Here is a 110766-nt window from a genome sequence, read left to right as displayed (position 1 = left end):
ATGCGCAGTGCTCGCACCGATTTACGGGCGCATGTGCAGTGGCTGAAGTAAAAGGAAGAGAATGGCGGGACAGCGACGCATGCGCAGCACCAATAACTAGCGAGGGGGGGAAAGATGTCTGAACTGAGCGATTGGAAGCGATCAGAGCATGCGCAATGTGAGGAGGGGGGGCAGGTTCAGAGCGTTGTAATAAGACGCCCGCTGCAGAGCCTGCTTCAGATGCTGCCCCTCGCTCTGTGGACCCCATCACACCCCCGCCACCCATAGTATTCCCGCCACTCCCGCTCCAGAGACCTCCACACACACAGTACTCCCGCCACTCCTGCTCCAGAGAGCTCCCACCCCACAGTACTCCCGCCACACACCCTTCCAGGGAGCCTCTCCCCCGCCACACAGTACTCCTGCCACCCCAGCTCCAGGGGACCTCTCTCCCCCAACACACTACTCCCGCCACATCCACTCCAGGGAGCTTCTTCCCTTCCCAATACAATACTCCTGCCACCCACAGTCCAGGGAGCCTCTCCGCCCAATATAATACTCCCGCTATGCCCATTCCAGTGAGCCTCTCCCCCCCCACCGCAAAACACTACTCCCACCTAGGGATGTAATAGTATAGTTGATTAACCAATAAGCAAAAGTGTATAGGTTAATGCTATAGAATACACGCATTCTCCACTCCCCTCCCTCCCCAGTACATTTTTTCTAGCAGGCTGGCCAGCAGCCCAGCTCAGTCCCGACTTGCGCCAGGTCTGGGACCTACCCCTGCTGTAGCTCTGCATTTAAAGTGTATTAGGAGCTAGGCGGGCAGGCAGCCTGGCTCAGTTCTGGCTCATGTCGGGTCCGGGAGCTTAAACACCTACCTGGATAGGGGCTGTATCAGGCAGCAGTGCAGGGCAACAGGCAGTCAATCCATTAAGGGAGCTGGTTTTTAAACTGGCTCCCCTTGTGGACCAGCTCCCGCCTAGCACCCCGCATTGCTGCTTTGGATACAGAGGCAGCAGTGTGGAGTGGCAGGGGGCTCCTTGGGAGTGGAACCAGAGTGCACTGGCTGCCGTCCTCGCTCCCAGAGGCTATAGAATAGTCAAGTAATGGATAAGAATTCATGGGGTTAAATGACTATTCAATTAACCCAGGGGTCTCCAAACTACGGCCCGCGGGCCGGATGCGGCCCGCGAGGCCCTCTCATCCGGCCCGTGGAGACCGTCCCTGGGGTGCCGCCGAACGGGCCCTTCTTGCCGCGGGGGGGGGCCCTGTCAGGGGTGTGCGGCGTGTACTCACGCCACGCCGGGGCAGGAGAAGCGGGCCGCTCCGCTGACAAGCGGCCACGCGGCGGCAAACGGCGCAGGGGGCGGGGGTTAGCACGGGCGGCGTTCCCCCGCCCAGACTGACAGGGCAGCCGGCCAATCAGGGGGCAGGAGAAGCGGGCCGCTCCTCTGACAAGCGGCCGCGCGGCGGCAAACGGCGCAGGGGGCGGGGGTTAGCACGGGCGGCGTTCCCCCGCCCAGACTGACAGGGCAGCCGGCCAATCAGGGGGCAGGAGAAGCGGGCCGCTCCTCTGACAGGTGGCCGCGCGGCGGCAAACGGCGCAGGGGGCGGGGGTTAGCACGGGCGGCGTTCCCCCGCCCAGACTGACAGGGCAGCCGGCCAATCAGGGGGCAGGATGGGCGGTGGTGGTAACGCCCGCCCGGCGACGTGCGGGGGAACGTGAACCCCGGCGGGAACTTTAAAAAGGTGACCCCTTCCGCCCGGGGTGGGGAAGGAGTGAGCGGTGGCAAGCAGGAGGGGAGGACAGCGTGCAGAGGAAGGGGAGAGCAGGGGGAAAAGCCCCCCCCCCTTCCGGGAGAAACGGATTCGCAGGCGAATATTCTGAAGAGGAAACATTAAAAGCAACAATCTCTCTACCATAAGTGGATATATTTGCACACTATATTCAGGTAAGTTTAACTTAAGAAATCATAAGAATTTTTAAAAATTGTTTCGGGTCATTTGCAGCTATTATTGCGACAAAATTAGTTCGCATAATCAGGTTTTTTGAGCGATATTGTGTGCAAGATACTTTCAGTTTCATTATTTATTCATGTTGAATTCACTTTATTTTAGTGCCCAGCGATGGCCGAGAAGAGGAAAAGAAAAATAGACGATGAGTGTCGGCAATTTCAAGAAGAATGGAGTTTGAAATACTTCTTCATCAAATCCGGCGAGAAAGCATTGTGTGTGATTTGCAACGAAACCGTGGCTGTGATGAAAGAATACAACCTGCGCCGTCATCATCAAAGCAAACATCAGGAGAAATATGTACAGTTGAAGGGTAACGTCCGTGCCGAAAAATTTTCTAAATTACAAAATCAACTCACATCTCAGAGGACATTGTTCAGTAAATCCTCAAATGAAAATGAATCCTTAACTAAGGCCAGTTATAAAGTTGCCTACGTCCTGGCTAAAAGTGGCAAACCCTTTACAGATGGTGAAGTAGTGAAGGAATGTTTGTTGGAAGTGGCTGAGGAACTTTGCCCAGAAAAGTCAAAACAATTTGAAAATGTAGCTTTGGGTGCGAATACCATTGCCCGCCGTGTTGCAGACATGGGTGAAAACATTGTGACTCAAATAGCGAAAAATGCAAGCAAGTTTCGCCATTTTTCAATTGCAATGGATGAATCGCTGGACAGCTGCTCCACCTCTCAACTGCTTGTGTTCATTAGAGGTGTGGATGAAGACATGAACATAACACAAGAGCTGGTTTCCCTACATAGCATGTATGGCACTGTTACTGGAGAGGATATATTCAATGAGTTGAAAAAAACATTTGCTGATTATAACTTGGACTGGACTAACCTCAGTTGCCTGACTGTTGATGGAGGAAAGAACATGAGTGGCATAAAGAAAGGCTTGGTTGGACAAGTGAAGCAGATGTGTAATGAGAAAAACATTATACAACCAATGTTCCTGCACTGTATTATTCACCAGCAAGCTTTGTGTGCTAAATATGTGGACATTAGCAGTGTACTGAATCCTGTGGTGAAGATGGTGAATTTAATAAGGTCACATGGGCTCAACCATAGACAGTTCAGAGACATGTTGAAAGATACAGACACAGAATCACAAGATTTACCATATTACACAGCAGTAAGATGGCTAAGTTGTGAGAAAGTTCTGAGCAGAGTATTTAAGTTAAGAAAGGAAATAGGTGACTTCCTGGAAAGTAAAGGCAAGCCACAGCCATTACTGTCTGATGAAGAGTGGGTATGGAAATTGGCTTTTGCTGCAGACATAACTAGTCATTTAAATTTTCTGAACCTAAAACTACAAGGAGAGCAAAATCTAGTTTCTGATCTATACACCCACCTAAAGGCCTTCAGATCCAAACTTGTCTTGTTTTTGGAACAAGTACAGGCCAACAACTTGACGCACTTTCAGCAGTGCAAGGTATTCATGGCTGAAGCAACAGCTGAGTTCCCCACGTCATTTGCATGTGAGATCATCAAAGACCTCCAGCTGCAGTTTCAGCAGCGGTTTTCTGACTTGGATTCAAAGGCAGAAGAAGTGAGATTGTTTCAAAACCCATTTGAAGCAGATGTGGCCAGTTGCCCAGATGAACTGCAGCTGGAAGTCATTGAGTTGCAAGCAAATGACCTCCTTAGGGACAAGTTCAAAATAGGACTGGTGGGTTTTTACCAGTTTTTGCCCAAGGAAGACTTTCCTAATGTCAAAACTTTTGCATCAAGGTACCTTTCAATCTTTGGAACAACATACCTGTGTGAACAAACATTTTCAAGAATGAAATATGTGAAGAACAATTTGAGAACAAACTTGTCCGATGATAATCTCAGGTCACTGTTGATGTTAGGGACAACAAATCTAAAGCCAGAAATGTCTGCTATTTTGGCATCAAGGAAACAATTTCACCATTCACACTAATACAGGTGTTCATGTGTAGTGTATCAATGTGTTATTAAATAATAACTGAATAAAATAATATTAAATAAATAATTAAAAACAACATCCATGTTTTGATTGTTTTTTATTTGGACCTCAAGTGTGTAGTCGGCCCCCGAACTGCTGTTTGATAGTTAATGCGGCCCTCGGGCTGAAAAGTTTGGAGACCCCTGAATTAACCGATATTTAACATCCGTACTCCCACCACACCTTCTCCAGGGAGCCTTTCCCTCCACACACAGTACTCCTGCCACACCCGCCCACCCAGTACTAGTGCTTAGGCAGCTGCCCAGGAGAAAGGCAAGTGCTGACCAGCTGATTAGCAGAGAGCACACAGCCTCCCTCAAGTGGCAGCATATGGTCCTCATCTGTGCACACCTTGCTACGCATAACACATTTTATTCCGCACATGGATAGAAAAAATTAAAGGGAACATTGTACCACACTTGCTCCAGGGAGCATATCCCACCTCAGCAAGATACTCCCATCTCACCTTCCCCAAGGAGCCCAGCTAATCCCCAGCATGGTATTCCTGCCACACCTGCTCCAGGGAGCGCAGCCAACCCCCAGCACAATACTTCCACCACAGCCAATGTAGGGATTTCATTCAGCCCCAGCACGGTACTCCTGCCACACCAGTTCCATGGAGCCTACCCACCTCCCCCAGCATGTTACTCCCACCACAAACTGCTCCAGGGAACCCATCCACGTCCCCCAATACTATACGCCCTCCACACCCACTTCAGGGAGTTCACCCACCCCAGCAGAGTGCTCCTTCCATACCAGTCAACAAGGACAAAGTCAGTACAAATATATCCCACCCTTCTGGCAAAACCATAGACCCAACATTTTCAACTTTAATTTTTGTGTCCCCATCCTGAGAAACCAGGGTTTTAGTTTCAGAAGCACATCAACAAGAAATTTCTCAAATTACATTGCACTTCCTCATCTCTAGGGCTGTCTCTACACTGCACCCCTTTTCCGGAAAAGGGATACAGATTAGACACTTCAGAATTGCAAATCCGCGGGGGATTTAAATATCCCCCACGGCATTTGCATTTACATGGCTGCCGCTTTTTTCCGGCTTGGGGATAAGCCGGAGAAAAGCGCCAGTGTAGACGTGATTCTCCGGAAAATAAGCCCTTTTCCGGAGGATTTCTTATTCCTACTTCAAAGTAGGAGTAAGAAATCCTTGGAAAAGGGCTTATTTTCCGGAGAATCGTGTCTAGACTGGCGCTTTTCTCCGGCTTATCCCCAAGCCGGAAAAGCGGCAGCCATGTAAATGCAAATGCCGCGGGGGATATTTAAATCCCCCGCGGATTTGCAATTCCGACTTGTCACATTAGCATTCCTTTTCCGGAAAGGGATGCCAATGTAGGCATAGCCCATGAGTAAATATGTCATGTTGTATTCAATATTAATTACTTGCAGAATATTTCTCTGGGTTGGAATATAGTAATCATAGCATTTAATTAACACTTTTAGGGTAAGTCTATACTACAGCGCTATTTTGGGATACTTCCGGTATCCCAAAAAAGTGTTTTCCGTGTCTTGATAGTGCACCCTTTCTTTTGAAATGTAATCGAAATAACGGGTGCACTTTTCCGATGTCCCGGTAAACCTCATTCCCTGAGGATTAAGGGATTTGTCAGAAAAGTGGTCTATTTCGAAATCTGGCACTGTGTAGACAGTGCCAAATTTTGAAATAAGCTCAAAAGAAGGAATGCAATTTGCGTAGCTCAAATTGTGTAGCTTATTTCTAACTAGCGATGAGGTGTAGATGCACCCTTAATCTTCACGTTACAAACATTCATTAATCTTGCAGCAACTCTGAAATGGGGAAATAATGCTTACTTCTCTGTTACAGAGGAGGAAGACAAGATAGAAAGGTTAAGTATTGTGCTGCAGGCCACAGAGCGAGTCAGTAACAGTGGGTAGGTGAAAGGCTCCAGTTCAGCAAAAAACATAAGCACATGATTGAGTGTTCTGCTGAATCAGTGCCACACCACTTAAGGTTTGTTGACCTTATGCACACATCACATTTCACACCACTAATTCTCTCAAGAAATGCTTTCCTGTTGTGTGATGAGCATTTTCAGAAGCTTCTTTGCATGCAACTGATCATAGAGAGATACAGGCAGTTGTCATGGAAGTAATATGTTACAGGGTTTTATTGCTAAGAACATACACTTGTCACTTCCTACATGCATTATACAGACAGAAATCCCACATTGTCTTTCCTGTGCTCTGGATGGAATCTCACACTGCTCTTCCTACCCACACATAGAGGAATGACAACTGTTTCTGGCTCTGAAACAGCCAATTTCAAAAATCCTTTGAAGAGTACTTTAGTATAACACAGACATCAGTGATTCCTGTCCACATAGAGGGCAGTTGGTTAATGCAACCAGGCATAGTCCAAAATTGGCAGAGATCAGGATTCCCTCCCCCTACCTTCTTATAAGCCCACAATGAACTATACCTTTCATTAGCAAATATAAAAGATGCAGAGCACTGCCCTTCCCTCTGTGGTCCCATAGGTCTTTTATTTGGGTCTGCTCTTTATAGACTCAAAGCGCCAGAGCACCTTTCTTCCGCAGCTATGCCTCTATAACCCCACTCTAAGGGCAAAAGAGAGGAGCAATACACAATTTAGCCCAGTGAATATATGATTTTACTTTTATTTGTGAGCTACTAGGGGGCTGTGCCCCCCTGTTCGCTACGCTTGCCAACCTCCCTATGTCTGCTGCAGCTGGTTCGTGGCCTCTGTGCCGTAGCAAAAGGGGGCCAGCACCAGTCCTTTCTGCAGCCAGATGGAGGCTGGACTACAGGGCATATCCCAGGAATGGGGCTGGGGACAGGGTGCTGTGGCCAGATGGCAGCTGGGCCCCAACTGGGGCCTTGTTGGCCAGGCTTCATTTTAAATGAAGTAAAATATTATGTCCAATGCAAAAGGTTTTAACATTGTCTTTATTTATGGCAGAGGTGGAGAACCTTTTTGCGTTAGGGGCCACTGACCCACAGAAAAATGAGTTGAGGATCACACAAGTGATAAGGGAAAAAAAGCTCCTCCAAAAACCCTCCACCCTCACTGATGTGGCCCCCAACTGAAACACCTCAAAACTCCTCTGGTGCTCCATCCCCATGAGGGAGGACTGAGGGTCAAGGGCTCAGGCCAGATTAACACTTCTGGGGCTCCCGGATTAGTGGATTTTGTGGGCACCCTAGGCTCTGGGTGGGGACATAAATGAGGGGTTCAGTGTGTGGTACAGGGCTGCCAGAGAGTGGGATAAGGATGGGGGTGCAGGTTCTGGGCAAGAGGTGGTGTGCTGGAGGGGAAGAGAGTGCAAGGTCTGGATGGGAGGTAGGGTGGAGGAACAGGCTGGGATAGGGTGTCTGGCCAGGGGGGAGGGTGCAAGAGTAGGAGAGAGTGCAGGAGCAGGTTGGGGGCAGGGTGTCTGGCCAGCGGGGAGGGAGCAGGAGAGGGCTGGGGTTGCTGGTGTGGGCATGATAGGGTGTGGGGGGGCATTTACTTGTCTTTGGGCCAGCACCAGTCCCAAGCTCAGCCTCCCACTGCTCCCATTAGCTGGAATCTAGCCAATGGGAGCACAGGGAAAACCTCCAGACAGCGCGCTGGCACGCTGCTTTTCCCCCAGCCTGGGCGGGGGAGCACTTCTCCATGCAGCGAGGCTTGGGGCTTTCTCTCTACCCCTGGCACCCAACAACCCCTCGCAGCAGGAAGCCAGCGCTGGTGCTCCAACCACTTGGAGGAAGAGAAAGGACGAGGCAGCAGTGCCAGGCAAAGGAGGACCAGGCTGCTCAGATCAGTGCTGCTGGGTGCCTCCTCACCCACTTCACAGAAGCGCCACTCACTGCTGCAGCCCCCAGTGTGGCTGGGTGGGAGGGAGCCAGTCTGGACTTGGGAGACAGCCTGGTCTTGGGTCTCAGTGGAGCGGCTCAGTGCTGGGCTCAGGACCTGGTCACGCAGGGTGTGGTGGAGGATGGGGCAACCTTGCCCTGCACCTGGCGCTTCTCCTGAGCCTTTTAGCCCAGCAGCCCAAGAACAACTGCAGCTCAAGCAAGTGGCCCTGGAGCAAGTTGTGGAGCCCCATAGCCTGGGGAGCCTGCCTCCATTCCCAGCTTGAGTGGGCCGCACCCTGGGCCTTGCAACAGCTGAAGCAGCCCCTGGGCTGAGGGATAGGCCGCCGGAAAGGCTGCAGCCAAAGCTGAGTGGGCAGGACCCTTTGGAGATAGAATCTGCCCAGGCTGGGCTGTCAGGTGGATTTATCAGTCTTGAAACAGGGTACGTCTAGACTACATGGCTCTGTCAACGGAGCCATGTAGATTTGTTTATTTGGCAAAGGGAAATGAAGCTGCGATTTAAATAGTCGCGGCTTCATTTAAATTTAAATGGCTGCCCCGCTCTGCCGATCAGCTGTTTGTCGGCAGATCGGGGCAGTCTGGATGCTCCCCTGTCGACCTTAAAGCCGTTTGTCGACCTTCCCGGTAAACCTCATCCAACGAGGCATAAGGGGGGGGGGTCGACAAAGGGCTTGCAGGTCGGCGCGGGAGCGTCCAGACTAGCACGCTGAGCCGACAAACAGCTGATCATCAGCTGGTCGGCAGAGCGCGACAGCCATTTAAATTTAAATGAAGCCGCGATTATTTAAATCGCGGCTTCATTTCCCTCTGCCAATCAGCCTAATCTACATGGCTCCATCAACAGAGCCATGTAGTTTAGACACACCCACAGTGTCCAGGGCAGGGAGGCTGCGTAAGGGCGGAGCCAATAGATGCAGATGATTTATGATGTCAATTTGTCATCCCACAGGACATTTTTTAAATAGATATATAGAGAGAGAACTAACTCCTTTTCTCTTTCTTGGACTCCAGTCAAGGATGGTAGTTCCCCAGTTTGAGAATACTAAACTTTGCTGACATAAATTGAGTTAATTATGTTTTTTGAGGCATTTTTTGCTGACTATAACCAGGTGTTCTTTTCAAAGTCTCCTTCTTCAATTTCCATTTCATGTCACAAAGCCCCTGCAATAAGGATCAGCTCTCTTCAGCCACATGGATGATGAGAGCCTATCAAGTTATTCCTAGATTGGCCAGGAAAAACCCCTTCAGGACACATGCATACAGTACTGCTTCCACAACACACTCAGCACCCTGCAGCTTAGGAAGTAAGCATAGAATCATAGAACTGGAAGAGTCCTCAGAAGGTCATCAAGTCCAGCCCCCTGCTCTAGGCAGGACCAATCCCAACTAAATCAACCGGGCCAGGGCTTTGTCAAGCCAAGACTTAAACACCTCTAGGGATGGAGACTCCACTACTTCCCTAGGTAACCCATTCCAGTGCTTCACCACTCTCCTAGTGAAATAGTTTTTCCTAATATCCAACCTGGACCTCTCCCACCACAACTTGAGACCATTGCTCCTTGTTCTGCCATCTGTCACTACTGAGAACAGCCTCTCTCCATCCTCTTTGGAACCTCCCTTCAGGAAGTTGAAGGCTGCTATCAAATCCCCCCTTACTCTTCGCTTATGGAGACTAAACAGACCCAACTCCCTCAGCCTCTCCTCATGGGTCATATGCTCCAGCCCCCTAATCATTTTGGTTGCCCTCCGATGGACCCTCTCTAATGCATCCACATCCTTTTTGTAGTGGGGGGCCCAGAACTGGACACAATACTCCAGACATGGCCTCACCAGAGCCAAATAAAGGGGAATAATCACATCTCTGGATCTGCTGGCAATGTTCCTCTTAATGCAACCTAATATGCCATTAGACTTTTTGGCTACAAGGGCACACTGTTGACTCATATTCAGCTTCTCATCCACTGTCATCCCCAGGTCCTTTTCTGCAGAACTACTACTTAGCTGGTTGGTCCCCAGCCTGTAACAATGCTTGGGACTCTTCCGTCCCAAGTGCAGGACTCTGCACTTGTCCTTGTTGAACCTCATCCGATTTCTTTTGGCCCAATCCTCCAATTTGTCTAGGTCACTCTAGACTCTATCCCTATCCACCAGCCTATCTATCTCTCCCCTAGTTTAATGTCATCTGCAAACTTGCTGAGGGTGCAATCCATCCCCTCATTCAGGTCATTAATAAAGATGTTGAACAAAACTGGTCCTAGAACCGAACCTTGGGGCACTCTGCTAGAAACCGACCGCCATCCTGACATCGAGCCGTTGATCACTACCCGCTGGGCCCGGCCTTCTAGCCATCTTTCTATCCATCTTACAGTCCATTTATCCAATCCACATTCCCTTAACTTGCTGGCAAGAATATTGTGGGAGACCGTATCAAAAGCCTTGCTAAAGTCAAGGCATATCACATCCACTGACTTTCCCATGTCCACAGAGCCAGTTACCTCATCATAGAAGCTAATCAGATTGGTCAGGCACAACTTGCCCTTTGTGAATCCATGTTGACTATTCCTGATCACTTTCTTCTCTTCCAAGTGCCTCAAAATGGATTCCTTAAGGATCCCTGCCATGATTTTTCCAGGAACCGAGGTAAGACTGACCGGCCTATAGTTCCCTGGATCGTCCTTCTTCCCTTTTTTGAAGATGGGCACTATATTTGCCTTTTTCCAATCATCCAGGATCTCTCCCGGTCTCCACGACTTTTCAAAGATAATGGCCAAAGCCTCCTCAATGACGTTTGCCAACTCCCTCAGTACCCTCAGATGCATTAAGTCCGGACCCATGAATCTGTGTACATTTAGCTTTTCTAAATAGTTCCTAACCTGTTCTTTACCCACCAAGGGCTGTCCATCTTCATTCCATCTTGTGTCACTTAGCGTGTTAGTCCAGGAGCCGACCTTGTCCGTGAATACAGAGGCAAAGAAAGCATTGAGTACTTCAGCTTTCCCCACATCATCTGTCACTAGTTTACCTCCTTCATCCAATAGGGGCCCCACACCCTCTCTGATCACCTTCTTGTTAACATGCCTGTAGAAACCTTTCTTGTTATCCTTCACATCCTTAGCCAGTTGCAATTCCATTTGCACTTTCGCCTTCCTGATAACCTCCCCCCCCCCCCCCCCCGGCATTCTCGAGCTATACATTTACATCCCTCCCTGGTCATTTGTCCAAGTTTCCACTTTTTGTAAGCTTCCTTTTTGTGCTTAATATGCAGATGATGGGAATCATACCTATGCTATTCAAATGGTAATGAAAAGTGTAACAACAGGGTCACCAAGCCAGTGTGATTGTTATGCTTTCATTACTGGAGATAAGTGCTGAGGCTTTGGTTTGGGGTTATTGCAAGTGGGAGAAGGCCTGGAATTTTGCCCCAGGGTAGATTCACTTGTATTTATATTCACATCCAAAATATAACTGCTAAGGCAAATGCTAACCAGTGCCTTTTATCAGAGTCAGTAAGATTATTTGTGGGGCCTAGTTTGAATGGGACACTGCACACCAGGCCCAGGGCTCCAGCTCTGTCCGCATGGGGCTGTGGCAGCTGCTCCTCCAGCAGTGTGAAGAGTTCCCAAGCTGGCAGTGTGGAGGGCCAGGCTGCCCGAGGTGCCTTCACTGGCACCCACGACAGCCTCCTTCCCTTCTCCCGCTGTTTGGGAGGCCCCGCTGGGTGGAATGGGGCACCACTGCCATGGACACGCCTCAGGTAGGACATGCTGCTCGGGCAGGTAGGGCCAATAATAAAGCGCAGGGAACTAATCTCATGACTCAAGCCACCCCTGCCTTTTATCCAGTTCATCTTCAACTCAGGGGCCTGATTCAGAGAAGTGTTGAGCATTTGCAACTGCTGTTGACTTGAGTGGGAGGCAACTCCACATTTGTAAACAGGAAAACGTCAGTATTTATTTGAACTCTAACCTATCTGTAGAGCAACGTTTTCAGGTTTAAAAAGATAAAATCCATCTGAGACCCAATATTTAAGATCAAGTACAAAGAAACCTGATAAAATGAGTAAAGGCCTGTGAATAGCTTCACAGAAAAGCTATTTTTAGCTCAGGATTTAAATTTTGCTTTAATGTAGAAATAAAGGCATTAGTTTATTATTTATCAACATTGTTAGTGCTAACAAGGAGTCCCCTTTTTAAACAACTATTGGAATCCGATTTCAAGGTAATGAACAGATTCTCTGTGTTACATCTTGTTCGTTAGACATTACTAAACTGAATTTCTGTGCCTCACATCTTGTCTGTTATAAATAGATGGTGATGCAGCTAGGATAATTATTAGGGTTCTGAATGCAGTTTACATCCTTACATAACAGAATGTTCTAACCAAAATCCTTATTATAAGGGTGGAGTAGAAGAACATCCTGCAGTAACCTGAAATTATTGATGTATCACAGTTCACTTTATACAGTATCTACAGTGAATACACCTTTTTGGCTTGAGGAAAGTTTAGAAGCAAGTTTAATGCTTACGCAAGTGGCCTAACAGGATTGACTCCAGTCTGGCATCATGCCATCAAATACCTTAATCTTGACCTGCAATCATACTTGCCACCCCACCCAGGCATCATTGGAGCAGAGACTGCTTCTGATGCCACGTCACTACCAGGCATAATTTAAATGAGTGTAATAATGAATCATATATAACAATTAATATATATACAAATAAATCATCATTCCAAATTAGGAGGCAAAGAACATTCCTCTGGAGTGGAGCCAATCTACAGGAACTAGGGAACTCCCCCATCAGGAGCAGCCAAGAGCAGAGCAAGAGCTGAAGCCCAGTTGGTTTTCCCTTGTCCCCTCCTCATCTCCCAGAGGTGACGGTGCTAGCAAATCATTTCATAGTCCATGTGGCTGTCAGAGAATGAAAAGAGCTAGGATGGGTAAGAGAGAAGGGAGTCAACTCAGGAACCAAGCATATCGCATACCCATCAGCATACTCACTCTCCCAAGTCTCTAGATGCCCAGAATGACATCAGACTCTGCAGCTTTCTACTTGAATTATGGATGCTCCTCTATCCCTTTTGGCCCAGATGTTAAGGACAGAAGGGCTATCATGGTCATCTAGTCTGACTTCTTGCTTATCACAGGCTACAGAACCTTCCCCACTTCCCAACCACTCCTCTAATAGACTCTCAACTTCTCTCTGAGGGTATGTCTAGACTACACAGTTTTTCTGACAAAACTTGAGTTACGTCCACGCTGCAAGCGCGTTCTTTCACAAGTAAATCGAAAGAACAGAGGGCTTTTTCTGTAATTGGTAATCCTCATTGTATGAGGAAGAAGCCTTTTTGCGAAAGAGCTCTTTCGCAAAAAGGTGTATGTGGACAGGGAAGAGGGAGTTCCTTTGGAAGAAGAGGAAAAAGGAAAAAGCACAGGTGCCCTGGTGGCCACTCCTTCCATAGTAATCACAGCTTATATGTGAGAAAGCGTCCATTCAGTCTGGACGCTCTCTTTTGAAAAAGCAGATCGCTTTTTCAATGCACTTTGGCAGTGTGGACGCTCTCTTTCAGAAGATTTTTTGGAGGATCTCTTCCGAAAAAAGCTTCTTCCAAAAGAAGCTTGTAGTCTAGACGCAGCCTGAGATATGGAAGTTCCCAAAGCCCTATCACTTTGAGTACCTCCTTATGGCTGAGGGAGATATTGCAGAGTTTCCACCCAATGCCTCCAGCCTCAGTAACTCTTCAGTGACTTAGCATTCCAGCCAGGTCACAAAGTCCAAAGGAACCTCCAATATATAAAGAATCAGTCTGTCCTCACCAGGACCTTTAGCCGATTCTGGGTCCTGTAAACTCAGCCCTTTGTTCAGGCTCCCAAATAAGTTCTAACTCTTCTTGAGGTTTATGCCCCTTTCCCTGTGATGATTAGGGAACCTGGGCCCATCAATCTGTAAGCAGGATCTGAAGGAATGCTTCCTTTACAGCTAACTGGAATGGGAGAGAAACCCTGGGCATGTCTATGTAAAGACAGTTTACTCCTGCTTTGCTTAGATTTGTTATATATTCAACCGATGGAGTGGTATTTTGCTCATTGTAATGAACTTAATTTGTAAACCAATACCAACTACGTTTATACTAAATGCACGGATAGCTAAAATATGGTTACTAATGTTTGTAATTGTGGGGATACAGAAAAGTAGGATTGAGCTAAATCGTTCCAAAGGAGAGAGATCACAGTGAGCAGAAAGAATCTTGCTAAGCAGGAATTCGGCTTTCAGAGCTCTATGAGAGAGAAGTGAGTGAGGAAAGGTTATTCTGGTCACAAGGCTGCATAGCCTCCCTTGCCTGGACTGGTTTGACCTGTTTTCTACTCCTCCCCACCCCTCACCCCCCCCCCTCTCTCTCTCTCTCTCTCTCACACACACACACACACACACACACACACATACCGTTCAAAGAACAGAACTAAATGGGCATCATCAAGAGCCTTTCTTGTGTTAATTGTGTTGGAGTTGTGTTTCTTCTAGCCTACCTACTAAGAGCTGAAATCGCTGGGAGCTGAAATCATTTGAGACTGATGGGCAGAAGTCACAGGCAAGAAGTGAATGGCAGCGAATGATGATTGAGACCAAGCAGGGTGGTGTCCAAGAGATGCAACAAATGGCCAGCAAAGTGGCAGTGGCATGTAGGGCCGGAGGCATGGGCGAGCCGGGCAGCTGCCCAGGGCGCCAACTGATGGGGGGCACCTGATGGCAGCTGTAAGGGGAGTCCTAACACACACCTTGCCCTGGGGCCTGTGGTGGCTGTCAGCCCCACTGGTTACCTATTTTTTATACCAGGTTTCAACCTGGACACACTACCAACACCAGACACACACTGCTTCTTCCCTGGGCCTCTTCCCACCTGGTCCCTTTATCTTCACCCTTATCTCAGGATTAAGGTTCTTAGACTTTGCAAATCCAGCTAGGCAAAAATACAGCCAGAAAACTAACTCAGGCTCCCTTGGCCAGAGAAGCACACCCTTTCTCCCTTGTGATCCTAGCCAGGAACTGAACTGCTGAAGCCAGGCAGTTCCTTTTATTGGGCCAGCAGGATTCTGATTGGCTGCTGCTAATCTTCTAGGTCAGGGCTACTCAACTTTGGAAGCCCCTGGGGCCACAATGATACTCCCAGCACATGCCAAGGGCCATAACTTTAGTGTGGTTGCACGTAGAGGTAAATATATATGCAAATATATGCAACTAGCTTCTTTCACACAGACAGGTATGAATACAAAAATTAAGACAAGACTAGACAACATGCAGGCCCATTTAAGTCAGTTCTGCTGATATTAATAAAATGCAATATTTACCCGATTTCCACCCATATGACAGCACTTTTAATGAGCAATGGCAGTCCAGGAATTTAACTATTAAAATGCATAGCAACAGAAGACAATTATATTGACTTGCCATTATGGAGTGTGTTCCCAGTGGAGGCCATGTTCAAAGGATCATGCCCGTGGGCCGCATGCTGAGCCCTGTGTAAACCCAAACCGTGCTGCAGGCCACAAACAGGCTGAGGGCTGCATGCGGGCCCTGGGCCACGTGTTGAATAGTCCTGTTCTAGGTCTTGGAGGTCAAGGTCTTCCAAAATGGCGACTGTAGCGAGGTCTCTTTAGATAGACCTTGGGAACTGATCTTGCTACTCTTTTTCTCCTTCCTGTTACTCCCTGGAGTAAGGGTAATATAGCAGAGCAGCAGAGTCTTCAACAGAGGGTCATGATTCACCCCATCACAAGGTCATTATTTTAACTGGTGCTAATCTTACATGATGAGATGTGGCAGTGTTCTCTCCTGTAGCCAGGTCTCTCATATTAATCTGGTGCCTTTGTTTGTATCTAACTGGGATGACTCCACAGAATGGTGTCTCTTTCTCAGAATGCAGACAGTAAAGATAATGAAAATGTTCTTTCCAAATGATAAGAAGGTTGCTTTCACTGGCTGAAATTCCGTAATTATCTAATACTATCAGATGCTTTGTCTGGAGGAGGAATGGGTTTCAGAAAGCTATCATTACCCTAGGCAATTTGAACTGTTTGCAAAATTTTCAAACATGTAATTAGTTTAAATTTATTAGGGGGATTTATGAGTGACAAAGGAGATATGGGGGTCCCTTGCAGCAGTATTTTAGCCTTCTTTTCATTGCTCAATTAGTTTCACAGTGAGGGGAGGCAGAAGTTTGCCAGCAACACACAGGTGTTTCTCTACTTCACAGAAGCCTTGTTGTCAGGCCTTGAAAATTCATGGGCTATTGAATAAAAATTTTAGCTCTATGAGTTGTAATTCTTGTTTTACTTAAAAAAAATGGTCTCACTGAAAACTGATTGCATTGACTAGAAAGAATATAGCTATTTGGTCCAGGAAAAGCACATTCAAGAGCACCCTGATAGCTGTGGCAGAAATTCCCAGTCTTGACAACCCAGCAGTCTCATCTATTGGTTTCAGCCCTAGATTTATCTTAGGTTTTGGGTTGCAGTGCTCTGTGCGTACAATCCACTCCATCCACACTGAGACTGTGTCTAGACTACAAAGTTCTATTTGCGTATCTTTTTCCGCTTTTCTTCCGAAAGAGGCTTTTCCAACAATTGGCCCATCTACACTGGGCCAAATGTTGGGGGGAAAGCCTCTTTCGGAACATCCTTTCTTCCTCATAGAATGAGGTTTACAGGGATGCCAAAAAAAGGCATCTGCTTTTCCGAAATTTTTTTCAGAAAAGCAGACACGTTCCTTGGACACGGTAGAGCTTTTCTGGGATTCTGGAAAAACTCTGCAGTCTAGATGTATCCTGAGTATGATTAAACTTAAGCATTTGTATAACAGGCTTGCAGGAGCGAGAACTTAAGGACTTACTGTTTTGTTGTTAAAATGGCTTTGCCATTTGCCTTTAGTATAACAACAAATATAGTGTAGTGGTAGAAATGTAGCCGTGTTAGTCTGGTGTAGCTGAAACAAAAAACAGGACTATGTAGCACTTAAAAGACTAACAAGATGTCTCAGACACTTTGCCAAAGAATCATTGCCCACAAAATAGATATTAGACAGGATCACAAAGAAAAAACAGTTTCTTGCCATTTCAACCAGAAAGGGCATTGTCTCAACGACTTGATTACCTGCATCCTGCTTCAAAGACCTTTTAACACCAGACTTGAAAGAGAATCCTCTGAACTGTCATTCATGCTTAAATTCGACACTTTATGCCAAGGTCTAAACAAAGACATGAATTATCTTACCCATTACAAAGATAGCTTCCCCAATTATCACCTCTAATATCATTAGCTCACAGACATTTACCCCTCCCCCACCCCCCTTCTGTTCTGAAATTTGATTTGTCCTTTTCATATGTGTTCATTTTTTTGATTGCATCCTTTGGTATATATAGTTGTGCCAATTTTCTTCCACTATTTGATCTGAGGAAGTGGGTCTGGCCCACGACAGCTCATCACCTAATAAACCATCTTGTTAGTCTTTTAAGTGCTACGTAGTCCTGTTTTTTGTTTCAACAAATATAATAGTGAGTATAATCTTATTCTTGGGCTTAAATCTGTGCACAAATGATGCCAGTGTTACTTCTTCTGGCTGGCACTGGCAATTCTATGGTTTCTTTGGAAACTAGAAGTTGCAGAATCATAGAAATAGGGCTGGAAGGGACCTTGAGACATCATCTAGTTCAGCCCCTTGTACAGAGACAGGACCAAGCAAATCTAAACACATGCCTGATACATAGTTTCTATAACCTATTAAAAGCCTCCACTAAAGGAAATTCCACAACCTCCCTTAAAAGCCTATTCCAGTATTTAACTCCCATTACAGTTAGAAAGATTTTCCTAATAACTTTAAGCCCATTACTTTTTGTTTTACTTTCAGTGGACATGGAGAACAATTGATCCCTGTTTTTGTTATAACACCTCTTAAAATATTTGAAGACTGTTACCATGTCTCCCAACAGTCTTCTTTTCTCAAGACTCAGTATGCCCAGTATTTCAATCTTTCCTCCGAGATCACAGATTTTCTAAAGCATTATCGTATTTATTGCCCTCTTCTGGACTCTCTCAAATTTATCCAATCTTTCTTGAAGTGTGGCTCCCAGAATTGGACATAGCATACCATTTGAGGCCTCACCGGTGCTGAGTAAAGCAGGCTACTTACTTCTCAGATTTTTACCCAGAAGATCAGCCTTTTTTGCAACTGCATCACATTGGTGATTTATATTCAATTTGTGATCCTCTATAATCCCAGATCCTTTTCAGCAGTAACATTGCATAGCTGGTTATTCCCTATTTTGTAACTGTTCATTTGATTTTTTCTTATGTTTTTAGTCAAATATTATCAACAAAAGTAGACAAAAGAGTTTGTACTAATTTAACTCCTATACAGAGGGCCCAAATACATGGAAGTATGAATGAATATGGTTGCATTGCCCGATTTATCGCACAGTAGGACTAACACGAGGTTGCTAGTAAAAAGTGTTTTTTGTTTTACAATGTGCTGAAGGCTTGATCTCAGAACAAGAATCATTGTCCACTTAAGGAACTATTCTGGTGTTTTGCTACTAAAGCATGGAAGGAGAGGTTAGTTAGTAGCTATTTGTCTGGGCACTTTGAGTTGTGGACTTAGCAAGGGATTGTTTTGATGGTAGCAGAAGCAGTGCAAAGTTTATTTGTTTGCCAATACTTATGTCTTTAAGGAAACGTCTACACTGCATGCTTATTTCAAAATAAGCTGTTCCAGAAGAAATACTCCAAAATAGCTTATTTTGAAATAGCACATCTACACTACAAGGAAGCCTCAAAATTAGTTCGAGGCAGGCTTTCTTAATGTGGACATGCTACTTTGTTTTAGATCCCCAGGAGGCACTGGGGAGTAACTTTGAATGGCCCTGGGGAGGAGCTATTTTGAAATAGCAGCACTGGAGCATCCACACTATTGCTATTCCAAAATAGCTATTTCGGAATAGGTGTTATTCCTCAGGAATGAGGTTTACAGACATTGGAATAAGGCGTCCATTATTTCTAATTTTTTCTAAATAACAGAATTACTATGTAGATGCTTGCATTGTTATTTTGGAATAACAGCTGTTATTCCGAAATAACACTGCGGTGTAGACGCACCCGAAGAAATAGTTTCTTTAGTTCCTCACTGTATCACCATTAGAGAGAGGTTTTCTTTAAATTTGAAATATAGACTCACCCTTATCTCAAAGCTTTGTTTTCTTCTTTGCAGAAAGCCATGGTATTTCCTGGTGCTATGTTGTATGAGAAACCAATTAAAAACATGTGGCTCTAATGACAACTGGCTGGAATGAATAGTAAAGGAAGCATAAATAAGAATACCTAACTTCCTCTGAAAAGAGCCAAAAACCAGCTATCTCAGTTCAATCCTTTATCTTGCTGATGCAAACAGATCACTATGCAGTTTACTGGTGTGAGGCAGGGAGCGGGGAGAGTCAGGACTTTGATTTTATTTTTCACTAGATTACCCAGCATTGCTCAGGTCCTTAACTCAATTAATTTTTGTTTTTCTTCATTTAATCATTGCTCTGGGGTGGGTCTGGGGATGATGGGTTCAGTATCCAGACTGCTCCAAGGAGAGGTGATTACCCCAGGGCAGACAAGGGCTATTTTTTAAAAAACATGGCACAGTTTGCAACTCTAGAAGGAGTCAGGGTCAAATAAAACAGGGATAATGGAGATCGATCCAGCAGAAGAGACTCCCAGACTCAAGCAGATGTATACAAAAAAATATAAGCTTGTCAGAAATTAAGGTGTGTATGTTTTGTTACTGTAACCCTGAGGCAGGGGTGGGGCTTTTTCCAACACAAGTTCTACTGGTTTCATATGACTACATAATATACTGTAGTGTTCAGGAAAGCTATTTCTTGTTCTACGGACACCACCACACTAAACTTCAGTGAGAGGCAGTATGATTTATCAGTGCAGTATAGGAGACAAGAGCTATGTTTTCTCACTCGCTGTCTGAATTGGAGTGTCACTTCCCCTTTCCAGCCTGTTCTCCTTTTGTAAAATGGCATACTACTACTTATTCACCTTGTACATGTTTGAGATATGTAGATACAAAAGTTATGTAACTTCAATGTAGTGTTACTAATGTAATAAAATGACTGATATTTAATATTTTCACCTCTACATCTGACAGTCCTTTTAAAGATAGATTATTATCCAGTTTTTCTAAAAGGGAAACAGAGAATTGAAGTCACTCGCCTAACGTAATATACAAAGCCAGTGACAATGGAAATGCAATCCATCTTTTTTATTCTAATCCAGGGCCTGTTTCTTGGGCAACACTATATATCCTGATATATATATATATATATATATATATATACTACAGTATATGAAGAAAAAATGCTATAACCTAAGCAATTTCAGTTGAATTGAAAGAGGAAATATTTCAAGATGGTTCTGTGGTCAGGACACGAGTCTTTGATTTGTTCAAGTTCCCATTCTATCACTGACTTCTTGCACATTTCTGGGTGAGTCATTTTACCCTCTGTACTTCACTATGCCATTTGTAAAATGAGTCTAGTAGCACTTCCCCACCTCACAGCTGTGTTATGAAAATAAAGAATACTCTGATACCACAGTCATGGGAATCACCTGAGGGTATGTCTACACTGAACACTTACTTCAAAATAAGCAATTTTTGGAAGAAATATTCCAAAATAGCTTATTTCGAAATAGCACGTCTACACACAAAAAGCTCATTGAAATGGCACTTAGCTATTTTGAAGTTCAGTGTCCACCCTGATTGGACGCTTACTTGAATTAGAGGCCACCCGGAGCCATTTCAGGCAGGGCATAAGGTCAGCAGTTAATTCCGGGAGCTGCTGCCTGAGGCTGAGGCTCGTGCTTCAAGGGATCCCCCTCCCCCGTACAGAAGTGTCTCAGGTTCTTCACCTTTGCTTACCTCCTTCAGGGACAGCAAAGCCTTTGCTCTGACTGTTGTGGTTGCCCTTGTGAACACCTCAGCTTGCCAGACATGGAGCCGGAGCTGCCTCTAGACACTCAACAGCCCTTATCTGTCGTGCTGCAGTTTTTGCAGGCTGCCCTCCTGGCCCTGCAGGAATGCAGCCCACAGCTGATTGAGGAGATCTTCACCATCTGTCTGGCAGCACAGCCCTTCCAGCTGCACCCCACTGTGCACCGCTGCTTCTGGCAGCTGGACACCAGTTCCAATTGGTGGGACTGGCTTGTTATGGAGCAGTGGGACAACCAGCAGTGGCTCCAGAATTTTTGCATGTGGAAGGAGGCTTTTCTGGAGCTGTGTGCCTGCCTCACCCCTGCCCTCACGTGATGAGACACACACACGCAACCCGCCATCACTGTGTGGAAGCTTGCCACACTAGATAGCTACTGATCCAAGGGCTCTGGCACCCCTGTGATTCTCTGATTGATTGTCTGTTTGTCTCCTTCTACAGGTGGTGCAGGCCATCAACACCGTCCTACTGTGCAGGGTCATCCTCCACAGTGACGTGGACCCCATTGATGCCAGCTCTGCCAACAAGGGTTTCCCCAATTGCAGGGGGGATATTAACAGCACCCACCTCCCTACCCAGGCCCCCGACCACTGGGCATCTGTCTATATCAACCACAAGGGATACTTCTTGTTGGTCCTGAAGGCTGTCATCGACCACAGCAGGCAGTTTACCGACAACTTTGTCATCTGGTTGAGGAAGGTGCATGATGTCTGCATGTTCTGAAATTCCAGAGTCCTCTAGAAGCTGGAAGCCGGCACTTTCTTCCCCGACTGTACCATCAGGGTTGGGGACATGGACATTCCACCCTGCATCATGGGGAACGTGGTCTACCCTCTCTTGCACTGGCTCATGAAGCCTTACACTGGACACCTTGACCCCAGCAAGGATTGCTTCAATGCCCAGCTCAGCCGGGCCCACATGGTGGTGGAGGGCACCTTTGGGCATCTCAAGATGAGGTTCAGATGCCCCCTCATCCAGCTGGACATAGGGGGATGGGACATCTCCCAAGTGGTGGCTGCTGTGTTGTGTGCTGCACAGAGGCCGAGTGGATCAGCAGGGCCTTTGAGCAGCTGCACAGCTACCACTGGCAGGCCCATCAGGTGTGTGCATCCAGGAGGCCTTAAGAGAGAGTTTCTCACAAGGACACCAGTACACTCTCCCCACTAGGGGCCTTTGCCTTGCCCCTCTTTGTCTTTCCTCCCTGACCCCTTTCTTCTCCTCCTCTCCTGCAGAGACAATAAAACTGACTTTTTTTTAAACAATAAAGTGGGTGTGGTTTTTATTTGCGGTCAAAGTAACTGCAGAGGGACTGGGGAAATAACCTGGGAGAGGGGAGTTGGGGGAAGAAGAGCGGGGAGATGAGAATCTTTGAGAGGGGAGGATGGGGGAGGAGAGGCTCAGGGCTGAGAGTGGAATGGGTGCCTGGCTCAGTTGGTTCCACCACCTCATGTGCAGGGATCTTGGCAACCACAGGAACAGGGAGCTAGGAGGAGAAGCAGGAGGTGGAGCTGGAACAGGGTCAGGCATAGGAGGTGGGGCTGGGGCTGGCATGGAAGGTGGGGCAGGAACTGGCGTGGGAGGTGAGGCAGGACCAAGAGCTGGGGCTAGGGCAGGAGCAGGAGCTGGCTCTGTGCTGGCAAGGAGACACTGGACGGTTATGCACCTGGTGCAGCCCTGCTGCAGCAACTCCTTCCAGTTCTCTCTATGCAATTGCATGTCCTCCCAGAGCCTCTGGTCCAGTGTCTCATAGAGGGCCCGGAGCACAGAGATTTACTCCCACAGCAGTTCCTCCTGCATTCTCCAGTGCCTCTGCTCCCCAGGTGTCGGGCAGCTGCCCTGGATAATGTTGCCTGACCCCCTCTCACACCTGATTCAGCTGTGGAGCAAAGAGAGATGGTCAGTCATCTCTGGAGACACTGTCCCTGAAGTTTTGCCCTTATCTATGGGCTGAGACCAACAGTTCTTGGGTCAGATGAAGGTGATGTACTGGGAACAAGGCCATCTGTGGCCTGGACACCGGGCCCTTTCCTATAGAGGCCCAGATATCCCTGGGGGTGGGGAGCCTCACTATCCCATATTCCAGGGATGAGCAGTCATGGGAAGTTGCTGGCCACACTGGGATCCTGTGGGTCTGGCAGTGGTGGCGTCCCCAGGGGAGAGGACTTGTATCCCTGTCCACAGGAGAGGGAGTCAAAGTGTAGGGGAGAAGGTGTGTGTGAGCATCTGATGCTCCTGTAGCAGTGCTGTCACGGGGAGCAGGTGCTGCCTTGATCATGCAGGAATGGCCGTGTGTGGCATTCCTGAGTGTATGGGACCATGCCTCCCAGACTCCTTCTTGTGGTGGGACGGTGTCCCTCCTGGGTGTCAGGAGTGTGGCCAGCCTCCTCAAATCCTGTGAGCAGGAGTCCAGGGTTGCTCTGGTGCAGCCTCTTGGGGCTGTGTGGTCCAGACTGGTGCTAAACGTGCATCCATGTGCATGGATTGCAGCGTGGGCCCCAGGCTGCGAAGGCTTAGCGAGAAGTGCGCCACAGCCCCTCATCAACCGCCACCTCCACCTTGTCTGTGTCAGGTACCTAAGGTCACTCACCTGATGTTCCTTCCCTGGCCTCAAAGAATGCCTGGGTCACATCCAGGCTGGGGGGCACCAGCTCAAGTGTCAGGGTGGCGACAGAGCTGGCTGCATCGGGGTCCTGCTCCTCCTCCCCACGATCGGCTCTGCCCCCCAGGCAAGTGACGAGAGGTGTCTCCAGCCCTGAGTCAACCACCAGGGGTGGAGAAGAGATTGCACCATCCCCCCAGGTGTAGGTCCTAATAATAGGGGCTTGAGTGTGGCTCTGCCCGGAGCAGGAGCTGCCCTCCCTGGCCCTGGAATATGCCTGCTGGAACATTTTAACTTTCATCTGGACCTGCTCCTGGGTCTGGATGTGGCCCTTTGAAGCCAGGCTGTTGTCCATGTGGCAATAGATTTCGACATTGCGCCATCTGGTATGGAAATCCCCAAACCTCAATGAGGGCCAAGATCTCTGCCCCAGAGCAGGACGGTGTGAGCCAATTGCGGCACCTGGCAGGCTCCTGGGAGCCATCGGAGTGCTCCCTGGGAGGGGAGGAGGGTCTTGATGGGCTCAAGGGTTGCTCATTCTAGCCCAACAATTTGCTGTGGCAGCTCTGTTGTGGCTGAAAGCTGCGAGGGCCAGCTTCCTGCCACAAGCCCTTTCCCCCGTGGCTGCAGCTTTAAGGGCTGCAGGGAAAGAGGAACTATAGAGTCCTGATAAGAGTTCACAGAGTGGCCAGCAGGGCACCTGTAGGATTTCCTAGAGGCCCCTTATTTCGAAATAACTCCACCTGCCGCATCTACACATGTCCTAATCTGAAATAGCTATTTCAGAATAGGCGTTATTCCTCATGGAATGAAGTTTTCAGAAGTCGGAATAAGATGTCCGTTATTTCAAAATTATTTTGAAATAACGGCTGTGTAGATGCACCCTAAGATAGCTAGAATCTCAGATGTTATTGACTGAGATATGATACCTGCAAAATATAAAGCTTCTGTAGTCCCCTTACTAAAGAGGCCTCTGTTTTATTCTGAAAAGACCCTGTGTGCTACAAGCCAGACTACAATTCCCATGAGCCCTTGGAAAAAAAACAGGGAAGGACTCTGGTGGGAGAGAAGACTGTTCTCTCCATGTGCTTGAAGAAAGAGGTTTAGCAGTCTGGGACTCTGCCTTGGAGTTTGGAACCAAAGGGGGAGCCAGGCTGCTGCCAAGGACATTGATCCAGTGCAGGGGCTGTTGGATGCAGCTACTAGATGCCTGTTGGAACTGGGTTTTAGCAGGCTGCTTCTGATAGGCACAGCACGAGGCAGTAAGTTTCTGGGCCTTGTTGGAAAAGTGCTGCCTGGGACAGAGCTGCTGTTTAGCCTGGACCACATCTCCACTACAGCTCCAACATCAGCGCACCCACGCAAGCAAGTCTGGGACTGAGTCTAGGGGTGTGCACACTCTGGGGTGGGGTCACTATTAGTACAAATGGTAGCTATATAAACTTAAATTATTATTATGTGTTTTGTTAATGCTATTCATTGCTAATCTGTTAATCCCTGTTTATTTAAGTTAAGTAAAGATTATTTATTTTAAAGTATTATATTAGATGTATATGATTTGTAGTTGTTGTTTTGGATCCATATTATAGCTGGAATGACTATGTTCCTGGAGGCTCTCAAGGCACACCAGTGAGTGTGTACAAGGCCAGCCAGGTGGAGGCACCGCCATTTTACATTCATTGCCAGCAAGGGACTGCAGCAAGGGGGTGGATAGGGCTTTCCCCACTAAACACCATCACCACTGGGGTGCTCAGGATCTCTTTTAGGTTAAAACATCAGGTGCCCAGGCACACCTGTGAGTGTGACCTGCTTCCCAGTAACTCGGGGAGGAAAAAGGGGGTTACACTTCTTTAAAAAGAAAACCATGTTTCTCTAATTATTAAGTGAAAAAACAGCTCTCTACTTAAAAAACATCGAGAATGTCCTGTAGCACCTTACAGACGAAAAGATTTATTGGAGCATAAGCTTTCGTGAGTAAAGACCCACTTCGTCAGATGCATCTGACGAACTGGATCTTTGCCCATGAAAGCTTATGCTCCAATAAATCTGTTAGTCTATAAGGTGCCACAGGACTTCACATTGTTTCTGCAGATTCAGACTAACACGGCTACCCCTCTGATACATTCTACTTCAGTTTTAGATACAGGACAACAGGATGACAATGACATGTGACCCTAATGACAAGTGGAAATATCCACCTTTTTATTTTTCTGTTTGAAAATTTAAATGCTCTTCCCATGTCCACCAGCCTTTAGCAGTTTACTTATAACTCTTCATACCACTTGGAACCCTTCACATGCCATAAATGGTCAGAAAGATGCCCAGTGAATAGGTAGCTGGCATTAGGAAGAAGAGGAAGGGTCTGACCAGATGTTAGAGATGAGCCAGGACCCACCTTCCAGACAGATTTTTTAAAATTTTAATCAAGCCTGGGTCTACATTTTAGGAACCAAATTAATTCACCACTATTCAGACAAACCTGAATTTTCTGTTCAAGGTTCTTTGCTATGTATTTTCTTGCATTTTTAAGAAAAATACTATGGTAGATGCTTTATTGCCATAAACAAAATAACATGGTCATGTTTTATAATATGTGAGGTCCATAAGATCAGAGTCAGGTAAACTTGTTTAAGTCAAACAAAACAAAATCATACTGTTAATTAAGCTTAAGAAAAATAGGGTCATTTATTATTTCTGTGGATGGTAGTTTGGGATGGAAAATACTGCCCAAATGTGGCTGTCGCCTTATTACATTTCTCTGTCACTTTTTGTCCAGAAGGTTCACTAAGAATGGCATTTCCCACCCTTAAAGCAGCTGTGTCTCAAAGAAACAAAGCAGGAACACTGGAGAACACAATTTTCAGGGAAGGGAGTTACCTATTTAACCAACTGAAACTCCTAAAGAATATTTTTTTATTAGCGATGATGCTATACAGGCAGTCCCCGGGTTACGTACAAGATAGGGACTGTAGGTTTGTTCTTAAGTTGAATCTGTATGTAAGTCAGAACTGGCGTCCAGATTCAGACACTGCTGAAACTGACTGCCAGTTCTGACTTACATACAGAATCAACTTAAGAACCCCAGGCGTCCCCAAGTCAGCTGCTGCTGAAACTGATCAGCAGCTGATTCCAGGAAGCCCGGGGCAGAGCAACTCTGCCTGGGGCTTCCTGTAGTCAGCGCTGGTCAGTTTCAGCAGAAGCTGACTTGGGGACGCCTGGGGCAGAGCAGCTGGGGTGCTGCCGGGTTGGTCCAGTATTGCCCAGAGCGGCGCTGCAGGACCAATCGGCAGCGCCCCAGCTGCTCTGCCCCAGAGTCCAAAACAAAAGCCTGGTCTGCTGGGGGGGGGGGAGCACACTAGCTGCGCCCCCCCCCCCAGCAGACCAGGGACACGGGGAGCAGAGCCGCAGCGGGGTGCCGCGCCTCTGAGGCTTTGCTCTGGCAAAGCCTCAGAGGCGAGGGACCCCGCCGCGGCTGCGGCTTCAGTCTGGGTGCCTGTGGTCTGCTGGGGACGGTCCCGCGCCTCTGAGGCTTTGTCAGGGGTCATGTCAGTGCCAAATACCAATCATATGATCAGTTCAGTATAAAAATGGTATTTCTTCATACCAATATATTGCATATGTATGTTCGTGCTAGCCTAAATGCATCCTACTTCCTCTATATAACTGCAGTTATCATGTAAAACAAAGCAATGTATCCTAACTGCATTTTAAAACAAATGAAGCAAATATTAACAAACCATCTCTTTTAATGTCTACTAATGAAGATAATAATATGGTTACTTTCATATTACTAACTGACAAAGTTCTATTCTCAGTTGTACATTTTTGCCTTGAGAGAAGTTCCTGTCTACATTCATGATGTTGGATAATATTGTTTTTACACACTGGTTAACTCTAAAGGGTGGCAGTAGTTGTCTGCTAGACATTCTTCCTGGGGGTAAAGTTTTCAGAATGGAAAGAGGTAACTAGTGGTGTCCCGAAGGAGTCTGTTCTGAGACCAATCCTATTCAACATATTCGTAAATGATCTAGAGAAAGAGGTAAACAGTGAGGTGGCAAATTTCCAGCTGATGCTACACTGCTCAAAATAGTTAAAATCAAAGCAGACTGTAAAGAGCTTCAAAGGATCTTACATAACTAGGTCACTGGACTACCAAATGGCAAATGAATTTTAATGTTGATAAATCATAGAATCACAGAACACTAGAACTGGAAGGGACCTTGAGAGGTCACCGAGTCCAGTCTCCTTCCCTCATGGCAGGACCCAGTACCATCTAGACCATCCCTGATAGATGTCTATCTAATCTGCTCTTAAATATCTCCAGAAATGGAGATTCCACAACCTCCCTCAGCAACTTATTCCAGTATTTAACCACCCTGACAGTTAGAAAGTTTTTCCTAATGTCCAACCTAAACCTCCCTTGCTGCAGTTTAAGGTTAAAGGTTTTTTCTCCCTCCTCCTTGTGAAACCCTTTTAGATACCTGAAAACTGCTATCATCTCCCCTCTCGGGCTTCTCCTTTCCAAACTGTTTTCTTCATAGGTCATCTTTCAGTCTTCCTTCATAGGTCATGTTCTTAGACCTTTAATCATTCTTGTTGCTCTTCTCTGGACCTTCTCTAATTTCTCCACATCTTTCTTGAAATGTGGTTCCCAGAACTAGACACAATACGCCAATTGAGACCTAATCAGTGCAGAGTAGAGCGGAAGAATGACTTCTTGTGTCTTGTTCAGAACACTCTTGTTAATGAATCCCAGAATCATGTTTGCTGTTTTTTGTAACAGCGTCACACTGTTGATTCATATTTAGCTTGTGGTCCACTCTGACCCCTAGATCCCTTTCTGCAGTACTCCTTCCTAGTCAGTTGCTTCCCATTCTGTATGTGTTAAACTGATTGTTCCTTCCTAAGTGGAGCATTTTGCATTTGTCCTTATTAAACTTCATCCTATTTACCTCAGACCATTTCTCCAATTTGTCCAGATCATTTTGAATTATGACCCTATCCTCCAAAGCAGTTGCAACTCCTTCCAGTTTGGTATCATCTGCAAACTTAATAAGTGTAGTCTCTATGCCAATATCTAAATTGTCGATGAAGATATTGAAGAGAACCGGTCCACAACAGACCTTTGTGGAACCCCACTTGTTATGTCCTTCCAGCAGGGTTGTGAACCATTAATAACTACTCTCGGAGAACAGTTATCCAGCCAGTTATGCACCCACCTTATAGTAGCCCCATCTAAGTTGTATTTTCTGAGTTTATTGATAAGATCATGCGAGACCATATCAAATGCCTTACTAAAGTCTAGGTATACTATGTCCACCACTTCTCCCTTATCCACGAGACTTGTTATCCTATCAAAGAAAGTGATCAGATCGGTTTGACATGATTTGTTCTTTACAAATCCATGCTGGCTGTTACCTATCACCTTATTATTTTTCAGGTGTTTGCAGATGAATTCCTTAATTACTTGCTCCATTATCTTTCCTGGTACAGAATTTAAACTGACAGGTCTGTAGTTTCCTGGGTTGTTCTTATTTCCCTTTTTATAGATGGGCACTATATATGTCCTTTTCCAGTTTTCTGGAATCTCTCCTATGTTCCATGATTTTTCAAAGACGATAGCTAAAGACTCAGTTACCTCCTCTATCAGCTCCTTGAGTATTCTCCGATGCATTCTGGAAAACATAATTCCAACCGTATGTACAAAAAAATGGGGACTAAATTAGCTATTACCACTCAAAAGAGAAATCTTGGAGTCATTGTGGATAGTTCTCTTAAAACATTCCCTAAATGTGCAGCAGCAGTCAAAAAAGCAAACAGAATATTAGGATTCATTAAAAGAAGGATCAAGAATAAGGCAGAGAATATCTTATTGCCTCTGTATAAATCCATGGTACGCCCACATCTTGAATACTGCATACAGATGTGGTTGCCTCATCTAAAAAAAAAAAGATACTTTAGCATTGGAAAAAGTCCAGAAAAGGGAATGGCTGCTATATGAAGAGGGATTAAAAAGATTGGTTCTTTTCAGCTTATCAAAGAGGAGACTAAGCCTCTACACTATGAAGTTATTTTGAAACTAGCCAATTAGCCCGTCATAAGATGGGATTTTCAGGTCTCTCCTCCACGTCAGTCTTCTCTCCTGAGCCTTTGGTCTCTCGCTCCGTCTCTCTCTCTCTCTCCTCCCCCTCAGGTTTCCTCCCCCTCCTGCCTCTCACTCTCTCTCCACTCCGTCTCTCTCTCTCTCTCCTCCTACTGTCTTGCCCCCTCTCTCTCTCAGCTCTACTCCCTCTCTCTCCATCTCTTTCTTTATCTTCTTCCCCTCCCACCTCTCACTCTGTGTTTCTCTTCTCCTCCTCCTGCTGCATCTCTCTAACTCTCTCTCTCTGTCTGTCTCTGCTGTCCTCCATTCTCCTCTCTGTCTCCTCCATGTCCTGTGTCTGCTCCACTTTCCTCCTTTTGAATCCAGCACCCTTTTGTGACGTCAGAGACAAACGCTCGTCCAGGCCCTGTCCCTGGCCGTGCACAAGACTGCCCCGCCCCCCTTTGCCTCCTGCCGTGGCACTTGACTGACTTCTGCGCCACTCAGCCGGGCCGCTGTGGGGGAGCAAGAGATGCAAGCACCTGTTTGAGGTCCGTACTCCCCATACAGCACTCCCGTGCTGCATGGGGAACGTGGGGTCCAAACGGCCATCTGCACCACTTGCTCCTGCATGGTGGCCCAGCTGAGCGGTGCAGAAGTCAGCCAAGCGCCATGGTGGGAGGCGAAAGATAGGATGGAGGCAACAGTGCTGCCCAGAAGGAACAGCCAGCATTTCAGCGTTACAGAGTCACAGACATTGGGCTACTATATATATATAAATAATTCCTCTTATTTCAAAATAATAAGCGGCATGTTCACACTATCAAACCCGTTATTTCAAAATAATGAGCTGGTTATTTTGAAATAACTCCTGTTTTTCATGAGGAATAATACTAATTTTGAAATAGTTATTTCAGAATAGCAGCAGTATGGATGCTCTGATGCTGCTATTTTGAAATAACTACTCCCCAGAAGTAATTCAGACTAATTACTCCCCCGTGCTTCCAGGGGCTATAAGACAAGGTAGTACATCCACATCAACAGAACCTGTCTTGGACTAATTTTGATGCTTCCCAATAGTGTGAACATGCTATTTTGAAATTGTTTCAGGAGTTATTATTTCGAAACAAGTTATTTTGAAAGAATTTTGTAGTGTAGAGATGCCCTAAGAAGGACTATGATAGAGGTCTATAAAATCATGACTGGTGTGGAGAAAGTGAATAACGAAAAGTCATTTATTTGCTCCCATAACATAAAAACTAGGGGTAACCAAATGAAATTAATAGGTAGCCGATTCTAAACAAACAAAATTAAGTATTTCTTCATGCAACAAACTATGGAACTCCTTGCCAGAGAATGTTGTGAAGACCAGGACTTTAACAGGGTTCAAAAAAGAACTAGATGAATTCATGGAGGATAGGTCCACCAATGCTTATTAGCTGGGATGGGTAGAAATGGTGTCCCTAGCCTCTGTTTGTCAGAAGATGGGAATGAGTGACAGGAGAGGAATCACCTGTTCTGTTCATTCCCTCTGGGGCACCTGGAATTGGCCACTGTCAGAAAACAGGATACTGGGGTAGATGTACCTTTGATCTGACCCAGAATGGCTGTTCTTATGGGAAGAATTTCTTAAAACAGACTGGCAAGTTGTTTATGTCTCTCATCAGGGCTTCTTTTCCCGTCCTGTCAAATTCTGTATTTAACAAGGATGGGCAAACAGACTTCCAGAAGAGTCCAAATATCAGCCCTGTTTGGGAATCTGATTGTTTTCAGTAAATAATACCTACATCTTAAAAGCCCTTTTCATTAGGGAGTCTCAAGGCAATTTAGAAAGGATGTCTGTGTCATCTCCATTTTACAGCTGAGAAAACTATGGCATGGCACAGCAAAGTCACTTATCCCACATTAGCTGACAGGCCTTTAACATAACTAGGAACAGAATCTATGTACCCTGAGTTCCAGATGACTACAGTAGGCTATAACTGGAAAATCTGTAGTTGTTTATTCTTGCAGCCTCTCCCCCCTTCTTCTCCCCCCACCATGTGTTTGAGCCAGATCGCTCAGTTCCTTTACTCTGAGCATCAGATGCTCACCCATCTTCTATATTGAGGTTGGGTGTGTAGTTAGTGTGCTTCTTCCTCCCAAATTTGACCTCCAGCTCCAAGAAGGCCTTTTTCAGATTGGGCTGCAGTGGGCCTACTACACATCCTCTAAAATAAGAAATGGTTCCCTAGACCTGCAAGGAGAGAGATTTGAAAAAGATGATATTTGAGAGATCTAGCATCTAAGGAATATCGCCCACCTTTCCAAATCTCAACATAGTCTATCATCTCTAAATTCAAATATCCTCACTATGTGAGCATTGAGTATAATCGCAGGACTACTCTAGGAATGTATTGGTTCATTGCTGGTGAGGAGGCAGCAATGGAACATCCAGCACACATTGGACAGAAATTTCAAACTCTTAGTTACACTCTAGTGATATCATTGCATATTTGCTTACCACAAATCTGCATTGTGTACTGGACTGTACAGTTTATTCACATTCACAGTTGAGATAACCCACAAAAACAACTGATTTTTATTGTAATTAGGGCCTGTCAGACAAATACTTCCCATTTAAACCTGTCAACATGTCAGAACAGCTAACATGTCACTGCTGCATAATTGGCTTACAGCAAATTTTAAGATGAAACTGTATGAAACATGGTATATTTACATATTTATTTAATCTGCATACCTCAGTCATTAAATAAAAATAAATGTAACTATTCTGAAGTAATATTTGTTTGATTGCTTTGCTACCATAAAATCTTCCTTTTAAAATGTTCGCAGTATATCAGTACTAGATTTTAATTGCTAGATTTAAAGTCACAATGTTAAAAAGTCATCAAGATTTCTTTAGATTTCTCTTAGCCACAAATGCCTAGCCTTAAGTTAAGTTTAATTCTCCCTGTTTGGGTTTTTTTCACTACAAAGTTTTACATATTTCACTGCCAAGTATTTTTCTTCCTTGTCTCTAAGGAAAAAGACAAGAAGGAAAACAAGGTCCTCATTATCAAGTAGTCATGGCCTCTTCTCCCTGCTTGCAGTGGTTAAGATAAACCACAAACCATTGATGCAGTTAGCTAAATTGTTTTTATAGAACTTAGAAACTTCAAATTTTGATGCTACACCTTTGTATGGATAGCATAAGGAAGCTTTCACCTACTCCTGTTTATTGTGCTCTAATAATAGTTTTGGGAGAAAAGACAAAGACAAGGAATAAAGGAAATCCTGATTCATCCAGTCAGTGATGATCTAACAACTTTTCCAGCTGCTCCAATGATCTTCTGGAAAATAAAATAAATATAGTTAATAGAGAAGTTAAAATATGTAATAATAAGAATTAGGGAAGGAAGAGTTAGTATGTGCTTCCTAATTCCTGACATGCCATCTATCCTTCCATCTCCTCTGCCTACAATTTGCATTAATTTTGCACACTTAGGGTACATCTACACAGTAGGGCTAAAATGGAATTAAGATGCACAACTTCAGTTATATCACTTGTGTAGCTGAAGTCGAAATAGCTTATATCGGCTTTTGGAGCTGTCTACACAGCAGGAAGTTAAGGGAAAAATACTCTTCCTTTGACTTCCCTTACTCCTTGTGAAAGGAGGGTTACCAGGAGTTGGAATAAGAAGTCCTCCAGCTCAACATTATTTCAAAATAAAGGCTCATTGTGTAGATGTGCACTGTGTTATTTCAGAATAACATTCCAAAATGCTTCTTTGTAAACATAGCCCTGCTAAATGCCAAATCACTCAAATTTACACTACCTCACCTCTCACACTCTCTTGCACATGGTCACACCCTCTTGCACATGATGTGTAACTGTTTGCATTGTTGTTGAATATGACCCATAGTCAATAAAGACAGGAGTAATAACATAGGAAATAACAATAAGGAATACAAAGTATCTATTAAAGATCTGTTATATTCTTTCTCTGTTCTTTAGTATATATCTCTTTTCCTGAAGTACATTTTCCTTTGCACAGATGCGTGCTATTGTTTGTTAAACTTGTAGTTTATGCAGGTTCCTCTTACATATGTATATTGATCCCTCTAATGAGTCTAATCCATGAATGTGTTAAATTAATTCAGACATGCAAATTAGAGAAACAGCTAAAATATTACAATAGTAAAATATTACTATATTACTATTACTATCAGAAGCCTGATATATTTTTGTTATTTTAAATACCACAATGGCCAAGTCACGTGTGGACTGCCAGCTTGTGAAACCCATTTAACTAAATTAAAGATTTTGAAATAATATATCAGAGCACAAGAAGTCTATAAACTGAGGAAGCCTTTTTATTTCTAAGAATTACAAACACACTTTAACAATTTTTTTTTTAGTTTAAAATATTCCTTCTTGCCTGAGACAAATTTCAACATAGATTGAACTCTTATGGTTCAATGGAATAAAAAAATAATAATAGAGAACAGACAGTTAACTGTAGTATTTCCCTGCAGATACTGTGAAGCAAGAACTTGGTTATATTCTGCATACATACAGAAAATATATTCCTTCTCCCTTTTAACATCAACTTTGTTATTACATGTTTCCCAGATCCTTTTATAAATAAATAAAAAAAAGATGTAGCTGTGAAACAATGTTCTGTAGAAACCTTTTGTAAAAATATTTTGTTTAAATATCACACCTATTCCAAAGTCTTTGTTCAGAGTGCATGTAAGGAAAATGTTTTCCATCCTTCAATTGGTTTCCCTTAAAATGATAAAATATTAAAAACTCAACTAAAATGATTGCACTGACTATTCTAATTCAGGAATTATACGAGCCAAATATTTTTATCTGAGTGTTACACCTAGGGTAAGTTATCTTAACAGTTGCTTACTCAAAGAGCATGAGTATTTTCAGCACAAATAATTTTCTGGATTTAGTTTCTTTAATTTTCAGAAATCACAACAGAAATAGTACAAAGAACCCTAATGAGCAAAGGATGTATGCAGCTTACTGTCCTAAATGATAAATCTGAAAACACAAAGGACCTGGTTTTTATCTCTGATCTCTGATTTTTGTACCCAATTTTGTACATGCTAAAATGTACATACCTCAGCCTTGCATACAAAAACAGTTTAAAAACAGGGTAGATGGTCAATGCCCAATCCGCACATGTAAAATGGGTACACAACCACATATGCAGTCACAATAAATTGTTTATGAAAAAATGGGTGCTAAAATTAAACAGCCAGAAAATGTGGTCCTTGCTACCCTAAAATATCTGAACCGATTTCATGATCCCTTGTTATCCAATATACTATTACAGAAGTCTTAGGTCATCATCTATCAGAGAAAATAGTAACAGGCTCTTATAGAAATTTTAGATTAATTAATGATCTTCAGCCAATTTTAGATCAGCTGGACATCTAGTAAAATATACAGATTTTATGCATAAGCACTGGAAGGAGCTTAATGTTGGTACTTAGCCATCAAAAATAAGTTTATGTGTTTCATATTCCATAAAAGTTTAATGAAATCTTCATTTATATAAGCCATTTTAGGACTAATGCATCTAAAATAATTTCTTGGAGAATAACCACAATATTATATGAAGTCTATAAAATTTTCTGCAGAAATATCCAAATATCTTCATTTATGAAAGGTTAATAGAAAAGCACAGATTTTACTGTACTGTGAGTCTGCAGTCTCTCAAGCTTCATGCTGCTAAACTGCTCATTCCACATCTGGCAGATTGGTTTTATTTTCATTTGGTGTATTTCCAGTATTCTAAAAATTAAATTGATAAGATAAGTTAATTAATTAACTATTAATTTATGTATATATTATTTTATATTAACACTATTTCTCCATATAATGCATTAACAGTTTTTGCATCGCAGCACTAAGTGCTAAAAAGCTGTCAAATTTTTGAATTAATAGAAAATGATGCTTTTAACCATTCCCAAACTCCTCTTCACTAGTGTGAATAGCTATTAGAGACCCAAACTTGATTAAATAAAGCAGTATATGCTCTTATAGCTCATTTCTTCCATCAAACCTTATCTGATTATAAAGATTATAGCCTTTGACAAGATAATGGTGTCTTTTGTTTTCCACCCAACCAGCCAGATTAGTCACTTAATAACTATTGGTGTCATGAGTAGGTACTGCTTATGAAGCATTCAGCAGTCATCCCCAAACATTTCATTCAATGTCGCATTTTTTAAAACATATAACATTGTCCCATATGTAAATGCATATAGTTATATTCAGCTTTATGCCTTTCTTGACTCTTGTAATATTTGTGCATGAAGATGTTAGGATTCAGGCGTGCAACAATTCTTCAGAGTATACACCCACAGAAACAAGGATACCCCTGAACAGAGATGTGAAGGACTACTCAACTATCCAATAAGCAAATGCTTATCAGACAGTCAACATACTAGTCAACTAGTGGCTTCCCCCTCTTGCTGCTTCTATCAGAAAGAGGCAGCAAATGGGGGGGAATGAAAAAGAGGGTGCTTCAAAGCAGTAGCACTGCACGGACCCTGGGGTTAGGACCTGGGCTCCACGCGGCGCTGCGCTTTGAAAAGCTGCATGGGCTGCATGCAGCGTTTCAAAGCAGCAGCGTCACGTGGATCCTGGGGTCTGCCGCTTTGAAACACCTCATATAGCCCAGGTCCCCAGCTGGCCCTATGCTGCACGTGGTATTTCAAAGTGGCAGAGCTGTATTGAGCCCGGGGTCTGCAGGGGACTCCCCAGCTGAACCTGGGTTCCATGTGGTGCTGCTGCTTTGAAATGCTGCATGGAGCCTGATGCTAGGCTCCCTGCAGCGTTTCAAAGCAGCAGCACCGCATGGAGCCTAGGGTCATCTGGGGACTCAGAGTTTGAAACACCACAGTAAACTCGGGGCCAGCGGAGGATTGCTTGAGTCCTCCACTGGCCCTGTGCTCCTGCAATGCTTTCGCCTTTAAACCCTGGAGTGGTTGCTACACTTCAAAGGCAAAGGTGCCCTTATGGACTAATTGAATAGTCAATGCAAATTGCATCAACTATTCGATTAGCCCATTAATCTAAATTTTACATCCCTACCCCTGAAGCATTTTATATCATGGAAGCTGGCTGGACTTTTCTATCTGGCACAGTTCAGTTCTCACTGTGTAAATATATGAAGTCTGAAAATTATGGAAAATACAATCAAATAATAAAGGAAAAAATCTTTAGGCCCTTACTCAATTTTTCTGTCAGCTCTTACTCAGGTAAGTAGTAAGTCTCTAGTAGGAACTGACCTCAATAAAAATGGAGTAAGAATCTCAGGATATGGCCTACTTAACCTGACATTTATACATCACTTTTCCTCAAAAAAGATTAGCTAAGGATGATCATTTCATTTTATGTCCGAGAGAACTGCGATACAGAGAATTTAAGGTTATACTACAAAATATGCAGTACATATAAGTTACAGACTTTATAATAATTTCTGCATAAAGTATGCATTTTACAATGGATTGCAAATCTATGTTTTCAGTCTTTCTTACCATAAAGTAATATTTAATATAATTTCATAACCATGTGATCTAGCATGGTAAAGGCAAAAAGAAGGTGTGTTTGGTACACTATTTTATTCACTGACATGCCCACAAATGTTGCAATGCTTGTTCTTTCTTCTATTACGTTTAAAGCCTAAGCTGTTGGTGACAGTATACATGAATTAATGGAGTGTCTAGCACAAGGGACACTGCATGAGATCTATTCTTTTTATAGGTGACGGTTTATAAGATCATGTCCTTCTATTAAACACTGTCTATGCTAAAAATGAACCATCATGGAACAATGCATTATCTACTGAAATTCTGGTCTTCTTGCACACACATCAATGGATTTCATACAGTACCTAATTATGGGCACGTCTAGACTACCTTTTACTTTCGAAAGAAGATATGCAAATTTGGTGGGAATTTGCATATCTTCTTCTGATTGTTTTTTCGGGTTTTTTTTTTTTTAAAAAGCAAGTAGTCTAGACACAGTTCTTTAGGAAAAAAAAACTTTTTTCGAAAGAACTTGTAAACCGCAATTCTTGAGGAAGAAGGTTCTTTAAAAAAAGGGGGGAAGAGGGATTTCGAAAGAACCATGTCTAGACTGCTTGCTTTTTTGAAAAAAACTCTTTCGAAAAAGCGATCGGAAGATGATATGAAAATTCCCACCGAATTTGCATATCTTCTTTTGAAAGTAAACACAGTTTAGACGTGCCCTATGATACCCAGGGGCAGTGTGACCTAGTGGAACAGAAACTCCTGAATTCGAATCCTAGTCTACATGGATTAAAAATGATTCTTTGGGCAAGCGACCTGTGTTGAGTTTTTCTGGGTCTCAATTTCACCTTCTGGAAAAATGGAGAAAATGATACTTTGCTGCTTTATAGAGATATTCTGAAGTTTAATATTTGTACAGTGTTTCAGAACTATGAACTGCTAAATATTAGAACTGTGTATAAATTTAGATTGGGAAATACTGAAGGGAGATGGTTTTGTGTTTAGCATCTAGGATACCATACTCTGATCCTTCTATCCTCCTCCAGATTTGTACAGGCAGTTCCCGGGTTACGTACAAGATAGGGACTGTAGGTTAGTTCTTAAGTTGAATTTGTATGTAAGTCGGAACTGGTACATATTGTAGGGGAGACTCTAGCCAAACATTTCTCCAGAGCTCAGTTTATTCTCCCACACCTCACTTCCCTCAGTCCTTTATTCTCAAGCTGAGGTGTCTGCTGAGAAAAGCCGCTCCGCGTCTCCCTGGTCTGCGGGGGGGAGGGGAGGGGAGCTAGCTTCACGTCTCCCTGGTCTGCTGGGGGGAAGCAGCTAGTGCAGGGTTGCCTCACCCCGTTTGTAAGTAGGGATCCGATGTAAGTCGGATCCATGTAACCCTGGGACTGCCTGTATAGCTTTGGAGTGAATAATTACTATGTGTTTGGCTGCAATGCAAATTTGAAAATCCCTTTCCTTTACAGGGCAGAAAAAGGTTTGGATTGATTTTTATGACCTGCTTGAGTGCAGAGAAACCTTCAGACAATTGGCAGATCTGCTTCTGGACCTTCCAAACAGTAGCATGAACAGTTACCCTTTTTGATTGCATTGTCAGAAAATGGGAAGCAAGTAGTTTCAGGGGGAAATAGTGAACAAAATCACTACCAGCTCAGTAAAGTCTATTTAGTGGCACCTGATGACACCAAGTCTGAACTGGTTTATTGTATATTATGTTCAATGTATTCTCTACAGTCATGGATTCTGACAGTAGAACAATTGTTTGCCAGTTGTAGTAATTTATCTTCACCTTAAGTAAAGTTCCCATTCTTAATCATGCATTACATTCTGAAGCAGTAGCTATGTTTTCTGATACTTTGTTAGAAATGTGGCTAATAACCGCTATAATTATTTTAAAACTTAATTATGCAACATACTTTTTAGAAAGTTACTGAACAAGGGAAACTTATAGCTGTTAATTAGCTCTAATTTACTCCTAAATGTCTTCTAAGAGCCCAGTAAGCAGTGGAAGTATTGGTAATGCTGCTAGAGGGACAATACTGACATCCTGTAGTTTGGCAAATTCTCTGGTTCAGCACCAATCAGGTCCCAAGGTTGCTGGACTAGAGATACAATATCTGGTTTTTAATGAGCTCTTGATTTTAAGTTTTCATCCAATTTCCAGCTAAGTTGACTAAAACACAAAACTTGGTGATTTTCTCTCATGTTCACATAGTTAGTCAACAGCCCAGCCTGCAAAACTTCTTTACTAAACAAACATATAGTATTAAATAAACTTAAAAAACAAAACTCTATAAAGTGCTACCAGATCATTTGTTGTTTTTTAAGTTTATCCAGTACAGACTAATTTGGCTACCCCCTGAAGCTTCAAGATAAAGTATTAATTTACCTCTTGTTTTTCTTGATTCTGATCCACATTTAATAAAGATGGTATTTTAGATACTTCAGATTTCTTTGACTCTCTCTTCAGCACTTTTACCTGTTTAACTTTTACAAATAGATACCTCATTATTTCCACATATTGTATTTTTCCTTTGTACATGCTCCTTCAGTTTCATCTTCTACGTTTAATTCATTACTGTTGAAATAGTGTTGAGGAAGAAAACCAGGGTCATACTGAAATTTGAGTATGGAGATTACAGAAGAAGACAACCGTAACTGAATATGAGATTCAGTTCCCATTTAAATTCAGGCTGATCATTTTATAATTACAAAATCCAATTATAGGACACTATAAAAGGTGTCCATTTGGAAACACACCTGCTGTTACTTAAATTGGACTCTAGATGTCATTATTTTCCAAAAGCAAACAAGGTAGGTGAGGTAATATCTTTTCTTGGACCAGCTTCTGTTGGTGAGAAAGACAAGCTTTTGAGCTTACACAGATCTCTTGTCCAGAAGCTGGTCTAATAAAAGATACTACCTCACCAAGCTTGTCTCTCCAATAACCTGGTACCAGCATAGCTACATTTTAACTGCCTATAACAATGGAAGATATTGCTGTTTCTCTAGAAATCCACATTGAAGCTTATTTGTCTGGCACTTCACATTCATAAAATAAAATAAAATAAAATAAAATAAAATAAAATAAAATAAAATAAAAATAATCTGACAAAAAATTCCGAACTATATTGAAGGTTTATTTAACAAGTTAAAAATAAACGACCTCTTTAAAAGATGGTGCTAACTTTGATTTGCAAATGAGAATGCTTATCCAGTTCAAAGACTCAGATGAATGCACAGCAGTGATTTTGTCTAATTTGATGCCTTTTTTTCCTCAGCACCTTCCATCAAAATCACATATTGGTATGTAAGTCTTGGTTAGATTAACCCTTCTCTTCAACTAGCACTTGATGCAGATTTGAAAACAGCAAAAGTCAATTATAATTTCATACCTTCCATTCCTTTCATCTCTTTTTGTTGTGCTGTTGTTGTCAGTTCTGGGAAATGGATGTCTTTCTTCTCAGATTTTGAAATACTGCGTTTCTTTCGGTTGGCTGTCTGCTCAATCTGAGCAGCTCGTTCATACATTGTGACTTTTTCTGTTTGAGTCTAAATGGAAATCACAATATATTTAAAACTGTATTTGATATGAGTATGGCTGTTATCTGTATGTTTCTTGGCATGTTTCAACTACACAGAGTAAAATACATTAAAAGTTCAAATGTCAATAGTGTTCCAAAAGCCATGGTCTTCATGTGCTAGAACAATTTCTCAAACTGGGCCACGAGCCCACTTTTGGAAAGCTACTAGTGGGCCTGTGCCACTTAGTTTACCTAAAGGGTAGGTAACCACGGAACTTCACAGCTCCGAATGGCTCCAGTTCACTGTTTCCAGCTATGTGGAGCCGCGGAAAGTGGCATGGTCTAGGCCACCACTTCCTACGGCTCCCCTTGGCTGAAAACAGCAAACCGGGGTCAATGGACTATGGACACTTTAGGTAAACAAAGCGGTGCAGCCTGCAGCTCACTTTGAGAAACACTGTGCTAGAGAAAGCTAACTATATATTACTTCCAGTTATGAATCACCATTATGAGATAAGAGAACATTTAGAATTTTTATCTTTCAAAAACGGTCTATCATACTACTGTAAATCTTGCTTCTTTCTAGGTGATGGTGTCTGGGGACATAGGCATTTACATCACCATGTATAGTTAGCCAACTTACTAATTTAAAGATGAAGAACAGAAGCATGCAATTATTTTGCCATACCTCTTTGCAGGTGGGAATGGTCAGTTGACCTGAGACACAGCAGATAAGTGTATTTGTTAATACCAAAAAGTGGGATTGTTGGGAGGATGATAGGGTTATGAAAATTGGTCAAGGATTATCATGGAGAAAACTGAATGCTAGTGAGAAAGATGTAAGTGAAAGTGTAAAACTCTCTCTGAAATATAAGGGAAAAGCTGGATTTACTGAAGTCAATGGTGAAACACCCATTTATGGGTCCAGGATCTCATCCAGAGTCTGAATTTCTTTTATTCTAGTTTCTGGAGCTGCCCCCTTCACCTGGGAGTCTCCAGAAGCCTTATCTCTCCTGTTCTTATATAAGAGTTTCACAATGTAGACATCTTATTATTTGTCTACAGGAAACATAAAAATAGATAAGACAATAGGATAAAAAGCAGACTATTATGGAAAGGAGAACAGGTTTATTTATAAGTTACCAGTTTTGTAAACATACTTGAGCCAGTGTTCCATCATCCTGTCTGTTTGGACCTATTTGTCCCACTGACTGCCAAGGGCTTCTCCTTTTCTTTGCTTTTTCGGGTAGCCTATTATAAATAAATATGACTATAATATGCAACATTAATTGTTGGCTAAGTACTATAAGCTCTCATTGTGTAAACAAACATGCACATTCACAAATGTATTCTAAATTAGATTTGCTGGTGGGGATGGTGTCTGCATCTGAGAACAGACATATCTCAACAAAAGACAGAACTATGTAGCACTTTAAAGACTAACAAGATGGTTTATTAGGTGATGAACTTTCGTGGGCCAGACCCACTTCCTCAGATCAATTTGTGGAATAAAGTTGGCACAACCATATACACCAAAGTGATACAATAAAAAAAAATTAACACATATGAAATTGAAAAATCAAATTTTAGAACAGAGTGGGAGTGAAGGGGGAAGGTTTGTGTCTGTGAGGTAATGATAGTAGGGGTGATAATTAGGGAAGCTATCTTTGTAATGGGTGAGATAATTAGAATCTTTGTTGAGACCCATACATAAAGTGTCAAATTTAAGCATGAATGACAATTCTGAAGCTTCTCTTTGAAGTCTGGAGTTAAAATCTCTTTGAAGCAATATGCATGTTTTAAGGTCATTGAGAGAATGGTCAGTATGGCTGAAATGGCAAGCAACAGCTTTCTCTCTGTGAGAGAGTCTTATGTCTGTTTTGTGTGTATTGATTCTTTGGCGAAGTGTCTAGACCAGACTAACATGGCTGCATCTCTATCATTATATCTCAACAAAGCCCTGGACGCTGCTATTTAATAGTAATATTTAGCATTTAAACACAACATTCATGTTCTAATTATTTTAATGACATTAACTAATTCATTTTATACCATTCTTGTAAGATGATAGGAAATATTATTCCCAATAGGATGGGAAACAGACAAAAGAAAGGCTAAGGTCACTGATCTAAGATCATAAAGGGAGTCACGGTTAGGGAAAGGATTCATATGCAGAAGCTCCAGCTTTGAGACCTTTCCTCTGACAATGCATCTATCTACATCTCCCATAATATTTACAGATACCCATCACCATCACCATACTGCAGCCACTTTTGCACTGCTCACCCTCCAGCCAGAGGACCACATTGCCAACCTGTTAAAATCTGAAAAGCTACATTTGAAAAAAAAAGTAGTCTATTATAGGGATCTTCTTCTGAAAGACCAGTTGCTGTCATTTCAATAGAGGTGTGACCTGTAGAAATGACTGTTCTATCTTTGACCCAAGAAACCTGACCTGGCTCAAACCATATCAGGATGGGTAATCTCCCAGGCTCCATCTCTGTACTAAAGATGAAGCAGCCACAAGGGATGCACTGTCAAGTGTCACTGTCACAGCTGGCCTTTGAGCCTAAGTCATACAGAACATTATCCAAATGAAAGAATTATTCATTTGATCGAACCATCACTAGGTACATAAATATGGTAAAACTGAATTAATTTCAAAATATACTTTTATTAAATAAAGATTATTTATTCAAGCATTACCTCACCATGTAAGCAATCGGCTCTAACCTTGTATTGGAGTGTGGGAAAGGTGAATTGAAATTTGCAGCTGTAAGGTTCCCACAATTTGGATTGATGGGTGGCATTGTTATACAAACGGCTATTAGTGGAGCATCTTCCTTCACACCGCTGGGATCATGGCTAGCAGCTACAGTGGTGGTTATATCAGTGATTGCAGGTTTATTCTCTTGAGGAAAACTGGGAGGATTCTGTGAGGAGGGAGTCCATTGACTAACTGCATCTTCTTGTTCAATCTTTTTTATCTCTGTAATCTCTGGTTTCCCACCTTTCAGTTTTGTACCTTTTACTTTTAAGTCCTTGGATTTTTTGTCCTTTTCAATGTCCTGGAACAGATACTACATCAAAATATATATACAGTCTGAAACATAAAATGTCACCAAATTGAGTCTGCTAGATCCTGGTCATGTGAGGGGTTCAGTGTCTTCCAATTCCAATTGAGTTCAGTGAGAGTGGAGAGTACTTACTGCCCTGCAAGTCTGGGCCTTACCATTGTTTATGCTTTGGAAGTCCTAATGCTCTTTTCAGAACAACAAAGGTCTATTTTTAGAACCTTTAAATTCATTTTTTCAAATTCAAGCATTAAATGATGATGCCAATACCCTTTTACCATTTTAAAATAAATAATAATAAACTATTATATAGCTGTCCCACTAGAGGAAAACAAACTGCATTTTTTACACCAAGTTTGTTTCATGGAAACTCCTTTGCCATTTAATAGCTTGAAAACTTCTAAAAATCAAAGTTTTAATAAAAGGACCATTTAACTTGGCAGCCACATAGCAGAATAAAACTCCAGCTACCGCTTAAAATTAATAACAACAAAAGTTTCAAGTCAGTAGTTTAATGTGAGATCTCATTTTCTTTTTCCCAGTCCTTGCTCCTCAGAGCTGAGGTTACTCTGTTGATGATGACTGGCCAGAGCAGATAGGATACCAACAATAATATTGGGACATTGCAACAACAGGTAAGTGACATTTCCCCCATCTCTTAAATGAAGGTCTAGCAAGCTACTAGAACTATGTTTCCCCCATATTTCCCTTGATTTGATTCTTGTTCTGTGTCTTTTAGGAGGACTACAGTCCTAGGGTTGGTTGGAGGGTGACATAACAAATGAACCAAACATATGTACAAAAGGTAGCTGCTGACAGGCCAAACAATCACTTCTATACATAGTGATTAGGAAGTGCCTTTATCTCTTGAAGGGTTCTGAGTCTAGTGCCAGAAGTCAGGTCATTCCTAGGCCTCACTGCTCTCGATCAGCACTAGCTTGCTTCACTCACCAGCTCATCTCCTATTCCCCAAATAGGTTTATTCCCCCAATTTTAAGTTGTAGATCAGCTGGTGAGGGAAGCATGTTGCCAACAGAAGGAAGAACAGAACAGGAGCTACTCAGGGGAGAAACAGAGAATGAGTGAATGTGAGTGAGAGAGAGAGTGCGTAGGCAGACGCAGCTGTTTGCCCTGTCAAAGGCTTCCTTCCCGCTGAGGACTCACTTTTATTTTTGGCTTCCCACCCACAAACTGAGCCTAACACTTTGATCTTCCTCTCTGTCTACCCTCGCTAGACCCAGAGAAGGGAAGGAGAGGGGAAAATATCACTTACCTAACAGTAGGCAATTAGCTTCTGGTCAGGATGTTATCAGCAGAATAACCTTCATAAATGCCTTCATCTAGGAAATAGGATGTGGCCTGAGAAAAACAAAACGTTAACTAAATTTAGACCACTCATTTGAATATATTTTTCTACTGCTCTAAATGGAATCTGGAATTAAAGGATCTCTCCAACCTGAAAAGTGTAGCTAGGGGAACAAAAGGAACATGCTTTAAAGAGACACGCAGTCAACAAAAAAATTAACACTTCTGTCAGAATACTGCTACAAGTAACAACCAAAATTACTTACTGTAACTAAAAGCAATTAAAGACAAAATCCTCTATTTTTTTATTTTTATCATTTGACAGTACTACGTGTAAGGTCAGTTCATCTTTTTATAACCAGTCAAACTCTTGTTTAATTTGTGTTGGTCATTCACACAACAGAGAACATTAAACAAAAAAATTTTTTACAAATAGGGAGGTGCGATTGCAAAACCATAGAATTTGCGAAGTACTTTTAATTTGTTTTGAAATTGACTGGGTTTTAGATTAATGATGTCTCTTTAAGACAGTGCTATTTGTTTCTGGAATATTATGATTATTCCAGAACCTAGCATCTCCATATAGTGTCAGTGTTGCTATTTGTATTTTATTGGTGTTTCTGAACAACACTAACGCTATAGATTACTCTAATGGCAGTGGTCTCAAGACAGGGTATGTGTTTTCATCTGTCTTTGGAAAGTGTTTAGCACAATTTTGGTGCTATCACAATATGAATAAATAATAATTTGCAAATCTCCAAAGAAAACTTTTCTGCTCCCTAGTTTGAGGATCACTTTACAATTGGAAGTATCTTTGGTATTATTGTCCCAAAACATCTGTAGTATGAATGGCAGTAGAAAGCGTTATATATACAGGTAGCTAGCATGTAGGTTAGGAAGTCACAGAGGACCCTCAGAATGTCTTTGAAGCTTCCCTCTTTCATTGCCTTTTCATCAGATTTACTCCAGTTACAGACATCTAGACGTTTAGTTCATCAAAGAATTTAAGCATCTGCTTAAGACTTTCCCTAAAGTTAAGCATGTATTTAAATGCTTTGCTTCATTAGGGTTGACTTCTGAATTAGGGCCCCAATGAATATATCAAAATATAAAATACAGCTGGTCCCCGATTTGCAAACGGTCGAGTTACAATTGTTCACATTTATGATCAAAGCTCCCATGAAGCGGTCGTAAAGGCGGTCCCCGAGTTACACACGTGACCTGCACTTACAAACAGCGCGGTCGCTATGTAACTCAATGGGGTCCGAGTTACAAACAAATTGAGTTACGGCCAAGTGTTTGGTCCGTAACTCATTCGTAACTTGGGGAGAGGCTGTAGTGATTAATAATTTTGTTTCATTTTGATAACATACGTCTCTCTAAATGTAACAGGCCACATTAATTCTTACTGTAACTACACTGACTTCAAAGACACAGTCCAATCTATTGCAGTAGAACCTCAGAGTTATGAACATAGGAGTTTCAAACTGACCAGTCAACCACATACCTCATTTGGAACCAGAAATACACAATCAGGAAGCGGGGGGCGGGGGGGAAGGGGCGTGAAGCAAATACAGTACATTATTGTATTAAACTACTAAAAAAAAGGAATGCAGCATTTTTCTTCTGCATAGTAAAGTTTCAAAGCTATATTAAGTCAATGTTCAGCCACTGACAGAACAACTGTAATGTTTTGTTCAGAGTTATAAACATTTCAAAGTTACGAGCAGTCCCCATTCATGAGGTGTTTGTAACTCTAAGGTTCTATTATACCTCTATATTGTATTTTTACAGTTTAAGATGATAATTTAGGCCAGCAATAAATATTTTAAGAAAGTTAATTCTCACCTTCCCAGCCACTGGACCATTCTGAGAGATATTAATCTGAACAGTTCTCTTTTCATCTTTTATTAGTTCAATCTCTTTATTATTCTCTCTGAGTTTTGAAAGAGAATTTAACTTTGCTTCCTGAAATAATTTAGCCTTCAATTCTGGTAAGAATCTGATAAAGTGAAATGTTCTTTTTATTTTCATATATATAGTTTTTTTCTTAACATTTTATGGCCAATACTTAATTCTTTACATAACAAATTTACCTGCCCAATATCTCATTAGCAGATATATACATGATGACACTATATTTGCTATAAACTATAAAGCATGTCAATAAAGGACGTAGTATCTTTTACAAATTTAATTTTGGCTCTTTGGACAAAGGTTTTCAAAAAGTGTTTGGTATTAAGCAAACTATGATCCTTATAAAATCTTTTTCACACAGCAAAATGTATTCAAGTTCAATTTTAATGTTGACAAATTATGTACCAGCCTATTTATTGTTGTTCTAAAGTCCAAGGAAAATTCTTGACTTCACATAGTAACAAGATCTCTTTTGAGCTCTGACTGATTCAACAAATGTTTCACTAGCTCTGCAACATTTTTAAGATATGCTTTAGGGTTTCTTTTTCCCCCCTAAATTCTTGAAACCAGCATAATTAGTCCTGCAAAAAGGAAATTTCACACTTATATAGTTTGCATACTATTGTTTTGCATCAGGTCTAATTAGCAGTTAGTTATACTTACAAACTGAAAAGTATGGTGTTATTCTAAATCATTAATTCAATTTCATGTTTTGTTTTGTTTTTTTTCTGGCCACTAGAAATCAGTTTCAAGAAGCATGGCTGACACTAGTTCTCAGAACTATAACACAGAGAAACTAAACTATTGAAATTATTGTACACAACTGGTACAACAGACAGCTGGAATATCAAACTTTTATGGCTCATCTACACTCAAAACTTGCATCTGTATAATTACATCTTCCAATGGCAAGAAAAATCCACATCCTTGAGAGCATAACTATAGAAAACCTACCCTGTAGTGTAGACAGTGCTAGGTTGATGAAAGAATTCTTCCATCAATCTAGCTACTGCTTCTCAGGGAGGCAAATAATCTATAGTGATATGAGAAACTCTCCCTTCAGCATAAGTAATGTCTACTCTTGTTTTGTCTTTGCTAAAACAGCACTATGTCACTCAAGGGTGTAAAAAATATGCCCCTAAGGTAGGAATATGAAAGTGTAACAGTTTACACGTTATATGAAGACACCCATCCCACCATGTATGCGCACCGACTCCAGACTGCCCCCATCAGAGGCAGCAGTGTAGGGTGGGAGGAAGAAGCCATCTGCCCCCTCCTGTGTATAACTGCTGAAATTTCAGAAGTTATACAATCACATAATTAAACACATTTTAACATCACTACTCTAAGGTGACTTAAACCCCAGAGTAGACAGCTGTAGGATCTTACATGTAGACATACCCCATGAAGCACTACAGCAGTTCAGCTGAAACACAGTTGTGCTGCTGTAGTGTTTTAGGTGTAGACATTATGCCTGCTTCTCTGAGGGTGTGTATACTGGGAAAAAATATACATTTTTGCATGCAAAAGGAATGTAATTCCCCTGCTCACATATACATACTTGCATTAGGTTTCACTGAGATAAAACAGAAGTGTAGCTTCTGTAGCATAGGCAGTGGCAAGCAGCAGCAAGGACTAGCCACCTCAAGTATAACTCCTGGGTACATTCTCTGGGTGGCTAGCCCATGCCAATATTTGCCACTGCACATGCTACCATGGTTACACTACTATTTTTAGCACATTAGCTGAATGGGAATTAATGAGTCAATGTGTATGCGCATTGGGAATTGCATCCCCAGGTCAAAAACAGGGCCCTACCAAATTCATGATCACAGAAAAAGCATCACACACAGTGAAATCTGGTCTTCCACCACAGTGATATATGGTCTTTTGTGTGCTTTTATCCTATACTGTACCAGTTTCATGATAGAGACCAATTTTTCTCATATTGGGGGCCCTAACAAAATAAGAGTTACAGTGGGGTTACAAGAGAGTTACAGGGGAGTCACGATCTGTCACCCTTACTCCTGTATTGCCTTCAGAGCTGAGCAGCCAGAGAGAGAGAACGATTGGTTGGGTGCCCAGCTCTGAAGGCAGCACCACCACCAGCAGCAACACAGCAGTCAGGGTAGTAGTACTGCAACCTCTCTGCAATAACTTTGTGACCCCCGCCCCCCAACTCCTTTTTTGGGTCAGGAAGCCTATAATTACAACACCATGAAACTCCAGAAATCCAACCAACTTCAGTGGGCATCAGAACAGGTCCTATAAGTAAAGCTGGCTAACTACTGACATACCGGACAGTGTGGTGTAATATAAAGCAGTGTGGTATAACAAAGTTTTAGGAATGGCTGCATTACCGATGAGTGATGAAATTAAGAGTAAATTAGAAAGGCTAGCCCAAAAGAATTTTGATAAAATCTTTATTCTACCAACACCATCATGTCCTCTGTATGGCTAGGTCTACACTGCAAAGAAAAGTTTGAAAAATATAAGCAAATTGCAAACTGCAATTTGTATATCTTTTTCTGCTTTTCTTTTGAAAGAGGCTGTCCCCAAATTTGGCCCCTCTATACGGTGCCAAATTTCGGAAAAACCTCCTCTTTCAGCACATCCATTCTTCCTTGTAGAACGAGGATTACAGGGATGGTGAAAAAATGCGTCCACCTTTTCAGAAATTGTTCCAAAAAAGCAAACGTGTTCCTTGGATGCGGCAAAGCAAAGCTCTACAGTCTAGACTTAGCCTACGTATTAGAGAAAATCTATTTTCCAAAATGCTTTAGAATTTGTAAAATGCTACTGAAACATTTTTAAGGTTGCAAAGTCAAGCTCTACAAGGCTATGTCTACACCGCACTGTAGTTGGAAATAAGATACCCAATTTGAACTATGCAAATTCAGTGTCTTATTTCAATCAGATTTCAAAATAGCTTATTTTGTAATTTGGCACTGTCTACACAGCACCAAATTTCAAAATAACCCGCTATTCCGAAACGTCCCTTACTCCTCGTGGAATGAGGTTTACAGGGACATCGGAATAGTGAGCCTGAAATAACAGGCTTGCTATTAAGATATGGGATAGCTTTTTTGGGATACTCAGGCATCCCGAAATAGTGTTGCAGAGTAGACGTAGCCTAAATTAGGAAATGCCAGAATTAAGGTGACCTTAATTTGGATCCCCTGTGCATATGCTTTATGATACAGTCTTTAATAACATGATTACATAGTATTTTTCCACAAGTTTCTCATTCCAATCCTACAGTCTGCTTTGGGACTTGCTTTCTGAGTCCAAATTCCCCTTACCACGCTTATTTCTCCCCATCTACTTATCCAATCCTAATCTCCTTTCTCAGCCTCCCACTACACCCTGTTCCAGATTCCAGTCCCAAACTCCCTTTCCCTCCTCAGGCTCCAGACTTTCCTCCCAGTCTCATTATTCTTTTCCCCTCAATTCATAGCTTTAATCTGCTTGCCCCACCTATTTCCATTTCTCTTCCTTCTCCCCCACTCTCAATCCCATTTGACTGCTTGCCTCTTTTTACTCTTTTCCTACCCCATGGTCCAGCTTCTGTCCCCACTGCATTTGAAGATGGCTTCTTCCTCCATCCTGCCTGGGTGTCAGCCAGATCAGGGGGCACTGAAGGCTGTGAAGAGACAGGCTCTTTGCTCTCAGCACCACTGCCTGGTCTCACCTCATCCCAGAGCAGATGAGAGCCATTAAGGGAAATCCCAGTTTTGCCCCTGAGCTTTGGGAAGAAGGGAACATGCTCAGGCACTCTGTGGCAATGCATATGCAGAGACTGGTCAATACCAGGACCTAGGAGTAGATGAAGTATTCTTAGGATGGAATTTTTGGAAATTTTAGCTACTAAAATGAAAGAAGTCTCAAGCGCACACAAAGTAATTTTGCAAAGGCTTGTAACTTGCTCAGACTTGGATTTTTACTAGGATAGCAAAAAGTATATCCATGAGACAAATGTCAAGGTCTTGTTCTCAAACAATGGCTATGACAGTGCTGTTCAAAGCAAAAATTGCCAGTATTTTTTAACACAGGCAAAAACATATTTTCTTTTCCTTCAGTCTCAAAAACAACAGAACCATTTTTACTAAAATTTGTAAGAAAAACAATCGGCCAGTGGTAGACACCTGGCATGTAAAATATTAGCCCAAGAAGTTAAAGCAACTGAAAACCAGGTCTTATAGTGAGAATTGTTGGGCAACCTTAATAATAGAGAGTGCTGCCACCCCCGCTTATAATTATACAGTAGTTTTTCTGGTTAGATGTGTAGCTTTATACGTTACTATTTATGTTCTTGGCAGTATTTTCAGATTTTCTGTAATTGTATCAGTGCTTTGAATTCCAGGATTTCTTCCATTTAATTTGCTATTTTTACTTTATAAACGAATCACCAAATCAAAATGACAGAGAAGTAAAATGTCCCTTGTTTTTATGTTATATAAAGGCTTGGGAATATTCAATTATATCTCATATGGGGGTAAAATTCATTTTCTGTGATTTATGCAGAATTAGCAGTGATTATTTTATGATGGACAAAGGGCTGAGTCCTTCAACTAGTGTAAGTTATCACAGCACTATTAAAGTCAACACAATCATGATGACTTACCACATTGGAGGAGCTGGCCCACTATAATAGGGCCATGATCAGAATTTCTGAAATCACTCCTGTATCAAAGCCTTTTGGGAGGACATAACAGCTAACATTTCTCAATTTATCTTATAGACCTTTTTTCCTAAAAGCCTCATCTTCAATTTTGGGGACACTTCCATATTCTTATTCCCATCTCTGGTTTACTGTTGGCAGGAAGAACAGCTGTAATTTATGTCCTCATCTACTCTAGATCCACCAACTGGGCAGAGTGGGTTCAAGAAATAAATGAAGCATAACTTTCATCATGATCTACTACCTACAAGGATGCTGAATTCTTTTAGATCTTAAGGATAAAACAGACAGTCATTGAATGTTCCTATAACTTCACAGAAATACATTTGGTTTCAATTATTACCCTTGTATATTTGTATATCACATACTTCCTTATGTATTGTAGCTCTTACAACACTCATATAAATTATTAAAAATCCGAAAAGGCTTTTGATGTTGTAGTGGCCAACAAAATATTTACTTTTCAATAAATCCATCTCTAGTAAAATAGTCATGCTGCAGCAAATCTGTAGAAGAGATCCTATCACTGGGATCCATTTGTAGACATGCCTGTAAAACATTAGAAGGATTATTTTAGAAGGAATTTTTAATCACATATGTTAAGTATAATATAAGCCCGCGGTCACCGACCAGTAGATCGCGATCTACTGGTAGATCTCGGAGGCTCTAAGAGTAGCTCTTGAGCCCTCTCTGAACTGTGCACCTGCGCAGTACATTTACATTAGATTTCCTCATTTGAGGAGCAGCTACTCACCAAGCAACAGCACAGATGAGTAGCTGCGAGAAATGGTGGGAATTTTTTTTTAAAGTAGCAGTATAAGGATTGGGGAAAGCAAGTGATGGAGAAGAGGAGAATAGAGAGGGCGGGGCTTCAAGGAAGGGGTGGGGCGGTAGATCTTGGCTTGGTCTGTCATTCAAAAAGTGATCTTGGGTGTAAAAAGGTTGGAGACCACTGATATAAGCAATGTTGTGTATTACTGCCTGTAATAATAGTGTAACACAGGCTTGCAATTAACTAAATTTTAGAGCTGTTAGTATATTTGTATTCACACAACCTGAGATTTGTAGCCATACAAATTCTATAGTATAGTCCAATCCTGTTAGATATAATGTCTCATTAAGAGTCCAAGCATCTTTCAGGTATTTCACTATTCACTGCCTCTATGTTCTCATCTGTTCTTCCTATACAGCTGAAAGTCCTCTATAACATTATTCCACTGATTTTTTTTGTTATTGCACCATGCTTCAGTATTGCCTATTACATCTAGGTCCTCTTCTACAGCTATACAATCCAGTTCAATTATTTTCACTGTAAAGCTTTTTGTGTTGGTATAGATATTTTAGGAACAGATCTCTAGCTGTAACCAAACTCTGTTCAGTGTCAGTTGGGTGGAAGATGGCTCTAAGCCATCATTATCTCCTCCTACTTAAGAGGGTTGGAAAAGGGAGTGACATCAAGCAGGTTCTAGCAACTTAAACCAACCAAGGATTTTCTCCCATCAGGGTGGGAATGGGGGTGCCTTTACTTTCTCTTTAGGGCAGTTTTCACACTATCAAGGAAGCCTAAGTGACCAAGCATCTGGCCCTTCCATAATTATATTTGATTGTGTGCCTTTGTTCATTTAACTCCTTACTCTGATACCTTGTTGCTATTCTTGAATTTAACTAAGCAGTCTCAACCTGGCCTTCCTCTATGCTGTGTATAATTTATGACCTATCCTTTATAGGATGCAGTTTTCTTTGTATTACTAACATCCTTAGATGTTTTCCAGATGTCTTTGTCCAATCAGAGCTTGGGATGTAAAATCCCATTTAATCAGTAATTGATAAAACATAATGTTTAATACTTAAATAGAACTGTTAACTGCTAAATGGACTCCATGGGCGAGGGGCCATTCCAACATAGGGGGACAGGAGTGGCCTCATGGCATGGCATGGCAAGCCTGGTCAGAATGGAGCAGTCCCCTGCCTATGGCATGGGTGAAGGGCTGCTTCAGCTCAGCTGGGCCTGCTGTGCTGTGGGCTGCTCTGGCCAGGTGAGGCCTGCCACAGGTGGGGACTGCTTGGGCTGGGCCAGGCCTGCTGCAATGTAAGCTGCTCCAGCCAGGCCTGGCCTGCTGTGGACGTGGGCTGTCATGGCTGGGCCAGACCCACCACAGGTGGGGTGGAGCTGCTCCAGCCCAGCTGGGCTCTCAGTTAACGGGTTAACCAGTGACATCCCTAATCAGAGTGCTTCTTGGCACCTGTTGATTTTCTCTCAGGTCCTCATTTAAATAATAGCCCAAAATCATGGTAGCTTCCTTTGTCAGTAGGGTTGCCAGGTGTCCGGTTTTGAACCGGGCAGTCCAGTATTTGAGCTTTCTGTTTGGGAAACAAATTGAGAAAATATAAATGAGAAAATATAAATGTCCGGTATTTTCTAAATAAGATGTAATGTAGATTGTGATGTAATGTCGAGTGTGTCCCGTATTTTTGTTGAAACCATCTGGCAACCCTATTTATTAGCACTTTGGTTATGGTGAAGCCCATCATTTCTATCTAGGTTTCATCTTCCTCAGAGGTCCTAAGTGCCCTCTCCTTTACATCTTATTTTCATCTAGTGTCCTGCTATAAAAAGGGAAACAGGAACAACCTGGGAAACTACAGACCAGTCAACTTAACTTCTGTGCCAGGAAAGATAATGGAGCAAATAATTAAGGAATTCATCTGCAAACATCTGGAAGATAATAAGGTGCTAGCCAGCATGGATTTGTAAAGAACAAATCATGTCAAACCAATGTGATAGCTTTCTTTGATAGGATAAGAAGTCTTGTAGATAATAGGGAAGTGGTAGATGTTGTGTACCTAGACTTTAGTAAAGCATTTGATAAGGTCTCGCATGACCTTCTTATCAATAAACTAGGGAAATACAACCTCGATGGTGCTTGGTCCTGCCGTGAGGGCAGCGGTCTGGACTTGATAATTTCACGAGGTCCCTTCCAGTTCTAGCATGCTATGATTCTATGATACTACACCAGGACTACTCAACGTGTGGCCTGCGGGCCACATGCGGTCCATTTGTTTGCAGCCCTCAGGGTGGGATCCTTTGAACAAGGTCTCCACTGGAAACACACTCCACAATGGTGAGGCATCTCCCAGGCGGGGTAAGCACTGAAAGATGCAAGCAGATGGGCTGGCTGGAACAGACGGGTACAGGGTGTTGGCGTTTCTAGCCCCCAGAGAGGAGGTGCTGTGAATGCCGGGGCATTGTGGGAAGTATTTTGTATTCATGCTCGTCAGTGTGAAAGAAACTATTTGCATATATATTTGCATGGATATGCAACCACACTTAAGTTGCAGCCCTCAGTATGTGCTGTGAGTCTCATTGTGGCTCCCGGGGCTTCCAAAATTGAGTAACCCTGTACTACACATTATGTATAGTTACAAATAATAATCATCAGCAAGCATGATACTCAGACCTCTTCTAACATACATGAACCATATCTGCCAGTAGTGCACAGAGTTTAGGATACTTTTTCCTTGCATTTTTAGGGTGCTGGACTTCTGGAAGGACCACCCCTGAAAAAACTGGACTCTTTATAAAAATACTCTGAAGATGAGGTGTCAAATGCCCTGAAAGAAAATACAGTTTTCAAAATTCACTGTGAACAGTCAATAAATTAGTGTGCTTAAAATACATATAATTGACTATAAATACAGTACTCTTATTCTATTATTCATAAGGATGGCTAAGATTAGTTTAATTTAAAATCTCTCAGCAAAAATGCCTTTAATTTTCAAAGTAAAGATGAAAAATATTCAGCAACAATGTCAGCTTTCTGTTTTTCCCTCTATGCTTTCCCTCCCAAAGAGGAAAGCAAATATTATCTGCAGTGTAGAACAACTCTCTACTGAAGGTATCTGCTTTTTATATAGTTTCAGACTTGTAGCAAACTACATAAAAAGCAGATCTGTCCAGTATTTGCATCTATAACTGCTGCTGATGATGATCAGAACAAACTACTCCAGCAGCATGAATAAGGATATTCACTATGAAAGGATTTTTACAATTAGAATTCTCCTTCTTATAGTTTCAGTGTTCTGAGGATAAAATAAACAGGACTTACATTGCTGCAGATCTGAAGCTCAGTGCAAAAGAGAAAAGACAGTACTCAAATAGTAGTAGTGATTATTTGTTTCCAATTGGGAGGATGTATCCAGTGGGGTCATAATGGTGTGAGTCCTGGATCCAGTTTTGTTATTTTTATAATGACTTGTATAATGTAGTGGAGAGTATGCTTATAAAATTAGTACATTACACCAAATTGGGAGGGGACACAAGCACTTTGAAGGAAAGGATTAGAATTAAAAACAACCTTGAAAAATAAGAGAATTGGCCTGAATTCAGCAAGATGAAATTCAATAAAGATAAAAGCAAAGTATTTTACTTAGGAAGGAAAAATCAAATACACAACTACAAAATGGATATAACTGATGAGATAGTAGTACTGTCAAAAAGTATGTGGGGATTACAGTGCATCACAATTTGAATATAAATCACCAATGTGATGCAGTTGCTAAAAAGACTAAAATCATTCCACGGTGGCAGAAGTGTCGTATGTAAGACATGGGAGGGAACTGTCCTGTTCGACTTGGCACTAGTGAGGCCTAAACAGGAGTACAGAGTCCATTTTGGGTGCTACAATTTAAGAAAGATCTAGATAAACTAGAAAGAATCCAGATGAGAGCAAAAAAATTATAAAAGGTGTAGAAAACCTGATTGCGAGGATGTATTTTAAAAAAGTAGGAATGTTTAATCCTGAGAAAAGAAGATGGAGGAGGGATTCTGATAACAGTCTTCAAATATATTAAGGACTGTTATAAATAAGTCAGGAATCAATTGTTCTTCAGGTCTACTGAAAGTAAAACAAGAATAAATGTGCTTAATCTACAGCAAGGGAGAATTGGGTTAGATAATAGGAAAAACTTTCTAACTATAAAGGTAATTAAGTTATTGAATACGCTTCCAAGGAAGGTTGTGGAATCTCCATCACTGGAGGTTTGAAAGAAAAGGCTTGGTCTAGGACAGGTCAAGGAGTACTACTTGTTGATGAGTTCTAAAGGTCCCTTCCACCTGACATTTCTATGATTTATAGAATCATCAATCAAATGGATATACTGTAACAATGTTTTTCTTAAATATTGTCTGCATTATACCCCAGCAATACTCACCTACTTTTGTCACAATTTTATGGAGTAGGTCTAGGTCAGAGCTGCTGGGTAGATAAGGATTTCCAGTGGCCATCTCAATAATCATACAACCTAAAGCCCAGATGTCCACAGGTCTAAGATCAGGAAATGAACAAAGTGTTCAACAATACATAAAGACTAATGCTAAGATAAAACATATTTGAAGAGAACTGATATTTTAAAATAAATGTTTTAAAAGAATTAAAATATCTCTTAGGCTATGTCTATATTGTGGCGCTATTTCGGGATACTGAAAGTATCCCGAAATAGCTATTCCGCGTCTTTTGAGCAAACCTGTTATTTCGAAATACAACAGGCTCGCTATTCCGACGTCCCTGTAAGCCTCATTCCACAAGAAGGAAGGGACGTTTAGGAATAGTGCTCTATTTCAAAATTAACTTGAAATAAGCTACGCAATTTGTGCAGCTCAAATTGCATATCTTATTTCGAGCTCCGAGTGCACACCCTAAGATAGCAAAATATTTGACAATACAAAAGGATAAAACAGACTTAGCCGCACTTTAAAATATCTTCCCAATTAAAAAATAATATTGCAGCATTTCACTGAGAAATTCCTTTAGTTTGTGTAATTGTATATGAAGACCTACAATTGTATATGAAGAGCTACAAAACTATCTAGTAAGACAGTCCTTACATGTGTGTAGCAGCATTAACATGTATTATGAGTGAATTTGGCATATTACTCTCCAAAAGCTATACTTAACAGCAGAACTTTAATTAGCATATTCATATTGAATTGCTAAATATTTCTGTATCTTGTTTCATGACATTTCTCTTAATCCTCTTTTTGTGACTCAGATAATATCCCTAATCTGATTAAAGATTATGATTTTGGTATAGTAACACTTAAAGGATTACCATCTGTCTAGGAACTATACAACAAGTATTGAGAAGCTGCATAGTCTACAAATTTAGAGTATTCTGTTTAATGGTAGACTATGCACCACTGAAGTCAGTAAAAGTTCAATTGCTTCAAGATCAAGCCATAAATTCATATAAGTGAGCCCATATATGTGAACATTTTATTGGGTATTGGGAATGCATTTCTGTTATTATTTTACTCTCCCCTAACAAAACAAAAGCCACTCTTTAAAACATGTGACAGAGCATATTTAAGGTGCCCCTACTATGCCCAGACACTAGGGATTTAATTTGTTGAAGTGATTTTAAATTGCTTTGTTGGTTTAACATGATTTTTATATGAAAATTATTCCACATACGGGTAAATTAATTTCTGGATTTTGTCAATACAGATAGTCCCCGACTTGCGAACGAGTTACGTTCCAAACACTTGGTCGTAACTCGATCTATTTGTAAGTTGGATTCCATTCATTTAAATGTGACCGCGCTGTTCGTAAGTGTGGATCGCGCGTTCATAACTTGGGGATCGGCTGTAATGCGCTTAATGGGAGGTTGGTCATAAGTACAAACAGTCATAAGTTGATGTGTTCGTAACTCAGGGACCACCTGTAGTACTATAGTGCACTAAAAAATGTAAGGTCTAAAAATCGTTCTCCATGCCACCTTAATAATAAGGTATATAAATAAAAACACATACTTCCCATATGTGGTGTCTTTTAATACCAGTTCGGGAGCCCTGTACCATCGTGTGGCCACGTAATCTGTATACACATCACCAGGGGCAGCTAATGTCCGAGCAAAACCGAAATCACATAGTTTAGTAATTCCCGTCTGTGAAACTAAGATATTCTCAGGTTTGATATCACGATGTATGACCTGGACAAAAGAAGGAAAGCCAAATTTACCTTAATAATAAAAGGGATTCTGTAAATAAAGATTACTCTCAAAGAGCATGGACTGAAACAAACACATAAATGTTGCCACTTCTGATCACAGCAACAGCAACAGCCTAACATGTATGGCAAGGGTGGGGAGCCTTTTTGGGTCAGGGGCCGCTGACCAACAGAAAAATCAGTCCGGGGCTGCACACTAGTGAGAAGCAAAAAAGAAAAAACAAACCCTCACTGAAGTGGCCCCCATATGAGAAAGAGAAAGACACTCTCCATACTCCCCTTGCACACCACACCCTGGGGGGCCCAGGCTAATAGATTTTGTGTGCTCTAGCCCTTCAGTGGGACGTGATGGAGGAGCTGGAGTGCCAGCATGGGCTCCTCAATACTAGGAGAAAGCCCCGAGCCTCAGGGGCTGGATCCAGACAAGCTGGGTCCACATCGGGCCCTTGAACCTTAGGTTCCCCACCTCTGGTGTATGGGGTGAAGAGAAAAAGAGAACTAACAATGCATGCCAACCCACACTTCAAAATAAAGAAAAAAATAGTTACCCTGAAGGCCAGGAAAGAAACTGCAAAAAAGAGACAGAGCTGGGGATGTAAAGCAATGTGCTGTAAAGAAACTGCCCTGAAAATCTGAAACTGGAAGCTACAATGGTGTAGTCAGTTAATAAGAAAGCAATAAATAATTAGAAATGGACAAGAACCATAACCAAAGTCCAGATCTGGACCCAGGGTTGTCCTTACCTAGGCACAGAATACACAGTTGCATAGGGAACCTGAACATTTGGGGCACCACTGGGTCTTAGTGTCCACTCACCCATGTCTTCCTATCCCTATTCTACTACTCTACTCTAATACCATTAACTCACAAACATCCCACTCTCCCTACCTCTAATATCATCAATTCACAGACACTTACTTACCTTCCAAATATGATTTGTCCTTTTCATATTTGTTCATTTTTTTTTAATTGTATCCTTTGGTATATATGGTTGTGACTACTTTCTTCCACTATTTGATCTGAGGAAGTGGGTCTGGCCCACGAAAGCTCATCATCTAATAAACCATCTTGTTAGTCTTTAAAGTGCTACATTGTCCTGCATTTTGCTTCAACTACCCCAGACTAACACGGCTACATTTCTATCACTATCCCTATTCTGTGGCTCTGCTTCCTATGGGGAGAATCTATTTAACTTAAAAGTGAAAAAGCCTGCTAGACCTGTTAGCAGAACACTGAACCCATGAAAGAGCAATTCAAATAGTAATGAAACCATTTAACAGGAAATTGCCAGCCCCCCTCCCCCCCCTCCCCAGTACATACTGTCAGAATTTGAATTTTCTATGTTAGTCTACAGGACCTTAGTTTAAAATTTGCTTTAAAAATATTTCATTAGTGTGTTGCTGAAAATTGTAAAATCTCATCTCTAAAAAACTGCCCCCTCCTCGGCTGCTATTGAACTGCTATAACATTGCATAAACCCCCATAAATCCTAAGAATGGCTCTATCTGAATTCAAACAATGTGGACAAAGCCCACCACTGAGAATAACAGTACATAACCTTTTAATGCATTTCACCTTTCAGTGCACAAGAGCTTCACTTTTAAAAATTAAAATTCAGTTGGAAGCATGTAGGTCATTATTATGAAACTAGAGTTTCCTTAAATAAAAAATTAAATTTTTCAAACTCTGAAAGACAAAACACGATGTAAAACCAGAAAATATAGTGCCATTTTGTTTTAATCTTACTTTGTGGCTTCTATGGAGCACTTACATTGTTGCTGTGGAGATACTCAATTGCTCGAAGGATCTGGAAGAGGTATTTTCTAAGTCTTTTATTATCCAATCCATGACAGTAATGCTGTAGCTCATCTAAAATTGTATGATCAATAAATTCAAACACCAAATGAATTTTTTTTTTCTGTCTAAATACTTCAATCAGGTTGACCAGGTTTTCATGGCGAAATTGCTGTTGGTGAGAGAAAATAAAACATTCTACTATAGCTTTTCCATATTTATTTCCATTGGGACAGTTTTTCTCCTTGACTAAGATATGCTTGCAAAGCTAGATATGAAAGATACACATCATTTTGCAAATATTCAAAATTTTGTATTCTCTCTGTTCCAGCCTGCCTTAACTTCATTTAAAGGTTTGATTCCTATCACAAAGATGTGACTAAAGACATTGGCTGGATGGCCTGCTACATTCCACATCCTAATGACATAAAAAACCCATCAATGGGTACCATGAAGTGAGTTGAGCCCATGAAAGCTCATGATACCATCTACATGTTTTGTTAGTGTTAAAGGTGTTGCAAGATTATTTGTTGTTTTTTTAAGTTTTTCCAGTTATAGACTAACTCAGTTATCCTTCTGAATCCAATATTTAAAACATTGCTATTCAGCTATATCACCAAAATGAATCTGAAATATTATAGTGAATTGCTAAAACTTTGCTGTTGCCATTAGACCTAATTAAGAAGAAAATCCATGCTGTAAAGGTCCCAGAAAATCAGCCTCTTCTGTGGAACAAAAGCTAAAACTTTTTATAATATGCACAATTTCATATTAAGCGCCATATTTTATTTTTATTTATATTATAGTATTAATATTTGTAAAGTTTTATTAAGTTGTTTATTAACAGTCTACAAAGATGATGCGTCTCAACTTTTTAATGATAACCATCTTGAATAATTTTGGTTACCTTCTCAGTTATAGAGGTACTCATTCAGATTAATACTACTTAGGCACATGGAAATTAGTCTAGATTTATAGCTAGAGACTTTATTCCCATTGACTTCTATCCAAGTTGGAATATCAGGCCCTTAGCATAATCTAGCATATTGTATATTTGCCAAGTCTTAATTAAAAATTGATAAGGATCAAATTTAATAATAAATGGCCAGTAAGGGCAAGGAGTGGGGTTGGCGTTGAAAGTCAGACTTTCTGAACCAGTTATTTAATTATGAAAAATGAATTTAAATAATAGGCTTTGAATTTGCTGGATTGGCTGAGAGAGGAGGGCAAGCCTGGTGAAAGAGGAATCTGACCCAGGCCATCTCTAATATATTTAATATGAAAACATGTCTGCATTAGCATTTTTGCAAATGTTCCTGGTGTACTGCTTTGGCCTCTCATAAATCCACAAGGTTCAGGGTAGGTAGGTAAGTAGGAAACCCCTTCACTGTCACAAAATGATGTTGGGGAATCTCTGGGAGAGAATAGTCAGAGATTCCTCATCTGTTCCTAGGTGAAACAGAACTGGGACAATGACTATATCACACCCCTTGTGATGGTATAGGAAACTGATACTGGAGAAGGGACCTGGGTACTGATGTATTCCAGTGATGAGCAGCTCCCAGAACAGCCTCCTATGGGCTGCTGAATCCAGCTGCAAACATGGAGTTGGACTGGAAAGTCACAAAACGTGGTATTGCAGCCACTTTTGCTCTTTCTAAACACTTGCCTGATGCAGCTTTGGATTTAGTCCCAAAGAGAATCCACATGAGCTAGCTGAAGACAAATGGTAAATCGATGGCAGACTCAAGCATGGGACTCCATGACTTCCAACCCAATATTAAAAATGGAGAAGGTTTTAATTTTGTAATTCAAATATATATGTAGATTGGTAGAAATAGGTTAATGTACTTTATAGTTCTCTTACAGTTGAGAATCTTCAGCAAAGCTTCCATGTATTCTAATAGACTGACATATAATTTTGGGGGGACAAGTGGTAAAGAAATTACAAATATATCCACATCAGCTACATCGAAAGCTGACATCAGCAGACCTTTGTGACAGTGTATAAAAGTCCATTGGACTACACATCAGATTAATGGTTTGCAAAACTGTGTCAAATTAAAACCCCACCAAAATTCACATCTTGTGCATTCTACTGGTTTAAATATTAGAGAAACAAGGTGTATGGGGTTAATATGTTAAATATGGACTTTTTCACTTATTAAATTTCATGTAAAATCAAAACCACAAGTTTTATTTTTACTTTACTTTTTACATTTACTTTGTTTTAAAAGTCTTGACAATAAAACAAATCAAGCAAACAACACGTTTTTTCTTGGTATATTTTATGTATTTAATAATAGCCCATGAGTGATAGATATATGCCAATAATGATGTCAATTTGATTTCCAAGCACTTTCCTTTTTGATTTACAAAATGATTAAGGCAAAAGAGGCAAACCTTTAGAAACTTTATTTCTCTCATAGCAATTTTGTTGACAGATTTTTCTGGTTTCTCATAAAATATCTTAATGGCTACTATCTGTCCTGTTTCCTTGTGTTTGCACTTCATTACTGTTCCATAACTCCCCTCTCCCACTTTGCCAAGGGTCTCATACATCTCCATCTTCCAGTCTGATTTTTATTTCTTCATAGAAAGAGAAAATATTAAAAAATTATTTGAAGCAAACACTGTTTTTTAGTTTTCTTAAACTAAAAAATGCAGACACACTAGCAAGGTGAAATTACTTCTACAGATAGTAATAATGCCATTATAAAATTTTAAATATGTTTTTCTATGTATGAAATTTATGCCAGTAACTACTGTAATAGTCCCATGGAGCCTTATTTTACCATCTTATCTCAAATGTGCTTTCAATAAAGGAATTAACTACTGGATTTGGCTCATAGATAATATCTAGAAAATATTAAATAACATTACATTTAAAACAATTTTTGTGTTTAACTTATCAAAAGTAAAGGAATAAACAATGAAACAGTATTGTTTATGCAACAGTTAGTGTGATAATATTCATATCATTATACAATTCTAAAAAAATGTAAGAGGGTAAGGCAAAAAATAACAAACAAGAAGACTTTTGAACAACCAAAATAAAATCAAATTTAACATATTTTGGAAGGTTCACTCCAACAATGAAATAAACATCACAGTCCAAAGAGTGCTGATAAAAATTATTTCACTGGAATCTCTTTAGTTTAGAAAGCAGAATTTTCCTTATAATCTCTGTTTGGAATTTCTGAATATCACCACAAGTTTTTAATTTAGCTATCTTTATGCTAAATGTATAGCCTACACCATTTTTAGTTATTAAAAAGTTTATCTTCTTTTCATAGTATAGCCAAGGTGCATAAGATTGAGTTACTTTTTGAACAACTATTACAAGATATGGAGGGTTTAACCACGGCAAGAATAACGACTTCTACATAATTTGTACCACTGATTACATGAATAGACTAAATTTGCTCTTAGCTACTCATGAAAAAGGTGTGTAAGAATAAGAAAATCACAGTCCTTTCACTGACTAGTCAGTGGGACCAAAAATCTCTACATTTATTGGGGTGTGGTGAAAGCAAAACAGAATAACACTATCATTCACTCTCAAATTCCATGATCTGGAAACATTTAAGACATACCCTACCTACCCTACGTCATTTTATGGGTTGCAGGTGACTCTTAAGAATTCAGACAGACAGTGACTACCTAATGGAAGGAACTCTGCCTAGAATTTGCCACATGGGTCTCTCACCTGAAACTCTTCCCAGGAACCGCCCACCCCCACAATGCCTGAAAAAAGAGACCGAAATCCTCCCTGAAAGCCTGATCTAACTGTCTAGGCGCTACTTAGTGTAGTATCTGCATTTCCCCCACACGGGGGCACATGATTCTTCAGGAATCCAAACCGGCCCTTCTTGCCAGTCACTAGGATTCTACACAGAGAACAATTCCATTCTACGTGTTATTAGGTTTATTACACACCTGAGGAGGGCCCTGACTGAGTGACAGATACCCCCGAATCCCAGAGGGACCATGGCAAAACTCATCACTTGAGCCCTTGCTCTTGAGGCTCCAGAGCAAAATCTCCTTATTCTCCCCCCACCGCCTCGGCAACATCTCCTGCTGACCGGACCAGTCACCAGTCCCTACCCGGGGCATTCTTCCCTCCCAGCCGGCTGCCAGCCCCTTCCCCCAGCCCTGGCTACTCCTCCAGGGCAAGCCCTTCCCCTGGCCTAGCTACCAGCCCCCCTCGCTCCCAGCTACCCATCCACTTCAACCCTTAGCCTAGCAACCAACCTCCTGCCCCAGCCCCCGCTACCCCTCCAGGGCACCCGCCTCCTTCCTCTCGCCCGGTCTAGCTACCTGTCCCCTCTGACGCAACCCGCCACCACAGCCTCCTGGAGGCTCCCGGTTGCCCTGCCAGCTCGGCGGTTCTCCCCCTGGCCGGGGCAGTGCCAAGCCCCAGCCTGCCTGCGCTAACCTGACCTGCTCGAGCCCGCTTTCCATGCTGGGCCCTTCTATCCCCGCGGGGCACGTCTCTCCACCGGCCCTGTTCCCATAGCAACCACCCGCTACAGCAACCGCGCTCCTAGGCTCCGCCCCGCGGGCCGTGGTGCTTCCGTGACTTCACCGCGTTCCACCCGGAAGTGACGGCGAGGCGCCGGGCCCTGGGCGGCAGAGGCGGGGCTGCTAACGAGGGCGGAGGGCGTGTGGACGGGGTTGCGGGTGTTGGGCGGTGTGATGGGGCGGAGGGGCTGGGCTTAATAGACAGGGCCACCCTGTCCCCCTCCCCCAGCCCTGCCCAAAGGACGCGTGTCACGTCATCGCAGCCATAGAGGTGCAGCGCCGTGTGTGCTCGCCCATCAGGCAAGCCCCGAGCCTGAGGCTGTCCGGGAGTTTGCGCTGTTTCTGCTGGTGCCGCATACAAACAGCAATTATGAACCGCTGATCAGCTCTTGCCCGTCTCTCTCGCTCTATAGGAACTAACCTGGCCTACTGAACAAGCTCGCTCAGCCTATTTTGTTTACATGCAGAAAGTGAGGCCGTAGTGTACCTTGAAATAAGCTACTCAAAGTGAGCTTATTTTTTACATTTGAAATGTGGCGCTGTCCGCACAGCGCTTATTTCAAAATAAATTGCTATTCAGCTGTCTTCCTTAGTCCTTGTACAACCAGGTTTACAGGAGGCCAGAGTAAGAAGTTCATTATTTTGAATTTATTTCGAAATAAACGGCTTCTTGTGTCTTGAGCGCATAACGTTATTTCAGAATAAGGGATGTTATTCTGAAATAACTCTGCTGTGTAGACATTCACTAGGTGTTATAGTAACAAATTAAGTTTATGACAATGTCTCTGATTATTCATTCACTTGATGTTAGGTGCTTGGGGAGTGTAGGATTATAGACAACTGTCTTGTCCCTGAGGATACATCGACACTGCACACTTATTTCAAAATAAGCTGTTTCAGAAGAAATACTCTGAAATAGCATATTTCAAAATAGCATGTCTACACTATAAGGCCGTGGTCACCAACCGGTTGATCACGATCCACCAGTCGATCGCGAAGCCTTGACCAGTCAATCGCGAGGCGTTCGCTCCCCCCCCATTATACCGAGAAGCCCCACTGCCTACCTCCAGCAACAATGGAGGTAGTGCCGGCTTCCCGCGGAGTGGATGGAGGTCCTGCAGCTTTGCGCCACTTCTGGGGGTTCCGGAAGTGTGCTGACTGCTCCCCTCCCACAGGTCTGAGGCATGCCGGCGCGCTGCGGGAGGGGGCGTCGGCCCCAGAGGAAGAGTCCGGTGGCTTCCCTGCGTAGCAGGAGGAGTGAGTTAGGTCCGGGGCAGGCGTGCATGGGAGGGGGGTCAGCCCTGGGGCAGGCACACGAGAGGGTGGCTCGGCCCCGGAGGAGGAGCGCAGTGGCTTCCCTGCGCCACAGGAGGGGTGAGTTGGCTCCAGGGCAGGTGCGTGTGGGGGTTTCCCCACGGGAGCGGGGAATCCCTCCCAGAAGAGGCGCATGCCAGCTTCCCTCGGGGGAGGGAGGGAATCCTGGGAGGGGGCGGGTGCAGGAGACTCCCTGCCCCCACTGGCACCCCGGCCCTCTGCCCTTCCTGTTCCCTCTTCCCTGCCCCCTCTTCCCATTCCCCAGCCACAGAACTCTGTCCCCACTCCTGTCCCCAGCCACAGAACTGTCCCCACTCCTCTGTCCTCAGCCACAGTACTCTGTCCCCAGTGGCACTCTGTTCCCAGCTGCAGAAACCTGTCCCCACTGGCACTCTGTCGCCTGCTGCAGAACCCTGTCCTCTCCCCTCCCAGAACCCTGTTCCCTCTCCCCTGCCCCCAGCCGCAGAACTCTGTACCCACTGGCACCCTGTCCCCTGCCAAAGCACCCACTAGCACCCTTCCCCAGTACTATGTCCCCTGCTCCCACCAACACAGTTGGGGCTACATTAGTGAAGCTTGGGGGAGGGGGTTGGAGAAGGGTTTTTTTGTACCTCACTTGTGTGGCCCCAACTGACTTTTCTGTGGGTCAGTGACCCCTGACTCAAAACAGGTTCCCTGCCCTTCTCAGAAATAAAGACAATGCAGAAACTTGTTGAGTTTGACATAGTATTTTATTTAAAAATGAAGCCTGGCCAACAAACCCCCAATTGGGGCCAAGCCCCCATCTGGCTACAGCATCATAACACTCCTGCACTCCCCTTTCCCCTAGGTCCTACATATGAGCTTATCATACACTGGAACCCCCTGCCCTGAGCCCCTCACATACTCCAACCCAAATTCCTGAACCCTAACATCCAGAAGTCTGTGGCTTGCTTAGTATCCTAACACTACATCTGACCCCAACACTGCCCAGCCTGGAGCCCCCTCCCTGAGCCAGCATCCCCTTATTCACCTCCTCCTGCATCCAGATTTCCTCCCAGAGCTTGCACCTCTCACCCCTTCCCACACCCAAATCCCTCATTCCCACCCCAGAGCCTACACATCCTGTCTCAACCCAGTGAGGGTACGGCTAGACTGCAGGAGTTTTTCATGATTCTGGAGATATCCCAGAAAAGCTCTTCTGCATCCAGGGATGAGTTTGTTCTTCCGCTTTTTAGTGAAAGAGCAAACATGATCTTTCGGTCACCCCTATATTCCTCTTTCCACGAGGAATAAGGGGGCTTCCAAATAAGGGGTTTTTCTGACATTTGGTCCAGTCTAGACAGGCCAAATGTTGGAAAAACCTCTTCCTACAGAAGAATTGGGGAAAAAGCAGCAGTATAAGGGTTAGGGATAGCAAGTGATGGAGAGGAGGAGAATAGAGAGGGTATGGCTTCAAGGAAGGGGCGGGGTGGTAGATCTTGGCTTGTTCTGTCATTTAAAAAGTGATCTTGGGTGTAAAAAGGTTGGAGACCACTGCTATAGGGAATCCTCAAAATTAGTCTGAGGCAGGCTTCCCTAATGTAGACTTGCTACCTCCATTTAGAGCCCCAGGATGGACTGAGGAGTAATTACTTTGAATGGCCCTGCAGAGGAGCTATTTTGAAATAGCAGCAGTGGACTATCCACACTACTGCTATTTCAAAATAGCTATTTTGGAACAGGAGTTATTCCTCATGCAATAAGGTTTACAGAAGTCGGAATAAGCTGTCCGTTATTTCAGATTTATTTCGAAATAATGGAATTGCTGTGTAGACGCTTGCATTGTTATTTTGGAATAACGGTCGTTATTCTGAAATAACGCTGCTGTGTAGATGCACCCTGAGACGCTGATCCTGTCCTCCCCAGAGACATTGCAGTAGCCTGCATTGTAGACGTAGCCTTACAGTTTTATCACACCTCTCTTGATTTTTGGTGCTTCAGGGGGTAGCCAAGTTAGTCTGTTACAAAAAAAATCAGCAAGCAAATGGTCTGGTAGCACTTTACCATCTACATGTTTTGTTAGTCTATAAAGTGCTGCCAGACCATTTGCTTCTTGATTTTTTGAATTTTTCTTTAAGCCCTATTTTGGAGTCATATCATTACATGAGAAACTCAGCTATAATTTCTTTTTTAAGTTTCTAGTCCTCATGTTTGCAGGCGAAGTTTTGAAATGTAATTCAAGTATACGTCAAAGGCTTAAACACTAGATAAACAAACAAACAAAACCCTACAATTAGAAGTGGTCAGACAATTAAGATTTTTTTCTGTTGAAAATTTTGACTTTGTATCAAAAACCTAAAAACTGAAATGTTCTCATATGACACCTAGAAAATTTCCATTGGAAACAGACACTGTGAATTTTTGTTTTGTCAAAAAAAGAAACAAAAATACTCCCCAAAACAAATTTATATCAAAACTGTATTACCCAAAATATATTATTTTTAAATGTAATTATTTATAAGGCTATTGTGAGCCTTGGGTCACAATATTTGAATGCTTCAGGGGATAGCTGAGTTAGTCTGTACAGGATAAACTTAAAAAACAACAGATGGTCTGGTAGCACTTTATAGACTAACAAAACATGTAGATGGTATCATGAGCTTTTGTGGGCACAGCCCACTTCTTCAGATGACCAGAGTTTATTTGAATGCTTAGGATTGGCACTATTGTAAAGAAAGGGGGAGAAACAATTAAGTTGCACATCCCATTACCCCACAGCCTTTGGGCACCACAGAAACCCCTTCATGATGCAGCGGGGGAAGAGGCTTAATGGTAATTACGGTATGGCAATTTAAGACTTGAGCATGGTCTACATTTAAAATTTATATTGATGTAGCCACATTGGCAGTAGTGGGCAACCTGCAGCTCGAGGGCTGCATACAGCCCATTGAGGCTCTGTGTGGACCTACAAGACATTTTGTTTACTGTTGCCCACACACAAGCTTGCCAGATTCTGCTGGGTTTTGTCCATCTTGTTTTTTAAGCTTAAAGCAAGGGCACATGAAGTGATGTATGTACTAAAGTGATGTGTGAGAACCCTGCGCTCTCTTTGCAGCTCATCAAATGGCTGCTACAGTTCATTTGGCACACCCTGGAAATTCTAGGTACGCAAGTGCAGTTACCAAAACTACCCACTCCAAAGAGACTGTCTTTGTTACAACAATCCTGTGGCCCATTGAGATGAAGGAGGGCCACTCATGCAGCCCACTTATTAGCCTCGGTTGCCCATCCCTAACTTAGGACTTGAAAAATCCATACTTCTGAGATGCCAACCTAACCCTTAGTGTGGACACATCTTTGTCATTGAAAGAATGCTTCCATTGCCCTAACATATGTCACTCAGGGAGTTACTGTTTCTATACAGATGAGAAAACCCCTCTATCAGTGTAGGTTGAGTTTTTAGTACTGGGTTATGTTGTGGCAATATAGCTATACCAGTATAGTCCCTGTAGCATAAGCACGGCTTCAACAATATGAGCTTCTTGGGGAACTGTGCTGGAAGCAGCATTAACTATGTCCTGAGTATAATATCCCCGACTAGGTCTGGTTTACACATGAAAGCAATTTTGGAATAAGTGTGAATTTAAAGCAGAGTAGCTATTTTCAAAAAGCTCCATGTTTGGATTTTTTTATTTTGGAATGAAATTGTCTTTCTCTGCTTTAATTCAATCCAGGTACAAAGCATGAAAGGCAGGGAAGGGCCGGGGGAAGCTGCTGCCCACTTTCCCCACCCTACTGATCTATGAAGTTTTCATGCCCAGCCCCACACCTGGCTGTTGAGAGTAGGATAGGTGGGAATTTGTCAAGACTGCTCATGTGCCTAGGATGGTGATCACCAACCAGTCGATCGTGATCGACCAGTTGATCGCAGCGCCCCTAGGAGTCGATGGGCAACTGCCTCTCTTTGATCCAGCCCTGGCTGGAGCAAAGAGGGGAAGCCGCCCAGGTGGCTGCCCCTCTTTGTTAACTTGCCGGTGAGGGGGATGGGAAGAGGCGTGCATCCCCAGCTCTTGTCTCCTGCTCCAGGAGGGGGCAGAGCTGGGCCTGCTCTGCAGAGCGAGGGCTGGGCGGGTGGCACATGTGGCATGGTAGAGAATGGGCTATGCCACGCTGTTCCCTGCGGGCTGTGTGCGGGGTTGAGGAGCCCCTTCCCCAGTGCCCTGCTGCATGGAGCCAGCCTTGGGCTCTGCCTGCCCCAACCCCAGAACCACTACCAGCAGGCAAAGGGCTGATCCAGGCAGGGAAGAGACTCTGCCCCAGTGCTACTCCCAGGAGGCTGCAAATCCCATCACAGGGCGGGGTTGCACAGAGGGACATGGGGTGATGGGGGAGAGGGGAGAGTGAGGCTGGAACAGAGGCAAGATGACACTTTTACTTTGCAGAAGTTGCATTTTCCTTTACTCCCCACTTCTTTGCCTCCCTCCTCAATTAGCTATTTGGCTGCATGCTCATCCTCTCACCTTTTCTGCGATACTCCCCCAGCCCCCTTCGGCTCCCAAACTCCCTCTCGTACCCCCACCCCACCCCCTCTCCTGCCGCCAAACTCTCTTCCAGACCCTGCCAATGAATTAAGCTGTAAACCCCCTCTGTGATGGAAGCCTCTTCAAGCCAGGTGATGGGCAACACCCCCAGCTCCAGCGGCACCTACATGGGTGTGAGCTATTTCTTCATGTTCCTAAAGCCCGGGGAACCTGTCAGGCAGGGTCTGAGTGGCGCCTTCAGAGCGTTCTCCTGCCTCCAGGGCTGCTCCCTGCAAGCCGGGCAGGTCCGGGGACGCGATTCGCGGACAGCGCAGCAGCTCCCCCCACCCCATGCGGGGCCGCTGCGCGTTCTGCGGCTCGACCGTCTGCACCTTGACGCCCCCCAGCGGCACGTTGGAGGGGTGGAAGCTCCCTCCCCCTCCCGGTAGTGGTGCGTTCCTCTCTCTCCGCCCTCCCCTCGGCAGAGCGAGTGGTACGGTCGCGGAGGAGCCTGTGACTTTCCCTCCCCCCGGCGGAGGGAGACGCCATTGCAGGGTTGTTTGTGTAGCCGCTGCGGGCTGGGGAGGGAGACCGCGGCGCGGTGAGCGGTGCCGAGGCTCCGTGGGGGCAGGGACTCTTTTCCCAGAGAGGATCATGTCCACTCCGGCCAGGCGGAGGCTCATGAGGGATTTCAAGAGGTGAGCGTCTCGCCTGGGAGGCTGCGCGCTGGGATCGCCCCCCCCCTCCCCGAGGGGGCACCAAGCTCCCCCCCGTGGGTCTCGCTGGCGCCCCGCTATGCCTTGCGCGGAGCAGGGCCCAGGCAGGAGCCGCCCTGCGGGGCTGAGCTCCAAGTTCCTGGAGCTGCTTTGTGTGGGGAGAGGGGTAGGAGCCCCTTCGGTCTGCATCCCAAGGGAGGCAGTGCGGGGGGGCCACCTCTCAGCAATTAAAATAGCGGGGAGACAGGGGGTCGGTGCATCCCCCATACTACCAGGACCCCCCCCTGTGTGTTCCTGGAGGGCTCGGCGGGTAGCCCCCCTGTCGCTGAGGAGTGGGAGCAGCTCCTCTCCCTGGCGTGGGGATGGAGATGCAAGGGGGTTCCCTGTTTTGTTTCCGCCCGCTGCTGAGCTGAGGTTGGCCCCGTGAGCTGGGAGAGTAACGCCTAAGGAGCTGTCCCAAACCCACTTCAGGCTGGCACCCAGGAAGTGCCCCGTCCAAGCCTGCGATCCGTGCAGGGTGTAGGCAGATCCATCATGAATCCTGGGTATCTGCTTCAAGACCAGCCTGACCTGGTCTGGAGGCCAGTAGTAACACTTGGCTCTTGAACAGCACTCTCCTCAAAGGACAGGTCCATATGGCTGCCTTGTGTTTTACATGGGGAAATGGAGTCTGCAGAGGTGAAGCAAGTTGCCCAAAGTCAATAACAGAGCTAGAAATAGAATCCAATATGCTGACTTCCAGTTTAGAGCCCTATTCACTGGACTACATTGAATCCCTTAATTCCCCCCACTACATCAAGTATGTACTTCAGTCTAGGGCTTCTCCAGGTACAGGATTTAATCTGCTTTATCTTTGTCCTGTTTCTCCTCCCCTATGCTGGACTGTTCTTTGAGAGAGTTAATAACACAGAAACAAACTTCACTTTCCTTGAGAGCAGACACGATCTAGAATGCAAAAACCTCACTTTATGCTGGTAAAGGAAAATGCTGGTTTGTCAAAGGTCTGTTACTGGAGTTGGGACTACAGGATAAGCAGCCTTTTACCCCTGAATTCCTTGGGACGGAGATGCTGAAAGGACTTGGGTCTATATGGTAAATGCTGTTCCTACACATGCACATCAATAAGAAAGTTAACATCTCCTATCCCACTAAAGATATTGGTTAAACCTCTGCTTCTGTAGAAAGGAGTCTGTTTTTGTTTTTATTTAGAGTTACTTCCTCTAAAGTTCTCTGCTCATTCCTGTCTTCAGGATGCCTTATGTCTTTAAAGCAATAGCCACTCTCCTTTTTCTGTCAACATGAGAAATGTCCAAAGAGCCTTTCATTATATTGCATGTGGTCTGTTAGACAGCCTGTATCATTCCTAAAAGCCACTGTTTATAGACCAAGCGTTTATTTATAACATTTAAAGTAGTACATTATAATTATATCAGAGATTCCATGATGCAGTAACTCTCTAATATAAGGGAATTAGCTCTATGATGTCAAACTTTGCTTCAGGCTGGAACTTGACAGAGGAGAGAATATTGAGCCTGTAAATATTTATGCAGGTTTCAAATGCCCATCTGTACTCTCATTATTCAAATATCTTGGTTTTTTTAAAAAACATCTCTGGAGATCCGGCATCAACATTCTCTCTTGTTGGTTTTAGTAACTTTTTTGTGGGCCTGGAAGTGAAATGCTTAGTGAGTAAAGCTAAATTTTTCAGAGATGAGTTCCCTCATGGGTGGGACAGTCCTCAGTTTTTGGGAACCTGCCTTGAGATAGTTTTTTGGTGGTCTTCTACCCTTCCTGCCGCTATCCTCCCACTGCTGAAGAGCCACAACTCCAGCTGAAGTGAATAGAAGTGTCAGATTCTTGGCCCTTCTGAATGAAAGCTTGTCTCAGTCTGGGCACCTAATTATGCACACTGAACTGATAAACACTTCTGGACTCTTGTACATACTATTCTGGTTGATAACTTCTGTCTCACATTGTTTAAAATGTTGTGTAAACAAGGACCTTTTGCTATATATTAGCAAAAACATAGTTATATTCTGTTTAAAAATTATGAGTAGCCCTGTGGCACCTTAGAGACTAACAAAGTATAAATAGTATCATGAGCTTTCATAGGCAAAACCCACTTCATCAGCTCCTCTGTTCATCACCTGATGAAGTATGTTTTTCCCACGAAAGCTCATGATACTATATATATTTTTGTTAGTCTCTGAGGTGCCACAGGACTACTCATCATTTTTAAACAGAATATAACTATGTTTTTGCTAATATACAAATGGAAATAGAAGGTGCCACAGGACCACTTGTTGTTTTTAAAGTTACAGACAAACATGGCTACCCCTCTGGCGCTGTCTACACAGCTTCCCTCTTCCACAAAAGCCTGGGCAAATGAAGCGCAGATTAGCATACTGTCTCACTTCATTTGCATAATTAATTAGGAGCTGTTTTTGCACAAAAAGCACCGTCTACACAGCGCCTTTTTGTGCAAAAACCCCCCTCTTGTGCAAGAGCCGTTTTTCCTCATTTTTTCAGGAAGAACGGCTCTTGCTCAAGAGAGGGGTTTTGCGCAAAAAGGCGCTGTGTAGATGGCGCCTTTTTGCACAAAAACCTTTTGTGCAAAAAGGGCTCCTAATTATGCAAATGAAGCATGGCTATGTGCTTCATTTGCAGTATGCTAATATGTGCTTCAATATAGGCTTTTGCAGAAGAGGGAAGCTGTGTAGACATAGCCTCTGAGACTGTTTAAAAATGGTACATGCTGAGCTAGAGAGACTCTTTTAGCAACTGTTCCAGTTTGTCATTTAATTACATGTTATATACTACATCTGTTGTGCATGTAGAAAAAAATTAAAAGCTAATTGTTATAGGCTTTAAATTGTATGCTTTGTTTCAACATGATATGAATTAACGTAGCTGATGACTTATTTCCAATAATTTAACTTTGATAGTGTTTCTTTTTAGGGATAGCTCTATGTGCAGGTACTGCAAAATTACATCTGTAAGCAGTTGTCATATGTGTATGATACATATGTAGCTTTACACACAACTTTCTAAAACAATATTAAAATCCTGATTTGAACTTACAAAACTAGGAACCATTGAGTTGATGCCTAGCTGCTACTTACCTTACCTGTTGCATCCAGGCATTGCATTATTTCCCATTAAACATAAATAGGCTATTACATCTTTTTGCTTATACAGGTTGGGTCTCCCTGTTCGGCACCCTTTGGACCTGACCTATTCCAAATGAGGGAATTTGCTCGATGAGGGGGGGTCCCCAGCCATCAGCCTCCCAGTCTGCTGCACCTCCCTGTGGCTGGCTCTGCTCCAGCCCCATGGTACTGAGCTGCAGTCCCGCTGCTACCGGGCTCAGGTGCAGTGGACTGGCTGGGATTCCCTGGGGGTGTAGCTCCCCAGCTGTCATTGTCCCGCTTCTGCCCTGCATGGCTGGGGCTCCCCGGTGATGGGGCGTGTTGGCTCTGTTGCAGCTGTGCCCTGCTAGGGCTCCCTGGGGACAGAGCTTGCTAGCCTCACCGCTGCCTCGCCTATTCAGGACTACCCAGGGATAGAGCTCACCAGTTCCCCCTCCTGCCCTGCCCAGATGGGGCTCCCCAGCAATGGGGCCCCTGCCTGCTGCTGGCCCCGCTGGTGGGACTCCTCCCCACTGGACTCCCGGCCAGCTCTCACTCCCCATGTTGCCAGGCCAGAGAGTTTAGGAGGTTTAACCTGTAGTGGTTTGTATAGAGGGTAAAAATTAAAGTAATTATGACACCAATGAAAAGGAATAGCTGGAAATAATTATTTTCTTATTGAAATTAGAGGTAAAAGGGAGATTTTAAATTTTGAAGGGAAAGTATCTAAATAAATATCATGAAACATGGAATGGAGTCTATCAGACTTACAATCTACTCATAGTATGCTTGCAAACTGAGATCACACATTTTTAAAATACAACCAGGCGGAGGTCATTTTTCTGTTTCTTTAGGCCGAGGGCAGTGTTACCTCTAAGGTGCGCACCTGTGTGGCTGCACACTACAAATTTTAGGTCCACCCACATCATTTTAAGAGCCCTGCAGCAGCACTCACTGCTTACCTTCCTGCTAGAAGGAAAGTGAGTGGTGGTGGTGGTGGCAGCAGCTGGTGAGTTCCTGGTGGCGGGCAGCTGCCCTTTTGCTTAGCCTGGAGCTAAGGAGCGTGAGGTGAGGCTTTTCCAGTGAGGTTGCTCCAGCTGGAACGGGCCTTGTGCAGCTGCTGCTTTACTCTGTTTGGAGCCAGGGTTGCCTGCGGTGAAGTACAATGGGGAACAGGACTGCGGTAATAAAAATAGCACCATGGGTGGCCTCTGCTCCAGACCCAGCACGTGATCCTGCCCCGGGAGCAGCTGGGTCTGGGGCTGTGGGAGCTTCTGGGGCCAGGACCGTGCTAAAAATAGCACTGCGGCCCCAGCTCCAGCCCCTGCAAACTGCTTTCCACGTCGAAGGCAGCAGGTGAGGGAAGGGGACAGGAGGAGAACTAAGGGGAAGGTGGGTGAGAAGAGGAAGGAGCTTGTGCTGAGGGAAGTGGAGGGGGCAGAACAGGAGAAGAAGGGTCAGATACCAAGGGGCAGGGTGGAGGAGACACAAATGCCAGGGGGCCAAGAGGAGACAATGAGGAAAAGGGCAGGCAGGTGGAGGGGAGGGAAGGTTTCAGTGGAGGTGTTAGAAGGGAGGGAACAGAGTGATGTTGGGAGAGGAAAGGGGAGGGACAATGGGGCCAAGAGGGAGGGGAGGAGTGGGTGCCAGGAAAAGAGGGGTTAAAAGGAGGGCTGGGCATGAGAAAGGCAGGAGATGGAGCAAGTCATGTGTAAGTGCTAGAGTAGGAGTGGGCATGGGGGAAGAGAAGGGTGTGTGCAGGGCTCAAGGAGGATGAGGAGGGGAGCAGGACTCCAAAGGGCTGAGGGGAGTGAGAAAGGCTGGAGCCAGAACAGCAGAGCAGGGTGAGGGGTGGAGGGCAGCAGCAGAGGAGCAGATGGGGCGAGGGGAGGATGGAAGATATGGCAGCAGAGGTGAAAAAGGAGAGGTTTATAAGATATTTATTAATAACTTGGGTGCCACAATGGCATACAGCTGAACACATGCACATAAAATCAATACTGGTGCACAAAACAAAACTCACTCTGCTCACTCTGGGTGGAAAGTATTAGAGGGAACATTGGTCAAAGGTGGTGAACTTTCTTTGGGTCAGAGCCACTGACCCACAGAAAAATCAATTCTGACTGAGAAGGAGAAAGACAATCCCCTTGCACAAGGGGCCCAAGCTAGTAGATTTTATATTCTCAAGCCCCTGCAGTGCAGCATTAGAGGGGCTGGAGCACCAGTGCAGGTTCCCCAATGCTGCGGGGGAAGCCCTGATTCTCGGGGGGCTGGATCCAAGAAAGCCCAGGTCTGAGGTTTCCCACCCCTACTTTAGGCAGACATAGCAGTCAGGACCATTCAACTTCCCTGTCTGGCTATTAACTCTGATTACTGTGTGAATATAACGTTTGTACAGTGACCAGGAAAGTGGTGATGAGAGAGAAATTTGACAGATTCCATACCTGAATACTGTTTTTTTTCCCTCCCTTTGGTTCATTTGCATAAAACTACAGAGAAAAACGAATGTAATTAGAGCATTTAGTTTTGCATATAGAAAAGGTATGTGAATGCTATAAATACCATATTGTTCGTAGCTCTTAAATATTTCTGGACTCTGTTCAAGCAAGTGAAGCTTCCAGTTCAGGCCACACATTCTCTGTAGTTAAAAACCTTCCGTGTGTGAAATTTTGATTTAAATGCCAAAGCTATCTCTGAAGTACACTTATGGAGCTTGAGGCTTAGGTCTTGGCATGCAGTCTGGCAATCAGGTAGGAAGAAGTCATATTACTCTTTTTCCTGGCCAAAGTGGTAGGTAGCCCATGCTGTAGGGTAGACTAGCTGTCTGAACTGAACTTTCTCAGAGAACAGGTTACTAGCCAAAATAGGAGTATGTGGTCTGACTCAATTTGTTCAATAGTATCAGAAACATAAAAAAAACATGTGTCTCTTCTTCTACTAGGTACCAATATTTTTTTCACACAAATACAACTGATTGGTTTCCACAATAGATAGATACAGCTTAGATGTATCAATTTGTGATTATACATAATGTTCACTGCTGTAGCCAGCAAGTGTTGTTCTGAATGTTCATTTCATCATTTGCTATGTGAGACTGTAAACCCAGATGTACAAGACGTTTTATAACTACTCTTGTATTTGATGCTGTGCTCTATGAATGAGGACGCACATACTTCACTTATTTATTTCGTGTGGATTTGTTTCATTATATAGAAGAGAAAATCCTGATCTTGGTAGGCTTCTGTCTCTGGAATATTTAACGTACATATAACACTGAAGTATGTAGTCTGTGTTCCAAAGCACAGCCTGGATTCTCTTGTCCTGAAGGAGAAAATGGGTACAAACTCCGGATGCTTAACTCCTTTCTGTCTGAGTATTTTCCTGTATTGCCTGCGTGTGTGTATATATTTATAAATGTAACATGTATATCTTTTAATAGTCTAATTTTTTTAATTGTTAGATTGCAAGAAGACCCTCCTGTGGGTGTCAGTGGTGCACCCTCTGAGAATAACATTATGCAATGGAATGCAGTTATATTTGGGTAAGAGGATTTTTGCTCATTGTAGAGATGATACTAAAGGGCTAAATATAAGTTAAAAAATGGCTGATTTTGTGGTAGAGATGTAATAGTGTACTCGATTAACCGATAAGCAAAAGCGTGTATCATTTAATGCTATCAACTAGACACATTTAAATACAGAGCCCCAGCGGGGGACCAAACCCCGCTGCAGCTCTGAATTTAAATGGTGGTAGGAGCTGGGCTGCCTGTTTCTACTACCTTTTAAATGCAGAGCCGCAGCGGGAGTTGGTCCTGGATCTGGCATGAGCTGGGACTGAGCCAGGCTGCCTTCCCTTATCGACTAGTCCAGTGTTTCTCAACGTTTTTTTTTATAAAGTCCCCCTTTAAAAAAAAAATTGTAAGTCCCCCCAGTAACTAAAGTTTTCAGACACACACAATTTTTTTCTACCTTTGCAACACATTTATTTAAACAACTTAATCGTAGCCAGGCAGGTGATTAAATTTTTGAGTGTGAAAAGAACAAAAATAATAAAGCACTGTAAAACTTAAAACAAAAATTCAGTTTTCTCCAAATTTCAGTCGTGTTGATATACCCCCCCAGACTTCTCTCAAGTACCCCTAAGGTACTCATACCACTGGTTGCGAAACACTGGACTAGTCAATAAAAATTCTATTGACTACACACGTTTAGCAGATTTCCCGCTTCTTAACATTCCTATTCTGTGGAAATGCTTGAGACTAGGCATATGTACTAAGTCAAAATCCTGAGTCTGAGACAAACTGTCAGAAGTATGTTTTTATGGGGAAATAGGTTTGTATGGGTCTAGCCTTGAATACTGAGGCACGGTAGAGCAGTGGTTCCCAACTGCTGGTCCGTTGGCCGGTGCCGGGCTGCAAAACTGCTGGATGCCAGGCTGCAGCAGCTTTGGGGGCCGGGGCTGAGGTTCACAGCGCTTCTCCTTCTGCTGCGGGTGTTGGAAGAGGTGTGTCCTTCTCTACCACTCAGCCAACCAGTGCCGAGCAGAAGAGCAGTTTGCTGTGCTGCTGCCTTAGAGCAGCTGTGACCTGGGCAGCAGCCCTCAGCTGGTTGCTTGGAGGCAGTGCAGGGCTTGTTAAGATGGGCAGGGCAGACACTGGGGACTCTAGGGAGCAGGGCTAGTGCTGGGGGGGCTCTGGAGGTGGGGGGCTGGCACTGGTGGGCTCTGGGGACAAAACTAATATTGGGAAGCTCTAAGGGGTGGGGAGTTCTAAGAGGCAGGGGGCTGACACTGGGGCGTATTAGGGCATGTGGGGTGGGGAGGTGGCACTGGGTGGCTCTGGGTAGGGGGTTAATTTTGAGGATGGGGGTTGGCACTGGGGGGAATTCTAGAGGAGTTGGGTTCAGTGGGGTTCTGGAAACAGGAAGCTGACACGGAGGGGATCTGGTCGGGGGGCTTTAAGGGGCGGAGGCTGGCACTGAGGCATTTGAGATGGGGGCTGACACTGGGGAGTTAGGTGCAGGGGACTCTGGAGTCAGTGGCTGGTGCTTGGGGTGTCTAGGGGTTAGGGCTGGCACTGGGGGCTTTAGGGGGATGGGGAACACCCCAGCCCCCAGAGTCTCTGCAAACAACCAGCTTCAGTTGCTGTAGCCACCTACCTCATGGCTGTTTGCGGTGACTGTGGGGGCTGGGGTTTTTGGCAGACCGGTAATATTTTATTTGCATATGATGTTACTTGTCCGCCAAAAGTTTGTGAATGGGTTTGCCAGTCCACAGTATTAAAAAGGTTGGGAACCATTGCAATAGAGCATGCAAACAAAACAGCTACATTTTTGTTCTGATGTAGCCTTGTAATGTACTTTTTTTGTCTTTTTAAAATTTTATATCAATTCATAGTGAAAGTAAGGTGATTGTTATGTTGAAGATAGGGCAGGAAAATAAGAAAATGCAGGATTCCCTCTCAGAAGCACATACACATTCCATGTTCCAAGCAGACAAATCTAGATGTGTTAGTATTGACCAGACCGGTTTCCAACACACTTCTATGAGCAGAGCTTGTCTAGCTATATTACATATCCCCTAGATTGGAAACTAATTCAGTCTTTCTTTTATCATGAATTCTAGTACTTTGCTAGTAACCTTATTGCAGTTTTAGTGGAATCTGAATATCCCCATTGATTCTGGTCATCCTTATTTTTTGAAATACATGTATTGTCTTAGATCATTGTGAGAAATCCCCAATTTCTGGATTAAAAACTAGGTTTCTAGTTCACTAGGAGAGTAACCTCGGAAAGATCAAGGAGTTACATCTCAATTATTTACTCTTTAAATTTTATCTCTGTTTCTAATTTGAAAAGGGTGTGGGTGGGTGGGTATGGGTGCCTGTATAGAAGTAGATAATATATTTAAATTTTTTATTTCTAGGCCAGAAGGTACCCCTTTTGAGGATGGTAGGTAACTATTTTTTATCCCCTTCCTCTTTCATAAATGGTTCCAAAATGGCTTTCAAGAAGGATTTTCATATTTCCTATATATAATGCTGTGTGTTGGGGTTTTTTTTTATAATGCACACAGAACTTATTTCTGAATTAGAAAAAGCAAGCTAATAAACAACGTGAGTTGGTAAGGGCTTGCTGTCTAACAGAGACTTTAGTATTTTGATCAAAACTCCTGCCAATGCATTGTCTAACCTCTGTAGTGGTTGGTGGTTAACTGTAAACCTGTGAAGCAATGGCCATATCTAGAACTGTTTATATACATGGAGAGGGGAATGTTGAGGCTAAACTATTAGACAGTTTCATATATCTTATGCCTAACCACAAAGATTTTCACACACTCTCTGGCTACATATGGCTTTGTCTTTAGCACATGATTCTGATTCACATTTGCATTCTTTTCATTAAGAGCAGGAGGAAATAATCTTGATCTCTTTATAAAACAGTTTTAATGAAAAAAATCAAATTGTAAACGAACATGAAAGTGCTGCGTAAGTGTCATATCTACTGTATGTGCAAAAAAGGGTATATGTTAGTTAAAGAATTCTTTGTCAGAAACTCATTGCAATGAACTGCCAGGAATGGTGATTAAGAAGAGAGCTCTCTAGTTTTTATGCAAGTCAGAAAATGACTTACTGAGTTGTTTTTTTTATGGGGGGTGAGAAGGGAGGGTGGGTGGAAGTGGATGGAAATTGGTGATATGTGGCAAACATATTCACTGGTCCTTAATACATACAGTAAAACTCCCAATTGTCCGGCATCCAGTGGGTTCAGCACTCCTGATAGTCCGGTACCAACTGGAACTAGTGCTTCGGCCAGCCAGACAATTGGAGCTGCTCTGCCCCCGGCTTTCCCAAGTCCCCCGCTGCTGAAACTGACTAGCAGCTGACTTAGGGAAGCTGGGGGCAGAGCACCCCAGCTGCTCTGTCCCCGGCTCCCCCAACTGGAGATGGCATGCAGGCTGGAAGTTTGAGACCCCTAGCATATGGTTATCCAAAACTTCCTGTTACTGGCATTTTCCCAATATCTGGTAATAACATAGAAAATCCTCCATTGGTCTGAACTAAGTGTCAGTTACAATTTTTAGATAACTGAAGTTGTACTCTATTTAAATAGCTGTTTTTCTATGCATTGAGTAAGCTTCTAAATTTTACAAAGATGCTGGTGCTATTTTTGTTCATAGGAATACATATCAGTTTTATTAGCATTTGAAATATAAATAATGGGTTGTCAAGTGCACAAAGATGTTTTGATACAATTATAGCTACATGATGTTTGTATTTTTGCTTTTTTGGACAGGTACTTTTAAACTAATAATAGAATTTTCAGAAGAATATCCAAATAAGCCTCCAACTGTTAGGTTTTTATCAAAAATGTTTCATCCAAATGGTGAGTATTCATACTTGTATAGCCAAACCAAATATTTAATAGGATAGTGTGATGTGATATATCCTGTGAAGCTCAGCAATGTTTAACATTTTTTTCAAGGCAGATATACAGTACATCAGATGTTCAATAAAAATCCTGATGCTAGGAAAGTTAGTTAGAAGCTACTCCTGTATTCTGTAACCATTGTGTAGCCTTGTTAGCTAATGCAAATATTAACTGATGAGGAAATGAAATATTTCTGAAGATTATTGGCATCTTAATTTCTTATAGCCAATGTGTGTACAGGCAGTCCCCGGGTTACATGGATCCGACTTACATCAGATCCCTACTTACAAACGGGGTGAGACAACCCCGCACTAGCTGCTTTTCCCCCTAGCAGACCAGGGAGACGCGAAGCTAGCGCCCCACCCAGCAGACCAGGAAGACGCAGAGCGACTTTTCTCAGCAGACACCTCAGCTTGAGAATAAAGGACTGAGGGAAGTGAGGTGTGAGAGAATAAAACTGAGCTCTGGAGAAATGTTTGGCTAGAGTTTCCCCTACAATATGTACCAGTTCCGACTTACATACAAATTCAACTTAAGAACAAACCTACAGTCCCTATCTTGTACGTAACCCGGGGACTGCCTGTATTTGGGAACTCTCCATTTTAGCAAGAAGCTTTAGTGAGACAAGAGACTCAGAAATAAAGTCAAACATTTAATTGTTTTCCTTTTTTTCCCCCTTCTGCTGCTTTGTTTTTTAGAAGGTCTTTTTGAATCATCCTTTTTTACTTCCTTGTTCCACTGCATGTACCTGTCTTGAATAGGAGGAGTCTTCTGTTTGGCAGAGTAGACTGTGGTGTGTTGTATTTTATTGACAAAGCTTACCAGTGTTGCTTCTTCAGCCAGCTAGAATGATGATATAATTATGCTCTGAAAGACTGAATGAACTATTTCTGAAGTACTGCTGGCCCAAGCAGCAAGGGACTGAATTCAGACCTTACCTATTCCCTGTCACTGGTTACCTGAGTTGTGACTTCCTTTATTGTGCACATCTCTCCTTTGCTCTTAGTTCTTTTTCTCTGTTCTCTTCTTTCATCAAGGTTACACTTTCTTTATGTATCAGGGATGTGATAAATGGTTAACCAGTGGGGGCTGGAGCATCTCCCCACCCACTGTGGGCACGGGGCTGCACCAGCTCTGCAGGGCCTGCTGTGGACAAGGGCACTCCAGCCCAGCCAGAGAGCCCCTGTCCAAAGAGGGCAGAGTGTCCCCTGCCTGCAGTGGGGAAGCTGCTCCAGCCTAGCTACAGCAGGGGGGCTGCTTCAACCTGGCTGGGCTGAAATGGCCTCCCCCGCCTTAATCAATTAACTGGTTAACCAATTAAACAGGATTTGACATTCCTATTATATATTCATGTGTGTCAAAATCCTACACAAATTCAAAGGTAGCAAAAAATGTTAACTTCACTGGGAGTAGGATTGTATCCTTAGTGCCTCATCCTTAGTGCTTCATATGAAACTTGGCCTTGGGGTAGATACATTGTATCTTTTCCTCTTCTCTAATAAACAACAAAGGAGTGTAGTTATATCCCTGTTTCTCTAGAATACTAGTGCTCCTGTCGGGCAGATGCTGAATGAAGATCACTGGCATCACATCAGATTGATTCAGCACAGGGCAGATGTAGTATTAGGAAGGTTCTTCCATCACATGGGCCATGAGTAATGTAGGCATTCCCTCCCCAAAGTCAAATCTGCCTCCTCATTTCTTTGTCCCCAATGTGAAACATGAATAGTTCCAGTATCTCTTTTTTTAGGTATTTCATATGGCCATTTTACCATAGTATGAGAATTCCTCACAATCCTTTAACATAATTGCCTCACAATAACTGTGAGGTAGGAAATATTGTTATCCCAGGTTTATAGATGCGAAACTTGAGTCTCAGAGATTATAGACTTACCTAAGGTGACACAAATGAAAGTGGGATTTGAACCCAGAGCTTCCAAGTTTCAGACTCTAGCCCAGATGACTTGGACTATCCTTACAATGCTCTTATGTTAGTGAAAGTAAAGTATTTATTTGCTAAATACAAGATATAAAATCAGTGTCTGATTCTTACAGAGATGCTTCCTTAGAAATACACTTTATTTCTCTATCACACTTCCTAAAATGTTTAGTGAAACAGAAACTGAATTGTCATATTACAATATAAATAGTGCATCCATTCATGCAGTGTTTAATCACAACAGACTTAAGATGGCAAGACTTTTAAATAATCCCTGTGTTCTGTTTACAGTTTATGCTGATGGTAGCATATGTTTAGACATCCTTCAGAATCGCTGGAGTCCAACATATGATGTTTCATCTATTTTAACTTCAATTCAGGTAATTTTTAGCAAGCTAAATGTATGATGATTACCATTCTTCACAAAACTGATGACATAGAGACATAGCCAGACAGCATCCACACCAATGAACTGTACTCCAAAAAACTGAAACAATCAAGAGCTTGTAAACTTATTTGAAAGACTAGTTAGTTGATAAACTACATATATTCGCTATATTTCTAAGCAATAAAAATAATCCCAGCAGGGAATGTTTATAGGAGGACATTTATTTAGATTCTTTTTTTGACCATTATTATTCCATATATGATATTTGGTGTCTGTAATGTTTGTGTATTGAAGGCCAGGGTATGTGAGAGAAATTTTAACTATTTTATTTTGAAGCCTATGTTTTTGTTATGCATATGAAATTCTTAGGGAGCCAGTATTTCTAGAATCCAGCTAATTGGACTGTATTAATTTAAAAGGGAACTATTTCATATATTAGGGCTACTTTCGGGGGAATTCTGCACCAAAAAAAAAAAATTAAACTTTGTGTACAATGTTTAAAAAATTTTGCAAAAATTTACATATTTTGTCAAAAGAATACAATATAATCCAGTTTCAATTATTTTGGTAATTTATTTCAAAATACTTGTCGTCAACACACACAACAATAGAAATTTCCTCAGGAGTGGAGAATTAAAGAACACCCATGACAATCTAGTTCACGTTGTGGAGTGTAGGAGAGAACTGTGTTGGGCCCCCTGAACCCAGATATCTGCACTCCCTCTGCTCAGGGCCCAGCCCTGGGACACTCTTTGAACCAGGCACCAGCACCCCTATCCACCAGAGCTCAGCTGCGGGACATCCCCAGACACTTTAGTTTCCCAGCTTCACTGTTTCCCCCTGGGGACATGGTGTGGGGCAGCCCTGCCCTTCCTTGCCCTTTGCCAGACCCGAGTTTTCCAAGCCCACTCCTGTCCACAGAATGAGGAAGATGGATGTGTCACTGTGAGTGAGCTCAGCAGAGTCCAGTGGTCCCTGTTGACATCCAGCAAATCTGCAGCCCCAAATTTTCAGGGGAAACATGAAATTCTGAATTGTGTAGTGGCACAGAATTCCCCCAGGCGTATAGGGCTTGAGTTAGTTGTAGCATCAACATCTTTTTGTTCCCCCTAGTGGTTATGGTTTTCTTTAAAAATGAAATTATCTAGAACAAGTATCTAATTTTTTTTCTTTCCCCCATCCTCTCACAGTCTCTGCTTGATGAACCTAATCCAAACAGTCCTGCAAACAGTCAGGCAGCACAACTTTATCAGGAAAACAAACGTGAATATGAGAAAAGAGTTTCAGCTATTGTTGAACAAAGCTGGAATGATTCATAATAGATAACTACTTTGTTAATCTTCCTCCTCATAATCATTGTGTACAATTTAACACTCAGTAGAAAGGCTACCAGAAATTTTAAGTGCCACACAAGTTCTAAAGATTTGCGTACAAACATGTTTGCAAAAAAATTAAGCCCTTCAGTTTAGAAACTTTAAAAGCTTGTGTATCTTGATTCATGTACTTTTTATTGCATGGTATGAACTAAGTTATTGCTACATAAATTTGTAATATATCCTGTTTGTATTTTTTTTCCAAGTGTATAATGTTGATGTGGAGTTTTCATGAAGAATATACACATTTTGTAAATCTGTACTTTTTCAAATATTGAATGCCTTATTTTTGAATTCTTTAGATTTTTAAATTGGAGAAAAGCACTTAAAGTTTTTATATATAAATATTACATGTAAAACTGTTAAATACATAACCTCAGTGCAAGACATTCTTTTGTTACCTTCCTTTGTATCTCTTTCAAAGGGCTTAGTTTTAGAGTTGAATCTTTTTCTCTTGATAAATACTAATATTATGCACTTTACAAATATGAGGAAGACTTTGCTGTGATGTGTTACTCATTAATAGTCTTCAGTGGAGACATGCCTACCTACACTGGAGCATAAATTGACCCTGTAAGTTTTCTCACCTGTATGAGTTAGGGAAGTATGTGTCCCATTTTACAGATAGGGAAACTGAGGCACAGATAAGTGACTTGTCCAAAGTCATGATGCAAATTGGTGGCACAGCTGCAAACAACCCATATCACCTGGCTCTGTCCTGTGTTTTGCTCCCCAGGCCATTCTTTTTCTCATTAATATAAACTTTATTAGAATCAGTTACATACAATATAAGATGCTTAATAGTTTCACTTGCAGGGAAGATGTTAATGATATCAGGTCTTTCACATCTCATTAACATACCATATATACTTGAACATAAGCCACTTTGTTTATAAGCCAAACCTCCCTCCCCCAAACTTACAGAAGAAAAAATGGTAAAAAGTCACTGGCCCGTTTATAAGCTGACTCCAGAATACAGTGGTCTAGGACCTTATAAACAGGCCAGTGACTTTTTACCATTTTTTCTCTGCAAGTTTGGGGGGTTGCGCTGGGTTCCATTAAAAGGCAGAGTGGCAGCAGGAGCCCCGGCACAAGCTGGGACTGCTGTGTGTCAGTGTGGCGTAGTGGGGGTGCTGTCTGCTCTGTGACCCGGGGTCCCCCTGCGCTGTGATGGGAGATTCTCACTGACTCTCCCAAATGTGTATTAACCCAAACACCCAGGCTCAGCCTCCCAGGGAGGGAGACAAAGGGAGGAAGGTGGAGACCAGTACCTGGCTGGTGGGCAGGGCTGGAAGAGAATTTTAGTTTCTGGCTGGAATCATGGAGGAGGTAGCCTAAGCAAGGGGCTGGGATTTAGGGGCCCAGTCTCCCCCATCTCAAGGGGGGCTGAGGCATCCTAGGCCTGGCCCTGTAACCGGATTACATCTATGCTGTGCTGTATCCTGGAGAAGCAATAAACTCCCTCTATTCTACTGGCTGGTGGAGTCTGTTCTGCATCCCTGTAGTGGCATGAAGGCAGGGGAACCCTGATGTGCTGCCACAGCCAGCTTGTACTGGGTTTCCTGCTGCTGCTCTGCCTTCTAGAACCCATTCATAAACTGACCCCCCACTCTTCACAGCAGAATTATTTCCAAAAAAAAGTCAACTAATGAATGAGTATACATGGTATATGAAACAGATTCCCTATAATTTGATCTCTGGCCCAAAATGTATTAATTCCTAAATAAAAAGTTTTGTGTATTACTGTACAGGTTTGATACATAATGGGATAATAATAATAATATATTCTTACATGAGTTGTGTGTATGGGATTTTCTGAATAGTATCAAATTGAAAAATGTTTCCTAAATCTATCAGGCATCACATACTGTTACTGAGATTTATTTTATATGTTTATTTTCTAAATGTAGACAGTTAAACATTTGGGTCTCCTAGCCATTCCACTTAGAAAACAAACTACTTCAAGACACAAAAATTTCAGAGAATTGCATTTTAAATATGACTGTGAAAGTGACATTATGTAGTTCCGTGTCTATTTCTCACAGACTGCAGATCAAACTTGCTCAGTTTATAATTAAAGTGAGGTTATTTTTTTAATAACTTCTCCCAGCAAGCCGAAAGTTAGATTGAGTCCCTGTAATATCACATCCTCTGTAATAAAGATTTTACAGGCCTTATTGTATTCCCAGTGATGCACATGCCATCTCTTAGTCTTCAGATTCCACTCTCCCTTACCTGTGCACAACCACACAATCTGTAAGAGGGTTGCACAAGTATAAGTCATGATAAACTGCATTTGTCAGCTAACAATTTTGCTGAGGATGCATGATTAAACTAAGGACTTGTCTATACAGGAAAGCAAGTGCAAACTAAGCTAGGGTGTGAATTTAAAGCACACTAGTTACTGCCTACCAGGCACCCATGTGGACACTTACTGTGCATTGAATACCTGTGGATAATTTAGTTTAATGAACTTCCAAAGTGCAGTAAACTACTGTGCATAAAGACACTCTGAGTGTGCAGTAAGAGAGTCAACTGGGGCCAGCAATGCAGAATAGCTAGTGTGCAGCAGCTGCTGTCAACTTAATTTCACATAGACAGGCTCATGACATACATTGAAAATATATGGGGAATCAATGTAACAAAGGTACTGATGTTAATCACTTTGCCAAACTGCATTTTAAGGACTAATTTGTTTGACATTGTATGAATGAGTAGTAAAAAGGGAGCAATCTAAATATATGCTAGCATAGTGCTCAATACTCCCCTTAAAAACAGAAGCTTAATTTGGCCAGAGCTAAGAGCGAAAAGACTATGAAATGCTGGCAGATAAACATAATCTCTGCTTTTATTGGTACACTGAAGCAGTAAACAGTTGTATAATAGTTGTTATTATTGTTCATGAATTATTTACATGAATTTTGCATTTATTGATATTAGATGTCAAACTAGGACAAACAATATATGCCCAACAGAGAAATGCCATCTAGTGTAGGACCTCACTTTGCTCAGCCAGTTATGGTACATAGTGAAAATAAACTTGTGTTGGTCATCCATAACATGTTCCTCTTCATCCCTCCAACCACAGATGGACTGTATTTATTTAGAATAGTTAATGAAGTCCACCTCATTGTCCTTCTAATTCTCTGCTGTGGGTATGTAAAAAACTTGAGAATGGTTAGGCAGTTGGTTTCCTGTGACTGCTGCTTATTACACTGACCTGTGTTTTCTCATTGTTACAGTAGAGAGGGAAGCATAAGGTATTTGCTCATAGTTTCTCATCTAATGCTTAAGTTGCAAACTCTTCTTTTGGGACAGTCTCTTTATGTGTTTATGGGGGACTGGAACAGGGGCTCAGATCTATCACTGGAGTCCATCAGTGCTACTGTCACAAATAACAACAGAAGCATGGGACGTTGAAGGCTTATAGCTGATAATAGATAAATTTGAACTATAGCTCCACATTGGAAAACCCCCCTCAAATTACTGTTCCGAACAGCACAGCATTTCAAAATAATGCCCTGCCAATAATAGGTGTTTTGAAGCTATCAATTTACAGGTAGGCAATAAGCCAAAGACAACTTCAGTTTATGAGGAAATATTTGTACAAATAATAGTTAAGTCACTGTCTCAAAAAGATACTAAAACAATAGGGAGTGTTCCAGAGTGCTGGTTATGTTTGAACTAAGGTGCAGCTATGTTTCAGATTCAAAATGAGCTGGAGAAGCCACTTGTAGATGAAAGGGTAGGGTGGACTGTTGGAATTAATTATTTGAAAAAAAAGTACTTTGTAGAGTTGTTTCTGGAGAATCTCGTGTACAGCAGGGATATTAGAAATTAAGCTCCTAAGACTCCTACAGTAATCTTAAAATCATTTGAAGAACATGTTCTATTCTGTTACAATAAGACCTATTTAGATGAGTAATTTATTAATGTAACTTTCCTGTATAGCCACAAGTTTAGACTAGTACTATATTTCAAGTTCTTCGTAAATACATGCTTTTCTTTAAAAATACTGAGAAACTTTGAGGAATGGGAATGTTTTGAATTGGATATAATCTGTTTAAACAGACTATTTGTCGTCTTTGTAATCCAGGTGGCTTATTTAAGAGATAATATCCAAGAAAGATGACTGTACAGAAGTCAGATTTTGGGCTAGCCCATTGCAAATATAACAGTTTTATTTTGATTACTCTCCAAACATGGGCCTTGTTATGTTCAGGATAACATTGCAGAGCAATACTTGTAGACTGAGATGTGGATGTAGAAGTGTCACACTTGCAATTTTTATATTAACAGAAGTGCCAAATAAGGCCTTCTCCTTCTACTATCCTATTACCATTCAAGGAGAGGTTTGCCATTGCAGAAGCAGATCCATAATGCTTAAAAGACTGGGGGATGCAATTTGGGCAATAGGTAATTGGAAGGGCTTTGAGGCATCATAATAGAGATAAAACTGGGTCTGTCTGTTGGAAAGAGGGATTAGCTGAAGCCTACTGCCCAGAGGGAGTCCCACTCTTTCTTTACCTACCCTACTTAGGAATATTCCCTCTCCTCAGCTAACCTTTTCTATGAGACACCTTTCCATCTGCCAAGGTAGCACTGGTCTGCAGCAGTGAGAGAGGGTGTGCGCTGGACATTTCTTTATGTGGAATCTAGATCAGCACTGGGAGTTAAAACAGGATCACTGTTGAGATCAGGTAGGTGCTGTTTTGGAGTGAGCAAAAATGAGGATGAGTGGTTCAAATGGTTATGATGGACAGAAAGATAAGTACTAATTTTTAGGAGGGAAGGATGAAATGAGGTGAAGGCTATAAGACCAGTGCACGGAAGACCAGTACACGGAACCTCTTCAGTGCGCCGTCTACTTGTTCTTATGATGCTGAGCGGGGACAGCAGCTTTTACTGACTTTGGTAAATAGAGTTCATCACTGCTTTCCCTCTCTGGCTGGTGTAATGGGAGCTTCCCCTCCACTGTCTACTATAATTACTACTGCCTTCGGCCATATCTATACTTACACTCCGGAGATTAGCAGGTCTAATTAAGACCTGCTAAATCTAACACTGATGGTGCTTCTGGTACTCCTCGCAACTGGGAAGCCAACAGGAACATTTGATCCCATTGGCCTTCCACTGTAAAGATGGTAGCAAGCGCGGGAGGGATGTCAACTCCAGCTACATTATTTATGTTGCTGGATTTGCTTACCATAAGACAACCTTCTGGGTCTAGTGTAAACCTGGCCTTAGAGTAGTTACTATTTCTCTCCATTCTTGAGTTACAGAAATCATTGCTCGTAGTTGCTTGAAATTGTTCTAAGATGCACATTAGCATAGTGAAGGTGTTTTTAGATCTTTCTGCATCTTATTTTAAAGGAACGGTAACTTGAACAAATGTAAAATAAAGACCTTACATTCTTCCACTTAAAAGTCCTTGCCAATTGTTAGTCTGTCACTGTACCAACTTTAGTAACTTTTCAGCTATAGCTTTCTTTCTTCATTGCTACCGAAGCACAAGAAAAGGGAAAAGATTAAAAAACGTGATTTTTCTAAAAAGGTGGTCACATGACCATTAATGCTGATCTCCCCTACTGGAAAGTTAATAAATATACTCAGTTGTATGTTTCCCTTCTGGTAAAACAGGTGCAAGAGAATAAATTAGGAAGAAACCTGTGCCATCTCTAGGGAGGAGTATTTTTTAGAAAGCAAAGTGGTTTGGCTCCCAAAATCCAGGACACACACTGTCAACGTAGTTCTGTGTCTCAAAGGTAAGCAGACCACTAGCCACCTACAGGAAAGTGAATGCAAATAACTATGCAAATTAAAGCGTGTATTTATTTACAAAAAGCTGTGTGTGCAAGATTGCTGCTGCTCTTTAGCAAAAGAGCCTACAAAGCAATTGGGAAATACAAAGTAAAACTGTTGAAAAACACTTAGGGCCCAATCCTGCAATTATGATGTACATACAGCTTCTACTTCTGAGAGTTGGGCATGCAGGATAGCTAGAAAGGAATAGCTTACTGGTCTAGGTATCAGTTTAGAACATATTCTGTGCATCCATAGGTTCAAACGGTAGGTGGATGTATACCCTCAATCCTTCAAAAGTAGATTAAAGCAGCAGCATGCTATTTGTGCATATACATGACAGCAGTGTGTGACTTCACTGGTACTAACATGTAAATATACTTGTGTGCTTAAATGGTGACAGGATCAGAATCCCAGTTTGTAAATACTTTAGGATGAAAAGAATGATGGGGGTGTCAACTATACAACAATGGTCAGCCTGCTCTGTTGGCTACATCTTTTTACCATAACACTTAAAACCTGTTCTCTTGTAGGAAGAATGAGAGTGAGTGTTATTACCACTTTTGACCTTCCTCTCAGACATGGATGGCATGGGCTACATTATTAATGTTTAAAAACCAAACTGCCAATGAAAGTTTCTTCTTCTAGGGCTGCAGCAGCCACTCTCAAAAATGCATAACTTCAGTCCAAGAAATGTGTTAATCAAAGATGCTGATAACAAAAGGGGTGCATAAATTTCATTACTTCTAGAAATGTGAAAGCTATGACTATTTGCTCGTTTAAAACAAAACTTTAAGAGCAGGATGTTTAAATCTACTATATATGTGAGAGTTTGTCTGTTCAAGAACACCTAAATGGTGAGAACTTGGACCACCAAATTTGGTATATATCTTCCTTTTATAACTTAAAGCAAGGTAAGGATGTGGTTTTACCAGGAAAATATGATGTGCCTGAAATGGGATTGCATCTCATAGAACTGTACACAAGAGAGACAAGCACCAGAACAGCAGTAGATACATATAAATCTTCTAGAGAGGGAATTCACTTTACATGAAAGGAACATTATTTTATTGATAAAAATCAAGACATTTATCCAGATTTCCATGACTGAAATTTTCATTCCAGTGACAATGTCAGAGGGGTAGCCATGTTAGTCTGAATCTGCATAAACAACAAGAAGTCCTGTGGCACCTTATAGACTAACATTTATTGGAGCATAAGCTTTCGTGGGCAAAGACCCACTTCTTCCAGTGACTGAATGAATCCAGGTGTTAGGTGTTCCAAAAGCTTTTAAAATATGGCATAAAATATTAAAGAATAAAGACTTAAGAGAATATTCGGTGTTATTTTTAGACTCTAGGGTTCTCCTGCAAAAGAGAAAGGCACAGGCATGCAAAGGGGGAAATCAGCTCTGTCGGACATCACCACAGACCAATAAGGAGCATGTAAGAGAAGGGGAAGAGCAGGGTAATGGCCACTTCGTGTACCATGCCCTCCCTTTTCCCTGTTACACAGAATGAGTCCTAGGTAAAAACAGCATTATAACAGCCTCTTACTTTCAATGGAGAGTGAAGTGTGAGCCCCCACTTTCCTAACTGGGTGTGTGCTTTGAGGCAAGTATTCCCCAGGATCTCTTATCCTACATTGGACTCATTGATTACAATTCTGTAATCTTTTTAATGACCAAACAGAGGAGGGAATGCTACAGCTCCCTCTCCACCCCTTTTCTAGGCATTATTACTCTTTCCTATCTTCACATGAAAGGGGTCAATATCATTCATCATATATTTTTCTTTGTACTATCAATCACTGAGTTGTAAAATTGTTTAAAAATCTGATTCATTTTAAAAAAGCTTTGGAAGTGGATATCCATAATCATAATGGAACAAGCTTAGAAAAAAATCCTGTCCCTAGGGTCCAGCATACAAAGTCCTTATATTAGAAATCTTATGTTAAATTAACCGTGGGTCCTCCATATAAATTGATCTTGTATCATGACAAAACCCTGAGATCTCTTCTTTCATGTTCTAATGCTGATGCTAAAAAGAAAAAGAAAACAAGTAATGTGTTTGTAATATGAAAATGCTAATTGTAATACAAGCAAATGATACTTGAATTTTTACTCCATTAGCTAGGAAGAAGATATGAATACTTTGATATTTTACACCAGAAAGCACTGTAGAATACTGCAGATTTTCTTTTCGTTAGCTAGAACCTATTTATTTTTATCCACAAGGCAGAATACATATTTTGCATCTGCAGGAAATAAATAAAAATATTTGAAATAAAAGCGTACTCCCAAATCAGCCAGTAGTACAGTAACTTGAATGATTACATTGTTCTAAATTAAAAATAGCAAACCCGATAGAGCAATTTTCAAATTTGGCTGTGGTGCTGAGTAAAATAATTGTGGGATTTGAACTTTATGCACTTTCCAATTATAAAAATATGGTCATCAAGAAAGTAAAACAACCAACCTGCTCAATATTTTTTGGCACTTAATGACCATTTACGTCCTGTTTTCAACAACTTTTAAACATCATGAGGAATGCACAGTAGACTTTACCTATTAGTTTTAGAAGATTTCCTTAATATAACAGAATACAGACTTAACACAACTTCATTTCTTTCCAGTGTAATGTGTAGAGTTTTCAAGAGGTAGTTATTTAATCCTCATTAAATGAGAACAAAAGTGCATCAATGTGTGCGCGCACAGAGTCTTGTCTTGAAATTTCAAGTGACTTTGCAAGCAACTAGGGATGTTAGAAAGTGGGTTATTTTAAATAATTGCTACATTTCTTAGGGGTTACATGGTTACTTAATGGTCCTTGGAGGCAGGGCCAGCAGCCAGTGCGCTCCTGGCTCCACTTCTGGGGAGCCTCCTGCCACTCTGTGCTGCTGCCTCTGCTGGTTTAAAAACCAGCTCCCATGCAGACCAGTTCCTGCCTGCCACTCACGCTGCTGCCTCTGATACAGAGGCAGCAGCGCCTGTCAGCAGGGGGCCTGAGCTTCCCGTGCACAGAGGCTGCTCCAGCATCTCATGGAGCAGCCTCTGTCCACAGTGTTCTAGCTCACCACACCCCAGCCAAATAAGACTATGCCTTGATCTTGCCATCACTAGCATATATACTTAACTTCAAAACACATAAGTAGTCTCTGAAATCAATAGAACTATTTACATGCTTAAAATTAAGCATATGCATTAATGTTTCAGGATTGGGGCCTTAAACCTCTGGGAATTAGCTTCTCATTGCTGTATGTTTTGGAGAACATAGCACTTGCAAAGCTTGCAGTGCAATTCTTCCAGTGAAATACATAAAAATGAAATTAGTGGTTTCTAATCAGCAGAATGGATAAAATTGCTTTTAAAAATTGTAGAAATAAATTTGACCAACATTTTCTTAGTAACTAAAACCTAATAAATATTGCGAATTTGCTAGTAGCTCCACCACCAATTTGTGTTAATATATTTCTACTTCTGGGATGTTGTTAGGAAGAATGTTCAAAGTAGCACAAGAATGAGAGGAAAGAATTTTAGAGTAGTAAAGCAGAACTTAAAAGTATGCTCAATCCTTGTTCCTGAGACCTATTGGTTCTGTACATTGAACAAACCTAAAAATTCTGATAGCATCATCCTCACAAAACAAGTTCTAAAATTCTGAAGTGAATAGTTACCTTTTTCATTATTTCATCTCGTGAAGTAAACTGTGGTGCATCTTCAACTTCAATCCCCTCAGCCATTTCAGTTACCTTGTCTAAAAGGTCTTTGCTGTAACTGTATAATAAAGATAAATGCCTGTGAAAAATTACTGATCCCACATTAAGAAACTACAGTGCACTGTATTATAAACCAATCCTCAAATATCTCAGTATAGCAAGGATGTATATTCAGCTCCATTATAAAACTGAATGAAACATGCATCTCTCAATTAGTGTGGGTCTATCAAAATTTAAATACATAAAGTTTTTTTGCACAGGTGTTCCAGATTAGTTCTGCAGCAGCAGCAGCATTGAAACAAAAGTTATATAACAACCACCTTTTGCACATCTATACATACCGGCTGCGTCTAGACTGGCATGATTTTGTGGAATACTTTTAACAGAAAAGTTTTTCCATTAAAAGTATTTCCGCAAAAGAGTGTCTAGATTGGCACGGGTGCTTTTGTGCAAAAAGTGCTTTTGCGCAAAAGCATCCGCGGCCAGTCTAGACGCAATTTTGCGCAAGAAAGCCCCGATCGCCATTTTAGCCATCGGGGCTTTTTTCGCAAAACAGTTCTTCCTTGTCTACACTGGCCCTCTTGCACAAGAGGGCTTTTTCCCGAGTGGGAGCATGAAAGTATTTTCGCAAGAAGCACTGATTTTGTACATTACAAAGTCAGTGCTCTTGCGCAAATTCAAGCAGCCATGTAGACAGCTGGCAAGTTTTTGCGCAACAGCGACTACTTTTGCGCAAAATCTTGCCAGTCTAGATGCACCCACACAGTAGTACTAGTCCTGATTGTGGGTTTCAGATAGAAAGTTTTCCCTGCAGTGTTAGCTTGCTGCTGTCCAAGCGCACACATCTCTAGCTTGAGTTAAGGAGTGCTTTCAACTTGGGGATACATATTGAAGCTTGGATGCTACTGACACTGGCGCTCATAATGCACTGCTCACTCAGCTGTGTGCTAATCTGGTCCTTCTGTGCTGCTAAGTGTTGTTTTGCAATACTGACTGGAGCTAGGCTCAGCTGAGATGCATTAATTCAATTTAACACAGCTAGGACGAACAGCTGCTTTGTTTTTTTTTCTTGGTGGTAATAAATGCATGTAAGCTATCCCAAGGTACACACATACTGATGACAAGGTGCTTTAGTTCTACAACAGCATTTCTCAAACTGGGGGTCCTTAGGCTCTGCTGATTAATTCCTCCCCTTCAAGTCCTCCTTCTCCTAGGGCTAAGATGGCATCCTACCTGCCCTCATTCCATGGAGCTCCTAGAAGCAGCTGCCAGGTCCCTGTTTGCCCCAGCCCCCACCCAAGTGCCTGTTTTGCAGGGAACTGCAACCAATGAGAGATGCAAGAGCAACATCCCTGGGCATAAGAGTTCTCCCCAAGAACCTTCTGCCCCAGCGTGGGTTCAGGGTAGGGCCATCTTTACCTATATGCAATTGCAAAAGGAACCTGAAATTTTGGGGTACCACTGGGTCTTAAAATCCACCCAGTGTCTCACCCTATTATCTGTTCTGTGGCTCTGCTTCCTCCCAGAGGATCTAGTCAACTTAAAAGTGAAAAAGCCTGCCAGACCTATTAGCAGACATTGAACCTGTCTGTGAAAGAGCCAGCTAACGGGCATTTGCCAATCCGAGATAACACACTCTCCGTTTCTGAATTTACTGCGTTAGCCGACAGGACCTTAGTTTAAAATAGTGTGCTGCTGAAAATTATAGAGCCACACCTCTAAAAACACTCCCCCCCACCCCCCCGCAAAGGGCCCTCAGTGCTGCGCAGGGCCCCCTACATCCTAAGGATGGTGCTGGTTCAGGGAGCTGCCTCTGGGGACGAAACCGGCCTCCAACGCTCTTGGTGGCGGAGGGGCCCCTGCCCCAGGCCCGGGCAGGGTTAGCGGCCCGCACCTGCAGCCCAGGAAGAGGTGGTTGGCCCACACCATGGAGAGCGAGAGCAGCTGGTCGATGCGGCTGGCGGGCTCCGGCGCTCCGCCCGCCGGCAGGTTGCGCAGGATGAACTCGCGGCGGGCCTGCCAGTGCCGCTCGTTCTCCGAGTAGGCGCGGAAGCGCTCGGGGAACTCGGCCTCCTCCTCTTCCCCCACCATCCCGCCACCACCGAGCAGCGCCCACCGGAAGCGGCTGCCACAGAGCCCCCCCCCCCCGCACGCGCCGGGCTAGAGCGGCCCACGCAACCGCCGCTCTGCCCTGCGAACTCGCCTGCCCTGGAAGACCTCGGCCACCTTTGAGCCCCGGCCCAAGGCGGGCTCGAGCTCACTGGGGGTGGGCCAGGTCCGAGCCCCGGTGCTGAGAGGCCCCTTGCGGGGGGTGGGGGGGGAGAGGTTGCCTAGCAACCGTGGCCACGTTACTCCCACTCGCCCTTGGGCCCTGGCTGCCCCTGACGCGCTAGGCGGGCCCTATTCCCGGGCGCGGGCTGGAGCCGCCCAGCGGATACCGCCAGGTGCCTGGCAGTGCGGGCGGGAGCCGGGGCAGCGGGAACCCGCCCCAGGCTCGCTGCGAGCAGAAGGCCCGGCTCGGGCCCGCTAGGAGCAGTGCGGGGCGGACACAGCCCCAGTTCCTCACCTGGGGGCGCAACTCTAACGCCGAGAGACCGGGCGCTGCTCTCCCCGCCTCTGCGGGGCGCGTCTGTCGCCTCAGGGACTAGTCCCGGGCATGACTCCCGCTTTCGAGAGAATCGGGCCCACAGAGGAACCATGAATGGTCACTTCTCAGGGAGGACATAGATTAACAAGGGGATGCTTTCAGGAATCCTGCTGGCGCTTGCCTTAGGGCAATGAGAAGGGGGATACCATAGAGATCAATTAAAATCAGGACTGGTGTGGAGAAAGTAACTAGGGAAAGGAAAGTTTCCTGCTTCCCATACCACAAGAATTAGGAGTCACCAAATGAAATTAGTAGGTTTAAATTCTTCACACAACACACAGTCAACCTGTGGAACTCCTTGCCAGAGGATGTTGTGAAGGCCGGGACTTTAACAGGGTTCAAAAAAGAGTTAGCCAAATGTGTGGAGGGTAGGTCCGTCAATGGCTGTTAGCCAACATGGTTAGAGATGGTGTCCCTAGTCTCTCAAAAGCTGGGAATGGGTGTCAGGGTGGAACACTTGATGATTTGCCTATTCTATTCATTCCCTCTGGGGCACCTGACATTAAGTGATGTCAGAAGACAGGATACTGGGCTATATAGTCCTTTGGTCTGACCCAGTGTGCCTGTTCTTATGTTCTTACAAGCTATGCTGATGATCTGGAATGAGGGGTGAATAATGAAGGGGTAAAATTTGCTCCAAACCAGAGGTTCTCAATCTCTTTACCATTGTGGATTGCTCATGCAGCTGTCTGCATTATGTGGGTCACATCCAAACTATATATAAACTACCTACATTAGGGCTGTTAGTTATCGTGTAATTGAATAGTTGTCTAACTGCATGAGGTTAAATGACTATTCAGTAGTCCTTGGATGTGGGGCTGGCAGCCAGTGCACTCCTGGCCCACTATCAGGGAGCCCCCTGCCACTCCACGCTGCTGCCTCTGTATCAGAGGCAGTAGTGCAGAGTGCAAACTGGCTCCTGTTTGGCAAGGGAGCTGAGTTAAAAACCAGATCTCGATGCAGACCAACTGCCTGCCATGCTGTGCTGCTGCCTCTAATACAGAGGCAGCAGTGTGGGGTGGCAGCAGCAGCCCTGTCTGTCAGGGGCCCGAGCTCCCCGCGGATAGAAACATGCTATGCCAACTTGGGAGGACAGGCAGCAATGAAGAGTTGGTGCTGGGGGGAACCAGCTTGTAAGCTGGCTGCCCCAGAACCAGCTCCTTCCTGCCCCCTTCCCCACACTGCTTCTGTAGGAGGCAGCAAGGGGGAGGGGGGCCTGCTGGAGCTGATGCACATGGGAAGCTGGCTTGAAAGCCAGTTCCCCACACATATTGGCTCCAGCCTACCCCCCTCACCCTGCATGCTGCTGCCTCTAGCAGAGGCAGCAGCACAAGGGTTGAGGGCCAGGTGGATCCAGTGCTCTTGGGGAGCCAGCTTTAAGCCAGCTCCTCACAGGTACCACTCTACCCTTTATTATCTTTGATACAGAGGCAGCGGGGGAGAGGAGGAATGCATATAGTTGACAAGATTAACCAATAAGCCAAGGCATATTGGTTGTATGACCAGGGCTCAACAATCTATGTAATCTACTCGCCCGTGGCGAGTAGATTACAACCCGGAAGAGCCTGGTTTGGGCGATCTGCGCATGCGCATATCACCGGACAGTGCGGCTGGCAAGTGGGGCTTGCCATGGCTTGGCGAGCCCTGTGTATGACTATGTGGATATCATGAACTGCATCTGTGTGCTGAATGGGCTGCACGTAGTGAGCTGAAAACCACTGCTCTGAACTAGGGATGTGACTGCATAATGGTATGCTGACCAAATATCCCGAATTTTCCAGGACTGTCCCGATCTTAAGTACTATGTGCCGGTGTCCTCATCAAGTACTGAAATGTCCCAGAAAGCCCCACCGGACATTTCACTACTTGATGGGGACACCAACTTTCAGGAAGAAGTGACTGGGTCTGTGCATTGCCATTGTTCCTTGCATGACTCAGCCTAACAGAACAGCGTCCTCCTTCCCCCACCTCCTGGAGAGTGTGTAGGTGGCTTTATTGGAGCTTTTTCGGCTAGAGCAGACTTTTGGTGGCGCATGGTTTCTGGCCACTCCACCACCCACAGCCCCACCACTGCGCACCACGCAGCCTCCTCCTTCCCCCACAGAACTGCCTGGCTATGTCTACACTGGCGGGTTCTTGCGCAAGAACATCTTGCGCAAGGTTTCCTGTGCAAGAACACGTCCACACTGCCATATGCTTTTGTGCAAGAGCATCCATGGCAGTGTGGACGCCGTCTTGCACAAGAAAGCTCTGATGGCCGTTTTAGTAATAGGGCTTTCTTGCGCAAGAAACCCCTGCTGTGCGTCCACATTGCCGTCTTGTGCAAGAGGACTTACTCCTGTTAGAAAAGAGCGTAGCTCTTGCGCAAGAAGCCCTCTCTTCCGATGCTGTACTGTAAATCTTGCGCAAGAGCAGACGGGAAGTGTGGATGCTCTGTGGGTTCTTGCGCAAGAACAGCCATTCTTTCGCAAGAACCTGCCAGTGTAGACATAGCCCCTCTGTTGCACGGGGACCGTGGTCCAGCCACGCAGCCTCCTCCTCCACATGTGCAGGTGGCAGCTTGTTCTTGTTACAGTGGCCGCTGCTGCTAGGAGGGAGAGGTGGCTGGGTCTGAGGCAAAAGGCATCGAGTAGCCGCTCCTGGACCTCGGTGCTTTTGAACTGTTGCCTGAACCCTAGCAGGGCCACGGAACCTGGGTGGGGAACTGCCACCCCCTCAGATTGGGCTTGGTGCCCCCCTTGCACTGCCGCTCTCTCTCCCCCTGCCACTCCCCCTCCCCCTGCCACTCCCCCCCACACCCCACTGGGGGAATGACAGTGAGCCTGGTCTGGGTTGGGAGGGGCAGGGTCTCTTTTTGCAGCTCCCACACCCTCACAGCAGGAAGCCCGATCTTACTAGTGCTGCAGCCTCATAGCTGCCCTGGGATCCCTTCTGTATGGAGGAGGGGACTGAGATCCCTCCCCCTTCCCACCTGCTGGGGGAATGACAGCCTGCTGCAAGGAGGTGCAAAGCCAAGTAAGCATCTCCCCTCATGCTCAGACCCCGCACCCAAATCCCCCTCACTCGCTTCTCTCCCCCTGCCAAGACCCTGCGCCTTCAGCTTGCTCTGACACTCTCCCTTACTTCTGCTGCACCTCCCCGCTGACCAGATTCTGTGCCCTCCCTTGCTCCTGCTCCCTCCCTCCCTCTTGGCTAGACATCATACCTCAAACCCCCTCCTGCACTCTCCCTTCTGGCCAGAGATCCTACCCCCAGCCTGCAGCTGCACCCAACCTCCCAGCCAGATCCTGCAGCCCTGCCCTGCACACTGAACTCCTCTTTTTCTCCCTGCACCAGAACCTAAGGGGGTCCATAAAATTCACTAACTCTGCAATCCCAGAAAAGTAAATCTGACCTATGAGAAGCCCTGAACTAGGGATGTTATGGAGTAGTCGACTACCCAACTAGGGATGTTAGGGTATGTCTACACTACCCCCCTAGTTCGAACTAGGGGGGTAATGTATGCATACCGAACTTGCTAATGAAGCCCGGGATTTGAATTTCCCGGGCTTCATTAGCATAAAGCCGGCGCCGCCATTTTTAAAAGCCGGCTAGTGCGAACCCCGTGCCGCGCGGCTACACGCGGCACGGACTAGATAGTTCAGATTAGGTTTCCTAATCCGAACTATCTGTACACCTCGTTCCACGAGGCGTACACATAGTTCGGATTAGAAGCCTAATCCGAACTATCTAGTCCGTGCTGCGTGCAGCCGCGCGGCACGGGGTTCGCACTAGCCGGCTTTTAAAAATGGCGGCGCCGGCTTTATGCTAATGAAGCCCGGGAAATTCAAATCCCGGGCTTCATTAGCAAGTTCGGTATGCATACATTACCCCCCTAGTTCGAACTAGGGGGTAGTGTAGACATACCCTTAGGGAGTAGTGGACACTCTATGAGAGGCAGCAAGGAGGGGGAAATAGGTGGTGCTGGGGGGATCTGTGCAGTGCCACTTTCCCCCCACTGCCTGTACTAGAAGCCAGGACTGCTTTGCAAGCGGGGCACCCCTGAGAACTGTCTGTCCGGGGTGGGGGTCGGGTCCCTTTAAGCACAGCCCTCGGCTAGCCTGAGGCAGCAGCTCCACGCTCTAAGTCCTCATCTGATGCCTTGCCGGCACTGCTTCCGGCCATCCTTAACCCCAGTTCAGGGTCCACTTAATGTGGACATGCTAGTTCGAATTAGCAAAACACTAATTCGAACTAGTTTTTTAGTCTAGATCCGTTAGTTCGAATTAGCTTAGTTTGAATTAACTAATTCGAACTAAGTTAGTTCGAATTAGCGCTGTAGTGTAGACATACCCCGAGTTAATGTAATGCAAGTTGGATTAATGCAATTGCAGCATAATTGCATGGGGCCCCAAACCCATACCTATTGGTAGAGGACAGTGGGAGAAGTTCTTAGAGGGGTCACAGAACATCCTATACTTTCGGTATGTGTCCATCTTGATCCCAGATCCCCCTCTAGGGATGGGACTTCTTGTATTAGGTGGGCAGGGCCTAAGGGATCAGGGGTGTGGCTAATGAGGCCGGGGGGGCCTGGCTAATGTGTCCTTATTTTTGGTTCAGAAAATGGTTAATCTGTGTCTGGGAGCAGACCCCATAGGTTCCACTATGTTGTGGGCTATGGCTGGAGATGGGAGCCCCACAAGATGCTGACAGAGCCGGCAGCCCTGTGGGCTGGGGATTGCTTCAGCCAGACTGGAGCAGTTCCTCGCCAGGAATCCTGCTTAATAAGTTACACCTAACGTTTAATGGGTTAACTGTTTAAATGGGATTTTACATCCTTGCTCCAAATTCAGAAAGAGTGTGTAGAAGGTTAGAAAATCCTTATAAAGCTAGGAGATTAGATCATAGGCACTGATTCAGTGGGTACTCCAGGAAAAACAATTAGTGGGTGCTTAGCACCCATCTACAGCCAGCACAGGCAGGCAGCCTACCCAATTAACTCCTCTCCCTCCCAGTGCTTCCCACTCAGCATGCTGGAGATGCTGGAGGCTCAATGAAGGGGGAGGAGTGGGGACTGGATACACATTCAGCATCTGTCTGAGAGGGGAATTACTCCTCTCCCTGAGAAGAAGAAAGGATTTGATGGGGGCTCTTGCACCTTTCATGAAAGTGCTCTAAGAAGTGAGTTATTTATAAAATACTCTGATGTGTATTCCTCAATCTCTTTTATTTTTACACAAATAATGAGCGACCAGAGCAGGGGCAGAGTGGGGAGCTGAGCTCTCTCTGGGCTCAGAGGAAGCTGGCACTTATAGGTTAGATCAGGCCTAAACAACATACGGCCTGAGGGCTGCATGCGGCCCGCAGGGGCTCACTGTGCGGCCCGTGCCGACTACGGGTGGCGCGGCTCCATCCGATCCGCCAGCTGAGCGGAGGAGCGGAGCGCCACTGGGGAGGGGGAAGTGCAGCGATTCTTGCTGCCGGGCTTCCTGTATGAAGTGGTGTTGTGACGTCACGGCCGGCGACTGCCGGATTCAAAAAGGCTCTGGCAGCCCTGCAACCTGGGTGCAGGAGGGACAAATGCCAGGGGGCCAAGTGTGGTTTTTTTTTTTTTTTTTTTTTTGCTCGACCAAAATTTTTAGCCTACGTGTTCGGTATTTTTTGGGAGAGCATCCCTACTTTTGGCCCACAGCTGTTTTCTTTGGAGTAATATGGCCCTCGCCGCTTTCCAAGTTGTGCAGGCCTGGGTTAGATGACATGTTGGCATCTATGAAATTCACTGTGAGAGGTACCTGGGGATGTATGTTGGGTCTTACAATTTGAGCTATTTATGCATATTGCTGAGTTCTGCATTAATCACTCTGCAAAAAAAACTTATCACCATGATTAGCTCATAAAAATGTTCAGTAGTGATCAAAAAAGGGATGAATAATGGAAAATATTTTAAGGACAATGTAAATTGATGGTGTGCTTTCTTTCTGAGTGTTGGGTCCAGTTCTAGGCACTTCATTTAGAAAAGTATATAGAAATGATCTAAAGAAGACCAATACAAGTTATTAGAAGTTGGAAAGCCTTACAAAGGCAATGAAAAAGGATTATTTAGTGTTAGAGAGCAGATGAATGGGAGGTAATGTGATGAGGGGGTATTCTTTACCCTTTCATAATACAAGATCAAGGGGACATCCACTGAAATTAAGCAGCAAACTATTTTAAACAATATAAAAATTTCACAGTAAATAGAGATGCCTAAAAATGATCACAAGAATGAAGAGCTCCCATCTGGTCTTCTTGAAGAGGTTATTCATTCTGGATTCTTTTTGCATTTACAAAAAATGAATTTAGCAAGGCAGAATGTAATAAACCAAAATGGAATTTGCTAGTATTTGTTAGAGAAAAGAAACTGCCCCCCACTAAAAAAGTTTGGCCAGGCTGCTCTTGACTCCTTGAGAGAAACCGGTTGCACCCTTCCTGCATACCATTGCCTTTAGAAAAGGGGAAGGTGTGAAAAGGGGAAAATAGCCTGACTCTCCCACCCGTCACCTTGGCGTGAGAACTGCAGGGCTTACCTGGTCGCATGAAACCTGCACAGTTTCGGCCCAACCCCTGGGACACAGACCCCCCCACTTGGTGACCATTGGGCCATATATGGTAATATGCAAGCGCAGGAAAGCGATGTGCAGATTTGGGGATAAATACCCATGGCACAGTTCGCTCTAGGAGGTCTTCGCAACACACGTACCACCGTACGTGTGCCTTCTCGCATACTTCAAAGCGCTGCCGGCCTGATCAACCGACCAGCCACCTCCCCCGACTCTCGGGCGTAACCAAGGCCTTCGCAACCGAACCAATATCTGTGAAATGTTCCATGTGCTGTGTAAGTTGGTATGTATGATTTGATTTTTTCCTGTTGTATAAGCTTAGTGTTGTAGTTGTTTTTGGGTAGTCCATAAGAGTTTGTAGTTATCACTGTTATTTAATTACTGTAGTTGGATATTTTAAGATTAGAGACTATTCCCCTTGCCATTCCCATCCTTATATCTCTGACACGTTTTACTAGAAGCCATAGAATAAATATAATAAAAACTGTAAATTCATTATTAACATGGTCTATTAAAAATCTTAGAATAAATACTATACATTCACCACTGTCATAAATAAATAATTTTTATTTGATAAAACTGTCCACCTGGTTCTGTCCTTCCCCCTTTGGGTATTCATCATCGGACCCATGATTCTCGCGACAGTATTAAGAGAAGTTAGTAATCAAGGTAGGCTTTTATATCTTCTCTGAGATATTGGTTCATTAATAATAAAAAAGTTCATAATAGCTTTCCTTTCCATAGACTTTTAAATAAAAGTCTGAAATCAGTTTAGAAACATTAAATTAATCCTCCCAGCTCTCATATGATGTAGGTATGTGTTGTTAGCCCTATTTTACAGATGTGAAAGCTGAGGCAGAGAGTTTGAATGACTTGTTCAAGGTCAGTAATAGACCAGAGAATGCAAATCCAAATCTGTAAATTTCTCCTGACTCTCGATCCTTGGCTTTGACCATAATGTTGTCCTTTTCCCAGATTCAGAATTTAGTCATAGGAAGAAGTACCTAATATTGAACCATCAAAACAGATCTGCCCAAAACTTAAGTCCTGATGCTGCAAACACAAATACGTTTTACTTTACTATTGTGAGCAGTAATGACTAGTAAAGTTAAGCATGTGCATAAAAGTGTTTGCAGGATCAAGGCCTTAAGCTGTGGGATGTGATGAAGTCACAGCTTGATGGCACATCCCTATCTGCTTTGTGGGAATGCAAGGTTTTGAAATAATAATGAGTTCAAAGTGTCAAACAAATATATCTTTAGATATTTAGCAATTAGTAGGTCCCTAATAAAAAAGACAGGACTAACCAGCACTTTAAAGACTAACAAGATGGTTTATTAGGTGATAGCTCATCAACTAATAAACCATCTTGTTAGTCTTTAAAGTGCTGCATAGTCTTGTCTTTTGTTTCAGCTAGACCAGACTAACACAGCTGCATCTCTATCCCTAATAAAAAATTGACCCATCAGAATGATGCTTAGATAATCTGGTAATGGTATCATAAAAATGCCTACTAGATAGGAACAGATACACTGATTTTGAAATATTTTTGCATTGAGCCTGTGATAAAAGCAACCTGAGGTTCAGAGAGTGTAGTACTTGACAAGTGTCCAGTAAGAGGCAGCATAACCATCTCATCACTGTGGAGTAAACACTTTAAGTTGTTATTGAATTGGTTAGGGCACCTGTCTGGTAGGTGAGAACTCCTGGTGCAGTTGCTCTGTTCCAACATTTATCCAGTGTGGCTAGCTTCAATAAGATAGGTAAGACAGAGTATTTTATAACTCAGTTCATAGAGCCAGGGGCAGATGACCGTTTTGCAGGGCCCCGGGCAGCATAATTCCGCGGGGCCCCCCTTTGCCACGGCACATGCGCAGTAACGCCATGCGCATGCGTGGTGGCGCCACGGCGCATGCGTGGGGCTTTCTGAAGCGCGGGGTCCGGGGCGGCCGCCCCGTTCGCCCTGCCCTATATCCGTCCCTGCATAGAGCACTTTCCTGGGATGTGTGGGAGGCCTCTGTTCAAATGCTTTCTCCTCAGGCAGAGGAAGGTGTGTCTCCAACATCCCAGGTGAGTGTTCTTAACTGTTGGGGTAAAAGTTATAAGGTAGTCATTGGAAACATCACCTCCTCATCCTCCATTAGCTGGTTTTTAATAGGATCCAGTCTGGTAGGCAGCTACGGAGCATGTCTTTTGGAACGGGCCTCACATTCAACCTTTTTGTGGTTTGTGAATTGCTCTGGGGCTTAGCTTGGAGTTTGGCATTTGGAAGCTTACTTGGAAGCAATAGTACATGTGCTTCTCTCAGGCATAAGTGCTAAGGGAACTTTTATCCTGAAAACTTAGGTGCCAAGTGAGTTTAGGCACCTCCAGGGTTTGACAGGAGTTTTGTAGCTTGCAATTGAGCCTAAAACTGGGACTTGGGCACCTCAGGTTTCGGCATCTAAATACCTTTATCAATCCCAGCCTAAACTCTACAACACTTTTGCTTATTTAAAGAAAAGTACTGTAGAGGAAAAGGAAAAAGGAGCTAGACTCAGAAATAGATAAGAATTAAATAAAAGGCCTTACTTCCAAACATTTTCCCACTTCTCAAATTATTTTAAACATAAAGGACAGAGTAATTCTTTTAAAAACAGAATATATGTTACTCTATGAACTTCAGTATGACTTCTCTTAGTGAGGGCAAGTAGTGACGTTTGAGCTGGATGATAAAGGAATTTTGAAAAGCTCTAGCAAGTTTGGATACAAGAATTTAAGAATCAAGATGACATTCAAACTTTGGACTGTTCTTCCTTCCTCACCCCAGTGATCCTCTTGCACCTTGAAGAGACCCTTGGAAGAATTTCTGAGGGATTTCATCAAGTTTCACCACACCATCAACCTCAGCCTGGATCAATCCACATGAGAGATCCACTTCCTTGACACTACATTACAATTAAGTAATGGACAAATTTCCACCACCCTATACTGGAAATCTACTGACTGCTACACTTACCTTTAGGGTAAGCGAGGTGTCTGGTTTTGAACCAGACAGTGCAGTATTTGAGATTTCTATCCGGGAAACAAATTGAGAAAATACCGGACATATAAATGTCTGGTATTTTCTAATTAAGTTTTTATTACTATTATGAGTATCAGTACGCAGTTGTGTACTGCCTGGCTGTACACAACACACTCACGCTGCGTGAGCGTGTCTACCAACCAGGCAGTATGCAACTACGCAGTAGAGAGGAGGAGGGTGGGGCAGGATGGAATCCCAGAGCCAGACTCGCCTGTGCACCCCGCCGGGACCATGCGCGGGACGGGCAGGACTCCGGGATCTGCATGCACCTGGGCCAGCCCTGCTCCCTGCTGGCCAGTTCCACCTCCCCCCCACATCTCCTCTGGCCAGGCCCGCTTTCCCTGACACCCCGCCCGCCCCGGCCAGCCCTGCTTCCCGCTGGCCGGTTCTCCCCCACCCCTCAATCTCACCTGGATAGCCCTGCTCCCCCTGGCCCACTCCCGGCCAGCCCCACTCCCCCCCCGGCAGGTCCTTTCACCCCCATCTGAGATCAAGTGTGTCTGGTATTTTTTTAAAAAACCATCTGGTAACCCTACTTACCTTCATACCTCTAGCTTCTATCCCAGACACATTTCTCTATCTATTGTATACAGCCAAACCCTAAGATACAACCGTATTTGCTCCAATCCCGCAGACAGAGACAAACACCTACAGGATCTATGTAGAGCATTCATAAAACTGAAATATCCACCCGAAGAAGTGAAAAAACAGATCGATAGAGCCAAAAAAGTACCCAGACATGAATTACTTCAAGACAGGCCAAAAAGAGAAAACAACAGAATTCCACCTACAGTTCACAACTTAAATCCCTCCAACGCATTATCAACAACTTATCCTGGAAAATGACCCCTCACTCTTAAAAGCCTTGGGGGAAAGGCCAAACCTCGCTTACAGACAACTCATTAACCTTAAACAAATTCTTTCCAGTAATCATGCAGCATACCTCCACCATAATCATCCAGGAACCCACCCCTACAATCAGCCGTGGTACCAACTTTGCCCACCCATCTACACCAGCGATTTCATCACTGGACCCAACCACATCAGCCAGCAGATCCGAGGCTCATTTAACTGCACATCCACTAACGCGATCTATACCATCAAATGCCAACAATGCCACACTGCCATGTATATTGGGCAAACTGGACAGTCTCTGTGGGAAAGAATTAATGTACATAAATCAGATATCCAAAAAGGCAATACACAAAAATCTGTTGGAGAACACTTTAATCAACCTGGACACTCATTAATGGATCTCCAGGTCACCATTTTGTTTCAGGCAAATTCCGTAAGCCAAGTACACAGAGAAGGATTGGAACTTAACTTCATTTACAAGTTTAATTCTTTGTTCATGCCATTTGCATAAGACATCGGCTGGCTTGCACACTACTTTCCACATCCTATGACTTAACCTACCAACCAAATAATGAAGGTGTTAATGGTATCAGCCTCTTGTAACTATTTAGTCTTTAAGGTGCTACTAGACTATTTGTTGTTTTTTAAGTTTTTCCTGTTACAGACTAACTCAGCTACCCCTCTGAAGCTTATCTACTCAATGTCTCTCTTTTTTCTTCCTCCCCTCCTTTTTTCCTCCTTTTCTTTCTCTTTTTTTCCTTCTCTTTCCCCCCTTCTCCTTCCCTTATTTATTCTTGGATCTGGGCTTCTAACACTCCTGTCATCTGAAGAGGTAGGCTGTGCCCACATAAGCTCATGATACCATCTACATGTTTTGTTAGTCTTTAAGGTGCTACTAGTCTATTGTTGTTTCCTTGCAGTGGTTCTCAACTCGTTTCAGTCCATGGACCACCAGGCCAATCACAAAATTTTCGAGGGCCATCTCCTTTTTGAGACATGATATAAAAAAGCAGACAACGAACATTTTGGTTTGAAATTTATTTCTTACTAACAGATTTTTGGATTCTCTTCTCACTGACAAGCTTTTCAAAGTTGGGAGTGGTACTTGGCAACACAACACAATTGCGTCCTAGGTGACAGTATGGATGATGCGCCACGTGCTTGTGAACACGGCGTAAAACAGCCTAACGGTGGTGCCTCCTCACGCCATGTGACTTTGGACAATGTTCCTATCGACCACTGAAAAACTCCATAGTATATAGACTAACTTGGCTACCCCTCTGAAGCTATCAAATCACAGTAACCATGAACAGAGAACAAATAACATGCCCTTCCCAACTTTAGAATATCTGTCATAACAGCTGTAATTGATATAAAAAGATTATGGAAATTGCTATATTCTCCAGAGATTTTCTATCATTTTTATATGTTTCTGCAGTACCAATAGATTTTAAAGTGGACTATCTTCTGTGCTTAGAACTATCCTGCCAACAATCATTAATATTCCAGTTCCCCATGGCTGTGTCAGATTGTTATTTATATTTGTTATATGGCATTTCTAAATTAGATTATGCGAAAACTGTATCTTGTTTAAAAAGTAAGAATAAGACTCTTAAAACAAATGATGTTCTTCTATGTCCCAAATGCAGCAATTTGTGCCTTTTTTCCTTCTGATTTTGTTTGCTCTTCCAAGGCATGCAGCATGGTTTTTGTTAACCAGTGAGAAGACCAGTAAAATTAATTAAATACTTTGTCAATTCCAGCATGGGACAATCTGGAATCTGACAATGTATACTGAATTATTCCTGTCTGTAAACACAGTCATCTAAAGTGAAGCTATTGCATATAGGAGCTGGTGGTCTGATGAGGCTGGATTGAAATTCAGGATACCTTAGTTCTAATAGCAATGCGGCCACTAACTTCTCTGATGTTGAGCAAGTTAATTAACTCCTTCATCAGTTTCCCCATCTGTAAAATTGAGTAATAAATCTTAAAATTCATTATTTTAAAGATATTAAACGGGTGCTGGCTGTGTCTTTTCCAGCTTGAGTAATTATGACAGCTACCATCTTGGATGACACACTGGGTACCTGTAGAGCTAAAAGCATGAACTAAGGTGAGCTAAGGTTTTGTAGTTCTAACATGCTCCTATCTTCCATAGATTAGACATAAATGTGGATTTTAAATATGCATACAAGTGAATTATATCCTCCTTTCTGTGATTAAAGGAAGCTCATCCTGAATCCTTACTTATGTGACGTCTTCCATCTTAGTATGTTCATACAGCCATTCAAAAGTTCTATTCAGTGTTTTAGAAACATTAAATTAGGTAATGCATGCTTTACTGACTTATTTTCTTTTGTTTTCATTCAGACCTCATTGGGTATTGAGAGAAGACCATAGGATTGGGACTGTTGCCAGAGTTCAGTCATTCAAGCAAA

General features: G+C 43.2%; 3 protein-coding genes across 9 annotated transcripts; 1 reads left to right on the top strand and 2 right to left on the bottom strand.

The window, feature by feature from the left end:
• Positions 1 to 26989: 26989 nt before the first annotated feature.
• CDKL3 (cyclin dependent kinase like 3) lies at positions 26990 to 65266 on the bottom strand. 7 transcript variants are annotated; one of them, XM_025181214.3, is made up of 14 exons: positions 64816 to 65251; positions 62776 to 62961; positions 60350 to 60544; positions 58383 to 58561; positions 56786 to 56898; positions 55047 to 55186; positions 52035 to 52123; positions 46825 to 46978; positions 43331 to 43665; positions 41758 to 41848; positions 40469 to 40625; positions 39463 to 39560; positions 35225 to 35319; positions 26990 to 32857 (listed from the first exon to the last, which is right to left on the bottom strand). In XM_025181214.3, the coding sequence occupies exons 2-13, from the start codon at positions 62938 to 62940 to the stop codon at positions 35266 to 35268; spliced, it is 1770 nt and encodes a 589-aa protein (XP_025036999.1). In that variant the 5' UTR covers positions 62941 to 62961; positions 64816 to 65251; the 3' UTR covers positions 26990 to 32857; positions 35225 to 35265. The 7 variants fall into 7 exon arrangements, 6 of the variants coding, with proteins under 6 accessions (XP_025036999.1, XP_025037002.1, XP_006116121.1 ...); XM_025181217.3 differs by lacking the exon at positions 26990 to 32857 and adding an exon at positions 64082 to 64119 and having other exon boundaries at positions 33866 to 35319; positions 64816 to 65253; XM_006116059.5 differs by lacking the exon at positions 26990 to 32857 and having other exon boundaries at positions 33866 to 35319; positions 64816 to 65250.
• Positions 65267 to 71188: 5922 nt separating this feature from the next.
• On the top strand, positions 71189 to 86051 carry UBE2B (ubiquitin conjugating enzyme E2 B). Its single transcript, XM_006116057.5, has 6 exons — positions 71189 to 71389; positions 77996 to 78076; positions 80458 to 80483; positions 81828 to 81917; positions 84193 to 84281; positions 85480 to 86051. Exons 1-6 carry the CDS (start codon positions 71346 to 71348, stop codon positions 85606 to 85608), a joined length of 459 nt encoding a protein of 152 aa, XP_006116119.1. The 5' UTR covers positions 71189 to 71345; the 3' UTR covers positions 85609 to 86051.
• Positions 86052 to 92504: 6453 nt separating this feature from the next.
• XTBD1 (XRN2 binding domain containing 1) lies at positions 92505 to 97320 on the bottom strand. The gene is made up of 3 exons (XM_006116056.4): positions 97076 to 97320; positions 95140 to 95239; positions 92505 to 93503 (listed from the first exon to the last, which is right to left on the bottom strand). The coding sequence occupies exons 1-3, from the start codon at positions 97270 to 97272 to the stop codon at positions 93492 to 93494; spliced, it is 309 nt and encodes a 102-aa protein (XP_006116118.1). The 5' UTR covers positions 97273 to 97320; the 3' UTR covers positions 92505 to 93491.
• Between the last annotated feature and the right edge of the window lie 13446 nt (positions 97321 to 110766).

This window comes from Pelodiscus sinensis, chromosome 16, assembly GCF_052426305.1.
Source record: "Pelodiscus sinensis isolate ZL-2025 chromosome 16, ASM5242630v1, whole genome shotgun sequence".
NCBI classification, from domain to species: Eukaryota; Metazoa; Chordata; order Testudines; family Trionychidae; genus Pelodiscus; species Pelodiscus sinensis.
This window is presented reverse-complemented; position numbering and strand designations above follow the sequence as displayed.

Bases quoted from the DNA above. Each gene is read 5' to 3' on its own strand.
- UBE2B (XM_006116057.5), top strand. From the start codon at position 71,346: ATGTCCACTCCGGCCAGGCGGAGGCTCATGAGGGATTTCAAGAG. The intron at 71,390-77,995 runs GTGAGCGTCTCG...TTTAATTGTTAG, and splicing joins CTCATGAGGGATTTCAAGAG to ATTGCAAGAAGACCCTCCTG. The intron at 78,077-80,457 runs GTAAGAGGATTT...TTTTATTTCTAG, and splicing joins TGGAATGCAGTTATATTTGG to GCCAGAAGGTACCCCTTTTG.
- CDKL3 (XM_025181217.3), bottom strand. From the start codon at position 62,940: ATGGAGATGTATGAGACCCTTGGCAAAGTGGGAGAGGGGAGTTATGGA. The intron at 52,124-55,046 runs GTATGTTAGAAG...AATGTTTTACAG, and splicing joins TACTGGCAGATATGGTTCAT to GCATGTCTACAAATGGATCC. The intron at 43,666-46,824 runs GTGAGAATTAAC...TATCTGTTCCAG, and splicing joins ATGGTCCAGTGGCTGGGAAG to GACATTGAAAAGGACAAAAA.
- XTBD1 (XM_006116056.4), bottom strand. From the start codon at position 97,272: ATGGTGGGGGAAGAGGAGGAGGCCGAGTTCCCCGAGCGCTTCCGCGCC. The intron at 95,240-97,075 runs GTGCGGGCCGCT...TTTATTATACAG, and splicing joins CACCTCTTCCTGGGCTGCAG to TTACAGCAAAGACCTTTTAG.